Raw genomic sequence first — 144,179 nt, forward strand, 5'->3', positions numbered from 1 at the left:
ACTGATGTCAGTGACTCTTGTCGGCAGTAAGAAAGATATCGCCATCTGTGCCCATTCAACATAGCTTAAATGTACTTTTTTGGGTTCTCATACACTTACAATTATGTTCTCATACGCTTACAATTTTACCGTTGAAGTTGGACGTTTTTTTAAAGAATAATGCAGCTGTTTTGCGATGACGACACAAAATTATATTAAGCAGGACATTCATACGAGCCTTAAAATCCAAGTATAATCCAAAAGTAGTGTGAAATGCACTCATGTAGCATGAGCAACATGTAAATCGAGGCTATTTTTGCAGACGTTCTATATGAACTCTTCCTTGTTCTGCCACCAATTTGCGCGCATCGCCCCCGTGCGGCAATGTTTGTAAACGCAGGAAGGGGTCTATAGAAAATGTAGTCTTTTGTTTTTCAACTGAAGTAACAATATCGACCTGCTGATGTCAGTGTCGTGTCGTGTGCTTTTTTCTGTTGTTGCTGTAGTGTGGGCCGAAACCTAAATTAGCTAATTGAGGAGGAGACAGCAATTCAAAGTCAGGACAGACAGGTACGTGAAAATTTTCACCGTTTGTGCGTTTGTTTGTTAAAGTTTACGATAAACGGTAGATGATCGTTGTGGTGAAGGCAGCACAGTCATACCTGCAGTTTCTTCAGTAATGCTGAAGTGCTGTGAACGGCTGCCGTTGATTTCTGCTGATTTCCAACGTTCACGTTGCACAGCCACTGGTCCCAAAAGCGCTGACACCAAGGAAGGCCAGGGAAACAAACGCTGCTTACTACTGTATCCCTGTCACATCATTTTAGCCAGGTCACGTTTGTCTGTGTGCCAACATCACAACATTGGAGGACTAATTTAATCCCTTACTGGTGTTGACCTTGAAACCGTGTATGCTTCACATTGGCTACTGAGAAAATATCAAGGGATATATTCAGGACAACAGGGATGAGATATGTTGCCTACTGTATAATGGCCTCGAGTTTCTCTCTGCACCTCTGTGCTTCTGTGTTGTAAATTCTACCGTGTACTGTGAAAGTCAATACACATTTTTTGTTTACGTTCATATACAAGGGTTGATGCATAGAATGCATACATAGTTTGTATAACTTCAGTAGGCCTAGTACATAAATAGAGTTGAAAACAGCCCATATCAGGCACAACAAGAGAAAAGAGTTGCTAAGCCTACTTAGTACATTAGAATTGGTGTGCCATGTCAGTCACACGAGTATTCAAGTTTCCATTGACTTGAGGGAAATCAGAGTTGCCCCAGTGTTTGCAGATCCATTGTCATGTCTTCTATAGCAACGGGTTGGGTCACAGTAGCATTACAGAACAAAGTGAAATGCATGGTTGGAGTCCGAGAGACATCACACTGAGGTTCAGAACGTGGCACCACTTGGAGTGTGAGCTGCCTCATGAAAGTGAGAGGGAAGGCAGTAGACATGTAGGACACATCTGTTTTAACACCTGATAACTGCCAAAGGCATCTCAGTGCACTTGCATCAGTCACCATTCCTCTTTCTGATCACTCGGGATATTACACTGTGGTTGCCGTAACTATTGGACCATATGACATGGTCACATGGGTGTAATGTTATGGCTGCATCAAGAATGTAATGACCGTAGTAGACCAGGGAACTGAATTCCTGGTATGCCTACTTGAGACCCACAAGGGTTTGCAGGTTTTTGTTCCAGCCTAACAATAATGCAACCGATTGAACTAATCAAGGGCTTGATTGTTAAATAATTAGTTGATTCACCAATGTTAGTGTTGGGCTGGAACAAAAGCCTGAACACACAATGGGTCTCCGGGATCAGTAGTGAAGAACACTGCCTAAAAAAGGAGGGTGCTCAGGAAAAACAGTAATCATTTCCAAAACAGATTGAATGTTGAGATGCCAACGCCTTGAAATGATAAGCAGGGCTTTGGAATCTTTGGAAGGGCGTTATTACACATTAAGAGTCTTCATATACACCTCGCTAACTCTTATCTTTCAGCACCCACCCAGCATTTTTAGAAAAAGATCTCTCCAACAAAGCATGTTGTGATGTGATAGTAATTTTGGCTGTAACTTCTTGCCCCGTCAACAGTGACACTGTAGATAACTGGTGAAAATGTCTAGGGGGGGGGGGGGAATTCAATATTCTTCAGAAAATCTATAGATGGTTCCCAAAGGTTCTAGGGCCTTTTTGCAGAACTCTGTATTAGCTGCCAATAGTCCACAAGGCAATTCATCTTTAAAATGTTTGATATATAGAAGGTCTGGCCATTGAAAACCATTAGTAACTATAAAGCAGTGTTGTCATAGTTGTAAGGCCTTGTAAGCGTTTTTAATCACTGCCTGTGAGTGTTTTGAAACCCTGAAAATGTATGTTGGGTCATTCTTATGCATTTCAAATGATCAAAGAGTCTACCAGTGTTTGAAATATTGACATATAAGGCCATTATGCTAGCATGGACTTTCAATTGCCAATGTTTTTCGGGCCTTAGCCCACTTATCATCGCCCCTGCATGGTTATGACTCAGTAATCATAGGCTATGTCTGTTTTTCTTGTCCCTCCCTCTCCCTCCTCTCCTCTTTCTCTCTGCTAGGGGAAGCCAGTATTGAGTTAATGACGCTACTGGAGAAAGTATTTGTTGACTTTTGTGCCCAGACTGGAGGTCAGTAAGGGAGTTCTGTGTTATTAATGGGGCGACGTGATTGGCCATAGAGGGGTATAAGTATGCATGGCACGCTGGCTAGCTAGTCCGGGAAATACAGTAGGTGCTGTGTGGAGTTCGCCGGTTACTAGGCGACAAAGTGGTGAGTCGTCTGAAAATGTTTTTAAAGACTCGAGGTGCTGTGGCCATGTCCCCCTTCCCTGGTTTGCCCCCAGATAGATCCATCCACCCATGATCCCCCTAGGTATTTTAACTGTGGTGCTAGCTGTCATCATGATCCATTGGAGGGATAGTTCATCTCCATGGAATTTTTATGTTGCCTATCTTTCCCATTCATTTTCGATTGAGGCCTGCAGATTTGTACTAATGGATTTAGCAGGATTGACACAACAGATGGGCTTGGAATATGGACACAACTCCGATTCAGCTTCTGGTGTTTGGCCCATATTCCATCAGACTCTGCATTTAAACCGACAACTCTCCAGTTGTTGGCCTGTCTATCTAATCTCTAGGCTACCAAGCTGCCACCCCAAAACATTTGACAGACTGATTTTGGGGGGAGCTATCTTTTCAATCAGTTTTCCTTTCTGGTGTTTAAATGAGCATTTTAATGCCTATACTGTATAAGATTAAAGACATGGCATTCTAATGTATCAGGTTGCTCTATCACTCAACCAACCTGTCAAGATGATGGGAAAGATTTGAATGCAGAGTGGATCTTCTTAACCCTTCCCTTACCCTTGACCTTTTTCCTCACCCTTACACCTCACCCCTGTAAACTCTTCCATGAACCTTATGCGCTACACCTTACCCCCTTCCCCCTTATCCCTAACCAAACCCTCAACCCTATCTAATATCCATTAGCCTTCATCACCTTTACCCCCGCCCTCACCCATCCCTCTTGATTCTGATTGATACTGACCGGAGCCCTCAGTTTGATTCATGCTCTGATAAATCAACGTATTCTGGATTGACCCGCTCTGGTTGGCAATACGCTTGTCTGTAACCTGCCTTAAGCAATGTGTCTACAGCATTGAGGATAACGCATTACATCAATAAATGTTAGACTAATTTAACCTAGAGGGGCTTTCTCAAGCCCAGCACTACAGGATTAGTGGAGATATGACTGTAATTGAATGTGTTAATATTGATGGTGCTTTAAACTCCAATACCCCTACGTACCCCAGGACGCTTAGGGGTTGGGGTTGTTATTATGTTATTGCAGGGCTTGCATGATGATAACTGTTGGTATTGAGTTGATGGACTCCCACAACTGGCTGACTGGATCTCTTCTCTTAAGGCCTAATTCTGATGGATGAATGTATAAATGACATTGTACCATGATACGATTCTAAGATTCAGAGTAGCCTATGTGTATAATATACTTAAAACACCTGGAAAGGCAGCACTGTCTCCAGGCAAGTTATTTTGAAAAGTTTGAATGAATTATTTACATAACTGCTGCTCGAACTCTGAGACTTATAGATGATAGAAACATAGTACTGTAGCGACATTGCAGTCGATTTCCCTCTATATGAATAAACTCCTGTTCCCTTCCCATTGTAGTGGGACCTTTTAGAGAAGTGACGGAGTAATGGGACTATGGCTGGTGTGAAAACAACATTCCCAGGGCTATCCCATATTAAAATGTTGTGTCTGGCGACTCAGCTGCCATGTTGGTTCATTGAGCAGACAACTTTTACTTTGTGTGTCTCCCTATTTCCCTCTTTCTCTCTCCCTCTCAGGGACATGTCTGATATGAGGGGGTAAGAGAGGTGACCAGATTTGTGACGCTACATTAGTCTGATATTGATCTGGGTTGATGGGAACACGTATCCGGGGACATGGGTAATTCTGTCCTCGATTTCAGAGAGGGAGTGGAGACTGGAAGATGGGAGTAAGACACACACAGTCATGCATGTAGGCAGGCAGGTATGGGGCTCTGAGTGGTGCAGTGGTCCTAGGCACTGCATCTCAGTGCTAGAGGGGTCACTACAGACACTCCGGTTCAAATCCAGGCTGTATCACAACTGGCTGTGATTGTGAGTCCCATGGGGCGCAATTTGATTTGATTTGGCTGGCAGACAGAGAAAGAAAGAGGAAATGGAGAGAAGGGCCTGTTGTTGTTGCGGGTAAAACTGTGCACAATATCTTTATCCACTAATGTGAATAAAGCGTCTAGTTACACTGTGAAAAAATCTAATATGACATTGCATAGTGTCATAATATATAGCAGTGTTTGAGACTGCGACCTTTTGACTTGGCAGTGCGACACCAATTGTTTATTGGTCTCTACACACTGGGCACACACTGGTTGAATCAATGTTGTTTTAACGTAATTTGATAATGTATTGTGATGTGAAATGAACGTGGAAGATACATTGGATTTGAAAAAGGTCATGAACCAGTAGTGTTTTCATCTCATTTCAACCAGTGTTGTTAACATTGAAATGAGGGTAAAACTTCAAGTTATAGACAGTGCCTTAACCTTACTAACAGGTTGTTACATCAATCTCATTTCAACATGATTATCAGAACTATGTACACATTGAAATTGTGTTGAAAATCCCATGTAGAAACATAACATATTTTTCATCCTGTGGGTGGTTGAAATGATGCTGAATTACGTATTTGATGACACATATTTTTATGAGGTGTAGTACACTTCAGTGAGAATAGGTCTACCATCCAGATGCCTACCTCTGTACCCTGCGTAGCTTTAGAAACAAGCAGTGTTTGATTCAGCAGAACCATCATGTCAACACATTTAGATATTGATCAGCCTCCATATTAATCTGCGTAGACTACCTAAATAACATTGAAGAGTTGAAGTAACATCTGTAACTTTTCTGACACAAGCTGTATGTGAAAGTCAATTCAGAGTGAGGTTGGGTTTATGTAGGCTACATCTGATTTACCCAACAAAAGACACCATCATTTCTACCTGTGGCTAGGTATACAATCATTCAGCCATGGTTGAATGGATCTTTGGAAGTTTAGAAATAGATACCAGGTTGTGTTTATGTCGGCTACATTGACATCTGATTTGGCCAAAGTACACCATCATGAGGTCGAAGGAATTGTCTGTAGAGCTCCAAGACAGGATTGTGTCGAGGCACAGATCTGGGGAAGGGTTACCAAAACATTTCTGCAGCATTGAAGGTCCCCAAGAACACAGTGGCCTCCATCATTCTTAAATGGAAGAAGTTTGGAAACACCAAGACTCTTCCTAGAGCTGGCCACTCGGCCAAACTGAGCAATCGGGGGAGAAGGTCTTTGGTCAGGGAGGTGACCAAGAACCCGATGGTCACTCTGACAGCGCTCCAGAGTTCCTCTGTGGAGATGGGAGAACCTTCCAGAAGGACAACCATCTCTGCAGCACTCCACCAATCAGGCCTTTATGGTAGAGTGACCAGACAGAAGCCACTCCTCAGTAAAATGCATATGACAACCCGCTTGGAGTTTGCCAAAAAGCTCCTAAAAGGACTCTGACCACGAGAAACAAGATTCTCTGGTATGATGAAAACAAGATTGAACTCTTTGACCTGAATGCCAAGCATCACTTCTGGAGAAAACCTGGCACCATCCCTACAGTGAAGCATGGTGATGGCAGCATCATGCTGTGGGTATGTTTTCAGCGGCAGGGACTGGGAGACTAGTCAGGATTGAGGGAAAGATGAACGGAGCAAAGTATAGAGAGATCCTTAATAAAAACCTGCTCGAGAGCACTCAGGACCTCAGACTGGGGCGAAGGTTCACCTTCCAACAGGACAATGACACTAAACACACAGCCAAGACAACGCAGGAGTGGCTTCAGGACAAGTCTCTGAATGTCCTTGAGTGGCCCAGCCAGAGCCCGTACTTGAACCCGATCAAACATCTCTGGAGACCCCTGAAAATAGCTGCACAACGACGCTCCCCATCCAACCTGACAGAGCTTGAAGAGGATCTGCAGAGAAGAATGGGAGAAACTCCCCAAATACAGGTGTGCCAAGCTTGTAGCATCATACTCAAGAAGACTCGAGACTGTGATTGCTGCCAAAGTGCTTCAACAAAGTACTGAGTAAAGGGTCTGAATACTTATTTCTGTTTTTTATTTTTCATAAATTTGAGAGAGAAAAATCTAAAAACCCGTTTTTGCTTTGTCATAATGGAGTTTTGTGTGTAGATTGATGAGGGAATAAAACAATTTAATACATTTTATAATAAGGCAGTAACGTACCAAAATGTTGTCTGAATACTTTCCGAATGCACTGTATATACTTTCAAAGCAGAAGATATCTCCTTCAAATGTTGATATTTGGTTGCGTTCACAATTCAATATGATTGATATGTTGTATTCACGACTTAAGCATTTATTTAAAAGAATAAGACTAAATCAAAACGAATAAATGTGATTTGATTTAGTCCTGTTCTTCTGCTTAGATTTTTGGTTGAGATGGAGATGTGAATCCAACATATTAATAACTTGTTGGCCTAGATTAAATTTAAACTCAACCAACCATCCCTCATATACAAGACAATATAAGCTCAGCAAAAAAATAAACATCCTCTCACTGTCAATTGTGTTTATTTTCAGCAAACTTATCGTGTAAATATTTCTATGAACAGAAGATTCAACAACTGAGACATAAACTGAAAAAGTTCCACAGACATTTGACTAACAGAAATGGAGTAATGTGTCCCTGAACAAAGGGGGGGAGGGGGTCAAAAGTAACAGTCAGTATTTGATGTGGCGACCAGCTGCATTTAGTACTGCAGTGCATCTCCTCCTCATGGACTGCACCAGATTTGCCAGTTCTTGCTGTGAGATGTTACCCCACTCTCCCACCAAGGCGCCGGCAAGTTCCCGGACATTTCTGGAGGGAATGGCCCTCGCCCTCACCCTCCGATACAACAGGTCCCAGATGTGCTCAATGGAATTGAGATCCGGGCTCTTCGCTGGCCATGACAGGACACTGACATTCCTGTGTTGCAGGAAATTACACACAGAACGAGCAGCATGGCTGGTGGCATTGTCATGCTGGAGGGTCATGTCAGGACGAGCCTGCAGGAAGGGTACCACATGAGCGAGGAGGATGTCTTCCCTGTAATGCACAGCGTTGAGATTGCCTGCAATGACAACAAGCTCAGTCCGATGATGCTGTGACACACCACGCCAGACCACGACGGACCCTCCACCTCCAAATCAATCCCGTTCCAGAGCACAGGCCTCAGTGTAATGCTAATTCCTTCTACAATAAACGCAACTCCGACCATCACCCCCGGTGAGACAAACCCGTAACTCGTCAGTGAAGAGCACTTTTTGCCAGTCCTGTCTGGTCCAGCGACGGTGGGTTTGTGCCAAAAGCCGACGTTGTTGCTGGTGATGTCTGGTGAAGACCTGCCTTACAACAGGCCTACAAGCCCTCAGTCCAGCCTCTCTCAGCCTATTGTGGACAGTCTGAGCACTGATGGAGGGATTGTGCATTCCTGGTGTAACCGGGGCAGTTGTTGTTGCCATCCTGTACCTGTCCCACACTGTGATGTTCAGATGTACCAATCCTGTGCAGGTGTTGTTGCACATGGTCTGCCACTGCGAGGATGATCAGCTGTCCATTCTGTCTCCCTGTAGCGCTGTCTTAGGCGTCTCACAGTTGGACATTGCAATTTTCTGCCCTGGCCACATCTGCACGTTCACGCAGTTGAGCAGGGACCCTGGGCATCTTTCTTTTGGTGCTTTTCAGAGTCAGTGGAAAAGCCTCTTTTGTGTCCATAACTGTGACCTTAATTGCCTACCGTCTGTAAGATGTTAGTATCTTAATGACCATTCCACAGGTGCATGTTGATGAATTGTTTATGGTTCAATGAACAAGCTTGGGAAACAGTGTTGAAACCCTTTACAATGAAGATCTGTGAAGTTATTTAGATTTTTATGAATTATCTTTGAAAGACAAGGTCCTGAAAAAGGAACGTTTCTTTTTTTGCTGAGTTTATTATTAATATCATGAATTTGGCGTCCGATTTATAGGGCTAATGGTATTTATTTCTAAACTTCCAAAGATCCATTCAACCATGGCTGAATGATTGTATACCTAGCCACAGGTAGAAATGATGGTGTCCTTTGTTGGGTAAATCAGATGTAGCCTGCATAAACACAACCTCACTCTGAATTTACTTTCACATACAGCTTGTGTAAAAAAAGCTACTTCAACTAGTCAATGCTATTTTTGGTAGTTTACGAAAATGAGTATGGAAGCTGATCAATGTCTAAATGTGTTGACATGATAGCTCAGCTGAAACGAACACTGCTTCTTTCCGATGCTCAGCATAGAGGTCAGAGTTTCCGTTAGAATATGCATTGGTTGCGTAACCTGATAAGGGCGTCCACCCACGGTTCTCAGAATGACATAAATCACATTTAGTTTATGGTAATTTCTTGAACTGCATTTTTGGTTTAGGGCTTTTAAGTAAGCATTTCATGGTATTCGGCGCATTTATTTACATAACATTTATTTGAATTCATCTTAACAGAACAAGTAACTTGGATGCGTGTGTCATTTTTGACTGAATGTCCAATGTGCAATTGCAAGCAATTTGAAGGCATGTCCATAAGGCTAGGGGAAGCTACAGTAGCTTTCCCTAAAGTAAATTGAATTAAATTGCCAAAATTATATACCCTAATTATCTTACTCCTGTCTATACAGAAATAAATAAAAGAAAGCATGGTTTGGCAACAGAGGATCATTAGGACCTTAAAAATAAAAATGGTTTTAAATCACATAGCCTACAGTCAGAAGGGCCAGCAAATTTGGGCAAATCGCAAATGACCAAATAGATGATTGTTGATTTGCGACTGTCAGCGAAAAATAGAGAGACCCAGCCAGACATAATTACAATATTAAAAAATCCAATCGCGGAAAAATAGTTTGGAAATCAAATGGCTATTTGCTGTAAAGAGAAGACAATTGAGAAGACTCCATCAGCCATATCCCGGGTGTGTGCATATTCACTGTCTTTGTCATTGGGTCAGTGTCACTTTTGTTTGTTTTTGGACAATCATTTCCTCCTCCAGGTTAGATGGACGTCATATTGTATTTGTGTCTCCCCTTTTCATAGGCCTAATATATAGATCAGTCCATAGCCGTGAGAAGTAGTTTGGGGGTGGGAATGGAAGTGTTTATATTGGTCTTCTAATACAGGGCTAGTAAAGACCCAGTTCACTACCTTTGTGAAAAATGTAAACTAAATGTATTTAAGTGTTTACCAGTATTTGTTACTTGAGTCTGATAATTATCTGAAAGAAAAGCAAATTTTTTTTGTCCATTAATGAAGCTACCAGTTGAGGCCTTGTGAGGCTTCTGTTTCTCAAACTAGACAGTTCACAGAGTTTCAGAAGAAAGGTCTTTGTTTCTGGCCATTTTGAGCCTGTAATCAAACCCACAAATGCTGATGCTCCAGATACTGAACTAGTCTAAAGAATGCCAGTTTTATTGCTTCTTTAATCAAACAACAGTTTTCATCTGTGCTAACATAATTGGAAAAGGGTTTTCTAATGATCAATTAGCCTTTTAAAATTATAAACTTGGATTAGCTAACACAATGTGCCATTGGAACACAGGAGTGATGGTTGCAGATAATGGGCCTCTGTACACCTATATTCAATTAAAGATCAGCCATTTCCAGCTACAATAGTAATTTACAACATAAACAATGTCTACACTGTTCTGATCAATTTTATGTTGTTTTAACTTGTTAGGGAGTTATATTCCTGTGCGGGTAGCGTGACTACAGCTCAAGCTCATTACCATAACGCACAATGCGCAAAAATATTCCTAAAAATATTTAACCCACAAAACACCAGTCTCAACGTCAACAGTGAAGAGGCGACTCAGGGATGCTGGCCTTCTCGGCAGAGTTGCAATGAAAAAGCCACATCTCAGACTGGCCAATAAAAGATTAAGATGGGCAAAAGAACACAGACACTGGACAGAGACATGGCTTTTTCTTTCAAACTCCATATTTTGGGTACATGTTGTGAAAATGTTAGATATTACTACACTGGTGGAGCAAGAAGCACAACCATTTCGCTACCCCCGCAATAACATCTGCTAAACACGTTTGTGACCAATAAATTTGATTTGAAAACAGGCTTAATAACTCAATGCATACACACATTCCTACTGAATACAATTCACCTGTATTGTGAATAGACCTGCATCTTTATTCACCAAGTTTATCAACAGAGATTTACTATTCAAATAAATGATAACCATTATGTTGTTTATATGGATAAAACAATGTCATATTGATTGTGTAATTGTATTATAATTGATTGTATGAATGGAGACTGGTTAGTTAAAACAAAATTGTCAAATAAAAAATGTGACCAGATCATATGTGCTGGTGCAATCAGCTGAAAAAGTGAAAAAGTATTAGTCTAGACCCCTTATACAGTAGTTTCATAATATGACATGGCAAGAATAACATCGCAGATCAGCCTATTTCTCATAGCTCATAGCTCACGGGTGCACCTCAGCCACGCTCAAGGTACTAAACGATATCATAACCGCCATCGATAAAAGACAGTACTGTGTAGCCGTCTTCATCGACCTGGCCAAGGCTTTTGACTCTGTCAATCACCATATTCTTATCGGCAGACTCAGTAGCCTCGGTTTTTGGTTTTTCTAATGACTGCCTTGCCTGGTTAACCAACTACTTTGCAGACAGAGTTCAGTGTGTCAAATCGGAGGGCATGTTGTCCGGTCCTCTGGCAGTCCCTATGGTGGTACCACAGGGTTCAATTCTCCGGCCGACTCTTTTCTCTGTATATATCAATGATGTCACTCTTGCTGCGGGCGATTCCCTGATCCACCTCTACGCAGACGACACCATTCTGTATACTTCTGGCCCTTCCTTGGACACTGCTATCTATCCTCCAAACGAGCTTCAATGCCATACAACACTCCTTCCGTGGCCTCCAACTGCTCTTAAACACTAGTAAAACCAAATGCATGCTTTTCAACCGTTCGCTGCCTGCACCCGCACGCTCGACTAGCATCACCACCCTGGATGGTTGCGACCTAGAATATGTGGACATCTATAAGTACCTAGGTGTCTGGCTAGACTGTAAACTCTCCGTCCAGACTCATATCAAACATCTCCAATCCAAAATCAAATCTAGTCAGCTTTCTATTTCGCAACAAAGCCTCCTTCACTCACGCCGCAAAACTTACCCTAGTAAAACTGACTATCCTACCGATCCTCGACTTTGGCGATGTCATCTACAAATAGCTTCCAATACTCTACTCAGCAAACTGGATGCAGTTTATCACAGTGCCATCCGTTTTGTTCCTAAAGCATCTTATACCACCCACCACTGCGACCTGTATGCTCTAGTCGGCTGGCCTTCGCTACATGTTCGTCGCCAGACCCACTGGCTCCAGGTCATCTACACGTCTATGCTAGGTAAAGCTCAGTCTTATCTCAGTTCACTGGTCATGATGGAACACCCACCCGTAGCACGCGTTCCAGCAGGTGTATCTCACGGATCATCCCTCTAACTATATCTATTGTTTTTATTTTATTTTTGTTGTTGTGATTTGGACTAATCCCCTCTACCACACGGAACCCCACTAATCTACTGACGGAACGCAAGAGGTGGCTAACAACAGACCTCCATCCTAAGCTAGCTTGCTACCGATGTCCTGGCTAGCTATCTAAATCGCCGTGACCCCCAAACCAACCACTCCACTCACTGGACTCTTTTGATCACTCGACTAAGGATGCCTCTCCTTAATGTCAATATGTCTTGTCCATTGCTGTTCTGGTTAGTATTTATTGGCTTATTTCACTGTAGAGCCTCTAGTCCTGCTCACTATACCTTATCCAATTTATTAGTTCCACCACCCACAAATGCAATGACATCTCCTGGTTTCAATGATGTTTCTAGAGACAATATCTCTCTCTTCATCACTCAATACCTAGGTTTACCTCCACTGTATTCACATCCTACCATACCTTTTTCTGTACATTATACCTTGATGCTATTTTATCGCCCCCAGAAACCTCCTTTTACTCTCTGTTCCAGACGTTCTAGACGACCAATTCTTATTGCTTTTAGCCGTACCCTTATTCTTCCCCTCCTATGTTCCTCTGGCGATGTAGAGGTGAATCCAGGCCCTGCAGTGCCTAGCTCCACTCCTATTCCCCAGGCGCTCTCTTTTGATGACTTCTGTAACCGTAATAGCCTTGGTTTCATGCATGTTAACATTAGAAGCCTCCTCCCTAAGTTTGTTCTATTCACTGCTTTAGCACACTCTGCCAACCCGGATGTTCTAGCTGTGTCTGAATCCTGGCATAGGAAAACCACCAAAAATTCTGAAATTTTAATTCCAAATTACAACATTTTCAGACAAGATAGAACTGCCAAAGGGGGCGGTGTTGCAATCTATTGCAAAGATAGCCTGCAGAGTTCTGTCCTACTATCCAGGTCTGTACCCAAACAATTTGAACTTCTACTTTTAAAAATCCACCTCTCTAAAAACAAGTCTCTCACCGTTGCCGCCTGCTATAGACCACCCTCTGCCCCCAGCTGTGCTCTGGACACCATATGTGAACTGATTGCCCCCCATCTATCTTCAGAGCTCGTGCTGCTAGGCGACCTAAACTGGAACATGCTTAACACCCCAGCCATCCTACAATCTAAACTTGATGCCCTCAATCTCACTCAAATTATCAATGAACCTACCAGGTACCCCCCCAAAGCCTTAAACACGGGCACCCTCATAGATATCATCCTAACCAACTTCCCCTCTAAATACACCTCTGCTGTCTTCAACCAAGATCTCAGCGATCACTGCCTCATTGCCTGCATCCGTAATGGGTCAGGGGTCAAACGACCTCCACTCATCACTGTAAAACGCTCCCTGAAACATTTCAGCGAGCAGGCCTTTCTAATCTACCTGGCCGGGGTATCCTGGAAGGATATTGATCTCATCCCGTCAGTAGAGGATGCCTGGATATATTTTTTTAAATGCCTTCCTAACCATCTTAAATAAACATGCCCCATTCAAGAAATTTAGAACCAGGAACAGATATAGCCCTTGGTTCTCCCCAGACCTGACTGCCCTTAACCAACACAAAAACATCCTATGGCGTTCTGCATTAGCATCGAACAGCCCCCGTGATATGCAGCTGTTCAGGGAAGCTAGAAACCGTTATACACAGGCAGTTAGAAAAGCCAAGGCTAGCTTTTTCAAGCAGAAATTTGCTTCCTGCAACACTAACTCAAAAAAGTTCTGGGACACTGTAAAGGCTATGGAGAATAAGAACACCTCCTCCCAGCTGCCCACTGCACTGAAGATAGGAAACACTGTCACCACTGATAAATCCACCATTATTGAGAATTTCAATAAGCATTTTTCTACAGCTGGCCATGCTTTCCACCTGGCTACTCCTACCCCGGTCAACAGCACTGCACCCCCAACAGCAACTCGCCCAAGCCTTCCCCATTTCTCCTTCTCCCAAATCCATTCAGCTGATGTTTTGAAAGAGCTGAAAAATCTGGACCCCTACAAATCAGCCGGGCTAGACAATCTGGACCCTTTCTTTCTAAAATTATCTGCCGAAATTGTTGCCACCCCTATTACTAGCCTGTTCAACCTCTCTTTCGTGTCGTCTGAGATTCCCAAAGACTGGAAAGCAGCTGCGGTCATCCCCCTCTTCAAAGGGGGGGACACTCTTGACCCAAACTGCTACAGACCTATATCTATCCTACCATGCCTTTCTAAGGTCTTCGAAAGCCAAGTCAACAAACAGATTACCGACCATTTTGAATCTCACCATACCTTCTCTGCTATGCAATCTGGTTTCAGAGCTGGTCATGGGTGCACCTCAGCCACGCTCAAGGTCCTAAACGATATCTTAACCGCCATTGATAAGAAACATTACTGTGCAGCTGTATTCATTGATCTGGCCAAGGCTTTCGACTCTGTCAACCACCACATCCTCATCGGCAGACTCGACAGCCATGGTTTCTCAAATGATTGCCTCGCCTGGTTCACCAACTACTTCTCTGATCGAGTTCAGTGTGTCAAATCGGAGGGTCTGCTGCTGTCCGGACCTCTGGCAGTCTCTATGGTGGTGCCACAGGGTTCAATTCTTGGACCGACTCTCTTCTCTGTATACATCAATGAGGTCGCTCTTGCTGCTGGTGAGTCCCTGATCCACCTCTACGCAGATGACACCATTCTGTATACTTCCAGCCCTTCTTTGGACACTGTGTTAACAACCCTCCAGGCAAGCTTCAATGCCATACAACTCTCCTTCCGTGGCCTCCAATTGCTCTTAAATACAAGTAAAACTAAATGCATGCTCTTCAACCGATCACTACCTGCACCTACCCGCCTGTCCAACATCACTACTCTGGACGGCTCTGACTTAGAATACGTGGACAACTACACATACTTAGGTGTCTGGTTAGACTGTAAACTCTCCTTCCAGACCCATATCAAACATCTCCAATTCAAAGTTAAATCTAGAAGTGGCTTCCAATTTCGCAACAAAGCATCCTTCACTCATGCTGCCAAACATACCCTTGTAAAACTGACCATCCTACCAATCCTCGACTTTGGCGATGTCATTTACAAAATAGCCTCCAATACCCTACTCAACAAATTGGATGCAGTCTATCACAGTGCAATCCGTTTCGTCACCAAAGCCCCATATACTACCCACCATTGCAACCTGTACGCTCTCGTTTGCTGGCCCTCGCTTCATACTCGTCGCCAAACCCACTGGCTCCATGTCATCTACAAGACCCTGCTAGGTAAAGTCCCCCCTTATCTCAGCTCGCTGGTCACCATAGCATCTCCCACCTGTAGCACACGCTCCAGCAGGTATATCTCTCTAGTCACCCCCAAAACCAATTCTTTCTTTGGCCGCCTTTCCTTCCAGTTCTCTGCTGCCAATGACTGGAACGAACTACAAAAATCTCTGAAACTGGAAACACTTATCTCCCTCACTAGCTTTAAGCACCAACTGTCAGAGCATCTTACAGATTACTGCACCTGTACATAGCCCACCTATAATTTAGCCCAAACAACTACCTCTTTCCCAACTGTATTTAATTAATTAATTTATTTTGCTCCTTTGCACCCCATTATTTTTATTTCTACTTTGCACATTCTTCCATTGCAAAACTACCATTCCAGTGTTTTACTTGCTATATTGTATATACTTTGTCACCATGGCCTTTTTGCCTTTACCTCCCTTCTCACCTAATTTGCTCACATTGTATATAGACTTGTTTATACTGTATTATTGACTGTATGTTTGTTTTACTCCATGTGTAGCTCTGTGTCGTTGTATCTGTCGAACTGCTTTGCTTTATCTTGGCCAAGTCGCAATTGTAAATGAGAACTTGTTCTCAACTTGCCTACCTGGTTAAATAAAGGTGAAATAAATAAATCAATAAAAATCCCTAAAGCCAAAACCTCATTTGGCCACCTTTCCTTCCAGTTCTCTGCTGCCTGCGACTGGAACGAATTACAAAAATCTCTGAAGTTGGAGACTTTTATCTCCCTCACCAACTTTAAACATCTGCTATCTGAGCAGTTAACCGATCACTGCAGCTGTACATAGTCCATTGTTATATAGCCCACCCAATCTACTTACCTCATCCCCATACTGTTTTTATTCTATTTACTTTTCTGCTCTTTTGCACACCAGTATCTCTACCTGCCCATATTCATCTGATCATTTATCACTCCAGTGTTAATCTGCTAAATTGTAATTATTCACTTCTATGGCCTATTTATTGCCTACCTCCTCATGCCTTTTGCACACAATGTATATAGATTATTTTTTCTACTATGTTATTGACTTGTTTATTGTTTACTCCATGTGTAACTCTGTGTTGTTGTCTGTTCACACTGCTATGCTTTATCTTGGCCAGGTCGCAGTTGCAAATGAGAACTTGTTCTCAACTAGCCTACCTAGTTAAATAAAGGTGAAATAAAATACAAAAATAGCTAATAAGTGCTGAGATATTAGACAGGCTATTGACTGGCCCTGACCATCGTAGAGTCTGAGTCATAGGGAAAACATTGGATCATCGTTCTTCCGACTACAACATTTCCCTCAAGTTGAGTTTTTTTAACCACTGTTTGACTTGGGGTTTACCGTCTATGTGACAGTAATGTATTGACCTATAACAAAGACTTCAGGATAGTGACGTTTTTTATATAGCCAAGTTATCACTGATTAAACACGTACCGCTGCACTATTACCACTGACTCATGGGGGGCAGGCAGGTATTAACATGTCAGCATTGACTTCCTCCTGAACGAACGTCCTTTATAGCAACTTTTAGAGTATCAAATCAAATTTATTTATATAGCCCTTTGTACATCAGCTGTACAGAATCTCTCACCAACTTTTATAGTATCTCTCTCACCATCGCTTTCTCTCTCTTTCTCTCTTTCCATCTGAAGAGTTTCATTCCAAAACACTATATCCATTTTCAGAAATGATGGTAAATGAGCTTTTATTGTTGAAAGAAATTATGAAAGAGACATGCTTTTTCACATGGGTTTGTTCAATGAGACATGTATTTGTTGAAAATATATTACATGATGGTTTCAATTCAGAGAGAAAAATAGTCATAATCATGTTTATTTCAAAATGCTATATATCCGCCTCACTTTCAGAGAAATAAGTCGTTTTGAACAGTGAAATGTAACAAATAACGACATTTTTAATAAAGAACTGTACAATGGTACATTTGTGACATCAATATAAAGATAACGTGTGGGGGAAATGGTTCAATACAGTAATATGAGATCTGTTTGTAAGACTTTTACATTTGAGTCATTTAGCAGATGCTCTTATCCCCCCCTCTCTGTCTCCCTCTCTTCCCCTCTCCCTCTCTTTCTTGGCGTAGCCCGGTCGGAATGCGGCAGTGGCCTCTTGCAGACGGCAGCGTCCAGGGAACCTAAAAAGGGAAGGAGTCTCACATTGGGTTCCTGGCAGCAGTAAGAAGTAGCAGGCAGGCAGGCAGCAGGCTAAATTAGGCTGTCTCACTGACTTCCACTCCCCAGAGCCCTGTAGGCAGACCTAAGGAAGGAAGGCTGCACCAGAGGCCCTTACTGCGCTACTGTGTCTCTTGAGAGTCCCTGAAGAACCTCAGTCCCTGTGAAGGAGCTAAGTGTAGGTCAGTTGTAATCTGGATAGAGGAGTGTTGTACTTTTGAAAGGGTGTTTTGGGATTTTCTTGGGATGCCGATTGATAACGGATGTTCACAGACCTGACTAGAGCAAGGTAAACATGATTGATAAGATTTTGAATGTAGATTTGATTTGACTTGTTGGTTGAATATTAACTAGAAGTCCTGTTGACACAAATCTAGTAGCTATAGCACTTTTAGAAAAATCTATTTCTCTCTCTTTTTCTTTCGCTCTCTCTTCCTCTGTCTGTCTGTGTCCTCTCGTTCGCTCTCTCTGTCTCTCCATTGGCGGCAGGTGGGGATGTGCTGAGTGCTGCTCTCCTCTCAATATTGACTTCAGAAGGCCAGTCTGTCTCCTGTCTCTACCCCTGTGACAGATTGACTGGCTTGGCACTGAAGGTCTGATATACAAATGCACTTCTGAACAGGAACTTGGGGTAAGTGAAACCTTGTGCCAGTGCACCTGATACTGTAGGTGGGAGGGGGGGTATATGGTGACCTAAGCTCCCCTTCTGTTTCTGTGCCCCTAAACAGAACCACTACCACACCCAACTTCCTGTTTCGAATTGTTTCACTCCTTATCTGTAATGCTGCAAACTGGTCACATGTCAGAGTGACTTCCTCTTTTCACACACACACACACACTGACTGCTGTGAGGGAGAGAGAGAGAGAGAGAGAGAGCGAGAGAGGGGGGGGGGAGTGAGGGGTGGGGGCGGGGTGAAAGAAAAAAGAGAAATTTGGCGGACGGCAGGGAGAAACTATTAAACGTTACCATGTTTGGCAGCACATAATGTAAGCAAAAGATGCAAATGAGATAAGAAGGGCAGATTGCCATGGCAACCTGCTTGTCGGATCGGCCATGGTGTGATTCGGCCACTCGCCAGGCAGAAGGCGCTGTTGGGAGAGAGGGAAAGAGGGAAAGAGAGAGAGGGGGAGTGAGGTGGAGTGAGAGAGTGAGACAGGGGGGGAGAGAGGGAGGTAAAGTGACAGCAATAAAAAGAGAGAGGAGGGAGGGGGAGAGAGAGAGAGCGGTGGGGTGAGATAAAGAGAGGAAGTGGAGAGAGAGAACTATTGAGTTAGAAAGAGCAAGAGAGAAGAGAGATGGGCAGTTTAACCCACAATGCATTGTGGTACGTTGTGACTCGGTTAAATTGTTGTCACTCAGCCCCAGTGTCACGTCAGCTTTCTACAGACATACAGGTAAGAAGGCACAGACACAGGGGACTTAAGGGCCACCTCTCTTTAGGATGCGGATAACCTCGTAATCCTAGAAATATATTGGATGTAAACTATTATATTTACTTTGATTTGACTTTACTTTCATACTTTTCTCTATTTAAAACTATAATACATATTTGACAAATGAATTAACTGTTACACGCGGCTTCCATACCGTGCAGAGAATACGAAGCACTTCTGGTACCTTTTGATTATATTGTGAACATTTTCTAAAGATAACATTTGTAAGTGCCTCATTCAGTAGTGACTTCATGCAGAACTTGTTTTATTTTAATGTATTTTGTTTGAAAAAGTTTTGTTTTAACTTTACTACCGCAACAGCTGTCAGCATCTCCACTCTTCCTTTTATGTGAGTGTTTATGAGTGTGAATGATTGGGGTTGAGATGGTGACATTTTGAAATCGTCTGCAACTATTTCTCTGCAACCTGCCTAAATATTAAAGCACACTGCAAAGCCAACTGAAATATCTCTTTACACAGGGTGTTTCCATTCACTTTCATATAATCTCCCTAGATAAGGCCAAAGTTAAGAGATATGCTACTGCATACACAGTGTGGAGTCAGCTAGGGACACTATGCCCTCTGTTTCCTAAGTCTGTGACTGTTAGAATCGCACCTGCTTCTCCTATCTGCGTCAGAGTCGAGAGAGAGCCATAGAAAATGGCGCGCTGAGGGACAACCTTATCTTCACGCACCAGCAAGGCAGTTATTGCTGTAAGATGAATGATATGCTTTTTTTATGTAGTCTTTGAGAATGTTTCTTAAATTCTTTGAGAATGTTTTTAAATGGTTTCCACTAGTTTAGCAATTGAAGTTTGCGTGATTATAATTGTTTTACTCCCAAGTTTTTGTCTCGTAGTTTTACTTCATCAGTCTCTTCACATTTACCATTGATTAACTTTGTTGACAAGCAAACCGAATCCCTCAAGGCTGCATTCAAAAGGGGTGTTACCACACAGAACGAATGAGGAACTATTTTAGTCTCAGCAGTTATATCTCATCTACATTCTGCTGTCTCATAACATCACAACGACAAAATGTTGTGAAATGGCTGACGTTGAATGTAGCTCTCTGAGCTTCCAGCCTGTCAGCGATGCTGTGTGCCATGCTATATATTTTTGGGTGATGCTCTGTAATGGTGGTGTAATGTGTGTGTGTGTGTGTTTGTGTGTGATAGATGGGCCATCAGGGCTTATAAAGGGTCTGGGACATTTCAGCTAGTTCACATCAGCGAGCCAGTGTAATTTACAGAAGGCTGGGAAATAGCAGGGTGCTGAGCAGAGAGGGAGACACTCAATGTTTTCACCACAGGAGGAAAAGGGAGAGGGAGAGAGAGAAAGAAAGAAAGAATGAGAGAGAGGTGTCATTAAAAGTTTTGGCCTGCTGTCTCATAAAGAAAGAGCGAAAGAGAGAAATACAGAGAGTAGTTGTGGATAAGATGAAATTGCATTCGATTTGAAAAATGCATAAACCAGTACGTTTTCATCTCATTTCAACCAGCATTGTAAACATTGAAGTTCGGGTAAAACCTCACGTTAAATACATTGACTTAACCTGATTAACATGTTGTTACATCAATCACATTTCAACATAATCATCAGAGCTACGTTGAAACTGTGTAGAAACGTAAATGATCCTTTTCATCCTATATTCAGTGCCTTCAGAAAGTATACACACCCCTTAACTTCTTCCAAATGTTGTTGTGTTACAGCCGGAATAAAAATGGACAACATTTAGATTTTGTGTCACTGGTCTACACACAATAGCCCATCATGTCAAAGTGGAATTATGTTTTACATAATTGACAAATTAATTAAAAAAATGTAAAGCTGAAATGTCTTGTCAATAAGTATTAAAGCCCTTTCTTTTGGCAAGCCTAAATAAGTTCAGTAATGTTGCATAACAAGTCACATAATAAGTTGCATGGACTCACTCTGTGTGCAATAATAGTGATGAACATGATTTTTTTAATGACTACCTCATCTCTGTTCCCCACACATAAGGTCCCTCAGTCCAGCAGTGAATTTCAAACACAGATTCAACCAAACACCATATACCGGATATATAATAATAATAATATAATATAATTTCAGAAACACAGATTCAACATTCAAACACCATATAGCGCCATGCTCTACCAACTGAGCTACAGAAGGACTGAGGACCATGTAATGTGTAATATCAAACTATATTTCTGATATGTAATACTGTGTATAAAAGTACAATGTGAATAATGTATATGTAACAAAATAGCTGTAAAAAAAGAACAATAATGTAAAACCAAGTTACTTTTGTCCTCCAAATAGATGGGCCAATATTAATAAAAATAAATAAAAAATTTCAGTCCAGCTAGGAGCTAGTATGCAGCCTTCTCTCGCTCTTGAGAGAGAGAACCTTTTTTGTAAAAGGAAGCTAGAGAAGGAAATCAAGAATGAGGGAGAAAGAAAGAAAGAACAAGATAGTGCTTTGAAGTGTTTGCGGAGTTGAACCCAGTTAGTCCTCTAGCTGGGGCTGTGAGAGATTGTCACCCTGGGTTTAGGCCAAGCCGTGTAAATTAGAGGTGACTTATCACCAGCTCTAGTTAGACTGGCCTACAACGCTCTGCGCCGATCTGCTGCTAACAGGCAAAGCTCATCACATCATCCATGGAGAGAAAGGGAGAGTGAGGGATGAGGGGTAGGGGGACATAGAAAGAGAGAGATGGGGAGCAGAGTGAGTGAGGGGAGACAGGAGTCACAGAGGAGCGGGACAGAGAGAAAGCGAGAGAGGGGCTGAGAGAAGAGAGCGATAGCGTGCCGGGAAACCTGTAGTGCACAGGTGCACTGCAATTAAATGAGTGACATTTCATTGAGATACTGTAGGTGAAGAAACGATGGATGTTTGGTTCAACTGTTTTCAGAACTAAGCATTTCACCATAGATGTTCAAGTGAAGTCTATGTAAAGGGAAGCCGGTTGCACCAGTCACGTGCAACATCTCTACTGACCTCACATACTCTCCATCCATGGGCATAAAATTAGCCTTGGACCCAACCCTGTGGCTGTGGCCTCCCTTCCTCTCTCCCTGCCTTGACCAGTAAACTATGCATTAGCTTTGGGTTGGTTGCTGGGAGCTGTGTGATGGTTTCTCATGGTTGTTAAAGTCATGCATTTGAGCTGATGGTTTCTCCAGGTCAGGCTTTGTCTCTCTTTCTCTCTCTTTATTTTTCTCTTTCTCTCTCTCTCTTTCATTTTCTCTCTCTCTTTCTCTCTCTTGTATTGTGTCCCTGGGCTGTGGCCTTTCTAGTTGGTATACTGTATCTGTGTGCTGTGTGTTGGTTTCTTTGGTTGGTAAAATATTTTATTATTAAATATTAAAGAATTAAACATCTCACTAAAAGCTTCAGTCATACAAAAGTTATACTTAAACCCGAACCGGTCCTCCAGTAGATTAGAAAGAATGGCTCACCCTTTGTTCAAAATATCCTTTTTGCCTTTATCCAGATTACAAGCTCTCATTTTCGGTTAATTGAAAATGAATCCTTGTTCAAAGGATCACCTTTTCTAAAACAACCCATACAAAGCTGGTTACAATTTCAATGTCATCCTCCTGAAAAGCCAGAACAAATATTAAAACAAATATTATGGTTAAACTCAAATATACTCTAGTATAAAAAATAAAAAAAACATTATTCATGTAAAACATTTATGATATTATGAATAGGAATGGTGATGGTATGTCACACATGCAGTTATCAAAAACATATGGGAATGTTTGCTCTATCCAAAGTTATATGTATTTTTTTGTCGTAAATCAAAAAATATACCAGTTTCGTTTGAGGACCAAATGTTGATACAGGTTGCAAAATAACTGGGAAAAGATTTTCGATGTTCAGATGGTTTATGAACTGACACAAAACAACGCTTTATTCAAAACTTAGTTTTTCAATTTCAATTATTATACAAAATTATTGTCACCAACAGAATGTTATGTACAGGATATGGCGCATACAACCATTTCAGTTCTGATGGTTTTTCTGCGAAGAGACAGAATAATTACATATTTTATTCTGGAATTGCCCTCATGTGGCTTGTTTCTGGTCACAGGTTCAGGAGTGCCTGAGAAATCACAGCATTCACTTAAAATGCTAACCCTACAAATAGCACTGTTGAGTGATTTGGAAAGCCATAGTCAATCAGTTAACAATATAATAATACTAATAGCAAAAATATTCATCTTTAATTTACAATCTATGGATACTATGAGATTACAAAGGTTCAGAATGAATGTAATACAGCACAGTTAAAAATATAAGTCATTTACAGAGTGTTCTGGAATTATTTCAACGCCTTCAGCTTTTCTACATTTGTTATGTTACAGCCTTATTTGAAAATGTATTGAATAAAACATGTCCTCATCAAAAACAGGATTGTGTCGAGGCACAGATCTGTGGAAGGGTACAAAAGAATGTCTGCAGCATTGAAGGTTCCCATGAACACAGTGACCTCCATTATTCTTAAATGGAAGAAGTTTGGAAACGCCAAGACTGCTTACAGTGCATTCGGAAAGTATTCAGACCCCTTGACTCCACAGAGTGGAGAGAGTGGTCTACGGAGATATTTGGAATGGGCTACGGAGATGGGTGGTGTGGGATTAAAAGCTTACGATCTGTTATAGTTAGGACGGGAAACACCATATACTGGATATATCTGAGGACCATGTAATGTGTAATATCAAACTATATTTCTGATATGTAATACTGTGTATAAAAGTACAATGTGAATAATGTATATGTAACAAAATAGCTGTAAAAAAAGAACAATAATGTAAAACCAAGTTACTTTTGTCCTCCAAATAGATGGGCCAATATTAATAAAAAAATATAGCTGCTAGCAGCAATGAATGGGGTTCACAAGATAACAAAGCAAGTATATCATGTAGGACCTATCTTACTTTATGTGTAATCAGTGAAAGCATTAGCCTGTTGATTTAAATCTCAGTTGGTACACTACACTTTATCATTCCAAAATACTTTAAAACACTCTCACAGCTGTAACAAGCTGACTGTGCAATAGGTAGGACTTCTGGTTTCCCATTTTACAGAATAAAATATAAACTTTTTACTACGTTCACACTACATAATAGTGCAACAATAAATGAGTATACAGATATACTAATCACGGAAGAGGAAATGACGTGGCAAGTGGCATCATGGTAGGCACAGCTTGTCCAATTAATTAATTGTAAAATTAAGGATTAGCTGATAACTGCCAAACTAACATTCTGGATAACATAGAGAACCTCAAACTCATGGTATGCTCGAACAACAATCATACACATCAAAGCCACCAAGATCAATCTTTTCCTCGAGCAAAACTGAAGAGGATTAAACATCTGAATATAACAATAGAAGATGAGGTTTTTAAACAATGTCCGCAGAAGATAAGACATTGCTGGAAAGCATAAAGGAACAGCTGAAGATGCTGGATCTTTTGCCTGGGTTATTGGAGGAGGTTGAGGCCCCCAAGTCAGGAATAGATTACAGCAATAAAACAAAGAAGAAATACGAGCTGAAAATAAATGACTGAAAAGAGAATACCACGATGGAAGCAGAATTACGTGATCTGACGTGCAGAAGAATGAAGAATAATATTATCATAATGGGAGTAAAGGAGGATGAAAATGAAAACTGTCTGGCAACTGAGAATAAAGTGAAGCTTTTCATGAAACGCAATCTCAAGATGACAACCAAACAGGAAGATACAATCGATTTTTAGCAGCAAGGGGGAGAGAAATCTCCATCCAATTGTAGGTAGGCTAACTCACTACAAAATGAAGGTTGCCTTGATACAACGGGGTAGGGATCTGAAGAACAATTTCCCCATGAAATAGTGGAGAGACGACGTGCCCTGTACCCCACTTTCAAAAGGCTCCAAGCAGAGAAGCAGAATGTTTGTCTCATGGTCGATAAGTTATATGTCAACCACCAATTGTGCAAGGACTCGAAGAATACAACGTGGCTACTTCCACAACATTGCAAAACACTACACATTACAATCCTATATTCATTAAAAACAATGTCATGCATGATGGACTCATCTTTTTTACTCATGGAATATGGAACCTTGGACTATGTGGACTTATAATGGGGTTTAGATTCATGGAAAGGTGAAAATGGGTGCTGGTAGGCGGAGTCTTTTTGCTTTTTTTAGAGCAGGGGTTCCCACCTTTCAACTTACTCTTGAAAGTTGTAATAGTAGAATGCATTAGTAGAATCCTCTTGTCATGTTAGTCATTGCATACCTTAAAGAGCTATTTATAACTTGTCCGAGATATCAAGATGAACTAGTCCATGTCAGCTAACATTTTTTTAGCTAGTTTTTTTAGCTCATATATTTTGTTGGAATGTCTAAGTCACTCAAATATGACATGCATACACATCAGACATGGCAAAATCCAAAGAATTGCATGAACATTTGCTTTAAAACTGCAACATTTTCTCTGTACCTCATTACAAAATGTTTAGAATTGCAGTAAATAAGCTTTAAAACTTTTCTCTCCACCAACAAGAGGGGTGTGAACAGTTTTTGTCATGAACAGTGCTTGTGCCCATAGAAATAGATGTGGCGCGCAGGATGTTCCCCAATACTGGTTTAAAAGCTTATTTCCGGCAATTCCACACATTTTGTCATGCACAATATATAAACTGAACAGTGACGGACCCAAAATCAAACCTTGTGGAATGCCACATGGGTGACAAACTCTTGACCGATTAAATAGGTTCCAAACCAATATAGAACTGGACCGGAGAAGCCAACCCACCTCTCCATTCTGTCCAGAAGGACATGATGGTCGACAGTGTCGAATGTAGCACACAGAGAGAGAGTTGTTTGGCTTGGTCTGTGTTGGCTGTGAGATCATCTACCACTTTAACTAAAGCTGTGCAGGTCTGACAATCTTTCACCTTCTGTCTCGCCCCTCCCTATTTCTCTCTCCCCCTCTTTCTCTCACACCCTTGAAAATAACAGTGTTGATGTAATAGAGCCAGCAGTTCCTGGTTGTTGGTCTAGTGGGTGGAGCGAGCAGACAGACAGAGAGTGAGTGAGAGAGAGAGAGAGAGCAGCCAGAAAGCTGCAGCAGAGAGTCTATGATTTGTGTTGCCGGATGCAGTCAGTGCTGCCTCCTCCTCCTCCACTCCTCCTCTCCAGCTGCTGCTACAGTGCAGTCGTCCAGCAAGTGGAGCTCTCCTCTGGCTGCAGTAGCCCGGAGCCCAGAGACACAGCACAGCCACCAACAGGAGCAGGGAAGGGGAGACACTAGCGCACAGAGCCAAGCCAGCAACACACACACACAGTGGCAGGCACTCCTCTTCTCGCACCACACCGTGGTTCTGCGCAGCACCTTCACTCGTTTGCTTGTTCACTCACTCTTTCACTCACCCCTCCGCCAGATTTCTCCCTCGTTCCACTCTGCTCTGCCTGAGAATGGTCCAGCCGGTGCCTGGGGCTCTTCTGTCGTGGCCTGTCTGAACACACACAAACACACACATACTCAACAGACACACGGATGCGCGAGCACAAACCGAACAGCAATGTGAGAGGTAAGGGTTTCCGTTTTACCCTACTCTCTTTTTTTCTCTTTCTCCCTCTCGGACGAGGCGACTGTTTTTACTTAGAGCAGTATGGTCCAGCCTGTTGTAAGGGAAAGATATGCTGGGGTTTGTTAGCTTTAGGTCTATGTGTGTGTTCACTTTGCGGGGCACTGGGTTAACATCTGTTTGTTATGTCTTGCACACACACACACACACACACACACACACACACACACACACACACACACACACACACACACACACAGAAACAGAAAATGCATACCAGACTAAATACAGAAGGTCACACAATAGCTTCTATAACTTCTTTCTGTGGCGAACGCTAGAAGTGTGTGTGTGTGTGTGTGTGTGTGTGTGTGTGTGTGTGTGTGTGTGTGTGTGTGTGTGTGTGTGTGTGTGTGTGTGTGTGTGTGTGTGTGTGTGTGTGTGTGTGTGTGTGTGTGTGTGTGTGTGTGTGTGTGTGTGTGTGTGTGGAAGGCTGTGGTTACTCCGGGAAGCAGGAAAGTGGATCAGTAGTTGGGATACACAGGTTCTATTCCCTCTGTCTGACTCAACATGTTGGAAACCAACGGGACAACCAGAGTGAGGCTTGGTTTACAACTAAACATAAAAAGGCTTGCCTATTTTCTCTAGCATTCCTTTCTCTCTTTCTCTTTACTTTCCTTCACTATGTTTTTTCACTTTCTCCTCCCAACTCTGAGCGTCAGCCTGGCGGTGGTGTGGTTTTTAGCATGCACTCTCAGCGTGTGTGTGCTGTGTAAGGTGAACTCCCCGCCTGCTGCATGTAAATGATGTGTGACATGTGTAGCTGCTGCTACCTTATATGGTGAGCGCTGTATTTCAGTACAGTAAAGCCTTGCCAAACATTCCGGGTCGCGGGAGGAGAGAGTGTGTGAGGGGGTGGCTGTGTCTGTGTGTGTGTGCGTGAGTGTTTGCCTGCGTCTCTTTGTGTGTGTCTCACAGAGAGGGAGTAACTGAGAGAGTGCGAGAAAAAGAGAGAGAGAGAGCGACTCATTGAATGGAAGCTTTTTAGTTTGCGGCGCGGCACTGTTTATTTGGAGCAGCTAAGTAAGTGAATACTACTTTGAACGGCTGAGAGAGATTCACCAATGTTGTCATTTAACGGGGTTTACATGTGTGTGTTCAAGAGGAAAGTATCCCTGTTGTCTGTGTGTTATGATGAGAAGACATGTATAGAATTATGACTGGTTCTGCTGTGAAGGGAGACAGTTGCTGGTAGCTACTAGCTAGCACCATTGGGTCCTCCTTTTCTGGGTTTAGACTTTACAGTCCTGGCCTCTCCACTCTCTTCTCCTCCCTTCTGTTCTGTTCGTCTGATGCTTTAAGGTTATGGGCCCTGGCCTCTATTGTCTTCTACTCTCTTATCCTCCCTTCTCCTCTCCACTCAGTTCCCCATTGGTTTCCTCTTGGCGATGTGTCTGTGGTTGAAGCACCAATGAGGAATTTTGTTGTTGTGAGTTAGATGGTTTGCAGTGGCCCATAGAGATGCACTGCTGATTACGTAGTGGGTTCTGCCTTTCCCTTATGGAATGCTTTTAATCTTTTTTTCATGTCCTTGATTTATACTGGAGATCATGCTGAGATTAAACATCTCTTTGACAAGGGAGAGTCGTCCCAAGACAGCTTTATTTATTCAAATGTATTTATAAAGCCCTTTTTACATCTGCCGATGTCACACAGTGCAGTACAGAAACCCAGCCTAAAACCCCAAACAGCAAGCAATGCAGATGTAGAAGCACGATGGCTAGGAAAAACTCCCTAGAAAGGCTGGAACCTAGGAAGAAACCTAGAGAGGAACCAGGCTCTGAGGGTTGGCCAGTCCTCTTCTGGCTGTGCCGGGTGGAGATTATATATTTTTATTGTGATGTTCAGTTCCTCGTGGAATCATTTGCTGACACATTGCTGTGTGTTTATGTGTGTGTCTCCATGATGTGTGTGTGTGCATTTGTGCGACCATGCATTTTTGCATGTGTTTGTGTGCCTGTGTGTGTATATTTCATAGGTTCAATCATGTGTTTGTGTGTCTGCACATGTGTGAGTGTCTCCCTGTATCTCTGAATGATCTATGCTCTGACCTGAGGACAGGATGAGGGTTCCCTCTAACAGGTTAAGCCTGCATAGGGCGTTTGGGTCTACAGGCATGTTACTACCATGTTACGATTGAGTTTGAACTGAGTTATGCCCCATATTACACCAATATCACACTCCATACTAGGCTGTCATGGCAACGGGGTAGAGGTTGATTCGATCGCTGCTATATGGCACAGTCCAAACTTTAATGTTTGTTCAAGGGTTTGGCAAGTTGAATAGTCAAATACTTACTTGCAGCTTACCTGGTTATCAGATTTCATTGTCTTAGTAGTATTATGTCTGGAATGTATGAAAAACATACTGTAGAAATGACAGGCAGGGTTCAGCTGTAGCCTGATCTAAAGACCGCTGTAGTACTGCTTTTACATCTGTAAAAATCTCAGAAAGAGAAAACATTTTAAACGGACAGTTTACTTCAGTCATCCATTCTCATTTCATGCCAAACCCACCACCGGTGTGCGTGGCCAAAGAGCTCTATGTTCATGTCATTTGACCAAAGCACAGGTTCCAATCCAAGTGCCAATGCAGTTTAGCAAACTCCAATTTAGATTTGTTGGATGACATGAAAATAGAGCTCTTTGGCCACACACACCAATGGTGTGTTTGGTGTCGAAATTAGAATGCATGAACAGAAAAGGACCCCGTTCCTACTGTAAAATATGGTGGTGGATGTTATGTTATGGGGCCATTTTGCCATCACTTGTCCTGGGGCCCTTGTTAAGGTCAAGTACCAGGATATTTTTGCCAAAAACCTGGTTGCTTCTGCCAGGAAGCTGAAACTTGACTTCCAGCAAGACAGTAACTCCAAACACACATCAAAATCCACAAAGAAATGGTTAATTGGCTACAAATTCAATATTTTTCAATAGCCATCTCAGTCTCCGGACTTGAAACCCATTGAAAACCTGTGGTTTGAATTAAAAAAGGCTGTCAGTCCATAAGAGCAGATGAAGGATATCAAGGATCTGGAAAGATTCTGTATGGAAGAATATCTAAGATCCCTCCCAATGTGTTCTCCAATCTCAGACCACATTTTAGAAAAAGGCTCAGCAACGTTATCCTTGCAAGGTAATGTATTGAAAGTTATTGAAAACAGGGGTGCCAATCATTTTAACCCTTACCTTTTTGACAAAAAACATCTCTCTGAGCAATTGTTTGTATAAAATAATATAATTTTGTTGCATACAATATACAGTGCATTCGAGGAGTATTCAGATCCCTTGACTCATAATGACAAAGCAAAAACAGTTTTTTTTGAAAATTTATTAAAAAACTAAAACGGAAATATTACAGAAGTTTTACCTTGTCAGCTCGGGGATTCGATCTAGCAATCTTTCGGTTACTGGCCCAACGCTCTAATCACTAGGCTACCTGCCGCCCCAAGTTTCTCCCATTCTTCTCTGTAGATCCTCTCAAGCTCTGTCAGGTCGGGTGGGGAGCGTCACTGCACAGCTGTTTTCAGGTCTCTCCAGAGATGTTTGAGTCCAGCTCTGGCTGGGCCACTCAAAGCCATTCATTGTCTTGGCTGTGTGCTTAGGGTGGCTGTCCTGTTGGTTCCAAACTTCTACCATTTAAGAATGATGGAGGCCACTGTGTCCTTGGGAACCTTCAATGCTGCAGAAATGTTTTGGTACCCTTCCCCAGATCTGTGCCTCGGACACAATCCTTTCTCAGAGTTCTATGGACAATTCCTGTTTTTGCTTTATCATTCTGGAGTATTGTGTGTAGATTGCTGAGAATTACATTTTTTTTTTATAGAGTGCTTCTGTCTATTTGAGCTGGTCAGTCTGTGATGCTAATCCTTTTGAACACTCCTTTTTAAAACTGTATTGTGTAGTGGAGCTGCATAAGTGTTGCTCTCCACTTTCTGGAGGATCAAGTTTTGAAATCAGTGGAATTAGAATATGATAGCTAACGAGATGGAGAAAACACCTCTCTCTGGATTACCTCTTCAAACTCAGGGCAACCATGGTATGGCATTCCTGGCAGGGAGACTCATCCATCATGCATGATGATGTATACATGTAAGGTAGTCTAGCATTAGCTAGCTACATTTTCAGATATTATATGTTTCTAATTTTGACAAAGTGGTTTATTTCAAGCTAATGTGTACTGTTAGCTAGCTAGCTAATGTTAGCTGGCTGGCTCCCTAGCTGATGTTATTTTTCGTATCCCAGAGCCGTTTGCCTTGCTCACGTGACGTGTTTGATCTTACACTTTGTTTACCTACACTTTACTTAGCTACATGTCTTAAGCTAAAGTGTACAACACCCATTGAATATGGCCGGTGTCAGTAAACGTTGGCAAAAAAGCGTAATGGAATTGTTGCCAGCAGAGCTGGTTAGGCTGTTTTCATGTTATACAGATGTAAAGCAATCATCGGCCAGAGCGTCAATTGTGCGCTCAGAGAGCGAAATGAGGTGGGTGGGGCTAAAGCTTAAGAGGGTGTGAACGATGCTGTATGGCTGTAGACAAAGAGGAGCTCTTCACTAGATACCAAAATATTCAAAGGCCATTTACTCAAAAGTGAGTTTACAATTTGATCAACTTTCAAGGCAGAATTACTTTCCCATTGTTCCTAAACTACAGGGTATGATATACCATTTTGTAGCTCTGAGTCTCTACTTTTATCCAATGTAAAAAACACCATTTCAAATGTTGCTACATAAGACCAATTCCAGGTGGTGAGTCACAAATGGGTAAATGACGTTAGTTTCTCGCGGCAGACATACATAAACAGAAATGTACAGAAATGTATACAATAATACCGAAGTTGACATTCGAGGTGTGACCATTTAAACTAAATGTGTATCGTTAACATTAAGAAAACATCCCTAACTGAAAAACGGTGGGGTTTTTAAAATCACAAAATTCAAGTCACATCATAGTTATCACAAAACTACCACTATCAGGTCCTGATTATCATCATAAAGGAAAACATTTAAATTAAACAAATACCTTACGCAACAATGCTGTAATGTTAGGAGGCAGGATTGGGCTCAATTATGAATTGTAGAATTGACTCCCATTGAATATATGAGTTGAAATTAGATTTGAATTAGCCAACATCCCACAGGATGTAGAATTTGAATTTGAGTTTGAGTGACAGGAAGTATAATTGAATTCAGTTCAATTCAAAGAAATTCCACTCAGTCATATAACGACAGTTTTATTGAATCTGACAGGTCACACTTCCAGATACCAAACAATATATCACTTTTATTTGGAAACAATGCTTAGAATAGCCAATTATATTTCCACCAACCATTTAATTTGTTTGGCTTCTTTTTGAAGTCCTCAGGGTCAACTTGAGGGTTAAACGAATGCAATAACATGCAGGTTTTGTTTTCCTTGATCTTTAATTTGAAGTTTGTCCTGAAAATCTATCGTTTCAACAATATTTATCATCTCATCTGATTACATACTATCTGTCTTGACTGCAACAAACTGAGATAAGCTAGTTAAAATAGCTAGCTAGCAAGCTAAGGTTAGCTAGGCTAATTGAGTCTACATAACTTTACCTGTGTGCTTTCTCCCTTTCCTACAATTGGACACCAACAAGATACACGCGCCACTCTCGTGAGTGGCCCTATTACTGATCCGAGTACATCTTATATCCACCATACAGTTGAATATAAATGCATTGGCCACAGACAGAGCAGTAACAGATCTATTATGGTATGTACAGTTTAATCCCAGACTCTTTAACAGCCACTGAGACACTAATGTAAACGTGAGCCAATAGCCTTCTCATTAGACCATAAGAGACGCCATTATCCTCCATGTGTCTGTTCATGAGTTTAACACATCCGTACACACACACACACACACACACACACACACACACACACACACACACACACACACACACACACACACACACACACACACACACACACACACACACACACACACACACACACACACACACACACACACACACACACACACACACACACACACACACACACACACAGTCATTCCGACGGTCACTCACATGGCCACACAGTCGGACATTCACGGCAGCTTAAACACACAACAGGGTACATGCCAGCATGTGTGTGTGTGTGTGTGTGTACGTCGTTAGTGACTGTGTATGTGGGCCACACAACAGATCTCATTGTCTTCGGATCCTCTGTTTGCTCTCATTGTAATGAATAGCCATTGTTTGTTGTGCGACGCTAACCAAAAACTCTCACTCTCTTGCTCGCACAGAGACAACAGACACACACACACACACCACTTCACCCCGTGACAAACCAGGCATATGCTGCAAGAGGCAAGAAAAGGGGATCTGATACTGAGGATGGTTATTATGACGATTACTAGGAGTAGATCAAGTCATTTTGTGTGTTTTGTATAATACTCACTGATGATGATGATGTTGAAGGAAAATATTAAATGGGCTATGAGGAAGGTGTTAGATCTGTCCAGTATAAGACCCTGTGCTGTATTGCTGACCTAACCCAGTGAACCCATAAGACCGTGTTTGGTCCCAGACCTGTCCTTGGCCTGCGGTCATCTCTCTGGTCATAAAAGCTCTCAGTCAACATGGGAAGTGGCGTTGTCAAGGAAACCGTGTTTACTCTGGGATATATGGCTCATGGCTGTGTGTCACAGTGGTGTAGAGGCAGCCCTGGATAAAGTTGCAGTGTGAGTATAAGTGTGTGTGTGTGTTAACTGTGTGTGTGTGCAAGTGAGTTTGTGTCAGTGACTGTGTGTCAGGGTGAGCGAGGGTGATATTGACTTCTGATATTTAAAGCACACCAAACAGCCAGGGCTGCGTTATTGCGTTTCCTCCAATGCCTTCAACTCCGAAGGCCTATCTCAGCACACCATCGCCCTGACTCTGACTCTGTGCTAGTACCACTCCTTTACTAAAGAACAGGCTGAGGGAAATATAGTGCTGCTGTGTCTTTTTATTTCTGTGAACTGTGCATACAGGCAGCTCTCAGGAAAGCTAGTTTCGTTTTGCTAGCACATGCTAATAGTTTGGCTAACATCTCAAATATTTCAGTTCTCTGCTGGCACTATGCATACTTTTCTTCAGAGATGCACTTTAATCATTTGTATACTCCATTTTTATGCTTTGGAGGGTGGAAGTATGCAGCTAGAAGCTTGGTTTGTGATTGATGCACGATGTTTAGCAGGGCAAGGCTAATTATCTAGCTAGCATCCAGTTATTCCTCAGGAAGCCTTATCATAACTGTGAACCACACCCTTGGTTTTTGTTGACTGCGAGGCAGTGATAGTGGTTTAGTCACAATGGCAACTCCTATGCCTTCCTGCACAATTCGAACGTAGCCTCGAACGCTGTAGCTTTCCATGTTGTCAGGCTGTCCCCCTCTGAGTCAAAATAGTAGGCTACGCTACATAATGGTTGTCACCTCACCTCCATAGCTTATGAACCTTGTTGATACATTTTATAGATAAGGACCTTGTTTTGATTTAATTAGACATATTCTAACACCAAAACCTATTGGCTCCATACTTGCAAACATTAGAAAAAGTTTCAACTTTAAATAACTGTCCAGTGAAAATCTCACTTTTAAAGGTTAATATTCTGTTATGTTTTTGACCCATCCTATCCTAGTGGCCAAAGCATGAAACCCCCATTTGTATCCCAAACAGACTGTTTAAACAATGCTTGCTATTTCGTCATAGAGGATGAGCTGGCTAATCAGCACCATTCTGTTGTTCGGGCATGCACACACCATTCTGTTGTTGGGGTACGCAAACACCATTCTGTTGTTGGGGTACGCACACACCATTCTATTGTTGCGGTCGGTATGCACACACCATTCTATTGTTGCGGTCGGTATGCACACACCATTCTATTGTTGCGGTCGGTATGCACACACCATTCTATTGTTGCGGTCGGTATGCACACATCATTCCATTGTTGCGGTCGGTATGCACACATCATTCTATTGTTGCGGTCGGTATGCACACACCATTCTATTGTTGCGGTCGGTATGCACACACCATTCTATTGTTGCGGTCGGTATGCACACACCATTCTATTGTTGCGGTCGGTATGCACACATCATTCCATTGTTGCGGTCGGTATGCACACATCATTCCATTGTTGCGGTCGGTATGCACACATCATTCCATTGTTGCGGTCGGTATGCACACACCATTCTATTGTTGCGGTCGGTATGCACACACCATTCTATTGTTGCGGTCGGTATGCACACATCATTCCATTGTTGCGGTCGGTATGCACACATAATTCCATTGTTGCGGTCGGTATGCACACATCATTCCATTGTTGCGGTCGGTATGCACACATCATTCCATTGTTGCGGTCGGTATGCACACATCATTCCATCAGAGAAAATATGTTTTGTAATATACTTAATTGCCATTTTTTGGAAGGAAATATATTTCACTCATATTGTAAGTCTTATTTCAGAGAAATTTGGAAACACTGGACAGTTACTTTCAACTTTTTTTCAATATCTGCATCAGCCGATGATTATCGTCAATGTAGTTGTACGTAATAAAATGCTTTGTTGATTCATTCTTGCACTATGTGATTAATTATCAGTTCTAAACATGTATTTTTCTTCTCTATGCTCATGATCCCTTTGTGCATATGACAGACAGAGGAAGAGGCGAAGTGAGAGGATATAACCTGTTATGGCATGGCCATTGTCATTGAGGTCTTCCATCATACAAAGATGTGTCCTCTATCTCTATGGCCTGCCCTGTCATTGGCTAGAATTGTCCCACCTGATCTCGCCTCTTCCCGTCTTTGAGGACATTATTTATGTATTTCCATTGTTAAAGCGGTCACTTGACTATCTTGTCAATATAACAGACAATCTTTATCTCCCAGCCCTACTCTCCATCTCTATTTCTCTCTATTTACTACATCCTTCCACCAGTCTATGTGACCTTGCACCAAGTTCTGAGACCTTGGAGCTCGAGGGACTGTTACCATTAAGGATTCTGGGACAAAGCAGACCAGACAGTCATATTGAGGGCACAAAGATGGAGAAGTGTAAATGACTGTGTGTGTGAGTGTCTGCCCGCACGTGTGTTTTTCGATTAGATGTGTCCTTGTGTGTTGATGGGAGACAGTTGAAGGAAATAGACAGTAATATAATTAAATGCAGGGAGTCGTGAAGTAAGTGACACAAGATGTCTTTGAATAAATATATCAGTAGCGGTAAAGGAGCGCTGTCCAGACACGATAGTGACTTGGATGGATGCAAATAATATTCTCCCCCCAAAACTTAGCTACTGAAACGGATTATGTTTATTTTCTATCTAGTTAGTTAGCTAACTATCTAGCAAGGTGTCACCATCGGAATACCCCCAATTTTATAAAGCAGTTTTCTTATTTGGTTGATGGTCAATAAGTTTGGTTTCAATAAGAGAACAAGTGGCTATCACATGGATTCCTAAATAGTGGCTGCCTAATTAATAGTCACATGGATTCCTAAATCATTGCTAATAATATTGACAATGACTGCAGTTTCTGGTCATTGTTTTCAGGCTGGTTGCATTGGTGCTAGCTAGGTACCAAGCTACCACAGAGGTTGCTAATAACACATTTCTTTTTTACCTTTATTTAACTAGGCAAGTCAGTTAAGAACAAATTCTTATTTTACAATGACGGCCTACCCCGGCCAAACCCTCCCCTAAACCGGACATATGTATCAAATATATTTCTGAGTGATTTTGTCATAATGCAACCGAAGTCAACGTAGTAGGGAGACAGCCTACCTCCAGTTTACAAACTGTATTCAATGTTAACAAAATGCTTCATGGCATATAACTTGCAGGGGGGAATGGGGGTCATGACCCCTCCCAATTTTAGAGACTGGTCAATTTCATTGATAGGAAATTATTTTCCCACTTTCTCTATTTACACCACACAGTGCTACTCAACGCCCCCCCACCTCTAATTATGCTTTTGGTTTGGCCCAGTTCTAACTCTGTGAGTTAACTTGAAACAAATTAATTAAATAGTACAGTCAAATGTAACATGGTCAATTCATAACCACTAATAAGAATTATATAGAAAATTATGTTTTTCAAATGGAAAAGGTTTCTATTGCGAAGTGACAATGCACATCTTGCTTATGAGCGCTATTTCTCAAAATGAGAGGTAATTTGTTATATTGGTATTTTTGGTAGTATTATAAACCTTAAAATATCTAGTTTCTAGAATTAGAGAAGAGCTGTTTCTATGAACCTTAGGCAGTAGGCCTGTTTCTTACCCCAGTCAGAGGCAACAGCAGCAACCTATCTTCCTTCTTTATGCCTATTTGAAGGCCAACATTGAGGATGGAAAGCACTAATCATGTTCATGCAACCTAATAATCACCAACAGAACACATCCTAGTTTATATTTCTATTTGAAAATCTACAACAGAGATTGGCCCACTCTAGTCTTCAATGCAACATTGCACAGCAGTTTCTCCTTTATGATTTTTTTTCATTTTGATTTCAATATGGTAGGAAAACCAAGTACTGGTGTTTGTATGTACTTGATGAGTAAAAGTTTGAATTATTAACTACAATTGAATAATTGTGTTGGTCCTATACCATATTGTTTGCGAAACAATAGTAGCAGATTATGCATTTTGGAAAGGTGAGGGGGCATGGGGGTCACAGGATGAAAGGGGGGCCATGACTGAAAAGGTTCAGGAAGCATTGATCTAGGTAATGATTAGCACAAATACAGATTGGCAACTCCATGCTTAAGCCTATTTATTTATTCAACTATGCTGGGCTACAGGTGCTAATGTGTATTGCTAAATAGCACAGCAAGCCTGATGATATGTTGTTTGGTTCATTTATGGAGAGGGTAATTCTATTTTAGATGGTGTCAGCATAATGTTTATTTTCATTCATTTTGGAGTTGTAAAGTCATCAGAACTGACTTTCTCACAGTCGTTCTACAAACAAATGACACGCCAAGCGTGGAAAGGGTACAAAAACGGGTTATGACATTTAAATTTAGTTAAAGCACTTTCTGAACTGTTAGACCAACTTAGACCAGCAGTTTAAAGTAATACGGAAATTATTGGTATTTCAGTTATGGTTGAAAAAGACAAAAATATCTATATATATTGTGTGCTTAAAAAAATGGGGAAAATTATTGTATTTCATGCTAATGCTATTGCTCAAAAAATAGATTTGTTTATCAAGTATTGGACACGTAAAGCTTAATAAAGAGCAGTGATTGGGCATTGGAAGGGACCAGATCCCTGATATCCTCAGTCTGCGCTTATGGACTGTCCTCTTCTTTTCAATTTACAGTTTTTTTTAATGGGCTTCAAATTCAGCGCACACAACATTCTAGAATACAACTGTGTCATTTGACATGTGAAATTAAAAGCTCATTTGATGCATCCAAGACCTGAACGGCCTTCCATAGCTACCTGCCAAGCTGACTGACTACCACAACCCACAGAAACCATGGAAATGACTGGAGAATCTGACACACATTATAGTCAGTAATTCATTCATTTGATTAGTAATCAAATTGAAAAGAGTAAATTGCTAATATAATTTGCCATTGAAGTTTGGTTTCTAAGGTAAGGAATTTAGGGATTTATTTCTTTAGTTTTTTGTTGAGCTACTTTGTGTTAATTTCCTATTTGAAAATGGATCCACCTCACTAAACAGTGTGCAATAAAAAAGCGTTAACATTAGCTATGAGAAAGCAAAGCTTCAGAAAGAAATATGTCTTAACATCAACACGCTCTGAAGCTCAAACTCTACATCCACCTCCATAATAAAACAACAGACAGATCAAACTCGGCCAAACAGACTTTTTCAATGGAATTAAGATGAAACATTGTGCAGCAGTTTTGAAAGAAAATAATGTATATTTTCTGTTTGCTGTTTTGGGCTTTTCTCTTTTGAAGGTGTGTCTTCCTGTCACACCCTGATCTGTTTCACCGGTCTTTGTGCTTGTCTCCACCCCTCTCCAGGTGTCACCCATATTTCCCATTATCCCCAGTGTATTTATACCTGTGTTCTCTGTTTGTCTGTTGCCAGTTCGTTTTGTTCGTAGGACCTACCAGCATTTTGTTTCCTTGCTCCTGTTTTTTAGTTTCCCGGTTCTGCCCGCCCTGACCCTGCCTGTCGTCCTGTACCTTTGCCCCACTACTCTTGATTACTGACCTCTGCCTGACCTGACCCTGAGCCCGCCTGCTGTTCCTGTGTTTTACACCATCTCTGGATTATTGACCCCTGCTTGCCTTGGCCTGTCGTTTGCCTGCCGTTTAAAGAATACACTTTTGTTTCTTCAACACTGTCTGCACCTGGATCATACCTTAAAACGTGATACTTCAAAGTTTGTGTGTGTTGTCTTTCGGTTCCAAAGTGTCTATGTTGTTATCATTCAGTGTGTTTGGGTTCCAAAGGTCATAGTTGTCAACCTTATGGGCCCTTTTCATTTGAGCCTGCATGAAGTCATCCAAGGTGAAGCCTTGTTGACTAATCAAGTCTCCTCTCTCTCTCTCTCTTCCCTTATCCCCCCACACACACACTCTCTTTCTCTGAAACTATGATGCTCAGCTCTCTGTAAAAATACATCCATGTTTGCCGGGTCATGGTGACACATGGTGTCCTTCAGAGATGTGATACAGAATGTTGCAAAGTGGTTTTGTAGCGTTGCTGAATGTGCATATCGTTGCTGAATGTGCACAACCTGTTCTAGGAAATTTAATTCTCTTGAGAGGGTGTAGCACTGGCCCTGCTCGGATAATAAGAGGGGAAACGGCCCGTGACTCAAATCCCACCAGGCACATATGTCAGTTCAACGTCTAGTTTTGATTTACTTTTGGTTGAGTTGTAAACTAAGATGAATTCAATGTGAAATCAACAAAAACTGTAATCATGCCATTGGATTTAGGTGAAAAGTTTGGAGAGAAAAAATACAAAATTCCCTACCGTTTATGGCTTTTTGCCATCAATGTGCACTTTTTGCAAATCCAATCAGTTTTACATGTTGATTCAACGTGATCACATAGATTATTGTTGTTGAAATTTACATGGAAACAACCCGTTTTAGCCCAGTGGGATGTATCAAATTCCCATGGCAAACACAATAGTTCCATTATAAACAAACACTTTTCACTAGGGCTGTCCCTGACTAAAATACATTTTAAAAGGTGTATTTTTCCATATATAGACACACCCGATGTGTTTTAATAAAATCAACTATATGCTTGTCTGATGCTGTTTGATGAAATAAGATACAAATGACTCAAGAGGGAGCAAGAGATCAAGATAACCAGAAGAGAAAAACCTTAACCTTAACCAACCATTCTCCTCCCGCTCCTGCTGGCTTTCGCAGATAATGCCATTACTCCTGAAGTTGTCGGTAATAGGCTACAAGAGGAGTCTGCAATCTTTCTCATGTGGAATGCCAATTTATCTACCAATTTCTACCAATCTGTGTGTCAGTTATGGTTTTCATATGCACATTTTCGTGGAACAGTTTAATTTAATTTCTAATAAAGGCTTCATGTCTCACAATTATTGTCATGTGGTTAATCAAAATTCTATACACATCTAAATGAAAATGATACAAACCTAAAAAGTTACTTCTATTGCCATTGCCATCTACAGTGCCTTGCCGAAAGTATTCGGCCCCCTTGAACTTTGCGACCTTTTGCCACATTTCAGGCTTCAAACATAAAGATATAAAACTGTATTTTTTGTGAAGAATCAACAACAAGTGGGACACAATCATGAAGTGGAACGACATTTATTGGACATTTCAAACTTTTTAACAAATCAAAAACTGAAAAATTGGGCGTGTAAAATTATCAGCTTAAGTTAATACTTTGTAGCGCCACCTTTTCCTGCGATTACAGCTGTAAGTCGCTTGGGGTATGTCTCTATCAGTTTTGCACATTAAGAGACTGAAATGTTTTCCCATTCCTCCTTGCAAAACAGCTCGAGCTCAGTGAGGTTGGATGGAGAGCATTTGTGAACAGCAGTTTTCAGTTCTATCCACAGATTCTCGATTGGATTCAGGTCTGGCCATTCTAACACCTGGATATGTTTATTTTTGAACCATTCCATTGTAGATTTTGCTTTATGTTTTGGATCATTGTATTGTTGGAAGACAAATCTCCGTCCCAGTCTCAGGTCTTTTGCAGACTCCATCAGGTTTTCTTCCAGAATGGTCCTGTATTTGGCTCCATCCATCTTCCCATCAATTTTAACCATCTTCCCTGTCCCTGTTGAAGAAAAGCAGGCCCAAACCATGATGCTGCCACCACCATGTTTGACAGTGGGGATGGTGTGTTCAGGGTGATGAGCTTGTTCTTTTCCAAACATAACGTTTTGCATTGTTACAAAGTTCAATTTTGATCTGACCAGAGCACCTTCTTCCACATGTTTGGTGTGTCTCCCAGGTGGCTTGTGGCAAATTTTAAACAACACTTTATATGGATATCTTTGCAATGGCTTTCTTCTTGCCACTCTTCCAAAAGGCCAGATTTGTGCAATATACACTGATTGTTGTCCTATGGACAGAGTCTCCCACCTCAGCTGTAGATCTCTGCAGTTCATCCAGAGTGATCATGGGCCTCTTGGCTGCATCTCTGATCAGTCTTCTCCTTATATGAGCTGAAAGTTTAGAGGGACGGCCAGGTCTTGGTAGATTTGCAGTGGTCTGATACTCCTTCCATTTCAATATTATCGCTTGCACAGTGCTCCTTGGGATGTTTACAGCTTGGGAAATCTTTTTGTATCCAAGGCTTTAAACTTCTTCACAACAGTATCTCGGACCTGCCTGGTGTGTTCCTTGTTCTTCATGATGCTCTCTGCGCTTTTAACGGACCTCTGAGACTATCACAGTGCAGGTGCATTTATACGGAGACTTGATTACACACAGGTGGATTGTATTTATCATCATTAGTCATTTAGGTCAACATTGAATCATTCAGAGATCATCACTGAACTTCTGGAGAGAGTTTGCTGCACTGAAAGTAAAGGGGCTGAATAATTTTGCACGCCCAATTTTTCAGTTTTTGATTTGTTAAAAAAGTTTGAAATATCCAATAAATGTCGTTCCACTTCATGATTGTGTCCCACTTGTTGTTGATTCTTCACAAAAAAATATATCAGTTTTATATCTTTATGTTTGAAGCCTGAAATGTGGCAAAAGGTCGCAAAGTTCAAGGGGGCCGAATACTTTCGCAAGGCACTGTATATAAAATTAGCCTACATAAATCCAACAGCCTGCAGGTAGAAAATATCCCAATTAAAAATAAATATCCTATAAATCACATTGGCTGATTCCATGTCTGCAACGAACTTGAAACATTGTATCATAGTTCAACCAACTTTTGTGGGTCCAGCCCAAAGCTTTCTGTAGCAAACTTGCAACATTGTATAAAATCTTCTGGGCCCTCAGAGTTTCCGCCCCAGTGAGCTCTGAATAGACACACACAGCTGTAGGCTATTTTGCGCAATAGATAAGAGCTCATCAGTTATACCTATATTATGACTTTCCACTGGATCAGAGCATTTTTCTCTTTTACACCCCCCTTTGTTTTTATACTGCTTCCACTCACTTTTTCCCCACCTATGCATAGTTACTTTACAAGTTACCTTGACTAACCTGTACCCCCCGCACACTGACTCAGTACTGGTACCCCCTGTATATAGCCTCATTACTAACCTGTACCCCCGCACACTGACTCAGTACTGGTACCCCCTGTATATAGCCTCATTACTAACCTGTACCCCCGCATACTGACTCAGTACCGGTACCCCCTGTATATAGCCTCATTACTAACCTGTACCCCCGCACACTGACTCAGTACCGGTACCCCCTGTTTATAGCCCTGTATTTGTCTTGTGTTACTTTTTAATTTGATTTTTTAATTTGATTTTGAAAATATTTGCTTAACTCTATTTCTTGTTGGTTAAGGGCTTGTAAGTACGCATTTCATTGTAAGGTCTACCTGTCGTATTCGGCACATGTGACAAATAAAATTGATTTGATCTGATATACGTTGTCAGGTGCCCGTCCTTATTCAACATTGACAGTAGCGCTCCAAACAAAAGACAATGACTAAATTGACAAAACACATAAATGGAATGAAATAAAACAAAAATCACTTCTCACAAGTGTAGCATAGGTTGTGCGCTCTGCAAACTACGTGTTCACTCTGACAATGAGAGTGGTAAAATACTAAAAGTATAATGCATTAACAGAAATGACCATGACCAAACAAACATTGTGCATTAGAAATGATAGGAATTAATGGTAAATATAGGCTACTACTGGTGATATGTAATGGGGAATTGATATACACTAACACTCAACGCAAACAATTCCCACAATGAAGTTATGAAACAATGAATGTGCGCAAATTGGCGGGAGAGAGAAGTGCTTTGTGGATTAGTTCACTGAGATGGGTGCGAGTCAGACAGGTGTCCTGTGTGCCATTAAAAATATATATATTTGCTACTGCTTAAAAAAAAAATCTCAGTCGATCAAAAGCCTATCGACCAAACAATCGACCAGTCGACTAATTGGGGTCAGCGCCACATTTCACCAATGGTCACACCTACAAACAGTGGGAAAAGGGAATTGACAAGTAATCATAGGTACTGTTTGGCCAGTGATCTCAATCTGTGATCTGACTCTTTTTACGTTCTTATATCTAGCACTTCATTAATTGGTGGTAATTCACTGTGATGGTATGATAATTACTTTTGGCATGTCGTTCTATTGTAGAGGTTTCATTTCTTTCTGGACATGCTTGAGTAGGTTTCCTTTCTCAGGAAGCAAGGTTTTATTTGATCGGTTGTGAAATTTGGTAAATTGCGCAAGAGAAACAAACTCATCATCATTGTCTGCTTCCAGGAATAAGATAGTTGTCATGGCAGGGAAACTGATTATCTTGGCCTGGGCTTATCTCTCTCTCTCTGGCTTTGGGTTTCTTTTTCTCACTTTTTAATTCCCCCTTCTCTCTCTCTGACTCACTTTTTAACTAACCATTTTCTCTTCCTCGCAGGTTCTCCTCCCCCCTCTCATTTTCTCCTCCCTCTCTCTCTCTCTCTCTCTCTGGTGGCAGTCAGTCAGCCAGGTCGACCTCGCCTTGGCTCCACCCCTCCCATTCACCTGGCACTCGGCCCAGAATGTTGCTGCAATTCCGCCCACTCTCATTGGTCCCCGCACACACACACCGCTTCTGAGAAAGGGAAATTACCACCCTCCCCTCCAGTTCCCGCTGCTTTCGCTCTCTTTCTCTCTTACTTTCTCTTTTAAATAGATTTGCCACGTCTGGTTGTGCAGTGCTCAACTGTAAGTGATATGGGGTTTGATTAGATTTTCCGACTGAAAGAGTGCTTTGTACATGCTGTTTGTGTGTGGTATGGCGTGGTGTGTGTGTGTGATGTTTGTGGGAGTGCGGAGGGTGAAAGTTTTATTTGTTTTAGCAGACACACTCGCATGGCTGACATTTCTACACATTACCTGTTCCCACAGCTGCATAGATGGGTTCTAGAGACTGAACAGAATGAATAAGGGAAAGTAGCGTGCTCTTGGAAAATAACTATATCGTGCTCTAGGAGTTTCCACTGAGGAATGAATGGAGGCATAAATCAGGTCTAAATCGATTCTGTGGAAGTATATATCACCAAGCTAATGTCTCTCTCTCCTTCTCCCTGTCTCTCTCGTTCTCTACAGAGGAAGTGCCTTCCCTGACATCTGCTGCAGCTTCGATCCGCTTCTAGAGCAGAAGCTCCCCCCCGCCTCGCTTGCTGCCACGATAACGCGAGCACAAGGATACCAACCACACCCCTCGTCACGGCCCACGCCTAAAAAATCCACGCCCAGACCTGCACCAGCCCCATCGTCACCAGGCTTACTGCCCTAAGCCTTCACCTGCCCTCCTGTACCACCCTACCCCAGAAAGCCTCTCTCCTTCTGGGCCCAGCCTCTCTCTTTCAGACCCCTCAGTGTCTCTAATCTCCATTGATCTCCATTCAGTCACAGCCTACAGCACTGTTGTAGTCAGGAAAGAAGGATCTGAAGAGTGAACTTTCCCTCTGGGTTACATGCTGAATTGTTGGTGAGATACAAGTTGAGACAAACAGTGGTAGAGTCAATCTCTGCTCAGATCATTGTCTGTTGAGTGTGTTACATACACACAACAATTTTACAACACATTTCACCTATCGCCTTGATACATCGGATCTTGCACTCGGATCTTTCAGAAGAATAAGGTGTAGCGGACATATCCAACCAAAGGGGACACACACCAACACACACATCACGCTTTAGCCCGAGTCAGACGGATTACTATTATTTTCCTGGACTGTCTTTGTGACCATGGCGCACATGAACATGGCGCACATGCGGGACACAAAATGGCTGACACTGGAGGTGTGTCGGGAGTTCCAGAGAGGCACGTGCTCACGCTCCGACCAGGAGTGTAAGTTCGCCCACCCAGCCAAGAGCTGCCAGGTGGAGAATGGACGAGTCATCGCCTGCTTCGACTCCCTCAAGGTAAGAAGAAAGGTGATACGACACAGGATGAAGCTGTGGGCTACGGCCATATGTGGTGCTGTGATTTGATTGTCTGGCATAATGAATGATCAAGGGGTCAGGGGTTAAGAGAAAGTCCTGGGGAGTTTATTGGTTTATTGTTTTATTCAATCTGATTAGTTGTAAGGCATACATTAGAAACAGCTACCCTTCCTGGGGTCCACACAGAACACAACACAATACACAAGCACATGTAAACCGACACAACAACATAGAGACATTAACAGAAAAAACTCACAGTTTTAAAAGTTAACTCATACCCACAGGAGTACCGAAGCCTGAGAAAGGTTTTGACTGAATGAGCAATGAAAACACCATATTTATGGTGTGGTTTCAAACAGCACTGTATAAACTGAAACATTCTCTCAACCGCCAACATACATTGTGTATTGTCAAGAATACGTTTTTGTTTAACACAGTGAGGGGTTCTCATTCATATACTCGTTTCAATGTCTGACATTGGGATTGGCTGCAAGCAGATTACTACCATAAAGAACAGATCACACGATGTCTGTCGGAGAGAAAGGGTGAACACATTTAAAATACCAAAATGTGGGACAACAGGATGATTTTCCGGGACAGTGTAGTCTATATGAATACAACATGCTGGCAGCATTGCATAGCAATCATTTGATCTCAATTAGTTTCATGGGAATATGCATTTAGATCTTCTTGAATGACTTTTTTGTGAGCGAATTAGAGCAGATGGTGTTAGCAGACTATATAGTCTTCCTGTAGGACTATATTGTTTCAATCTAAGCTAATTCTGCCTAGTGGCGAGCGCTGTTGAGTTTTGGCCGCATGAGAATTTATTTTTGACGACAGTATTCCGAAGGTGGTGTTTTTGATGTAACGTTATACTATGCTATTATATTTGGTTTTGTTATGTAAAATACAAATGAATCATTATGTCATCTTCCAAGACGTTGATTCAGCTTTGATTTAACTTTACTAAAAGATGAGCACCATTGTGAGAAGAGCACTATTGTGAGAATTGGCGGAATGCACCCGCTCAAAAATTTGGTGATGCAGAAACGAGAGACGTGTGATTGTTTTATGAAAATATGGGAATATTTGGCCAAGGATACATATCTGGTTGGTCTCAGGGAATGTAAAACAGTCAAAAACTGAGATTTAAAATGAGATTGAGTGAAGTAGCAGCAAATACGTTGAATAAGCATCTAATGAGCATGGAGAGCCTCACAAGTTTGACGAAATAACCTATCTTTTAGTCTAATACGGCTATTTACTTACTTGTAGCTTTTTGTCAGAAGCACATGTTTTGTAAGTAGTTAAGCAAAACGGTCCTCCAAGTTTAGCTGGAATTTAGGCCCAAAATATTTGAGAAGTGTGATTGGTTGACGATGGGCCTATGACATTGGCCGACGTATCATCTTATGCTGCACAGAATATCAGATCTCAACAACAATTTGAGATATGTCTTTCCCTGACAGACTGACCAGGTGAATCCAGGTGAAAGCTATGATTATTGATATCACCTGTTAAATCCACTTCAATCAGTGTATATGAAGAGGAGACAGGTTAAAGAAAGATTTGTAATGCTTGAAACAATTGTGTTTGTGTATTGTGATTGTGTATGTGTGCCATTCAGACAAGACAAAATATTAAAGTGCCTTTGAATGTGGTATGGTTGTAAGTGCCAGGCGCACCGGTTTGAGTGTGTCAAAATCTGCTGGGTTTTTCACGTTTAACAGTTTCCTGTGTGTATCAAGCATTGGAGTCAACATGGGCCAGCATCACTGTGGAATGCTTTCGACACCTTGTAGTCCATGTCCCAGCGAATTGAGGCTGAACAAAATTGCACCTAAATTGAGGGCCAAAATGGGGTGCAAACTCAATATTAGAAAGGTGCTCCTAATGTTTTGTACACTTAGTGTATATATTTTCATAAGCACAACGTAACTGCAAGACAGGTTGGAATGTCTGATTGAAATACGGGAGAAATCGACTTAAACATTTTTTTGTGGAGTTTGAATTTCATTGATAAAATGCAGGACATGATTGTTTGGTTGCGGGACATGTGGTCAACCTATTCGGAGACAAACAGGTAAAGTGGCGAATGCGGTGAGCCCCCCCCTCCTCATAAAGCCTGTTTCACGTTATCCATAAGCATTATGTTGCACAGGATATCATGCATTTTAATGGGGCGTCAAAGTGGAAACGCAACGCCTCCTTGCAGTTGAAGGCTCCCGTTGAGACACGGACACCACATACTTTTACATTTTTCAAACTTTGCATCGTCTTCCACCCAGCCAGAGTACGTGGAAGAACAGGAAGTTACCAAACCACAGAATAAATGAAAATGTATGGTTTTCGGTGGCATTATGCGATAGCTAGCAGCGTGTGAACAATTATTAATAATAATAATATATGCCATTTAGCAGACGCTTTTATCCAAAGCGACTTACAGTCATGTGTGCAAACATTCTACGTATGGGTGGTCCCGGGGATCGAACCCACTTCCTTGGCGTTACAAGCGCCATGCTCTACCAACTGAGCTACAGAAGGACCACCTGCACGAGACAGGGAGACTCGCACGCAAGCGCCCAGACACCATGGATTACGATGCAATAAAAATAACAAGAATCTCCAAAGCAAATTCTAAACAAACATCACTGAACAAGGCAATTGAAGTAAATCCTACAAAGAGTGTCAATTGCCTGTTGCAAAGAAACAGGCTGAATAAACTAAAAGCCACAATGAAACATTTCACTTTGAGCAGTAAACATGGATCTCACACACACTTCTTATTGTGCATGCAGAAGAAATAGATAATTACCCATTCCCATAAGTGAAACTAATTTAATAATGTCAAATAATACACAACTGTTTGGCCAATTATATTATATGGCTGTTGCCTCCCGTTTAAGTTGATTGTGATGATAATTCTTAGGTGGAGGTCACTAGGTACAATGCTATCTTCAACCTAGCTTAACCTTTAGCAAGCTAGCTTGACTTGCTATATAAAGTTAGAGAAACTGGTTGAGAAAAAAGTAACTAAACAAAACATATTTTGTCACTTGAAACCATATATCCTGTATAGAATGAGAAGGTCATATTTTTTTCCCAAAATAAATGCGATCTCTGACAAGAGACAGGCTCTCCTCCAGCTTGCGTTACAAACACTACACTTGTCTATTCCGTAGCCGGGCAAGACTGACGTACTGCGTAATGATGTAACCGAGGAATCAGGCGCCACTCGCCCGTCCTTTGGTCATTCTCGTTTAGTACGTCTAATGTTGACTATTTGCTTAACTGACCGCTTTTTAAAAACTTTATTTAACCAGGCAAGTCAGTTAAGAACACATTCTTACTTTCAATGACTGACTGGGAATAGTGGGTTTAACTGCCTGTTCCGGGGCAGAACGACAGATTTGTACCTTGTCAGCTCGGGTATTTGAACTCGCAACCTTCCGGTTACTAGTCCACCGCTCTAACCACTAGGCTATCCTGCTGCCGTGTTATGGTCAAAAAAGACCCAAGAAGCAACGTTATTCATGTGGTTTTCTTCAGCTAACGCGGTGCAATCACATGTATAAACCGGTTAGCAATACTTTTCTCCCGGCATTATTCTGGGCCCCCGTACCCCATGGGTATCAAACATACTCAGTCTGCTCTCGAACGAGTGCTGGATGTTTTGTAAGGTTTCATCAAGTACTGGCCCGCGCTAGCTTAAGCTACGCTACTAGCCCAAGCTACGCTACTAGCCCCACGGTGAACTGTAGCTAGCTATCCACAATCTAGCGATTGCTAGGTTAGCTCTCGTATTTAGTTTACTTAGCATTAAGTTGCTTTGTGCATACTAACTGAATCAGTCCCACAATGTGGTGATCCGGTCCACGAGACGGCCTAAAACAGTCTAGCTAACGCGGGAAGGCTGGCTGTACTAATGCTAAGCAAAGTGCTCATGCGGCCTATCTCAGCTAGCACACCGCTAGCTTAGCTCTCTTGCATAGTTCACATAACGTTCAGTCATTTTTTGTTTACTTACAAAGAGACTCAAAAACCAGGTCAGCTATGCCGTCAAGGCTACCCTTGCCACCACCTGCCCCGAGCACTGTCCCCAAATCCCAGTGACTCCACATCATTGGTGACTCGCCGCAAGAGCAGGGACCTGGTGTGCATGCACAGTACAGCCCTGGTTCTCGTCCACAGTTACAAAGGGGAGCATACTGCAGTTTGCTATGGAGCCACCCGTTTTCAACAGGATGCTTGCTTCAGTAGCAAGTGGGGATTTAGCTTGCATACTAGAGCAGGAAATCTCTTCTGTATTGGGCAAAGGGGCAATCAGAGCAATACCAGCGGCAGAGAGCCATCGCGGCTTCCACTCCCATTACTTCCTGGTTGCTCGACAGCCCCACTGCGCCTTTTCAGGTTCCGGCCAGGGGTGGAAGTCAGCATGTTCACGCTCCCTCCGGTCTCAATAGACAAACAGAGTAGGATGCCATCTATCTCTCCTCTTCCCATGCCCTAGAGCATTTTGCTGTCTGCATCTATACAGACTGCATCTACACAGACTAGCTGTTAAAATGAATCTGTGGAGCAGAGTACACCTACTTTCTCTATGTGTGACTCATGTCCCAGGCATACTGTACAGGTAACTGCCAAAATAAAGGAAACAGCAACATAACGTGTCTTCATTTTACTGCAGTGGGCTAAATAAAGGTCACACAGTGTTTCTTCGTAGTCTTAAACAAATCAACTTTGAAGCTAAAGTATTCACCTCACACACATAATTATGGGTTTACATAAAATAAGACACCTGTACCATGTCAGATATAGAATGGAAATATAACAAAACTGTTTAACATAGAAACACCGGATTTGTATAACATTCCATAGGAGGCCACTAGGTCATTTGACTGCAGGAAAGGACTACTTATGCTGTTTCAAGCACCGCTACTACGCTGTCCCAAGCACCGCTCCAGAATTTCCCATCATAAGTGGTAACTTGGGTTGAGATCTGGTGACTGAGAGAGGCACACACTTTAAACCTCCTATGTTCCTTTGAGACCCCTCTTTCAAAGTCATTGAGATCTCATCTTCTAGTCATGGTAGACAAAATAATGAAACTCAATAAAACATACCTATAGCTCAAGCCGGGCAGAATCATCTGAAACGGGTTCCGGACACTCACCTTTACGTGCATCTGCTACTGAGGAGAGTGAGAGCAAAGAGAGAGAGTGCGAGAGAGGCAAACTGACAGCCAACAAAGAACCATAGAAATATAATCCATAGATGGTAGTTCCCATTGAAGTCAAGACTGGCAGCCAAGCGTAGTGTACCCATGGGTTTAACAGTCAAATTGGTTCTAAAACCCTTCTAGAGGTTCCAATACCATTCTATGGATTATATGTCTATGGCCACAATGCAACAAGCTGCACTATATTTGGTGCACATGCTGCCCAAATTGCAGTCTTCCAAACTGTAGGCTTGTGATAACTTAACCTACAGCTATTTTTTTAGAAGCTATTAATACTCTGTGGCCAAATTTATTTATTTTAAATATTAATGTCATACAGTGGATTCCTAAGCCTATGCATGCAATGCCCTATGCCCTGATGCATTTAGTCTCTGACAGCTGTAAAATAGTCTATACAGTTTTGCAAATGCTACACATCAAAACACATGCATATTGGGTCTGGATGGGAAAGCCACATTTCCATTTTGGAACGGGTCTAACTTTTTGGACCCGTAAAGACCTCTAGTCAACCAGATACGGTTGAGCCACCATAGATCTCTTTGCATCGCACAAAGACGCACACTGCTCACTGTTCTTTGCGCTAACAGGAAACAAACCACTGCGGATAGATGGGCTGACACACCGAGGGTGTTGCTCTACACTTTTCGTCCTCTATGCCTCATACTCCCCACTCTAGTCACTCTATGCCTCATACTCCCCACTCTCTCTATGCCTCATACACCCCACTCTAGTCACTCTATGCCTCATACTCCCCACTCTAGTCCTCATACACCCCACTCTAGTCACTCTATGCCTCATACACCCCACTCTATGCCTCATACTGGGGCGGCAGGGTAGCCTAGTGGTTAGAGCATTGGACTAGAGACCGGAAGGTTGCAAGTTCAAACCCCTGAGCTGACAAGGTACAAATCTGTTGTTCTGTCCCTGAATAGGCAGTTAACCCACTGTTCCTAGACCCACTTGCCTGGTTAAATAAATGTAAAAATAAAATACTCCCCACTCTAGTCACTCTATGCTTCATACACCCCACTCTAGACTCTCTATGCCTCATACACCCCACTCTAGTCTCTCTATGCCTCATACACCCCACTCTAGTCTCTCTATGCCTCATACACGTCACTCTATGCCTCATACACCCCACTCTAGTCACTCTATGCCTCATACACCCCACTCTACTTTACGCCTAAGGCTCTGGTTAACAGGAATCACTCTCCTGCTTTACAACAAACCCTGGCAGCTTCCATCACGCAGGGATCTTCTGACCCAAACGAACTGAGAGATTTCCCACCCTTACCCAGAAACCATGATCCTCTGGGCCTTGCTCATGGGAGGATGAATCTGAATGGGACAGGCTTGCCACTTTCCATAGAGTCAGAGCCCCTTCTACATGCTGACTGTATAGAAACAACTGGTGTGACCTAAAATAGATCATTCCTTACCAATGCTCCGTATCCAAGGTTTTATGCTTCTTGCAGGACCTTTTGGACAGAGGGAAGGTTATAATCCACTGAGTCTAAATGCTGTCTAAGCCAGGGGAAGTGGGGTTCTACTAACAAACAGTTGAAGTCGTAAGTTTATATACACCGTAGCCAAATACATTTAAACACAGTTTATCACAGTTCCCGACATTTAATCCTCGTAAAAATACCCTGTCTTAGGTCAGCTAGGATCACCACTTTATTTTAAGAATGTGAAATGTCAGAAGAATAGTAGAGAGAATGATTTATTTCAGCTTTTATTTCATTCATCACATTCCCAGTGGGTCAGAAATAGTTTAACTTGGGTCAAACGTTTTAGGTGGCCTTCCACAAGCTTCCCACAGTAAGTTGGGTACATTTTGTCCCATTCCTCCTGATAGAGCTGGTGTAACTGAGTCAGGTTTGTAGGCCTCCTTGCTCGCACACACTTTTTCAGTTCTGCCCACAAATCCCCCCCCCTAACAACAACAAAAAATTGAAAGGACGTTTGTTCTGAAGTGCCTGTCCTCTTTGTTTCTTGGATGCCTTCCTGCAGGGGTTGTCCCCTGTCTCATCAGCTGCTATCTCATTGGATAGTGGAGGCTATTATATTGGCTTCTAATAGCAAGGGTTTACAGCCCCCGGAGGGCCTGAGGACTCATTCCGCCAGAGGTATGGCAACCTCTTGGGCTCTGTCTAAGGCACTTTTATGAGGTTTTACCAACTGGATGTCACTGCACCTTCGTTGGCAGATACTGTCCTCCGTGTCGAAGCCGCTGAGGAGTGATACTGTTGGGACTACCCTGGCTTCGGAGAGCATGTCTGCGATACAGGAGTTGATCATATCCCATTGTGAGACATTGAAATTAGTATTTGAAATAGAACTCAAGGTTACTTTCACAACCCCAGTTCTCTGATAATATGAGTGAGCTGTTTCACTGCATTTCCCTGCTCGGAAGAGCTTAAAGAAGAGGTGCATGCTTTAAAATGACCAAAGGTCAGGCGAGTGGTGCATTATAAAGAGGGAAGGGCCCTCGTTATTCGTTATTTGTCACTCGTCCTGTCCATTTCCGACAGACGTTGTGTCACTCACTCATATTATCAGAGAACCAGGGTTACGAAAGTAACTTTGAATTTCCCAGTCTGCTACTGTCATAACAGCATGATACCATCTGGCCCCTGCATGTGCTCTCTCTGGCCACTCCTACTTCAAGTCACGTGGTTGGAATATGTGACGGGGTGTGTGAGGCAGAGGGGAGAAAGAGGGGAACATGCATCACTTCAGATTCAGGAAGCCAGATTTACATACACACATAACTTGATGTTATAGCTATTGTCTGTTAATGGGGGAAGTGAGGTAGAGTTGGAAAGGGAATCAATTGCAAATCAGTTCCAGTCAGTTTAGGAAACTTTCTGACATTCAATTTCAACCACAAACTGCTGTTTTCAACGTATGAATATAACTTTAAATGTGACAGGCAAAGGTCTCCACAAAAACCACCATACTTAATAATAATGCTAATTTAGGCTTCATTAAATGAGTCTCAACAACATTTTTGTCTATTTACTTTATTTAACCAGGCAAGTCAGGTAAGAACAAATTCTTATTTACAATGACGGCCTACCAAAAGGCAAAAGACCTCCTGCGGGGATGGGGCTGGGATTAAAAATACAAAAAATTACATAAAATATAGGACAAAACACACCACAAGAGACAACACTACATAAAAAAATACCTAAGACAACAACATAGCATGGCAGCAACACATGACAACACAGCATGGTAGCAACACAACATGACAACAACATGGTAGCAACACAACATGGCAGCAGCACAACATAGTAGCATCACAAAATATGGTACAAACATTATTGGGCACAGACAACAGCACAAAGTGCAAGAAGGTAGAGACAACATTACATCACGTGATGCACCCACAACTTTCCGTAAGTGTCCATGATTGAGTCCTTGAATGAAGAGATGGAGATAAAACTGTCCAGTTTGTGTTATGCAGGTGAAGGAGGACCCAAACGCGACTTAACAGAAACAGAGTTTATTAATGCTCAAAACCGAATAACTGAAATCCTCTAGATAGTAGAGGGGAAAACAACTGGAGAAGCGGCCACAGACTGCAGGTCGCTTCGGGTAGGCGCAGGCCGTAGTCAGCTGAGACACCTGCTCACACGCAGCGTCTGAAGAAGGCACAAAACACGACAGGACAGGGTGATACACAATCACGGCAAAAAAACACGACAGGACAGGGCGAAACGCAATTACAGCATGGAATACAAAACAAGGAACCGACGGCACAGGAACGGATCACAAAGGAATAAATAGGGAGTCTAATCAGGGGAAAGGATCGGGAACAGGTGTGGGAAGGCTAAATGATGATTAGGGGAATAGGAACAGCTGGGAGCAGGAACGGAACGACAGAGAGAAGAGAGAGCGAGAGAGTGAAAGGGGGAGGGGGAGAGAGAGGGATAGAACCAAACAAGACCAGCAGAGGGAAACGAATAGCATGGGGAGCACAGGGACAAGACATGACAATAAATGACAAACATGACAGTACCCCCCCACTCACCGAGCGCCTCCTGGCGCACTCGAGGAGGAATCCTGGCGGCAACGGAGGAAATCATCGATGAGCGAACGGTCCAGCACGTCCCGAGACGGAACCCAACTCCTCTCCTCAGGACCGTAACCCTCCCAATCCACTAGGTATTGGTGACCCCGTCCCCGAGAACGCATGTCCATAATTTTATGTACCTTGTAAATAGGTGCGCTCTCGACAAGGACGGGAGGGGGGAGGGAAGACGAACGGGGGTGCGAAGAAAGGGCTTAACACAGGAGACATGGAAGACAGGATGGACGCGACGAAGATGTCGCGGAAGAAGCAGTCGCACAGCGACAGGATTGACGACCTGGGAGACACGGAACGGACCAATGAAGCGGAGTCAACTTACGAGAAGCTGTCGTAAGAGGAAGGTTGCGAGTGGAAAGCCACACTCTCTGGCCGCAACAATACCTTGGACTCTTAATCCTGCGTTTATTGGCGGCTCTCACCGTCTGTGCCCTGTAACGGCAAAGTGCAGACCTCACCCTCCTCCAGGTGCGCTCACAACGTTGGACAAACGCTTGAGCGGAGGGAACGCTGGACTCGGCAAGCTGGGATGAGAACAGAGGAGGCTGGTAACCCAGACTACTCTGAAACGGAGATAACCCGGTAGCAGACGAAGGAAGCGAATTGTGAGCGTATTCTGCCCAGGGGAGCTGTTCTGCCCAAGACGCAGGGTTCCTGAAAGAAAGGCTGCGTAGTATGCGACCAATCGTCTGATTGGCCCTCTCTGCTTGACCGTTAGACTGGGGATGAAACCCGGAAGAGAGACTGACGGACGCACCAATCAAACGACAGAACTCCCTCCAAAACTGTGACGTGAATTGCGGACCTCTGTCTGAAACGGCGTCTAACGGGAGGCCATGAATTCTGAATACATTCTCAATAATGATTTGTGCCGTCTCCTTAGCGGAAGGAAGTTTAGCGAGGGGAATGAAATGTGCCGCCTTAGAGAACCTATCGACAACCGTCAGAATCACAGTCTTCCCCGCAGACAAAGGCAGACCGGTAATGAAGTCTAAGGCAATGTGAGACCATGGTCGAGAAGGAATGGGGAGCGGTCTGAGACGACCGGCAGGAGGAGAGTTACCCGACTTAGTCTGCGCGCAGTCCGAACAGGCAGCCACGAAACGGCGCGTGTCACGCTCCTGAGTCGGCCACCAAAAGCGCTGGCGAATAGACGCAAGAGTGCCTCGAACACCGGGATGACCCGCTAACTTGGCAGAGTGAGCCCACTGAAGAACAGCCAGACGAGTGGAAACAGGAACGAAAAGGAGGTTACTAGGACAAGCGCGCGGCGACGCAGTGTGCGTGAGTGCTTGCTTAACCTGTCTTTCAATTCCCCAGACTGTTAACCCGACAACACGCCCATAAGGAAGAATCCCCTCGGGATCAGTAGAAGCCACAGAAGAACTAAACAGACGGGATAAGGCATCAGGCTTGGTGTTCTTGCTACCCGGACGGTAAGAAATCACAAACTCGAAACGAGCGAAAAACAACGCCCAACGAGCTTGACGGGCATTAAGTCGTTTGGCAGAACGGATGTACTCAAGGTTCTTATGGTCTGTCCAAACGACAAAAGGAACGGTCGCCCCCTCCAACCACTGTCGCCATTCGCCTAGGGCTAAGCGGATGGCGAGCAGTTCACGGTTACCCACATCATAGTTGCGCTCAGATGGCGACAGGCGATGAGAAAAATAAGCGCAAGGATGTATCGTCAGACTGGGAGCGCTGGGATAGAATGGCTCCCACGCCTACCCTCTGAAGCGCCAACCTCGACAATGAATTGTCTAGTGACGTCAGGAGTAACGAGGATAGGAGCGGACGTAAAACGTTCTTTTAGAAGATCAAAAGCTCCCTGGGCGGAACCGGACCACTTAAAACACGTCTTGACAGAAGTAAGAGCTGTGAGAGGGGCAGCAACTTGACCGAAATTACGAATGAAACGCCGATAGAAATTAGCGAAACCTAAGAAGCGCTGCAACTCGACACGTGACCTTGGAACGGGCCAATCACTGACAGCTTGACCTTAGCGGAATCCATCTGAATGCCTTCAGCGGAAATAACGGAACCGAGAAAAGTAACGGAGGAGACATGAAAAGAGCACTTCTCAGCCTTTACGTAGAGACAATTTTCTAAAAGGCGCTGTAGAACACGTCGAACGTGCTGAACATGAATCTCGAGTGACGGAGAAAAAAATCAGGATATCGTCAAGATAGACAAAAACAAAAATGTTCAGCATGTCTCTCAGAACATCATTAACTAATGCCTGAAAAACAGCTGGCGCATTGGCGAGACCGAACGGCAGAACCCGGTACTCAAAATGCCCTAACGGAGTAAACGCCGTTTTCCACTCGTCCCCCTCTCTGATGCGCACGAGATGGTAAGCGTTACGAAGGTCCAACTTAGTAAAGCACCTGGCTCCCTGCAGAATCTCGAAGGCTGATGACATAAGGGGAAGCGGATAACGATTCTTAACCGTTATGTCATTCAGCCCTCGATAATCCACGCAGGGGCGCAGAGTACCGTCCTTCTTCTTAACAAAAAGAACCCCGCCCGGCCGGAGAGGAAGAAGGCACTATGGTACCGGCGTCAAGAGACACAGACAAATAATCCTCGAGAGCCTTACGTTCGGGAGCCGACAGAGAGTATAGTCTACCTCGAGGAGGAGTGGTCCCTGGAAGGAGATCAATACTACAATCATACGACCGGTGAGGAGGAAGGGAGTTGGCTCGGGACCGACTGAAGACCGTGCGCAGATCATGATATTCCTCCGGCACTCCTGTCAAATCGCCAGGTTCCTCCTGAGAAGTAGGGACAGAAGAAATGGGAGGGATGGCAGACATTAAACACTTCACATGACAAGAAACGTTCCAGGATAGGATAGAATTACTAGACCAATTAATAGAAGGATTATGACATACAAGCCAGGGGTGACCCAAAACAACAGGTGTAAACGGTGAACGGAAAATCAAAAAGACATAGTCTCACTGTGGTTACCAGATACTGTGAGAGTTAAAGGTAGTGTCTCAAATTTGATACTGGGAAGATGACTACCATCTAAGGCAAACATGGGCGTAGGCCTGTCTAACGGTCTGAAAGGAATGTTATGTTTCCGAGCCCATGCTTCGTCCATGAAACAACCCTCAGCCCCAGAGTCAATCAAAGCACTGCATGTAGCACCCGAACCGGTCCAGCGTAGATGGACCGACATAGTAGTACAAGATCTAGATGAAGGGACCTGAGTAGTAGCGCTCACCAGTAGCCCTCCGCTTACTGATGGGCTCTGGCCTCTTACTGGACATGAAATAACAAAATGTCCAGCAACTCCGCAATAGAGGCACAGGCGGTTGGTGATCCTCTGTTCCCTCTCCTTATTCGAGATACGAATCCCTCCCAGCTGCATGGGCTCAGTCTCAAAGCCAGAGGGAGATGGTTGCGATGCGGAGCAGGGAAACACCGTTGATGCGAGCTCTCTTCCACGAGCCCGGTGACGAAGATCTACCCGTCGTTCTATGCGGATGGCGAGAGCAATCAAGGAGTCCACATCTGAAGGAACCTCCCGGGAGAGAATCTCATCCTTAACCACTGCGTGGAGTCCCTCCAGAAAACGAGCGAGCAGCGCCGGCTCGTTCCACTCACTAGAGGCAGCAAGAGTGCGAAACTCAATGGAATAATCCGTTATGGACCGTTCACCTTGGCATAAGGAAGCCAGGGCCCTAGAAGCCTCCTCACCAAAAACTGAACGGTCAAAAACCCGAATCATCTCCTCCTTAAAGTTCTGGAATCTGTTAGAGCAATCAGCCCTTGCCTCCCAGATAGCTGTGCCCCATTCTCGAGCCCGGCCAGTAAGGAGTGAAATGACGAAAGCAACCCGAGCTCTCTCTCTAGAGTATGTGTGGGGTTGGAGAGAGAACACAATCTCACACTGCGTGAGAAAGGAGCGGCACTCAGTGGGCTGCCCGGAGTAGCAAGGTGGGTTATTAACCCTGGGTTCAGGAGGCTCGGCAGGCCAGGGAGTAACAGGTGGCACGAGACGTAGACTCTGGAACTGTCCAGAGAGGTCGGAAACCTGAGCGGCCAGGTTCTCCACGGCATGACGAGCAGCAGACAATTCCTGCTCGTGTCTGCCGAGCATGGCTCCTTGGATCTCGACGGCAGTGTAACGAGCGTCTGAAGTCGCTGGGTCCATTCTTTGGTCGGTTCCTTCTGTTATGCAGGTGAAGGAGGACCCAAACGCGACTTAACAGAAACAGAGTTTATTAATGCTCAAAACCGAATAACTGAAATCCTCTAGATAGTAGAGGGGAAAACAACTGGAGAAGCGGCCACAGACTGCAGGTCGCTTCGGGTAGGCGCAGGCCGTAGTCAGCTGAGACACCTGCTCACACGCAGCGTCTGAAGAAGGCACAAAACACGACAGGACAGGGTGATACACAATCACGGCAAAAAACACGACAGGACAGGGCGAAACGCAATTACAGCATGGAATACAAAACAAGGAACCGACGGCACAGGAACGGATCACAAAGGAATAAATAGGGAGTCTAATCAGGGGAAAGGATCGGGAACAGGTGTGGGAAGGCTAAATGATGATTAGGGGAATAGGAACAGCTGGGAGCAGGAACGGAACGACAGAGAGAAGAGAGAGCGAGAGAGTGAAAGGGGGAGGGGGGAGAGAGAGGGATAGAACCAAACAAGACCAGCAGAGGGAAACGAATAGCATGGGGAGCACAGGGACAAGACATGACAATAAATGACAAACATGACAGTTTGAGTGTTTTTTGCAGCTTGTTCCAGTCGCTAGCTGCAGCAACCTGAAAAAAGGAACGACACAGGGATGTGTGTGGTTTGGGGACCTTTAGCAGAATGTGATTGGCAGAACGGGTGTTGTATGGGGAGGATGAGGGCTGCAGTAGATATCTCAGATAGGGGGGGAGTGAGGCCGAAGAGGGTTTTAAAAATAAGCATCAACTAGTGGGTCTTGCGACGGGTATACAGAGATGACCAGTTTACAGAGGAGTAGAGTGCAGTGATGTGTCCTATAAGGAGCATTGAATGCAAATCTGGTGGCCGAATGGTAAAGAACATCTAGCTGCTCGACAGCACCCTTACCTGCGGATCTATAAATTACGTCTCCGTAATCTAGCGTGGGTAGGATGGTCATCTTAATCAGGGTTAGTTTGGCACCTGGGGTGAAAGAGGAGCGATTACGATAGAGGAAACCAAGTCTAGATTTAACCTTAGCACATATCAAAGCTGCAGGCTGAGAGAAGGACAGTGTACCATCTAGCCATACTCCCAAGTACTTGTATGAGGTGACTACCTCAAGCTCTAAACTCTCAGAGGTAGTAATCACACCGGTGGAGAGTGGGGCATTATTTTTACCAAACCACATGACCTTTGTTTTGTAGGTGTTTAGAACAAGGTTAAGGGCAGAGAAAGCTTGTTGAATCAAATCAAATCAAATCAAATTTATTTATATAGCCCTTCGTACATCAGCTGATATCTCAAAGTGCTGTACAGAAACCCAGCCTAAAACCCCAAACAGCAAACAATGCAGGTGTAAAAGCACGGTGGCTAGGAAAAACTCCCTAGAAAGGCCAAAACCTAGGAAGAAACCTAGAGAGGAACCGGGCTATGTGGGGTGGCCAGTCCTCTTCTGGCTGTGCCGGGTAGAGATTATAACAGAACATGACCAAGATGTTCAAATGTTCATAAATGACCAGCATGGTCAAATAATAATAAGGCAGAACAGTTGAAACTGGAGCAGCAGCACAGTCAGGTAGACTGGGGACAGCAAGGAGCCATCATGTCAGGTAGTCCTGGGGCACGGTCCTAGGGCTCAGGTCCTCCGAGAGAGAGAAAGAAAGAGAGAATTAGAGAGAGCATATGTGGGGTGGCCAGTCCTCTTCTGGCTGTGCCGGGTGGAGATTATAACAGAACGTGGCCAAGATGTTCAAATGTTCATAAATGACCAGCATGGTTGAATAATAGTAAGGCAGAACAGTTGAAACTGGAGCAGGAGCATGGCCAGGTGGACTGGGGACAGCAAGGAGTCCTCATGTCAGGTAGTCCTGGGACTACCTGACATGAACACTAAGAAAGTTTTGTTGTAGAGCATTTAACACAAAAAACAGGGAGGGGTCAGCTGAGTATAAGACTGTATCATCTGCATATAAATGGATGAGAGCTTCCTACTGCCTGAGCTATGTTGTTGATATAAATTGAGAAAAGCGTAGGATCGGGGCTTGGGGTACTCCAAAGGTGACAGGCAGTGGCTGAGACAGCAGATGTTCTGACTTTATACACTGCACTCTTTGAGAGAATGTGCCAAGAATGTGCAAAGCTGTCATCAAGGCAAAGGGTGGCTATATGAAGAATCTCAAATATAACATATATTTTGATTTGTTTAACACTTTTTTGGTTACTACATTATGTGTTATTTCATAGTTTGATGTCTTCACTACTATTCTACAATGTAGAAAATAGTACAAATAAAATAAAAACCCTTGAATGAGTAGGTGTTCTAAAACGTTTGACCAGTACTGTGTATGCAGACAGTGTATTCCCAATCAATGCGATGAGACTACCATTTAAACAGCTAAGACTAGCTAGCTAACTAAATGTTGTAGTTGATAATACTTGTTGGACACAACAGATGTATATTGAATGTTAGCTAGCTAGTTACCTAGCTAATACACTTTGCCTAAAACATGTTTCCCAAGAAGTAAAGTATCTAGCTATCTACACTTGCTACAGACATTGGTGCTGCAACCAGCAAGCTAACTAGCTACCCAAAATGTGGCTAACTACCATATCAATATAATTCAGCTATTTATGATGAAATGTTACCATATATAGCTAGCTAGACACTTTCTGACAATTTTACTTTGAACACAAGGATAGCTAGCTAGCAAACTTTAGCTAGCCCAAGTGTGGCTTAGCTACTGTAGCTAGCCAAGAACACCCATGATCTCTCTTGGCGAAATCTTCTCAGTCACAAATACTCTTTCCACTTTGAGCTGTCCATAAATAAAGATCCCTGTAAACAGTAGTGTCGTCACAAGTGATTTATTATAGTTATCTAGAAGGAGAACAGCGTCTTGTCTTCTCATTCTGCAGCATAAATCAGACCGATCACCTAAATCACCACCAACTGAAAAATGAAAACTACTTTGAAATCCCGGCACCAGATGATTTCCTGACTGGAATAGCTGGAGCAAATGTAAACTGTAAAATAGAGTTCTGATTGTGTTCTCAATATTACATATGAACTTTGTGCACTAAAAAGACATGAATTTGAAAGATTTCCATTCAAATTATAATTTCCATGTATTCCAAAGGAGCTGACAGGCAGACATGCCTCTTTTAGTGTTACTGCAATAATAGATGTTCTATCCTTGATATATCAGCTCAGCTGAGAACCCCATTCCCTCTCTGTTTCTATCTGTCGCTCTCCCTTTCTCTCTGTCTGCTGTGGAAGTGGTTAGGGTGTGTGGGGGGTCAAAGCTTCTCCTCTCTCGTTCAGGCATAGAGAGCAGAGCTGAAGGTAGGGGAGGGTATAGCGTCATGGTCAGTCATCTCAACACTTCCTGTGCTCCAGCCTAGGGGCAGCAGGGAGGGGGGGGGGGGCGCTGTAATTTTCCATCTATTTTTAAGTGCTGACAGAAAGGCTAACACCTCTCTTTCTCTCTCGCTCAGTGCTCCACTCGCTCTCTTTCTCTTTCTTTCAATGTTATTTTCTCTATCTCTGGAGATCTGTAGAGATGGGATGACCAACCTCTCCTCTTAGGTCTGATTCAATGTTCTGGCCTCTGTCCAAGATGACACACGCATGCACACACACTCATCCCTCCCTTCCCTTAGGAGCTCCAAGACCTGGTCAGAAAGAATATTATGGGTGTGTGTGATACAGAAGCATAAGACTGTAGGGCATAAAAACACACACCTTATTTTTGTGACACCAGTGATTGTACCATTGGACTTGGTCCTTGGCCATGCCAACTCAGGCCAGAGTAGGGCAGGGTGTATGAGCTGATTCTGAGGGCCTGTTTACAGCCAGATATGGACAGAGGAACATTGTCCGGGTGCCGCTGCTCTGAGCAAGGCTGAGCTGTGTGTAATAGTTTCCTCAGAGCAGCAGAGAGGGCTGGTTGGGTCAGAGCCTGGCTGTGCTGGACCCATCAACACTGTTCTACACACACACGCGCATGAGAACGCATACACACACACACACACACGCGCGTGCACAAACAGAAACGTGTGCTCACAGACACGCACACCACACAGAAACGCAAACACACACTGGCCAGAGAGATCAAAAGTACAGTGTTCTTTCCTTCTAACAGACTGAGCTGCCAGAGGGCTCTGTTCCAGCCAGTGACCCAATAGAACCCACCTCAATGATCACTGATCCAACTCTGTCCTCAGTGACCAGACAGAGCGATAGAACGACAGAACTGTTATCTGTGGAGGGATGAGTAACTGAGGGAAGGAGGGAGGGAGAGGGGGAGAGATGTGAACATGGCAAGGGAATAAGATATTTCATCAGAAAGGAGAGGAAGAGAGAAATGGTGCTCTATGTCACAGCGTAGAAATGTCAGCCATTGGAAAGTTGTCTGGCAGGGAGAGAGAGAGAAAGAGAGATGTTTTTGGGGGTGAACTTGAAGATAGCAGTTTCATCAGCTTGGGCTTGATTGGGTTTTACTCACACACGGCCTTGTGTGTGAATGGGAGGCCATTGATCAGTTTGAACCGTTTGGCCACTGTTTCCACTTGTAAGGATAAACCGAGACGAGGAGAGGCCTCAGGAAGCTCAGCGTAGAAAACGACAATGCAGAAAGAGATAGAGACAGGAAATAGGTAGTAATGGGTGATGAGTACATGCTGTCCACAAACACACACATTCATACACACAGACTAACACAGATATAGATTGCACCCATACTCACTCTCACTAACCACTTGTCCTACATTCACTCTTTCACTGTGAGCCTGTTCAACATGAAATAGGACAAATATGGCCTAAAGAGCTACCTAATCTCATTTAGCCTATACAGTACATTACATTACGTATGTTCTATGAAATACGCACGCACGCTAGCACAGCCACACACACAAACACTCACACACACATATACGCTCTCCTCCTCATGAGAGGAACGACCTTATTCTTCTTCCATAATTAGCTTGAGTCTCACATGATCACGGCATAGCAGAACAGGTCACACCCAAACTCTGTCATTTCCCTAACACCCACACAGCTAGCTTCCCACCACTAACCCTCTCTGTCCTCCTTTCCCAGGCACAGCCCAACACTGTTTTTTGTATTTATTAAGGCTCCACATTCCTGGGGTCCAGCAACATTAAGGCAGTTAAATACAATTACAAATACTACATGAAATTACATTTCATAACACTATTCACAACACATTGTGTGTGCTCTCAGGCCACTACTCTACCACATGTCTACAAAATCCATATGTACACATATCTACAAAATCCATGTGTACACATATCTACAAAATCCATGTGTACACATATCTACAAAATCCATGTGTACATGTGTCACAATCTGCATCCCAAATGGCACCCTGTTCCCTCTATAGTGCACTACCCATACAGCTCTGGTCAAAATAAGTTTACTATGTAGGGAATAGGGTACCATTTGGGACTCAGCCGCAGTAATCCTTCGTGCTCTCCATGCTAGAATAATTAGAATAGTGCAAATTTCTGTCCTTTAAATAGCAGAAATTGTGTAATTGTGAATCTTCATGGGAAGATAGTATAATCAGAACTGGTAGCATAGTGTAACGGTATTCTTGTGGTGAAGTAGAGGCGGACCAAAACGCAGCGTGGTTATATTGATTCATGTTTAATAAAAGAAGATAAACACTAACACTACAAAACAATAAACGTGGAAAACCAAAAACAGCCCTATCTGGTGCAAAACACAGAGACAGGAACAATCACCCACAAACACACAGTGAAATCCAGGCTACCTAAATATGGTTCCCAATCAGATACAATGACTAACACCTGCCTCTGATTGAGAACCATATCAGGCCAGACATAGAAATAGACAAACAAGACATCCAACATAGAATACCCACTCAGATCACACCCTGACCAACCAAAACATAGAAACATACAAAGCAAACTATGGTCAGGGTGTGACACAGCCACACACTCCAGGCATAACAGAATAGACATTGGAATGCCAATTAAATAGGGTTAAGGGACATTCACTGTTGAGTTGAACACATACACTACCGTTCAGAAGTTTGGGGTCACGTAGAATTGTACTTGTTTTTTAAAGAAAATAACACCAAATTGATCAGTAATACAGTGTAGACATTGTTAATGTTGTAAACGACTATTGTAGCTGGAAACAGCAGATTTTTATGGTATATATACAGTGGGGCAAAAAAGTATTTAGTCAGCCACCAATTGTGCAAGTTCTCCCACTTAAAAAGATCAGAGAGGCCTGTAATTTTCATCGTAGGTACACTTCAACTATGACAGACAAAATGAGAGAGAAAAAAATCCAGAAAATCACATCGTAGGATTTGTAATGAATTTATTTGAAAATTATGGTGGAAAATAAGTATTTGGTCAATAACAAAAGTTTATCTCAATACTTTGTTATATACCCTTTGTTGGCAATGACAGAGGTCAAACGTTTTCTGTAAGTCTTCACAAGGTTTTCACACACTGTTGCTGGTATTTTGGCCCATTCCTCCATGCAGATCTCCTCTAGAACAGTGATGTTTTGGGGCTGTTGCTGGGCAACACAGACTTTCAACTCCCTCCAAAAAAATTATATGGGGTTGAGATCTGGAGACTGGCTAGGCCACTCCAGAACCTTGAAATGCTTCTTACGAAGCCACTCCTTCGTTGCCCGGGCAGTGTGTTTGGGATCATTGTCATGCGGAAAGATCCAGCCACGTTTCATCTTCAGTGCCCTTGCTGATGGAAGGAGGTTTTCACTCAAAATCTCACGATACATGGCTCCATTTATTCTTTCCTTTACACGGATCAGTCGTCCTGGTCCCTTTGCAGAAAAACAGCCCCAAAGCATGATGTTTCCACCTCCATTCTTCACAGAAGGTATGGTGTTCTTTGGATGCAACTCAGCATTCTTTGTCCTCCAAACACAACAAGTTGAGTTTTTACCAAAAAGTTATATTTTGGTTTCATCTGACCATATGACATTCTCCCAATCTTCTTCTGGATCATCCAAATGCTCTCTAGCAAACTTCAGACGGGCCTGGACATGTACTGGCTTAAGCAGGGGGACACGTCTGGCACTGCAGGATTTGAGTCCCTGGCGGCGTAGTGTGTTACGGATGGTAGGCTTTGTTACTTTGGTCCCAGCTCTCTGCAGGTCATTCACTACGTCCCCCCGTGTGGTTCTGGGATTTTTGCTCACCGTTCTTGTGATCATTTTGACCCCACGGGGTGAGATCTTGCATGGAGCCCCAGATCGAGGGAGATTATCAGTGGTCTTGTATGTCTTCCATTTCCTAATAATTGCTCCCACAGTTGATTTCTTCAAACCAAGCTGCTTACCTATTGCAGATTCAGTCTTCTCAGCCTGGTGCAGGTCTACAATTTTGTTTCTGGTGTCCTTTGATAGCTCTTTGGTCTTGGCCATAGTGGAGTTTGTAGTGTGACTGTTTGAGGTTGTGGACAGGTGTCTTTTATACTGATAACAAGTTCAAACAGGTGCCATTAATACAGGTAACGAGTGGAGGACAGAGGAGCCTCTTAAATAAGAAGTTACAGGTCTGTGAGAGCCAGAAATCGTGCTTGTTTGTAGCTGACAAAATACTTATTTTATACCATAATTTGCAAATAAATTCATTAAAAATCCTACAATGTGATTTTCTGGATTTATTTTCTCATTTTGTCTGTCATAGTTGAAGTGTACCTATGATGAAAATGACAGGCCTCTCTCATCTTTTTAAGTGGGAGAACTTGCACAATTGGTGGCTGACTAAATACTTTTTTTGCCCCACTGTATACATAGGCATACAGAGGCCCATCATCAGCAACCATCACTCCTGTGTTCCAATGACACGTTGTGTTAGCTAATCCAAGTTTATCATTTTAAAAGGCTAATTGATCATTAGAAAGCTCTTTTGCAATTATGTTAGCACAGCTGAAAACTGTTGTCTGATTAAAGAAGCCATAAATCTGGTCTTCTTTAGGCTAGTTGAGTATCTGTAGCATCAGCATTTGTGGGTTTGATTACAGGCTCAAAATGGGCAGAAACAAAGACCTTTCTTCTGAAACTCGTCAGTCTGTTCTTGTTCTGAGAAATGAAGGCTATTCCATGCGAGAAATTGCCAAGAAACGGAAGATCTCCTACAGCACTGTTTACTACACCCTTCATAGAATAGTGCAAACTGGCACTAACCAGAATAGAAAGTGGAGTGGGAGGCCCCGGTGCACAACTGAGCAAGAGGACAAGTACATTAGAGTGTCTAGTTTGAGATGCCTCACAAATAGATGCCTCACAAGACCTCAACTAGTAGCTTCATTAAATAGTACCCGCAAAACACCAGTCTCAATGTCAACAGTGAACACAACCATTAAGCGTTTCCCAATCAACATGTATAACTATTACTTCCCATTGTAAAAAATATTTCATGTTTAGTAACTAGTGACCTAAAGTTTAAAGTGGAACTGATAGCATTTTAACGACTTTGCAGATATGAAACAAACAGACAATAATAATATCAGTAAAAATATCTACAAAACCAACTTTATAATAGGTTTTAAAAATATTTGACTCAACGTTCAATGACGTTCACTAAGACATTGGGGAGCAGTTCAATGCATGATTAATATAATTCTCCATTACATTTCTTGGTACTCCCAAAAAATATTGCTATCAGGTTGTAAATCACATTGTCTGCTGCCTCCATTCGGGATACACTGTTTCAGTTTCAATTACTTAATATACTGGACAAAATCGGACTAATGTAACTAAGGTTGGGAATGTCAATAGAATCAAACTAGCAAGGGCAATGTTCACAAGTCAGTCATAATGTGGCTAATACGCTAGTGTATCTATTTATAGTATGTAGCAAGCTAAAAACACGGAGTTTAAGATTAGCTAGATAGCAAGCTAGCTGCTAGGAAGATGTCATGTCATGGAGGAGTGGGTGAGAGACTTACTTTTTCTTCTCATATTGTTTTTCAGTGGCTGTACACAGCTTGGCATGCAGGTGTCATTTGGTTAGCAAGAACGACTGTTGTCCAGTTATCATATCTCTTGCGTGCATATTCACTCTGGCTATCTACTCCGTTTTCATATTGTGCCAGAGTGCCGAACAACTGATACATTTGTGAATGTGCAACACTCGCTGAATATGACCGGTGTCAGTAAACAAAAAGTTAAAGTTAGTCAAGAACACTCTAGATAACATGTAAACAACCTAACTAGCCCTGCTACGGTGAGTAAAATGGTCAGAGTGAGCTGTTCTCTCAATTGTATCTTGAAGTAGCAAGCTAGCAAGCTAGCCAACTTTAGCCAGTTAGCTTGGGTGCTTGGTTGGGGCAAGCTGCAGAAGGACGAGGAGGCTACAATTCCCCATCTTTTATCAGTGCAATTTTGACAGCCAACTAGCTGAAAATGTTTGAGAGGGTTCATTTAATGTTCATTAGTTAGAGTTTAGCTCATCTTGCTCTGGCTACCATTAGTTGTGCATCTTGTTGTTGTTCATGTGCATAACTGAGGGAGAGAGAGCCTACCTTTTTTATTTTACTAGGCAAGTCAGTTAAGAACAAATTCTTATTTTCAATGACGGCCTAGGAACAGTGGGTTAACTGCCTGTTCAGGGGCAGAACGACAGATTTGTACCTTGTCAGCTCAGTGGTTTGAACTTGCAACCTTCCGGTTACTAGTCTAATGCTCTAACCACTAGGCTACCCTGCCGCCCCACCTTTTCAATAGGACTGTAAAGTTCCCAAATATAAGAGGACACCCATGGTGTTTACATATTTACAGAAATCCATTCAGGTGTACAGTGCATTCGGAAAGCCTTCAGACCCCTTGACTGCCATCTCTGCAGCACTCCACCAACCAGGCCTTTATGGTAGAATGGCCAGAATGGCCACTCCTCAGTAAAAGGCACAGGAAAGCACTCTTGGACTTCGCCAAAAGGCACCTAAAGGACTCAGATTCTCTGGTCTGATGAAAGCAAGATTGAACTCTTTGGCTTGAATAAGAGTGACATCTGGAGGAAACCTGGCACCATCCCTATTGTGAAGCATGGTGGTGGCAGCATCATGGTGTGGGGATGTTTTTCATCGGCAGTGAAAATGTGACATTTCAGTCTTTTGTTTTTTGCTTTGTCATTATGGGATATTGTGTGTACATTGATGAGGGGGAAAAACGATTTAATTTTAGAATGTGGCTGTAACGTAACAAAATGCTTTTGGTGAATGCGAAACGCATGGCTGCTTTCCCACTCTATATTGCTATAGAATTTTCACAAATGCCTTAGTATACATTTGAAGTCGGAAGTTTACATACACTTGTGTTGGAGTAATGTAAACTCGTTTTTCAACCACTTCACAAATGTCTTGTTAACAAACTATAGTTTTGGCAAGTCAGTTAGGACATCTACTTTGTGCATGACACAAGTCATTTTTTAATTGTTTACAGACAGATTATTTCACTTATAATTCGCTGTATCACAATTCCAGTGGGTCAGAAGTTCACATACACTAAGTTGGCTGTGCCTTTAAACAGCTTGGAAAATTTCAGAAAATTATGTCATGACTTTAGAAACTTCTGATAGGCTAATTGACATAATTTGAGTCAATTGGAGATGTACCTGTGGATGTATTTCAAGGCCTACCTTCAAACTCAGTGCCTCTCTGCTTGACATCATGGGAAAATCAAAAGAAATCAGCCAAGAACTCAGAAAAAAAATGGTTCAAGTCTGGTTCATCCTTGGGAGCAATTTCCAAACACCTGAAGGTACCACGTTCATCTGTACAAACAATAGTACGCAAGTATAAACACCATGGGACCATTATTCTTATTCTGACATTTCACATTCTTAAAATAAAGTGGTGATCCTAACTGACCTAAGACAGGGAATTTTTGCTATAATAACAATTGCATAAATCCTTAGTCCTTCTCTGAAGGCGTAGAAGGCCCCTTGTTCCCCACTGTGTATGGGTTAGTAATCATTTGTAGTGGCTCTATTTTCTATTCACTATTCTGAATGTGTAAAGAATCCATATGTTGTTCTGAAATATGAACACAGAAATCAATTCTGGACATTTTGATATCTTATTATGGTGGGGATTTGACAAAATTACAATCATGGTCTTGAATTGGACTGGCATTTTTCTGGTCTCGGTCTTGACCCTGTCTCCAGTCTTGGTCTTCATTTAGACTGGATTTGCTCCGGTCTTGGTCTTGAATTGGTCTCGCTTTAGGTGGTCTCGAACACAACACAACACTAGTCACTGTGGTGTAAATATTTACCTCTCCACTGACAGGCTGGACAAGTGTGTTTAACTGGGTTGGGACCAATGATACATATTAACTTGAATCCACCGCGCAGCCATTGTGGTTTCTCCTCTATTGTAAAAACCTTTTTTAGAAGCTATAAAAATGCATTTATTAATGTCTACATTCGTTTTTTGACAAGTATATTATTTTACAGACAGTGTAATGGACATTTCTTAATTATATTAAGTGAACTGAACATGAAAAGAAAACATTTAATAAATACTGCAGAAAGCCAGGCAGACAGACCAGATAGACCGACAAACAGACTTGCAGGTAGGCAGGCAGACAGAAATACAGACAGGCAGACACAGACGAGACCTTGTCTGCTCTCTGACACACCTCTATTTATTGCATCTGAGAGTCCATGTGTGTGTGTTTGCATATGTGTGTGCACATATTTTAGTGTGCTTGATTTACTGCTTTGCTTCTGTTCATGTGTGTTTCTTTGTCTGTGTGCCCTGATCTGAGCCAAGCTTACATTCCTGCTTAACTGAGGGTAGGTAACACTCTCTCTCTCTCACTCTCTCTCTCTCACTTTCTCTCTCTCTCTTTCTCTCTCTCTTTCTCTCTCTCTTTCTCTCTCTCTCTTTCTCTCTCTCTCTTTGTCTCTCTCTCTTTCTCTTTCTCGTTCTCTCTCTCTCATTCTCTCATTCTCTCTTTCTCTCTCTCATTCTCTCATTCTCTCTCTTTCTCTCTCTCTTACTCTCTCTCTCTCTTACTCTCTCTCTCGTTCTCTCTCTCTTTCTCTCTCATTCTCACTCTCTTTCTCTCTCTCATTCTCTCTCTCTCTTTCTCTCTTTCTTTCTCTCTCTCTTTCTTTCTTTCTCTCTCTCTTTTTCTCTCTCTCTCTCTTTCTCTTTCTCTCTCTTTCTCTCTCTTTCTCTCTCTTTCTCTTTCTCTCTCTCTCTCTCTTTCTCTCTCTCTCTCTCTTTCTTTCTCTCTCTCTCCCTCTCTCTCTTTCTTACTTTCTTTTCTCTCTCTCTCTCTCTCTCTCCCTTTCTCTCTCTCTTTTTCTCTCGCTATGTGCCTCTCCTTTTTCTTTCTGTTACTCTCTCTTTCTCACTTTCTTTCTCTCTCTCCTGTCAGCTGTTCATTGTTGTGTTTACATTCAGGGGTTGCATGGAACAATCAGGCTACACACACACGCAGAGGTTCACCAGTTAGACATGTGCAGTAAATATTAACATGTTTATTTTTCAACAGTGTTTTGTCTGAAATTACAAGACTCTGTCACTGCCAAGCTTCCCCTCCTCCCCTTCCCATTGGTTCCTTCCTTTAATAATGCCCATGTGCAGGTGAAAGAGAGGGAGTAAAGGACATAGAAGTGTGTGCATGGGGTTTGGGGGTCAGGGGGGTAACATGTATTTGACAGATACGTCAAACATTGTATGCATGTGTTTGGGCACAGTACACACATCACCGTAGGCTACAATCTGGCCTTTTACACTGTTCATATCTCTATGCTGACATAAGCCTGGTGGTGTTGTTATTGTTCCTTACTGTGTATGTATCTGTGTATGTATGTGGACATGGGCATTAGGGCTGGATGGTTAACTGCAATTCACTATATACCGGTATTGATGCATGGACTGGTTTGGAGTTCAGCTTTACATAACGGTATGTCAATGTTTGATTTGTTAAATGTAATATAAATGTAATAATTGAGTGATGAAACTCGAAAATTGATGGCATTTCTCTGTCCTTACCGCCAGTAAGAGACTGCTAACAGTTGAGAACTGCTAATTTGCCAGCTAGAGCTTTTGGGCAAAGATGGATTAAATTAAGATGAACGACTCAAGATGTTTACCGTTGTAAAAAAAAAAATCCAAGGTTCCAGTTTGTTTACGTGGACGTTCCCTCTCTGGAACGTGAGCTCACAGTTCCTCCCTAATACCGGGCTCAAGCCAGAGGGAACAGCTGGCTCTGGTCTACTTTGCTCAGCCACACAAGCTCACAGAGCGGGACCGCCGACGGCTGAAGTGCGTAAACACCGTCTGTCCTCAGATGCACCACTCACTACCGAGTTCCTAACTGCCTCTGGAAGCAACGTCAGCACAAGAACTGTTTGTCGGGAGCTTCATGAAATGGGTTTACATAGCCGAGCAGCCGCACACAAGCCTAAGATCACCATGCGCAATACCAAGCATTAGAGTGGTGTAAGGTTCACCGCCATTGTCCTCTGGAGCAGTGGAAACACGTTCTCTGGAGTGAGGAATCACGCTTAACCATCTGACAGTCTGATGGACAAATCTGGGTTTGGCGGACGCCACGAGAACATTCCCTGCCAAATGCATAGTGCCAACTGTGTAGTTTGGTGGAGGAGGAATAATGGTCTGGGGCTGTTTTCATGGTTCAGGCTAGGGCCCTTACTACCAGTGAAAGGAAGTCTTAATGCTGCAGCATACAATTACATTCTCAACGATTCTGTGCTTATAATTTTGTGGCAACAGTTTGGGGAAGGCCATTTCCTGTTTCAGCATGACAATGCCCCTGTGCACAAAGCGAGGTCCATACAGAAATGGTTTGAGATTGGTGTGGAAGAACTTGACTTGCCTGCACAGAGTCCTGACCTCAACCCCATCGAACACCTTTGGGATGCATTGGAACACAGACAGTGAGCCAGGCCTAATCGCCCAATATCAGTGCCCGACCTCACTAATGCTCTTGTGGCTGAATGGAAGCAAGACCCATGTAGCAATGCTCCAACATTTAGTGGAAAGTCTTCCCAGAAGAGTGGAGGCTGTTATAGCAACAAAGGGGTGACCAACTCCATATTAATGCACATGATTTTGGAATGAGATGTTCAAGCAGGTGTCCACATACTTTTGCCTCATGTAGTGTATGTGTGTGCATGTGTGTTTGTGTGATGGGCAGCGCTATTGAAGACTTTCACCATTTTGAAGTAATCAACTGGGTGGGACTTCCTATGGGTTAAGGAAGGATCACATGATTCCATCCAGGTCATCATAAGGGGTCAGCCAATGAATTATACTTGTGAGAAAACATTCCATAACTACAGGCATTTAATTGCCAGCCTTTGTTTTATACCTGTTCAAACAACACACTCCAGGTGGCAGTATGCAGCCTTTCAGTTTCTTTACCAACTCATAAGAGTAGTGGATAAAGAATCTTGACAACTTCAAAATGGTGATGGCCCATGCTCCCACAGACGTCATAATGGGATTGATACAATGTTGCGTCATCTAACTATCTCTTTGAGCCAACACTATTAATAGATATGTAAAAATAAAAATTGCTAAGATACAGTAGCGGTATGCTAGCTAAATACATGTTGGGGTTAATACAAAATTGGCCAGTGATGATAAAATGAGTTTCAAAGGAAGATAGCATAATTACGTTTTCATGAATGTTGGGGGGGGGGGGCCTGCTGAAATAAATCCTAGGGGAAACACTGCTAATACAGTGATTGAGATGGAGACAGTGTACTAAGCTTCAGTACCTTGGATAATGGATGAGAGGAATCAAGTCAATTGTATTTGTCTTTTGCACAGGCTGTGAATGGTGTACACAGTAAAATTAGATACTTAGAATAATAAGTCACTGCAGTACACTGACAACTAGCTTAATCTGTAATTATACCTATCTGCTTTACACAATTAGATACGCACACACCTGCTCATGTTTAAATATAGCAACATGTAACAGTGTTTTCCCCCACTGCCTAACCTGAGACTTCTGTTGAATGGAACATTTTAGTGTAGAATATAATATTAACTTAACAAACTGCTCCTGTCTCTCTCCCCTCCTCCCACCTCTCCCTTCTACTAATTTTCTGTGCTTCATATCTAGAACAATCTGACCCTGGCAACTCTCACACACACACACACACACACACACACACACACACACACACACACACACACACACACACACACACACACACACACACACACACACACACACACACACACACACACACACACACACACACACACACACACACACACACACACACACACACACACACACACACACACACACACACACACACACACACACACACATCATTGTGTTCTTGTTGGTCTGTGGTTAGATCAGAGGGTGTGTGATTGTGAGGTTGTGATGGGAACAAGAGCATGGCTTTATTCTCAGTGTCAGCCGTCCCTGTCCCTTCTCTAAACAGATTCCCTTTCTATCCCCACCCATACAATGATTAACACACACACACACACACACACACACACACACACACACACACACACACACACACACACACACACACACACACACACACACACACACACACACACACACACACACACACACACACACACACACACACACACACACACACACACACACACACACACAGCTACACCGCTTTGCTGGGCTACACCACCTGTGACCTTTCCTGCAATGAGCAGTTTTCCTAGCATTACATAGCCAGTTACCCACTCACACACATACACAGCCAACAAGCTATTTAGTCAGTTAGCAGGCCCATTATAGTCAACCATTAGACAGGTGAGAGAAGGGCTTCGGGGCAGAGCTATTCACTTAGCTTATCTCAATCAACAACTATTCATGCCATCGCTACCTCTCCGCCAGAGAGGTGAAGGATGAATCGTGTTGCCACTGTCTGGACTGGTAAACCACTCTGGCATCTCTCTCTCTCTACACCTTTCTCTTCATTTGTTCTCTTTCACCCTCCCACATGCACGTACGTACATACATGTACAATCACAAATCAAATACCACTGTGTTTTGTCACATGCTTCATAAAGAACAGGTGTAGACTAACATTGAAATGCTTACTTATGAGTCATTTTCCAACAATGCAGATTTAAAGATAAAACAAAAATAGAAAGTGACACGAGGAATAAAATAAATATACAGTGAATAACGAATAACATGGCTATATACAGGGGTACCAGGTAATAACATGGTATACAGGGAGGTAATAACATGGTTATATACAGGGAGTACCAGGTAATAACATGGTATACAGGGAGGTAATAACATGGCTATATACAGGGGTACCAGGTAATAACATGGTATACAGGGAGGTAATAACATGGTTATATACAGGGAGTACCAGGTAATAACATGGTATACAGGGAGGTAATAACATGGCTATATACAGGGGTACCAGGTAATAACATGGTATACAGGGAGGTAATAACATGGTTATATACAGGGAGTACCAGGTAATAACATGGTTATATACAGGGAGTACCAGGTAATAACATGGCTATATACAGGGAGTACCAGGTAATAACATGGCTATATACAGGGAGGTAATAACATGGCTATATACAGGGAGGTAATAACATGGCTATATACAGGGAGGTAATAACATGGCTATATACAGGGAGGTAATAACATGGCTATATACAGGGGTACCAGGTAATAACATGGTATACAGGGAGGTAATAACATGGCTATATACAGGGAGGTAATAACATGGCTATATACAGGGGTACCAGGTAATAACATGGTATACAGGGAGGTAATAACATGGCTATATACAGGGAGGTAATAACATGGCTATATACAGGGGTACCAGGTAATAACATGGTATACAGGGAGGTAATAACATGGTTATATACAGGGAGTACCAGGTAATAACATGGTTATATACAGGGAGTACCAGGTAATAACATGGCTATATACAGGGAGGTAATAACATGGCTATATACAGGGAGGTAATAACATGGCTATATACAGGGAGGTAATAACATGGCTATATACAGGGAGGTAATAACATGGCTATATACAGGGGTACCAGGTAATAACATGGTATACAGGGAGGTAATAACATGGTTATATACAGGGAGTACCAGGTAATAACATGGTATACAGGGAGGTAATAACATGGTTATATACAGGGAGTACCAGGTAATAACATGGCTATATACAGGGAGTACCAGGTAATAACATGGTTATATACAGGGAGGTAATAACATGGTTATATACAGGGAGGTAATAACATGGTTATATACAGGGAGTACCAGGTAATAACATGGCTATATACAGGGAGGTAATAACATGGTTATATACAGGGAGGTAATAACATGGCTATATACAGGGAGGTAATAACATGGTTATATACAGGGAGGTAATAACATGGTTATATACAGGGAGGTAATAACATGGTTATATACAGGGAGTACCAGGTAATAACATGGCTATATACAGGGAGGTAATAACATGGTTATATACAGGGAGGTAATAACATGGTTATATACAGGGAGTACCAGGTAATAACATGGCTATATACAGGGAGTACCAGGTAATAACATGGTTATATACAGGGAGGTAATAACATGGTTATATACAGGGAGGTAATAACATGGTTATATACAGGGAGTACCAGGTAATAACATGGCTATATACAGGGAGGTAATAACATGGTTATATACAGGGAGGTAATAACATGGCTATATACAGGGAGGTAATAACATGGTTATATACAGGGAGGTAATAACATGGTTATATACAGGGAGGTAATAACATGGCTATATACAGGGAGGTAATAACATGGTTATATACAGGGAGGTAATAACATGGTTATATACAGGGAGGTAATAACATGGTTATATACAGGGAGTACCAGGTAATAACATGGCTATATACAGGGAGGTAATAACATGGTTATATACAGGGAGGTAATAACATGGTTATATACAGGGAGTACCAGGTAATAACATGGCTATATACAGGGAGGTAATAACTTGGTTATATACAGGGAGGTAATAACATGGTTATATACAGGGAGTACCAGGTAATAACATGGCTATATACAGGGAGTACCAGGTAATAACATGGCTATATACAGGGAGTACCAGGTAATAACATGGCTATATACAGGGAGTACCAGGTAATAACATGGTTATATACAGGGAGTACCAGGTAATAACATGGAAAATGTGGGTGTTTGTCTGTCAGTGTGTGGGTAGAGTCCAGTGTGTGGGTAGAGTCCAGTGTGTGGGTAGAGTCCAGTGTGTGGGTAATATATGCCATTTAGCAGACGCTTTTATCCAAAGCGACTTACAGTCATGTGTGCATACATTCTACGTATGGGTGGTCCCGGGGATCGAACCCACTACCCTGGCGTTACAAGCGCCATGCTCTACCAACTGAGCTACAGAAGGACCAGTGTGTGGGTAGAGTCCAGTGTGTGGGTAGAGTCCAGTGTGTGGGTAGAGTCCAGTGTGTGTGCATGGAGTGGTTGCAAGTTAGTAGGAAAAAAAGGGTTATTGCAGGTAGTCCGGGTAGCCATTTGATTGGCTATTTAGCAGCCTTGTTTAGCAGTCTTATGGCTTGTGGGTAGAAGCTTTTCAGAGTCCTGTTGGTTCCAGACGTGCACTGGTACCGCTTGACGTGGGGTTGCAGAGAGAACAATCTATCGCTTGGGTGGCTGAAGTCTATGACAATATTTAGGGCCTTCCTCTGACACCGCCTTGTTTGAGGTCCTGGATGGCATCACTGGCTCGGTCCCAGTGATGTACTGGATGATGGTGTTGGAGTCGTGTGTGGCCATGTAGTTGTGGGTGAACAGAGAGTACAGGAGGGGACTAAGAACGCACCCCTGACGGGCCTTTGTGTTGATGGTCAACATGGCAGATGTGTTGTTTCTTACCCTTACCAGCTGGGGGCGGCCCGTCAGGAAGTCCAGGATCCAGTTGCAGATGGAGGTGTTCAGTGCCAGGGTCCTAAGCTTGGTGATGAGTTTGGAGGGTTTGTTGAATGCTGAGCTGTAGTCAATGAATAGCATTCTTACAAAGGTGTTCCTCTTGTCCGGGGGTTGAGGACAGTGTGGAGTGCAATAGAGATTGTGTAATATGTGGATCTGTTGGGGCAGTGTGGAGTGCAATAGAGATTGTGTAATATGTGGATCTGTTGGGGCAGTGTGGAGTGCAATAGAGATTGTGTAATATGTGGATCTGTTGGGGCAGTGTGGAGTGCAATAGAGATTGTGTAATATGTGGATCTGTTGGGCCAGTGTGGAGTGCAATAGAGATTGTGTAATATGTGGATCGGTTGGGGCAGTGTGGAGTGCAATAGAGATTGTGTAATATGTGGATCTGTTGGGGCAGTGTGGAGTGCAATAGAGATTGTGTAATATGTGGATCTGTTGGGGCAGTGTGGAGTGCAATAGAGATTGTGTAATATGTGGATCTGTTGGGGCAGTGTGGAGTGCAATAGAGATTGTGTAATATGTGGATCGGTTGGGGCAGTGTGTGAATTGGAGTGGGTCCAGGGTGTCTGGGATGATGGTGTTGATGTGAGCCATGACCAGCCTTTCAAAGCATTTCATGGCTTTAGATGTGAGTGCTACGGGGCGATAGTCATTTAGGCAGGTTACCTTGGCCGGTAATAACACATTATTATTATTATGAGACAATCTGATGTTTGAAACAGGATTATGACTATGCAATTCACAGGATTACAGTTAAGAGATCAGATTACTGTAATTGTGTATAATAATATAACACAGGATTAACGGGACAACTCTGACAAATTATTACCCCATAGTGGGGCAGAAACGTGCTATTTCTTATCAGTGTTCTTATCATGTCTTAGTGTTTTGTAGGCAGAGAGAGAGAGAGGGATGAAATATATTGAGAAACAGAAATGTACACAAAAATGGAGAGACCTCTCTCAACTTTTCAGCTTTTGACGTTTCAAAGGTTGGTTGCTAAGCTACCATTTCCATGCTTGCAATTTGAACAAAGTTTGTAGAAAGCTAAGAGAAAGAGAGGGACTGGAGAGGGCAGAATATCCAGATCGTATAGCCTACATGGACCTTAACTGACTGCGGCTGTGGAAAAAATGCCATTTTTGAGTTACCCGCCAATCTAAATTATTAGTCAATCAACACAACCAGGGAGTGACATTTGTGCTACTGTATACTTGATATTTGACCTTGGGCATTCCTGAGAGCCATCACTCTCTTCAAGTGAGAACAGCTCTATAAGTAGGCATGTCAGTGACATGGGGTGTGTGTGTCTGGTTGTGTGTACATGCGACACAGACATACAAGGCCACCAAGTAATCAGGAAAAATGTTCCCTATATTTTTCTGTGTATAGCCCAAAGGATAGTTCAAGGCCGACAGCGGTACTGCAGGCATCGCTTGCAGAAAACGGGATCCCCCATTATAGTGAATGGAAACATTTCAATCTTTGTGGTCAATCTTCATGTCAAGAAATATGTTTGGGAAGACAATCATGGTATAATTGATTATAATACACTGGATGTATGTCCTTGAACTGATTATTTTAAAATCACAGAAAAGATATAAGAATAATTTAGTTGTTAATGACAGCCTGCAGTACCCCGGTTGGCCTCCAATTTGAGTTACTCAATGAGAGGGGGCATGGACTCTACAAGGTGTCAAAAGGACTCTACAAAGCGTTCCACAGGGACACAGGCCCATGTTGGCTCCAATGCTTCCCAGAGTTATGTCAAGTTGGCTGGATGTCCATTGGGTGGTTGATGGGATATTCACAGGAATCTGTTGAGTGTGTAAAACCCAGCAGCATTGCAGTTCTTGACACAAACCAGTGCGCCGGGCACCTACTACCAAACCCCGTTCAAAGGCACTGAAGTCTTTTGTCTTGCCCGTTCACCCCTCTGAATGGCACATATACACAATACATGTCTCAAGGCTTGAAAATCCTTATTTAATCTGTCTCCTCCCCTTCATCTATACTGATTGAAGTGAATTTAACAAGTGACATCAATAAGGGATCATGGCTGTCACCTGGATTCACCTGGTCAGTCTATATCATGGAAAGAGCAGGTGTTCTTAATGTTTTGGTATAGCCCCAACTTAAAAACAGATTTCTAAAGCCAGCTCTCTTTGTCAGTCTACATTACGTAAACCCCTCTGTGTGGCTGAGACATGCTGTGTGGTCTGATTTGTGTCTGTAGTAGTTAATATGTCACTGGGGGCTGTCATAGCTTTAATCATAGATTAACGCTCTCCGGACCCTTCATGCCACCATAAGCCCCCTGGACAGAGCCGGTCCCTGCCCACTAAGCCCAGTGTGTGTGTGTGTGTGTGTGTGTGTGTGTGTGTGTGTGTGTGTGTGTGTGTGTGTGTGTGTGTGTGTGTGTGTGTGTGTGTGTGTGTGTGTGTGTGTGTGTGTGTGTGTGTGTGTGTGTGTGTGTGTGTCACACCATTGAGCCCTGAGTCATTACCAGTGTCACCTGAGTCCCCCTAAGAGAGCCATTACACCGCCCAGATGAACTCGTGGTGCAGGCCATGCAGTGATCAGCAAAAGCCTCCTCACATAATGTGCTGCCTGTGTGTGTGGGGGTGTGTGTGTGTAGGGGTTTTGCTATGTCAGTGTGTGTACATTGTATGTACAGTACATAGTGGGGTTACTGGATCAGTATGTGCCTGTGTGTGTGGGGGTGGGTGTAGTGGGATTGCTATGTCTGTGTGTGTACATTGTATGTACAGTACATAGTGGGGTTACTGGATCAGTATGTGCCTGTGTGTGGGGGGTGTGTGTGTGTGTAGGGGGATTGCTATGTCTGTGTGTGTACATTGTATGTACAGTACATAGTGGGGTTACTGGATCAGTATGTGCCTGTGTGTGTGGGGGTGGGTGTGTGTGTGTAAGGGGATTGCTATGTCAGTGTGTGTACATTGTATGTACAGTACATAGTGGGGTTACTGGATCAGTATGTGCCTGAGTGTGTGGGGGTGGGTGTGTGTGTAGGGGGATTGCTATGTCAGTGTGTGTACATTGTATGTACAGTACATAGTTGGGTTACTGGATCAGTATGTGCCTGAGTGTGTCTTGTGTATAAGGATGGGGTAGATGAGAGAAACGTGTTTTCCAGTGTGTATTAGCGTGTTCTCTGTATTCCCCAGTGCATTATATTGTTTTAGAGTCATAGTCACAGTTATTGCCTCTTGTTAGTTTCCCAGTCGCTCTGTTTTTGTAGCCTGCTGTGTTGTGATCAGTGATGAGAAGCCTTATCTCTGTACTCTGTCCCAGTGACTTCTGGACAGCCGTATTGAGAGATGAAAAGCCCCCTATCCTCAGACACACACTGTGAATGGAGCTTTGTTCCCCAACAGTCAAGCAGAGTGAAAGGACGGGGCCTGGTGGTTTGGCCTCTATGCTCCTCCCTGTGTGATTATATACAGAACATAAACACAGCCCATATGTGGAGTCGTGTGTTTGGATTCTGCAGGTAGAAGCATGTGTGTTTGTGTGGGGGGTAAATGTAGTGTGTGTCTGTTCTGTGTGTGTGTGTGTGTGTGTGTGTGTGTGTGTGTGTGTGTGTGTGTGTGTGTGTGTGTGTGTGTGTGTGTGTGTGTGTGTGTGTGTGTGTGTGTGTGTGTGTGTGTGTGTGTGTGTGTGTGTGTGTGTGTGTGTGTGTGTGTGTGTGTGTGTTTTGGAGGGGGTGAGGATTAGATGACTCAGTGATAGCATGCCACGGTGTCTAAAAGCTCCTTGCTGTTCTGTCCTCTGTCCAGACACACACTCAGAGCTCCTCACCGCTCGGTCCTCTTGCCTTCACAGGAAGTGGTGCGGCACCTCCCAGCATTCTTTGCAGGCTGATTCATTGTTTGCTTAAATCCAACACGGTGACAAAGTATGGTGTGTGTCTGCACTTGTTGCTCTGGCCAACCATCTTGCTCCGTTCAGCACCAAATAAGAGCAGTGTCCCTGATTCTGAGCAGAGAAGGAGGGAGAGATGAATGGAGGAGAATATATATGTGATTAAGGTTTCATCTTTAAGTTGAATAAACCTGTTTCAGCTTATTCAGCTAGCAAGGTTATAGTGTCCCCTCACCTATTCTCTGTCTCTCACAAACATCTGTTAGGTATGAATGACACAGCACGAGTAGTGAAAATACCCTACTTTACTTGCAAATAGATCAAACCCTATTCATCCATTTATTTCTCTTATCGTATAATAGTTTATTATAAGCCTTGCTGGGAGCTGAATAGTCACCTTCAAGCTACCTTCGGCCTCATGTATGTGAAAAATATGCCACAAAACATGCGTGCGCCAGTTTTCACACAACAATTGGCATTTCTAAAAACAGAACGTGACCATGAGAAAGTGCTTATCCTCGCGCAAAATTTAGACCAAGTGGTTGAAGTATTGCATTGCAAGAAGGCAAAAGTAGCCTCGTAGCTTTGTGCAAATGTGGAATATATGTATGAGGACACTCTTATTCATAACAAAAAAACATGTGGCTAAATATAATAACAATCGTTTTCTATCATAATCACGAAATAGCCTGCAGTCTACAACCAGGTAGGATAGGCTACCATTCGTCCCATCTCTCATTTCATTGGACCCACCTCCCGGTGCAAATAGAAAATCTATTTATTTTTGCTCAATGCGATCCAATCGAAGCGCAGTATAACGGTAGAACAGACGTTCACTTTTTCCATCCATGTTTGTAGGCTACATCTGAATACTGTCATGTCAAATTTCTTGAGTAGACAATATTTCATTTATACAGATAAAAATCTCAGCAAAAGAAAGAAGCGTCCCATTTTCAGGACCCTGTCTTTCAAAGATTATTCGTAAAAATCCAAATATCTTCAGAGATCGTCATTGTAAATGGTTTAAACACTGTTTCCCATGCTTTTCAATGAACCATAAACAATGAATGAGCATGCACCTGTGGAACTGTTGTTAAGACACTAACATTTTACAAACTAAGATTAAGATTAAGGTCACAGTTATGAAAATTTAGGACAATAAAGAGGTCTTTCTACTGACTCTGAAAAACACCAAAATAAAGATGCCCAGGGTCCTTGATCATCTGCGTGAACGTGCCTTAGGCATGCTGCAAGGAGGCATGAGGACTGCAGATGTGGCCAGGGCAATAAATTGCAATGTCTGTACTGTGAGACGCCTAAGACAGCGCTACAGGGAGACAGGATGGACAGCTGATCGTCCTCGCAGTGGCAGACCACGTGTAACAACACCTGCACAGGATCAGTACATCACACCTGCTGGACAGGTACAGGATGGCAACACCAACTGCCAGAGTTACACCAGGAACACACAATCCCTCCATCAGTGCTCAGACTGTCCCCAATAGGCTGAGAGAGGCTGGACTGAGGGCTTGTAGGCCTGTTGTAAGGCAGGTCTTCACCAGACATCACCAGCAACAACGTCGCCTATAGGCACAAACCCACCGTAGCTGGACCAGATGGGACTGGCAAAAAGTGCTCTTCACTGACGAGTCACGGGTTTGTCTCACCGGGGGTGATGGTCGGAGTTGCGTTTATCGTCGAAGGAATGAGTGTTACACCGAGACCTGTACTCTGGAGCGGGATCGATGTGTAGGTGTCCGTCACGGTCTGGGGCGGTGTGTCACAGCATCATCGGACTGAGCTTGTTGTCATTGCAGCCAACCTCAATGCTGCTCAATGCTGTTTCACCTTTATTTAACCAGGTAGGCCAGTTGGGAACAAGTTCTCAATTACAACTGCAACCTGGTCAAGATAAAGCAAAGCAGTGCGACAAAAACAGCAACACAGAGTTACATCTAAACAAACGTACAGTCAATAACATTACATACAGTGTGTGCAAATGTAGAAGATTAGCGAGGTAAGGGAATAAATAGGCCATAGAGGTGAAATACTTACAATTTAGCATTAACACTGGAGTGATAGATGTGCAAGTAGAGATACTGGGGTGCAAAAGAGCAAGAAGATAAATAACAATATGGGGATGAGATAGTTGGGTGTGCTATTTACAGATGGGCTGTGTACAGCTGCAGCGATCGGTAAGCTGCTCTGACAGCTGATGCTTAAAGTTAGTGAGGGAGATATAAGTCTTTGGCAGCAGAGAACTGTAAGGAAAGGCGGCCAAAGTAAGTGTTGGCTTTGGGGATGACCAGTGAAATATACCTGCTGGAGCACGTGCTACGGGTGGGTGTTGCCAGTGAGCTGAGATAAGGCGGGGCTTTACCTAGCATAGACTTATAGATGACCTGGAGCCAGTGGGTTTGGCGACTAATATGTAGTGAGGGCCAGCCAACGAGAGCATACAGATCACAGTGGTGGGTAGTATATGGGCTTTGGTGACAAAACGGATGGCACTGTGATAGACTACATCCAGTTTGCTGAGTAGAGTGTTGGAGGCTATTTGTAAATGACATCGCCGAAGTCGAGGATCGGTAAAATAAACTCAGTTGACAGTGGGAGGATTTATTTTTATTTTTTCAAAATCGGTCAGATATCCTACAGAAAATGACACTGCAAAAGGAAACATTCTGCCAACATTCCAACGACATTTGATCAAGTTCGCCATTGCTATTTCCTTTTAATTCCAATAACTCCCAAGTATACAGCAAATAACGGCATTTTTGTCATCATAAAAGGGTGATGGAAGTTGTTCAGGCGGAGTTATAATGCTCATTCACACGCGCACAATTTCATGATGGGTCAGATTTATAATGGAAACATGGTGTACGCCAAGTTTATGAATCTGAAATATTTTTCGGAAATGGCACACGAAGCTCTTTAGTATAGAATGTACACAATGGTTATAAATGAGGCCCCTGGCACATTAGAACAGTGGAATAGGGCTTGTTTTCCAGCAGCAAAGGAAAGAGAGGCCTCAGATTTGCCAGGCTATATTTAAAAGACTATTCTTATGAAACAGTATAACCCAGCTGCTTCTCATAATGTGCTTCTCATTATAATGTAAGTACAATAATGATAACTTACATTAGACCGAGATATAAAGAACTGTTGCATATGGATGTACAGGATATTTTAATAGTGAAGACAATTTCACTGTTGTAGCCTTGCTTTTCCTCTCCTCACGAAATCATAGTGATTATAGGTCTTTATAAGTCTGTGGTGTTCCATTACAGAGTTTCCTTTATGTATCTGTGAGGGATCAGGGAGCAAGCAGGGATTCCACTGCTGTTAGGACTGGAACACTGGGCTAGTCTGTTGCCGTGTACATGGTGGGTGCTCCTCAAGGCTCCTCAAGGCCCCTGGTGTAATAACAGCACAGAAGCAAGACAACGTCATATGAGAGAGAACATCTGTCTGACTGTCTCTCTTTCCCCGTCTCTCTATTTATCTCTGTCTCTGTCTTTTTTTATCTCTATCCATCTACGTGTGTCTCTCATTCTGTTGCTGTGTGTCTCTTGCTCCCTCTACCTTATCACCCTTACACTCTCTCTCTCCCTCTCATTCCTCTCTATCTCTGACCGTCACTAAGGACTTCTCATGCAGCAGGTTCTAGTATTTCACTGACGCAGGGTGACTCACTTTGTCTGTCCCCTTCCCAGCTTACACCGTCTGACATTTCCTCTGCTGGGGCATATTTCACTATTCAAAATGGCAGCCTTCTTTAGCCACTACTCTTATTTCTGCACAAGGGATGACTCAGCAGAGCTGCCGTGGCAGTAATGTCAGGCCCTAATGGTTTCCTCTGCGGGGGTCAACGGTCCTCCCTCGCCGAATGCCACTAGAGTAAATCCAACGTGGAACGGATGGGGTCAGGTGGGGGGGAGCGCAACGTGATCCCTCACGGCTCGTTAACTAGCCCCACCCCCCACCCCACATGCCATGACTGCTATCAGAGCTGCAGCTCTGTTTCAGAGCTCCTCCTCGCTGCTCACTATTATGTGTCAGAATGTTTATGAATGCCAGTTCAGCTCATGAGATTTGAGCTCATGCTAGTAGCTTTGAATATGCTCAGTTCTGCTCAGTTTTAGATCTTCTTTTCGGGAACAGTTCTGCTTAGAGCTAGAACCTCTTTTCAGAACACTCCTTCGTAGTTCTAATCAAATGTTTATTTGTCAGACCTTACAGTGAAATGCTTACTTACTGTGTACAAGCCCTTAACCAACAATGCAGTTTTAAGAAAAATAAGTGTTAAGTAAAAAATAGATAAGTAAAACATTTAAATAACTAATATTTAAAGAGCAGCAGTAAAATAACAGTTGCAAGGCTTAATACAGGGGATTCCGGTACAGCGTCAATGTGCGGGGCCACAGGTTAGTCGAGGTAATTGAGGTAATATTGTACATGTACGTAGAGTTAAAGTGACTATGCATAGATCATAACCCGAGAGTAGCAGCAGTGTAAAAGAGGGGGTGGGGGACAATGCAAATAGTCTGGGTAGCTATTTGATCAGCTGTTCAGAAGTCTTATGGCTTGGGGGTAGAAGCTGTTAAAGAAGCCTTTTGGACCTAGACTTGGTTCTCTGGTACCGCTTGCCAACAACAGTCTATGACAAGGGTGGCTAGAGTCTTTGACAATTTTTAGGGCCTTCCTCTGACACCGCCTGGTGTAGAGGTCCTGGATGGCAGGATGCTTGGCCCCAGTGATGTACTGGGCCGTATGCAGGTACCTTGAGGTCGGAGGGCGAGCAGTTGCCATACCAGGCAGTAATACAACCAGTCAGGATGCTCTCGGTGGTGCAGCTGTATAACTTTTTGAGGATCTAAGGACTCATGCCAAATCTTTTCAGTCTCCTGAGGGGGAATAGGCTTTGTCTCTCTTGGTGTGTTTGGAGCATGTTAGTTTGCTGGTGATGTGAACGCCAAAGGAACTTGAGGTTCTCAACCTGCTCCACTACAGCCCCGTCGAGGAGAATGGGGGTGTGCTCTATCCTTCCTTTTCTGTAGTCCACAATCATCTCCTTTGTCTCACGTTGAGGGAGAGGTTGTTATCCTGGCACCACACAGCCAGGTCTCTGACCTCCTCCCTATTGTCTGTCTCATCATTGTCTGTGATCAGGCCTACCGCTGTTGTGTCGTCGGCAAACTTAATGATGGTGTTGGAGTCGTGCCTGGCCATGCAGTCATGGGTGAACAGGGAGTACAGGAGGGGACTAAGCACGCACACTTGAGGGGCCCCCGTGTTGAGGATCAGCATGGCAGATGTGTTGTTACTAGAGGTCGACCGATTAATCGGCATGGCCGATTTAATTAGGGCCGATTTCAAGTTTTCATAACAATCGGTAATCAGCATTTTTGGACGCCGGGAATGGCCGGTTACATTGCACTCCACGAGGAGACTGTTTGGCAGGCTGACCACCTGTTACGCGAGTGCAGCAATGAGCCACGGTAAGTTGCTAGCTAGCATTAAACGTATCTTATAAAAAACAATCAATCTTCACATAATCACTAGTTAACTACACATGGTTGATGATATTACTAGGTTAACTAGCTGGTCCTGCGTTGCAAATAATCAATGGGGTGCCTGTTAATTTATCATCGAATCACAGCCTACTTCACCAAACAGGTGATGATTTAACAAGCACATTCGTGAAAAAAGCACCAATGTACATTGCACCAATCTACCGAACCATAAACATCAATGCATTTTCTCAAAATCAATACACAAGTATATTTTTTTAAACCTGCATATTTAGTTAAAAGAAATTCATGTCAGCAGGCAATATTGACCAGGTGAAATTGTGTCACTTCTCTTGCGTTCAGTGCAAGCAGAGTCAGGGTATATGCAACAGTTTGGGCCGCCTGGCTCGTTGCGAACTGTGTGAAGACCATTTCTTCCTAACAAAGACCGTAATTCATTTGCCAAAATTGTACATAATTATGACATAACATTGAAGGTTGTGCAATGTAATAGCAATATTTAGACTTAGGAATGCCACCCGTTCGATAAAATACAGAACTGTTCCGTATTTCACTAAAATAATTTATGTTTAGTTTCCAGATTTTACCATATTAATGACCTAAGGCTCGTATTTCTGTGTGTTTATTATATTATAATTAAGTCTATGATTTGATAGAGCAGTCTGACTGAGCGGTGGTAGGCAGCAGCAGGCTCGTAAGCATTCATTCAAACAGCACTTTCCTGTGTTTGCCAGCAGCTCTTCGTAATGGTTGAAGCCCCACGCTGTTTATGATTCCAAGCCTACCAACTCCTGAGATTAGGCTGCCAATACTATAGTGCCTATAAGAACATCCAATAGTCAAAGGTATAGGAAATACAAATGGTATAGAGAAATAGTCCTATAATTCCTATAATAACTACAACCTAAAACTTTTTACCTGGGAATATTGAAGACTCATGTTAAAAGCTTTCATATGTTCTCATGTTCTGAGCAAGGAACTGAAACTTAGCTTTCTTACATGGAACATATTGCACTTTTACTTTCTTCTCCAACACGTTGCATTATTATTTGCATTATTTAAACCAAATTGAACATGTTTCATTATTTATTTGAGACTAAATGTATTTTTATTTATGTATTATATAAGTGTTCATTCAGTATTGTTGTAATTGTCATTATTACAAATATATATATAAAAATTGGCCGATTAATCAGTATCAGCTTTTTTTGGTCCTCCAATAATCGGTATCGGTATTGAAAAATCATAATCGGTAAAGCTCTAGTTGTTACCTACCCTCACCACCTGGGGGGCAGCCCATCAGGAAGTCAAGGATCCAGTTGCCGAGGGAGGTGTCTAGTCCCAGGTTCCTTAACTTAGTGATGAGCTTTGAGGGCACTATGGTGTTAATCGCTGAGCTGTAGACAATGAATAGCCTTCTCACATAGCTGTAATTTTTGTCCAGGTGGGAAAGGGCAGTGTGGAGTGCAATAGAGATTGCGCCAACTGTGGATCTGTTGGGGTGGTCTGCAAATTGGAGTGGGTCAAGGGTTTCTGGGATAATGGTGTTGCTGTGAGCATTGACCAGCCTTTCAAAGCACTTCATGGCTACAGACGTGAGTGCTACGGGTCAGTAGTCCTTTTAGGTAGGTTACCTTAGTGTTCTTGGGCTCAGGGACTACGGTGGTCTGCTTGAAACGTGTTGTTATTACAGACTCAAGGAGGGAGAGGTTGAACATGTCAGTGAAGACACTTGCCAGTTGGTCAGCGCATGCTCAGAGTACATGTCCTCGTGTGAATATTGACCTGTTTGAAGGTCTTACATCGGTGTAGTACGATTCAATCTTAGTCCTGTATTGACAATTTTCCTGTTTGATGGTTTGTCTGAGGGCATAGCAGGATTTCTTATAAGCGTCCGGGTTAAAGTCCCGCTCCTTGAAATCAGCAGCTCTGATTGGGTATGTGCGTATGGTCACTGTGGGGATAACGTCATCGATGCACTTATTGATGTAGCCAGTGACTGATGTGGTGTACTCCTCAATGCCATCCAAAGAATCCCGGGAACATATTCCAGTCTGTGCTAGGATAACAGTCCTGTAGCTTGAGATCTGCTTCATCTGACCACTTCCGTATTGACCAAGTCACTGGTACTTCCTGCTTTATTTTTTTGCTTGTGAGCAGGAATCAGGAGGATATAATTATGGTCAGCTTTACCAAATGGAGGGCAAGGGAGAGGGCGAGGGCGAGGGAGAGCTTTGTGTGTATCGCTGTGTGTGGAGTAAAGGTGTTCCAGAGTGTTTTTCCTCTAGTTGTATATTTAACATTCTGGTGGTAATGAGGTAAGACAGATTTAAGTTTCCATGCATTAAAGTCCCTGGCCACTAGGAGCGCCGCCTCTGGATGAGCAAATCTCTGCAGGTTTAGAACATACATTTACATTTACATTACATTTAAGTCATTTAGCAGACGCTCTTATCCAGAGCGACTTACAAATTGGTGCGTTCACCTTATGACATCCAGTGGAGCAGCCACTTTACAATAGTGCATCTAAATCTTTTAAGGGGGGGGTGAAGGGCCTGATCAGAGCCTGGAGGTACTGAGGTGCCGTTCCCCTCACAGCTCCGTAGGCAAGCACCATGGTCTTGTAGCGGATGCGAGCTTCAACTGGAAGCCAGTGGAGAGAGCGGAGGAGCGGGGTGACGTGAGAGAACTTGGGAAGGTTGAACACCAGACGGGCTGCTTGCGTTCTGGATGAGTTGTAGGGGTTTAATGGCACAGGCAGGGAGCCCAGCCAACAGCGAGTTGCAGTAATCCAGACGGGAGATGACAAGTGCTTGGATTAGGACCTGTGCCGCTTCCTGTGTGAGGCAGGGTCGTACTCTGCGGATGTTGTAGAGCATGAACCTACAGGAACGGGCCACCGCCTTGATGTTAGTTGAGAACGACAGGGTGTTGTCCAGGATCACGCCAAGGTTCTTAGCGCTCTGGGAGGAGGACACAATGGAGTTGTCAACCGTGATGGCGAGATCATGGAACGGGCAGTCCTTCCCCGGGAGGAAGAGCAGCTCCGTCTTGCCGAGGTTCAGCTTGAGGTGGTGATCCGTCATCCACACTGATATGTCTGCCAGACATGCAGAGATGCGATTCGCCACCTGGTCATCAGAAGGGGGAAAGGAGAAGATTAATTGTGTGTCGTCTGCATAGCAATGATAGGAGAGACCATGTGAGGTTATGACAGAGCCAAGTGACTTGGTGTATAGCGAGAATAGGAGAGGGCCTAGAACAGAGCCCTGGGGGACACCAGTGGTGAGAGCGCGTGGTGAGGAGACAGATTCTCTCTTTTCAGAACAGTTCTGTATGGATCTAGAGCCTCTTTCAAAACAAGCTCTGCATAGTTTCTCTCCAAGTTTCTGACTCACAGCTTTTGTACATTAGCCAGTTAGCCCATCAGTCCAGTCTAAGAACTGTATCGATATTTCAATTTGGCCTCTCCTTTTTGACCTCTCTGAACATGTTTACAATCATAAATCCTGTTAACTTGGTGATGTGTTTCCATCACATAGAGTAGCCCTTCTGCCTGCATGCGTCATTTAACTTGAATGACAGAGAAGTTGAGTCTTTCAGCTAGTGTTAGGCGGTATCCAGATTTCCATACTGTTTCTGTACCATACCTGGGTATACGTATTAGTGAATGTGCACACAAGGGACGCTATTTGTATAAATACAGTGAGGGGGGAAAAGTATTTGATCCCCTGCTGATTTTGTACATTTGCCCACTGACAAAGAAATGATCAGTCTATAATTTTAATGGTAGGTTTATTTGAACAGTGAGAGACAGAATAACAACAAAAAATAAAATAAAAACGCATGTCAAAAGTGTTATAAATTGATTTGCATTTTAATGAGGGAAAGAAGTATTTGACCCTCCCTCAATCAGAAAGATGTCTGGCTCCCAGGTGTCTTTTATACAGGGAGGGAGTGCTCCTAATCTCAGCTTGTTACCTGTATAAAAGACACCTGTCCACAGAAGCAATCAATCAATCAGATTCCAAACTCTCCACCATGGCCAAGACCAAAGAGCTCTCCAAGGATGTCAGGGACAAGATTGTAAACCTACACAAGCTGGAATGGGCTACAAGACCATCGCCAAGCAGCTTGGTGAGAAGGTGAGAAGGTGACAACATTTGGTGCGATTATTCGCAAATGGAAGAAACACAAAAGAACTGTCAATCTCCCTTGGCCTGGGGCTCCACGCAAGATCTCACCTCATGGAGTTGCAATGATCATGAGAATGGTGAGGAATCAGCCCAGAACTACAGGGGAGGATCTTGTCAATGATCTCAAGGCAGCTGGGACCATAGTCACCAAGAAAACAATTGGTAACACACTACGCCGTGAAGGACTGAAATCCTGCAGCGCCCGCAAGGTCCCCCTGCTCAAGAAAGCACATATACGTGCCCGTCTGAAGTTTGCCAATGAACATCTGAATGATTCAGAGGACACATGGGTGAAAGTGTTGTGGTCAGATGAGACCAAAATGGAGCTCTTTGGCATCAACTCAACTCGCTGTGTTTGGAGGAGGAGGAATGCTGCCTATGACCCCAAGAACACCATCCCCACAGTCAAACATGGAGGTGGAAACATTATGCTTTGGGGGGGGGGGGGGGTTCTGCTAAGGAGACAGGACAACTTCACCGCATCAAAGGGACGATGAATGGGCCTACGTACCGTCAAATCTTGGGTGAGAACCTCCTTCCCTCAGCCAGGGCATTGAAAATGGGTCGTGGATGGGTATTCCAGCATGACAATGACCCAAACACATGGCCAAGGAAACAAAGGAGTGGCTCAAGAAGAGCACATTAAGGTCCTGGAGTGGCCTAGCCAGTCTCCAGACCTTAAACCCATAGAAAATATGCGGAGGGAGCTGAAGGGTCGAGTTGCCAAACGTCAGCCTCAAAACCTTAATGACTTGGAGAAGATCTGCAAAGAGGAGTGGGACAAAATCCTTCCTGAGATGTGTGCAAACCTGGTGGCCAACTACAAGAAATGTCTGACCTCTGATTGCCAACAAGGGTTTGCCACCAAGTACTAAGTCATGTTTTGCAGAGGGGTCAAATACTTATTTCCCTCATTAAAATGCAAATCAATTTATAACATTTTTGACATGTGTTTTTCTGGATTTTGTTGTTGTTATTCTGGCTCTCACTGTTCAAATAAATTTACCATAAAAATTATAGACCGATCATTTCTTTGTCAGTGGGAAAACGTACAAAATCAGCAGGGAATCAAATACTTTCCCCCTCACTGTACAATTTACACAACAGGGATCTTGATCCAGGAGGGGATTGAATGTCTCTTCTGTAACCAAGAAGCTTGATCTTGACATCGTGCCTCTTAGTTAGCAAATTAACAAACCAAATGCATAGCTGGAGCCCTGAGCTAGATATTATTTATTTGACACATCTTAGATTTATTATAGTTATACTTAACTTATAGTTAGTTATAAGCAGTGCTGTAGCAGCCCCCCCCCCACCATAACAACATATATATTGAAAATCATATTTCGAGATACCCAGATACCGTATAAATGGTATGTCGCCCAAGCCTACTTTCAACCATTTACCATTTAACCTACATTTCACATGCCAGTCGTTAAGCCATTATCTATAGCAATTTAGGTTAAGTACATGTAGTGATAGGGTTTAATAACAGTGTTTAAACCAGCCAGTCAGCCACACAGCACTGCTGAGGCAGGGATCATGAGATCAAATTTGACCCAGTTGTTGACATTTCTGAGTCACATGTCTCAACAAGTCAGATGTCTGCCTAGGCTAGACGTCCCTCTGTTTGTGATAGACACTGTCACACACACACACACACACACACACACACACACACACACACACACACACACACACACACACACACACACACACACACACACACACACACACACACACACACACACACACACACACACACACACACACACACACACACACACACACACACACACACTGTCCCGAGGCGTTACGTCTCCTGTTGTAGTTGTGACTGACGTGGTGTGCTGTGACGCAGACACAACAACACTCTTATGCACAACACTTTTTCCTGCCTGTATCTGAGTAACGAAACTTCTGAGGGTGCATCTCAATTGTGCAAAGTGGTTTCCTCCCCTTATCTCCTTTCCTTCCTCTCCACTGATCTGAAAACCCAGAATGAAAGCAATATGGAGAATGTCCGCCAGGAATTTGCTTCCTTTGACCTGTCCAAGTATTTCATGTCATTGCGAATAGAGGAAAGGAAACAAAGAGAGGCATATATGTTAGACTATTGAGAAGCACCCAGGCAGCAGCTCTATTTGTGATGGAGTGTGCCCACTAGGCACTGATGTAAATTCAACACCTATTCCACGTTGTTTCAATGTAATTTCATAAAAATTATGTGGAAACAACGTTGATTCAACCAGTGTGTCCCCAGTGGGTGGACCCTGCTACCTCGGCCGGTCGGCTCAGCTGTGCCCGTGGAATGTCAGTAAATAAATATCTGTCGTAAAGAACAGGGCTATGTGTGTGTGTCACCTGTTACATGAACATGACTCCAGTGTGTCACCTGTTACATGAAAATGACTCCAGTGTGTCACCTGTTATATGAACATGACTCCAGTGTGTGTCACCTGTTACATGAAAATGACTCCAGTGTGTCACCTGTTACATGAAAATGACTCCAGTGTGTCACCTGATACATGAACATGACTCCAGTGTGTCACCTGTTATATGAACATGACTCCAGTGTGTGTCACCTGTTACATGAAAATGACTCCAGTGTGTCACCTGTTACATGAAAATGACTCCAGTGTGTCACCTGATACATGAACATGACTCCAGTGTGTCACCTGTTACATGAACATGACTCCAGTGTGTCACCTGTTACATGAACATGACTCCAGTGTGTCAACTGTTACATGAACATGACTCCAGTGTGTCACATGTTACATGAACATGACTCCAGTGTATCACCTGTTACATGAAAATGACTCCAGTGTGTGTCACCTGTTACATGAACATGACTCCAGTGTGTCACCTGTTACATGCACATGACTCCAGTGTGTCACCTGTTACATGAAAATGACTCCAGTGTGTCACCTGATACATGAACATGACTCCAGTGTGTCACCTGTTATATGAACATGACTCCAGTGTGTGTCACCTGTTACATGAACATGACTCCAGTGTGTCACCTGTTACATGAACATGACTCCAGTGTGTGTCACCTGTTACATGAACATGACTCCAGTGTGTGTCACCTGTTACATGAACATGACTCCAGTGTGTCACCTGTTACATGAACATGACTCCAGTGTGTCACCTGTTACATGAACATGACTCCAGTGTGTCACCTGTTACATGAACATGACTCCAGTGTGTCACCTGTTACATGAACATGACTCCAGTGTGTGTCACATGTTACATGAACATGACTCCAGTGTGTCACCTGTTACATGAAAATGACTCCAGTGTGTGTCACCTGTTACATGAACATGACTCCAGTGTGTCACCTGTTACATGAACATGACTCCAGTGTGTCACCTGTTACATGAAAATGACTCCAGTGTGTCACCTGATACATGAACATGACTCCAGTGTGTCACCTGTTACATGAACATGACTCCAGTGTGTCACCTGTTACATGAACATGACTCCAGTGTGTCACCTGTTACATGAACATGACTCCAGTGTGTCACCTGTTACATGAACATGACTCCAGTGTGTCACCTGTTACATGAACATGACTCCAGTGTGTCACCTGTTACATGAAAATGACTCCAGTGTGTCACCTGATACATGAACATGACTCCAGTGTGTCACCTGTTACATGAACATGACTCCAGTGTGTCACCTGTTACATGAACATGACTCCAGTGTGTCACCTGTTACATGAACATGACTCCAGTGTGTGTCACATGTTACATGAACATGACTCCAGTGTGTCACCTGTTACATGAACATGACTCCAGTGTGTCACCTGTTACATGAAAATGACTCCAGTGTGTCACCTGTTACATGAACATGACTCCAGTGTGTGTCACATGTTACATGAACATGACTCCAGTGTGTCACCTGTGACATGAACATGACTCCAGTGTGTCACCTGTTACATGAAAATGACTCCAGTGTGTCACCTGATACATGAACATGACTCCAGTGTGTCACCTGTTACATGAACATGACTCCAGTGTGTCACCTGTTACATGAACATGACTCCAGTGTGTCACCTGATACATGAACATGACTCCAGTGTGTCACCTGTTACATGAACATGACTCCAGTGTGTCACCTGTTACATGAACATGACTCCAGTGTGTGTCACATGTTACATGAACATGACTCCAGTGTGTGTGTAGGCCTGTGTATGACACTTGAACTACTCTGTCCCCGGTGTGTGTGTACGCCTGTGTGTGACACTTGAACTATTCTGACCCCAGTCCATCAGGATTTCTGCGACTCAGACCCCTCCTTCTTGGCAGCGTGTATTCCTAGCAGACAGCATAAAACGATCTCTCCTAGTTCATTATCTCTTGGCACGGACGCTTTGAAGTTTGACCTCATTTTGCCCTGTGATACAATATCTATGTATCATATGAGTGAAATGTATTTATACCTCCTGTCTGACATGTAGCCTAGCTGGATGTCTGGATAACAGTCCTCCAGCCAGCAGCATACCACCCTCCGCCAGCAGCATACCACCCTGCAGCATACCACCCTGCATCCCACTGCTGGCTTGCTTCTGAAGCTAAGCAGGGTTGGTCCTGGTCAGTCTCTGGATGGTAGACCAGATGCTGCTGGAAGTGGTGTTGGAGGGCCCGTAGGAGGCACTCTTTCTTCAGGTCTAAAAAATATCCTAATGCCCCAGGGTAGTGATTGGGGACATTGCCCTGTGTCGTGTGCCGTCTTTCGGATGGGAAGTTAAATGGGTGTCCTGACTCTCTGAGTTCATTAACGATCCCATGGCACTTTTGGTAAGAGTAGGGGTGTTGACCCCGGTGTCCTGGCTAAATTCCCAAGCTGTCCTTCATACCATCACGGTCACCTAATCATCCTCAGCTTACAATTAACTCATTCATCCCCCCCCTCTCCCCTGTAACCATTCCCCAGGTTGTTGCTGTATATGAGAATGTGTTCTCAGTCAACTTACCTGGTAAAATATATATATATATTTTTTAAGCGTCATAGAGTCCCTCTTCTGACCTGAACAAACACACGTATGCAGACACACACACATGCTCAAGTATGGATAAAGACACACACTCACACACACACTGACACACGCACAAAGAAACACACACAGACATTTTTGTCCCACAGGATAGAGCAGAAATAAAGAGCCCTTAACAATTAGTTAGTGCCAGGCATAGCCCAGACCTAGGGTGAAACAGGGTTAGGGGCATGCGGCTATAAACAGCTCCCAGCATATCACACACACACACTGACACAGTCACACAGAAACACACAGAGTCGTCAGCTGAAAGCGGCCCTCCAGTCTCCTTTTCACCTCTTTTAACACCTGATTTACTTAACAAAAGGCACTTCTCAATAGGTGGTCCAGGTAAGTCATGACATAGCAAAAGTGTGGGTGGGGGGTCCTTTCGTCTTTTGTTCCCTTTTTCTCCTCTATTGGTCCTCAAGCAAGGGACGAGGCTGATGACATCACAGATTCCCAACAGACCAACTCTTTGATTACATTTTTATTTTATTTCACCATTATTTAACCAGGTAGGCCAGTTGAGAACAAGTTCTCATTTACAACTGCGACCTGGCCAAGATAAAGCAAAGCAGTGCGACAAAAAAACAACAACACAGAGTTATACATGGGATAAACAAAAGTATAGTCAATAACACAATAGAAAATCTGTATACAGTGTGTGCAAAAGGAGTAAGGAGGTAAGGCAATAAATAGGCCAATAGTGGCGATATAAAAGTGGAGTGATAGATGTGCAGATGATGTTCAAGTAGAAATACTGGTGTGCAAAAGAGCAGAAAAAAGTTCATAAAAACAATATGGGGATGAGGTAGGTAGTTGGATGGGCTATTTATAGATGGGCTGTGTACAGCTCCAGTGATCAGTAAGCTGCTCAGATAGCTGATGCTTAAAGTTAGTGAGTGAGATATAAGTCTCCAACTTCAGCGATTTTTGCAATTCGTTCCAGTCATTGGCAGCAGAGAACTGGAATGAAAGGCGGCCAAATTAGGTGTTGGCTTTGGGGATGACCAGTGAAATATACCTGCTGGAGTGCGTGCTACGGGTGGGTGTTGCTATAGTGACCAGTGAGCTGAGATAAGGCTGAGCTTTACCTAGCAAAGACTTATAGATGACCTGGAGCCAGTGGGGTTGGCGACGAATATGTAGTGAGGGCCAGCCGGCGAGAGCATACAGGTCGCAGTGGTGGGTGGTATATGGGGCTTTGGTGACAAAACGGATGGCAATGTGATAGACTGCATCCAGTTTGCTGAGTAGAGTGTTGGAGGCTATTTTGTAAACGACATCGCCGAAGTCAAGGATTGGTAAGATAGTCAGTTTTACGAGGGTGTTTGGAGGCATGAGTGAAGGAGGCTTTGTTGAGAAATAGGAAGCCGATTCTAGATTACATTTTGGATTGGAGATGCTTAATATGAGTCTGGAAGGAGAGTTTACAGTCTAGCCAGACACCTAGGTATTTGTAGTTTTCCAAGTATTCTAAGTCAGAACCGTCCAGAGTAGTCATACTAGTCGGGCAGGCAGGTGCGGGCAGCGATGTGTTGAAGGGCATGCATTTAGTTTTACTAGCATTTAAGAGTAGTTGGAGGCCACGGAAAGAGTGTTGTATGGCATTGAAGCTCATTTGGAGGTTTGTTGACACAGTGTCGAAAGAAGGGCCAGGAGTATAGAGAATGGTGTCGTCTGCGTAGAAGTGGATCAATGAATCACCCTCAGCAAGAGCAACATCATTGACATATACAGAGAAAAGTGTCGGCCCGAGAATTGAACCCTGTGCTACCCCCATAGAGACTGCCAGAGTTCCGGACAACAGGCCCTCCGATTCGACACACTGAATTCTATCTGAGAAGTAGTTGGTGAACCAGGCGAGGCAGTCTCCTTGAAGTTTGTTTTCTCTAAAAAACACAATTTTGCTCAAAACATTTTTTGTGTGTACTTAACTGTATTTATACTTGGGATATCGCTTTTCAACAGTAAAAGTTCAATAATCACTGGAGGACGTCTTTAAAGCAGTGCTGTCTGAATCTGAATCAACTTACTTTACTTTGACACATTGCTTCTCTCTCTTGCTGTCCAAACCCCACTACCCTTTCACATCTCCCTCTCCCTCTCTCAGGGCCGTTGTTCCAGGGAGAACTGTAAGTACCTGCACCCCCCTGGCCACCTAAAGACCCAGCTGGAGATCAACGGCAGGAACAACCTCATCCAACAGAAGAACATGGCCATGCTGGCCCAGCAGATGCAGCTCGCAAACGCCATGATGCCCGGCACACAGCTACAGCCTATGGTGAGACAAATACAGTAGGGATGTGAAGTCACACACATACACAATGGTGAGAGAACACACACATGCACAAATGTGCGCACAAATACACATACACACACATACACGTGAGTGGAAAAGAATATAACTGAACTGTGACTGAATCCCAGGACCTGAAACCCCTCTTCATTTTATTCAACCTTTGCCAATCCAGGTTAGTCTCTATGACCTGGTCCAAGACAGCAACAGGTTCAGTTTACATCAAGTAATTACATGACAACACTTACAGTCGGCTGCGTCTCAAATGACACTCTATTCCCTATGTAGTGTACTACTTCTGACCATGCAGAGCCCTAAAGCAGTACACTATATAGGGAATTCAGTATCAGTGTAGACAAGCCACATAACATTGAATACAGTACATTTAACATACCAGGAAATATAACCTCTCACCTTTGACCCTTGTCTCTATCCGCCCGCCCCCTCCTCCCGATTGCAGCCTATGTTCTCTATGGCACCAGGCCTGGCCACCAATGCCAGCGGCGGCAGCCTTCAACCCGTACCTGGGCCCGGTATCGCCCGGCCTGATGCAGGCAGAGATCATGCCCAGCCCGCAGGTCCTCATGGCAGGCCACCCCAACCACGGCCAGGTTCCCAATGCTGCAGCCGCAGCTGCACAGAAACTCATGAGGACAGACAGACTGGAGGTAAGCGATTCAGATTGACGGACAACCCCCCCCCCACACCCGCTCCAGCAGCCTGTGCTGATTCTAGGCCACATCATGCTGTGTTAACATAAAGCCAGTGCTGCCCTCTGCTGCCCTTCAAATGCCATGTTCAACACACAGTGACTTTGCTCAATGCTTATGCCTGTATGACTAACCACGTTTCCATCTACCGTAATTCCTGGACTATTAAGCGCACCTGAATATAAGCCACACCCACTGAATTATTTAAAAATAGGTATTTTGTACATAAATGTACAAATGTCTACATGTCTATGAGCCGCAGGTGCCTACCGGTACATTGAAACAAATTAACTTTACACAGCTTTAAACTAAACACGGCTTGTAACAAAAGTAAATAGGCTTTTAAACGAAACACGGCTTGTTACAAAAATAAATAGGCTTTTAAACGAAACACGGCTTGTTACAAAAATAAATAGGCTTTTAAACGAAACACGGCTTGTAACAAAAATAAATAGGCTTTTAAACGAAACACGGCTTGTTACAAAAATAAATAGGCTTTTAAACTAAACACGGCTTGTTACAAAAATTAATAGGCTTTAACGAAACACGGCTTGTAACAAAAATAAATAGGCTTTTAAACGCTTGTAACAAAAACAAAAATTTAAAAAATAGCAGTAAACAGTAGCCTACCAAGAAAGTCATTGGTCACTCACTATCTTCCTCTTCCTGTGCACTGAAACGACTGAAGTCATCTCCTTCGGTGTTGGAATTGAATAGCCTCAGTTGAAACACCTCGGCCGTCTGCTCTCTGTGTGTTGACCCAGTCTTCAAGCTTATTTTCTAGTTCGGACCATCTGCTATTCTTCCCTCTGAAAGCTTTTGTTGTCTTTCTTGAGTCAGTTCCTCACGCTGCTGTTTCCAACGTCTTATCATTGACTCATTAAGGCCAAGCTCCCATGCAGCAGCTCTATTTCCTATTCCAACAGCCAGATCGATCGCCTTCAACTTGAAAACTGCATCATATGCATTTCTCCGTGTCTTTGCCATGATGAGGGTGACAAAATGACTACCGTAATCAGAATGGTGGGAAGTTTGAGCGCGCTCGATTTACGTCACATTATGTGACGGTGCTCAGTTTTTTGGCGGCATGAATCTTGTGAAAGCGGGAAAAATCCATAAACTCGCCGCGTCATTGTATAAACCGCGAGGTTCAAATAGTGGGAAGAAAGTAGCGGCTTATAGTCCGGAAATTACGGTACAGTTTTTGTGTGTAAAGCCGTATAAAAATTGAAAAAATCACGCCAGTTGTGATGGAAACAGGAAGTTTTGGTCCAATTTTATAAATGCTGATAGATAATGAAATGAATGAAAATGAATGAATTATGCGTTCATATGAATTATGAAAATGAATTATGCGATAAATTGCAGTGGATATTTTAGAATATTCGCATGAAAATCTGTCGCCAATTGGATGGAAACCAAACTAGTGTGTATCAATGTATATCCATGTATTCATCCCTCCCCCACACCCTCTCCCCCTCGCCAGGTGTGTCGTGAGTACCAGCGGGGCAACTGCTCCCGGGGGGAGAATGACTGCCGCTTCTCCCACCCCTCAGACAGCACCATGATCGACACCAACGACAACACGGTCACCGTGTGTATGGACTACATCAAGGGCCGCTGCTCCAGGGAGAAGTGCAAGTACTTCCACCCTCCGGCCCACCTGCAGGCCAAGATCAAGGCTGCACAGCATCAGGTGAACCAGGCCACTGCCGCCGCAGCCATGGTGAGTAGTCCGCCATCTTGGATCATCTAGGAAACAGTCGCATTGTAGGAATGAGGAAATACACACAGTAGGATGAAGCTGCCGTAGCCACAGATCTAAGGTCAGTTATGGGTTTTGACGTTGCAATGGATATGGTTAGGATTTGGGGAGGGTAAGCAGAGAAACTGATCTTAGATATGCGCCTACAGGCAACGTCTCTATTATATTATATGGCTCAGTCTTTTTCTCTGCCTGATGGCGTTAGCTGATAAAAGAAACACAGGCGTTTAGCTGATCTAACTGATTGTATCTGTATCTTCATCCTCTGTCTCCATGTGTGCTTCCCCTGCAGAGGTTCCTCTTGGCATTCAATGCATTTAATGTGCTTATCTGACTGCAGTCTAAGTCTAATATAACAATGGTCATTCCTCTCTAGCTGAACATCCACAGCTACACTAGCGTTGTAACACTTGTCTATTGTTCCTAGTATTTGCCATGCTTTGTATGAAGAGCAAAAAACAAACGTTGTGGTGTTTAATCATTGTAATGAGACAATGACTATGATGTGCACAGTGAAAGATTAGAGTGTATGGCTTTTTGATAATTTAATAGTCCCACTTGTCCCACTTTAAACATTCTATAGCTCATATTGCTTAATAAAGGCTTCATAAACCCTTTATAAGGCCTGCATAGATGCTTCATAGTCATTTATAAGCAAATGTCACACTATATAAAGGTGATATAACAGGTCCTTACATCTGGTGCTATACCAGATGTGGTATAAACCCTATACTACACTTCATCAAGTATGACTTTTGTTGTAGACCTTATAAAGGGTTTATGAATGCTTCATAAGTTATATTTATTTGAATGTGTGATCATGTCACTCAATGCCCAGTGTTTTGAAGTAATGACAGTGTACATTCCATTTGATTGTTGTTTACATCTATTCACAGTATTTGATTTAGCCAGACCATTATTGAACTCATGACCATGTACTGTACTGTAGCTCTCAGCCGTAGTACTGTAGTGTCTACACACTGTGCATGCCCTAGTCATGTTATCCCCTTGTATACTGCATTCCAATGATTTGTTTTTTATTTGTTTTTTTTCTCACCTACCCGAACTGCACTGCTGCCCCCATGATGCACCTCTGCTTGCTGGTTTATGTTAATGCGCTTGAACCCCATTGGCCCATTGCCATCATGTGCTCGCTGCCTGCTAATTAAGACTCAGTCGGCTGTCAAATCACTGAAGCGACCCCTCGACGCAACCTTTGACCTGGTACTATGACCTTTCACCTTTTAGCTTGGCATGTGGCTTTGTCGTAGTGCAATGTCTTAACCCAGATGTAGCTACTTTAATTATTGTTTGTTGTCGTAATGTGTTTTCTTTTCTCCTGTTGCTATATGTGTCATTATTGCCTGTGATAAACTGATTGTGGCTTCCTTCCCGGCTTTGACTGAATTGACCATCTCCACCATGTTTGCGATAAAAACCTGCTTCCCAAACAAACATCAATTCGACATGGGAATCTGTAAAAAGGGCCACAATCAATTAATCACCTGTAGCTTATGTTAACAGTAGGGGAGGGTTGAGGACATCTTAGCTTTTAACAGTAAATGTAAATGGTGGCATGGCTCTAGCTTATGTACAATGTGTTGTAAATCAGTAGTATGTATGTACAGTATATATGCATGTATTTGTTCCTAGTGCATGTCTGATTGAGTGGGATAGGATTAAAGTCATATCAGTAGTATGTATGTACAGTATATATGCATGTATTTGTTCCTAGTGCATGTCTGATTGAGTGGGATAGGATTAAAGTCATATTGTAGGGATCCATTCTCACCCGAGTTAATAAGATTGCTCATAATTCAGTTGATCATGGCGCTAGCAGTGCAGCCCCCTCTCTCTCTATGCTTCCTATCTCTTCCTCTTCTTAGCTGCCTTGTTGTTTAATTAATAGATCAATGCTTGCTTTAGTTGCATTAAGTCAGCGCAAGGGTTATTTATACGGTATATCCTCCATATTAAGCTCAGTCACTGATTGTATCATGGATATGAATGCTATGTAGCCCCAGTTAGTGCCATGCTCTTGCTTGTGTAGTAATGATGTAGACTGCTGCTTGCTTGCTGGTGTTACACACAGTTACACTTTGTTGTTGTGGTGTTCTTTTATCCTCTAACTTAACAACAATTCTCTTTTTTTTTGTTTTCTTTCCCGTTTTTACTTCCAACACACCCTCTCTCTCACGCCTCCCTCACGCACCTCTTTCTCTCTCATTCTCTCTCGTTGTTTGTTTCTCCTCTCTCTCTCTCTCTCTCTCTCTCTCTCTCTCTCTCTCTCTCTCTCTCTCTCCCGTCCCTCTTTCCCTCCCTCCGTTGGGGCTGGTCAGGGGATCCCCCATAGTGTCATGCCACCCATGCCCAAGCGGGCAGCCCTGGAGAAGCCTAATGGGGCTTCTGCCATGTTCAACACGGGCATGCTCCAGTACCAACACGCCTTGGCCAACATGCAGTTTCAGCAGCAGGCTGCCTTCCTCCCCTCAGGTATGGCTCCCAGGGCGCCCACGTTGCTTCCATATGGTCTCTGTCATACGTAGAACTAAAATGAGTAGACCTGCATGGCCATTGAAGGTAGTTAGAGCTCAGCATTAGAGTTGGAGTACGTAGAAGGTGAACAGCGCAAACATTGTTGTAACAATGTTAAAGGCCCCACGCCGCCATCTAAATCTGAAAGTGGTGCAGGTGTTTAGGTTCCCTCACTGGTAATGTGCTTTGGTTTGGGCTGGGGGCTGTGCATGTGGTCAGATGGAGACTGTTTCTCCTTTCTGTCCCCTTGCATCTGTTTGGCAACATAATGTATGTCCTGCTTCCATATTCAACTGCTACACTTTTTTGATTCTGTCTTGAGTGTGTGTGTATGCTATGTGTCACTATTATGATTATGATTATGACTTTAACTATTTATATTAATTGATGATTGCTATTACTATTATTATCACTGTTTATCACACATTAATATCAATTTTTTTATCTGATCTGTGTTGACTCTCTACCTGATTCTCCTTATTGGCTAGTTTAGTCAGCACCAGGGTTGGGGTTAATTCCATTTCAATTCCAGTCAATTTAGAAACACTGAAATTCCAATTCCAATTCTCTTCAATGGTTTTCAATGAGATATGTGTTAAATTGGAATTAGGTTTACATTCTGAATTAACTGGAATTGAAATGGAATTTATCCCAACCCTGGTGAGCACACCTGTATTTCCACTGATGACTGCTTACTGTGTTACTGAATGCTGTCCAGTTCATTAATTAACCTGATCTCTTCCTTCATTCTAACGAACCTTGTGACGGGCTGTTTTGATTTCTCTCCCCCTTTTCCAATCCACTTCCTGTTGCACACTTCCTGTTGCACTGCATGATGTGCATTTGGGCAGGCTCAATATTCTGCATGACCCCCACCGCCGGTGTTGGTAGGTTCCAGCTTTCCTTCTCCACCAATTAGCCTTCAGCCTTGCCAGTGACTCGCACATCAATCTATCTAACCATCACATCTGAGTGAACCCATATAGTTTTACGGCATGATTCCCACTTTTTTGTGCTGTCTAGGCAACTGCTAGGGTCGTTGTCACACGAGTGACCATAGGAGTTAGCAAGATAGGAGCACTCAATAACCATAGGAGTTGGCAAGACAGCACAAACAGTTCTAGGATCAGGCTAATAGTTTTAATTTCCCTCCATTTAATAATCCTCAGTATGGTCAGATCCACATGTAGTTGGATCTGCCTTTGCTTTGACAGAGTCACAGGGTTGGTTGTGGCATATAATATATACTCATTTGCACATTTCCTTTGTCATTTAAAAAAAATAATGCTGTGTTGAGTCATAACTATACATTGTAATACTGGCGATATACACTGAGTGTGAAAAACATTAGGAACACCTTCCTAATATTAAGTATTAAGCCCTCAGAACAGTCTCAATTCGTTGACACCCGGACTACAAGGTGTCGAAAGCGTTCCACAGGGATGCTGGCCCATGTTGACTCCAATGCTTCTCACAGTTGTGTCAAGTTGCCTGCATATCCTTTGGTGGTGGTGGACCATTCTTGATACACACGGGAAACTGTTGAGCGTGAAAAACTCAGCAGCGTTGCAGTTCTTGACATACTCAAATTAGTGCACTTGGCACCTTCAACCATACCCCGTTCAAAAGCATATTTTGTCTTGCCCTTTCACCCTCTGAATGGCACACTATACAATCCATGTCTCAATTGTCTCAAGGCTTAAAAATCCCCCTTAACCTGTCTCCTCCTCTTCATCTACACTGATTGAAGTGGATTTAACAGGTGACATCAATAAGGGATCATACTGTAGCTTTCACCTGGATTTGCCTGGTCAGTCTGTCATGGCAAGAGCAGGTGTTCCTAATGTTTTGTGCACTCAGTGTATGTTTTTATGTAAGTTTTATTCTGTTTCAGGTGTACTACCAAACATGTTACTGTAAATATACCTTAGACTCTATACCGCTTTTGTCTGGTATAACCGTAATATGCCATCCACAGATGTACCAGTCTGAAATCCCTATCCCTTTAACACCCATGGCTAGATTCCAATCATACAACTTACTCCCTTCTCCTCTCCCTCCTGTCTTTCCCTTCTCAGATCAGAAAGGACTGGAAGTGTTTAAGCAATGTGGTTACTGCCAACCCAAACTTCTTCTAGGCTAGGTCTTGTCTGCATCATATTGCTTACACGTATCCAATCCTCTCAGATCTTTGAGTATGCATCAGTGAGGGCAGAGAAAAAGGAAATTAGTTATTGAATTAGAATCGGGCCCTTGCCCCTCTGCCCCCTCACCTGTCCCTCACGTTTGCCTGGCGCCCAATTGGCCACACTCTACTCCTCTATGGGTTTTTGCTTACCTGATTTTCCCTTTTGACAAAAGTACCCATGATGCACGGTGGTACGCAAGCGTCTGCAGCCACCACATCTGCCACAAGCGTTCCCTTCGCAACCTCCTCAGCCAATCAGGTTTGCTCTCTCTCTCTCTCTCTCTCTCTCTCTCTCTCTCTCTCTCTCTCTCTCTCTCTCTCTCTCTCTCACAGAGCATTTGGAAAGTATTCAAACCCTTTCGTTACATTACAGCCTTATTTTAAAATGGATGAATATATTTTTCCCCCTCATCAATCTACACAAAATACCACATAATGACAAAGCGAAAACTATTTTTTCAATTTTTTTGCAAACGCATTAAAATTGAAAAACATAAATACCTTATTTACACAAGTATTCAAATCCTTTGCTATGAGACTCAAAATTGAGCTCAGGTGCATCCTGTTTCTAATTGATCATCCTTGAGATGTTTCTACAACTTGATTGGAGTCCACTTGTGGTAAAATCAATTGATTGGACATGATTTAGAAAGGCACACACCTGTCTTTATAAGGTCCAACAATTGACAGTGCGTGCCAGAGCAAAACCTAGCCATGAGGTCGAAGGAATTGTCCGTAGATGTCATGCAGGTGAAAAACTACTTAACAGAAACAGAGTTTATTTAAGTCCAAACAGGGAATTAAAAGTCTGTAGAAAAACAGAAAATACAGACTGCAGGTTTAGGCACAAGTATTCAAACACCTTTGCATATGAGACTCAAAAAACATTGACAGGACAGGGCATCCAATCACAGCAAAAATTGATCATCCGCAATCACAGCATGGTTACTAAACAAGGAAACGGGACAGGAACGGAACACAAAGGAATAAATAGGGACTCTAATCAGGGGAAAGGATCGGGAACAGGTGTGGGAAGACTAAATGATGATTAGGGGAATAGGAACAGCTGGGAGCCAACAATTGAGCGAGAGTGAGAGAGGGAGGGGGAGAGAGAGGGAGAAGGAGGGAAAGAACCAAATAAGACCAGCAGAGGGAAACGAATAGAATGGGGAGCACAGGGACAAGACATGATAATAAATGACAAACATGACAGTAGAGCTCTGAGACAGGATTGTTTTGTGGCACAGATCTGGGAGAAGGGTACCAAAACATTTCTGCAGCATTGAAAGTCCCCAAGGACACAGTGGCCTCCATCATTCTTAAATGGAAGAAGTTTGGAACCACCAAGAATCTTTCTAAAATGAGAAATTGGGGGAAAAGGGCCTTGGTCAGGGAGGTGACCAAGAACACAATGATCACTCTCACAGAGCTCCAGATTTCTCTGTGGAGATGGGAGAACCTTCCAGAAGGACAACAATCTCTGCAACACTCCACCAATCAGGCCTTTATGGTAGAGTGGCCAGACGGAGGCCACTCGTCAGTAAAAGGCACATGACAGCCCGCTTGGTGTTTGCCAGAAGGCACCTAAAGACTCTCAGACCATGACAAACATGATTCTCTGGTCTGATGAAACAAGCGTCACGTCTGGAGGAAACCTGGCACCATCCCTACGGTGAAGCATGGTGGTGGAAGCATCATGGTGTGGGGATGTTTTTCAGCGGGCAGGGACTGAGAGACTAGTCAGGATTGAGGGAAAGTTGAACGGAGTAAAGTACGGAGACATCCTTGATGAAGCTCAGGACCTCAGACTGAGGTGAAGGTTCACCTTCCAACAGGACAATGACCCTAAGCACACAGCCAAGACAATGCAGGAGTGGCTTTGGAACAAGTCTCTGAATGTCCTTGAGTGGCCCAGCCAGAGCCCGGCTTGAACCCGATCAAACATTTCTGGAGAGATCTGAAAATAGCTGTGCAGCGACGCTCCCCATCCAACCTGACAGAGCTTGAGAGGATCTGCAAAGAATGGGAGAAACTCCCCAAACTCGAGACTATAATCGGTGCAAAAGGTGCTTCAACAAAGAATTCAGTAAAGGGTCTGAAATGAAATTTTGTTTTATTTCATACATTTTAGATTAAGGCTGTAATGTAACAAAATGTGGAAAAAGTCAAGGGGTCTGCCTTTCACGCACAGTGCACATGGAGGTTCTGTAGGTGCTTCCCTGTCTGCTAGGGATGGGATGGGAGACAGTCTCCCTCTTGTTGGCCTACACTGGTTGTTGCGTATAACCGTTTAATGAAAGGTTATTGGGACAGTACATCTATGTATCATGGTAATGGTAAACTTTGAATGTAGTTATTAAACAAGTTATATATGTCATGAACTAGTCATTCTGGGGAGACATTTACTGTATGTCGTTCATGTTTGACGTCATTTTAACCTTGATCTTTGTCCTTTCTCATTTTGAGGACTCTTCCTTATCAAAGTTGACTACCAACGAATACATGCAATTGGTATGTATTAGGTAGTTTTCCTTGTTTTTGTCAAGCGTTTTGCAGTAGGTGCAGCAGTTGCTCTCTGTGCCATTTGGTGCTCAGCCTGTGTTTTTCTGCTGCTGCCTACATGCAGTCAAAGCTATTACGGTGTCTGAGGACTCCACTTTTTCTTCTTCTGCTGCTTAGGCCCTTGAGTGAGGAGTATACAGGTGGGGTCAGAAATGACTGACTCCCTTGATAAAGATGTCAAAGAGCTCTATTTACATGTCATTTGACCAACGCACCAGTTCCAATCCAAGTGCCAATGTTGTTTAGCAAACTCCAGGCATTTACATTTGTCATGACAATTGAGCTCAATGGCCACGCACACCACTGGTGTGTTTGGTGTTGAAATTAGAATGCATGAACAGAAAAGGACCCCGTTCCTACTGTAAAATATGGTGGTGGATCTTTGATGTTATGGGGCTATTTTGCTTCCACTTGTCCTGGGGCCCTTGATAAGCTCAATGGCATCATGAACTTTCCCCAGTACCAGGATATTTTTGCTAAAAAACCTGGTTGCCTCTGACAGGAGGCTGAAACTTGGCCGCAAGTGGATCTTCCAGCAAGACCATAACCCCAAGCACACATCAAAATCCACATTTTGCAATAGCCATCTCAGTCTCCGGACATGAACCCCATTGAAAACCTGTGGTTTGAATTGAAGAAAGCAGGCCATAAGAGCAGACAAAGGATATCAGGGATCTGGAATGATTCTGTGTTGAGAAATGGTCTAAGATCCCTCCCAATGTGTTCTTCAACATTTTAGAAAAAGGCTCAGTGCCGTTATCCTCTCAAGGGGAGGTGTTGAAAGGTATTGAAAACAGGGGTGTCAATCATTTTGACCCCTACCTATTTTGTATTTTTTTGTATTACTTGTCAAACAAAATCTCCTTCTCTGGGCAATTGTATTAGTATAAAATAATATAATTTCCCCAAAAATATTGGCATACAATATAGCTCAGTATTTCAATTATTTATTTTATAAAGTCATTTTTGCTCATCTTTATCAAGGGTGTCAATAATTTCAGACCATACTGTATGTGGTCAAATAGGACAAGGGACAGAATGCATGTACATAGTGAAATATTAACATATTTTACATATAATGTAATGGGAGTGCAACAACCCTTAAAGTTAAAGACTTTAGTTGAAACTTTATTATCCCAAGGGAAAAATACACTTCAGGGAACAGAACTGAACACCCCCCAAAAACTGAATCAGAACCAGGAAGGAAAGTGACCTATACTGTTCCAGTTCAGAACCGTTATTTTAAAAGCATGGGAACCGGTTAATACTATTATGTTACGTTTCAGTCCTCCCCCCCCAAAAAAATACCACAAGGCAGCAAAGCCCTCCCTCTGTCACCCAGGAACTTATTCCAGTGTCTGTCTGCCTGACAGCTGAAAATCTTTGCCAGTGTGAGCATGTAGGCAACCTGCCCCCCCCTCCGAAGCTTCGGCTACTGTAACCTACTGACGTTACAAGCGTGATTCAGAAATTAGAGAGAGATTTTAATTAGGGAAAAATGTATTCACTTTTTCAATACTATAGCTTTTACATTTCACAATGGATTGATTAGCTATTGTTTTTAATTATGGTGCCACTCTGCACACCACAAGCTTGTTAGCTAGAGAGCCTGCTAGCGCTGGTCCAATGTTAACTCTCGGAGGTTCAATAGACATTCAAAGATTTTCCATAGAAGCCGTTCTTCCGTAGGTATAGTTCTGTGGGCCTAATTGAGATAATGCATGTCTTAACAAGATGCCCAGAGCTTCAAACCAAGCCTCCTCCTTCACCCTGTCTTGCTCTCCCCCCACCCACCATTGCAGTCGCTTCTCGCGCCCTACACTTGTCTGTCCATCGCGGATTTAAACAACTACAGCTTGCCTGCTCCATACTGCTCTATCCTCACTGATTTGTGAAGTCATTTAATGTCGAGCTAATGTAAAATAAAATAAAATATAAAAATTCAGAGGTTTAAAAAGGAACGATATAAACCAATTTTTTTGGGGGTCCGAAACCAGTTCAGAACTTTATTTTACAGGTTGGAACAGTGGAACGGGGAAAAAAAACAATACAAAATGATTGGAAAATAATTTTGGTTCCAACCCCTGGCTGCAGGTCAACAAGCTGTAGGACTTAAGTTTGCACGAGGAGACACCTCACTAGCGACTGACATTTTTTTTCTTCCTTCCACCCCCTTCCTCCACCCTCCTCTTGCCAAACATTCCAAAAATGACGCTTGGCCGTTGATTAGCGGGTTTCAGTGATCCTATAAAATGCTTTGTTTTATCTATGCAACATTGTAACCACATTTAGTCTTATCTTCATCTCCTTTTCGGTAAAGAACTCAGAAATGTGGTTAAACCTGCTGATGTGTGGTAGTGGGGCTAGTGGATGTCTGATGCGTAAGATGTCTGCTGTGTTTGATTTCTCTGCTCTGTCCCCACCCCCAGATTCCAATCATTTCTGCCGATCATCTGAGTAGTCACAAGTATCTGACTCAAATGTAGTTCGAGTCAAGAACAGTGAGTTTCTATTCATCTCGGTTTCCCTACAGTATGTTTAACTGTGCAGCTAGTGTGTTTGTTTTATTTTTATACATTTAAAGGGGCAATCGGCAATCATACATTTTTGGACATTGAAATGAATATATACCCGTTGATTCTTGAAGAATATTACTTATAGATGCCTCATGAGCTTAGTTTAACTCTTGTACCCCATCAGAATCCAAATTCTAAGCGTGTTTTCATCCAATATTGGTAAACAATGCAAATTAAAACATTGAATTTTGATTTGTTTGGGTAAAAACATTACACAGCAAGATGTACACTGTATTTCCAGACGATAGCACTTGAAAGTATATATTTAAACACTTGTTTCCAAAGTGGTCCTTGATGGTAATAACATAAACCATTTTGATATGATGGATCGTCAGTCCTTACATCCAGTGCTCTGTCTATGAATTTGAGATTGGTTCTATTTCTCCAGACCCACCTTTCAGCTTTTACCAAAGCAGTGTCGGGGTGGCCGCCAGGTTACTGATTAAACTGCAGATTGCCGATTTAAGCAACCTTTCAGCGAACAAAAATAAGATCCAGATCTTGGAAGACGAGCTCCATAATGAAAATAACTTTTCTAACTTAAAAAACAAAATGTCATTCCTTGTCCCTTGTTTTGCAGATCAAATGACTGTGTGTTGGCACTGTACAAGTCTAAAGAGTTCAGCCTTTATGTCCATAATGTTCAGAATGTCAAGCAACGGACAGGAGGAGAATCGGTCGTCATCTCTCAGTCGCTCCGTAATGCTGTTCTTGTCACACATGCCAACATCGGTGTGCCCAGTCGATGCCATGACACACATACACATACACACACACACACACACACACACACACACCTCCTTGTCCTCCAAGGCATCACCCAGCTGAGAAGAGGAGTGTCTGTCTATCCATGCTGACGGACACTGAATACATTCACAATACACCTGTGTGTTCAAACACAATTTCTTTCTTACATTTTTTTTTGCACACACATGAGGCTGAGAGCGAGATGTTGTGGCGTCTAACGTACAGAATACTGTGTTGGTACGTCGGTAGACCAAGACAGCATTTTTTATTTGTTTTGTTTTTACATTAATACATTTGTTTTCATGGTTTACAAAAAAAAAAACATTGAAATGTGCACCTTGAATTTGAATTGAAATCAGAAAGGCACAACACATTTTTAGCATGTACAGTTTTCTGTTTTTAAAAAGGCTTCTAGTGAAGCTAGATGATAAAATGAGGGTCAGGGACATATGAATGTTCTGGGTAAGAAACACACCTGTGTACCTTTGAAAGCACAGCCATGCTAGCTTTAACCACCTAATGTGTGCCATAGAGGCCATACATCCCAAACAAGAGTGTTATTTCAGCAGTGTTATTCTGTTTATGATAATGTGTTTTTATGGCTCGAGTTTAGTTTTTTACATCATTTCTCCATTGTGTATTTTCTTTATATATATATTGTGCCATTTGATTTTTGGTTGATAATTAGGAATGGGTTCCTCTCCAGCCTTTGATCTCTCTTGCAATGAAAAAAAAAATAGAGGTGCCTTTTATCAATTTGTTTTGCCTTTCTGTTTTTGCTTTATTGTTGTATTTATCCGATGGGGAGATCTATGACTCAGAGCTCATAGTGACTGGGAGAGTTGTAAGTCAGTAGACTCTAATGCCTGTTGAAGTGATATGGGGCGTACTAGCTCTCCATGGAGGTCTCATTTCCTTGTCCCCAACCTTAGGGAAAATCCACTCAAAAACGATCTTTTGGTATTATATCAAAATGTAGTTTTTGAGTTTATTTTTTCGTTCTAGGTGGAGGGACTCTAAAAGTGTGTCTGGAAAGAAGCACTGTCAAACCATGTGTCGTTGAAAAAAGATACGTTTGATTAGGTCATAAGAAGATATACACTTGGTTGAGTGTTTTTGTGCTCCCCCAGAACTATTACCTCTCAATAGACACATTTTACTTCAATTGAGGTAATACAACAAATAACTAATTTGATGTGAATTTATCAAACAGAAGAAAAAAGTATCTCACTTGTTTTGATCAGATTTGAACTGATTCAGGATACCGAAGCACAGTTCTGCTCATGCACGAAGGGTTACCGGAGTATATGGCCACATTCAAGGAAGGCTCAACACAGAATTGGGGGAACAGACATTTCATTTAAAAACCCTTGTTTTCACACGCCATTATGTTTTGTGATTTTGTTTTGTTGTTTTGACTGAGGTGTAAGATCTCTTTACTGATTGTAATGTACTTCTATTGAAGCCTTAGATTACAGGACTGGGTTCCATCCCAATCAAATGTACTTTCAATCACCATACAGGCAATGAACACCAATTATATATTATAGTTCGTACACATACATACACCTTATAATGTTTTGGTTTAGTTTTTTTTTCTCAAGTAACAATTTACTCTTAAATTTCATTGAACTCATGTGTTATGTATTACTTAAGGATTTTAATCTATTTGAATATTTAGTTTGTAGATTTCTGCCTTATTATATTCTACTTGACAACATTATTATATAGCCGTTGTAAATTTAGAGATTTGGATTTTCAAACCATACTAATGATTAATAATAATATGTGGAGTCAGAATAAGTATTCACATCATTCTTGTAGCTGGACGCCTGAAGAAGTTGATCAAACATGTTGATCAACGACCTTTTGGTATTGATACAATGAACAGCATCAGTTGGTGTGTTGGTGTGTTGCCGAGGCATCTACTCTGGCTGAAAACTAATGTTTTAACTAGCTACAAGTCATTTGAAAACACGCTATCTGTAAAATGTTTTAGAACACCTACTCATTCAAGGGGTTTTCTTTTAATTATTTTCTACATTGTGCTCAGCATATGTGGGAACTCCTTCAAGACTGTTGGAAAAGCATTCCAGGTGAAGCTGGTTGAGAGAATGCCAAGAGTCTGCAAATCTGTCATCAAGGCAAAGCGTGGCTATTTGAAGAATCTCAAATACAAAATATATTTTGATTTGTTGAACACTTTTTTGGTTACTACATGATTCCATATGTGTAATGTCATAGTTTGATGTCTTCACTATTATTCTAGTGTAGAAAATAGTTTTTTAAAATTAAAATAAAAACACTTGAATGAGTAGGTGTTCCAAAACTTTTGACCGGTAGTGTATAGTATCGAAATTTAGATTGTCCATGTTTAGAGAAGGAACAAAAAGTTATTTTCTACTGTATCCATTAAAAACTATATATATATATTGTTTTAATATTTCTTAAGATTGCCCTGAATGTCAGCGCAAAATGAACAGTGAGATAGATGGGTCTCTGGAGTTTGGTGAATGGTGAGAGTAGAGGTGAGGTAGTGGACTTTGCTGAATCGGGAAGGTCGGTAATGAACGAACTCTAACCTAAGGGACGAAGGTTGACTTTTTGCACTTCTGTACATAGTCAATGAACAGAGAGAAAAAAAAACATTTATCATATTGAGATATTATTTTGAATAAAGAATTCTATAATGATAAGTACTTTTTTAGGTTAATTTAAATAAAAAATAAAACTGATAGACCAGCTAAACAAATTTGCTTGCAAAAAGAAAGAAAATGGTGTCATTTTCTAGGCCAATGCATTCAGAAGAAGCTATGCGTTTTTAAGCTTTTGTCAGTGGCTAGTAGTTTGCCAGGAAATCCTCAAGGGGCGTAACCCCCACATTCACTCCCACTCACTCCCCTTGTAGTATACGATATACAATAAATATCATATATTGTCCATATTTCAAATCTTGGAACAGGCCATTCATGCCTAGCCCTACGGTACAATAACTAAAAAGATATATAAACAAAACCATTTCAAATTTTAGTTTCATTGCATGTAAAAAAGAACACAAATGTAAACAATCTATATAAGTAGATATGGAAAGTTTATATTTTCAACTTACAAAATTATGTTTGGGGAGAAGGGAAATAAGACTTCAGACAAGTAATCGAACACTTGCACTTGTGATATACATTTCTTACCAAGAAACTACATGAGTTCTCAAGAATAAAATGTAACGTTAACACAAAACCACCCCAGAAATATTCTCTAAATCACCGTAAGATCACTCAAGTCAACATGGACTCACAGGGCACAGCTAATGCTACCAGCCAACTGTGCACTCAGCAGGTGAAGGCTCCCCACCATACCAAATGTATAGGTAAATACTCTTTCAAATGAATGTAACCGTCTTCAGTCAAGGTCAGCCTATTTCTGACTCGAGGTCACTGTATAAGTGCTATGGAACCAAAGTGTCCCTTTCTCCAAACCAACCAGAGCTGCGTGGGCAAATTTCACTGTCTCTCAGCTTAAACCAAGGTCTTTCTTCCCTGCCGGGGGCATACATGCTTGACTGTTTAGTATGTGTGAAAACATACTTTTTTTTGCTTATAGTTGCTACAGAATAATGTACTACTTCTTGTCTTCAAATTTGTTTTATGCACATTTTATTGTTGCCATAATTGACTCTTGCTGTTCTGAATTATATATATAAAAAAAAATTGAATAAAAAAACTGATTTGCTCACGCAACTCATCTGTGGTCTTCCTGTTTGCATGTTAACTTTGTCTATAACACATTACTGTAAAGGTCCAATGCAGCTGTTTTTATCTCAATATCAAATCATTTCTGGGTAACCATTAAGGACCTTGCTATGATTGTTTTCCATTAAAATGGTCAAAATGAGCATTTTCTCAAGCAATAATTTTACTAGGACTGTCTGTGTGTGGTCTGAGTGGGGAGGGGAAAACTGAAATCTAGCTGGTATTGTCAGAGAGGTTTGGAACTCTCTTATTGGTCTAGGCCAAATTCACCAAGTAGGACAAAACTCCATCCCGCCAAAACTCCATACCACCAAAACAAGTTAAAATTTCAGGCTGTCTTTTGAAGCATCTCTTACTCTAAAAGGGCATTATCATAATTTTCATTATTATTATTCCAACCTCATAGTGTCGAAATATATATACAACACAGGAAAATCACGTATTTGACTGCACTGGGCCTTTAAAGAGATGACAAGACACCTTTCCGAGGAGATTAGTTTTTTGTTCCTTTGCTTCCTAGAATATAGCCCTCGTTCATGGTCATGTTTGTGGAAAGTAAATTTCAGTCATGAATTTGATAGAGAAAATATGCTTATAATAAACATATGCCACAACTTATAATGAACAAAATATAAACGCAACATGTAAAATGTTGGTCCCTTGTTTCATTAGCTGAAATAAAAGATTCCGGAAATGTTCCATACGCACAAAAAGCTTATTTCTCTCAAATTTTGTGCACAATTTGTTTACATTCCCGTTAGTGAGCATTTCTCCTTTGCCAAGGAAATCTATCCACCTGACAGGTGTGGCATATCAAGAAGCTGATTAAACAGCATGACAATAAATGGTCATCTAAAATGTAAAGTTTTGTCACACAACATAATGCTACTGATGTCTCAAGTTTTGATTGAGTGTGCAATTGGCATGCTGACTGCAGCATTGTCCACCAGAGCTGATGCCAGGGAATTCAATGTTCATTTCTCTACCATAAACCGCCTTCAAAGTATTTTTAGAGAATTTGGCAGTACTTCCAACTGGCCTTATAAGCACAGACAGCATGTAACCACACCCGCCACTTATGGGATCGTCGAGACCAGTCACCCAAACAGCTGATGAAACTGAGAAGTATTTATGTCTGTAATAAAGCCCTTTTCTGTGGGAAAACTCATTCTGATTGGCTGGGACTGGCAGTGGGTGGCTCCCCCAAGTTGGTAGGTATATGCCCTCCCAGGCCCACCTATGGATGGCCCCTGCACAGTCATGTGAAATCCATAGATTAGAGCCTAATGAATGTATTTAAATTGACGCATTTCCTTATATGAAGTGAAATCTTAGAAATTATTTTTGTTTGGTATAATTACTACGAATTCCTCTTTATTCTGTACTTTCAGAAACCAGACAAACTGAGTGTCATGTTTGTCATTTATTATCATGTCTTGTCCCTGTGCTCCCCATTCTATTCGTTTCCCTCTGCTGGTCTTATTAGGTTCTTTCCCTCTTTCTATCCCTCTCTCTCCCCCTCCCTCTCTCACTCTCTCGCTCTCTCTTCTCTCTATCGTTCCGTTCCTGCTCCCAGCTGTTCCTATTCCCCTAATCAATCATTTAGTCTTCCCACACCTGTTCCCGATCCTTTCCCCTGATTAGAGTCCCTATTTCTTCCTTTGTGTTCCGTTCCTGTCCTGTCGGTTCCTTGTTTAGAATTCACCGTGCTGTGATTGTGTATCGCCCTGTCGTGTCGTGTTTTCCTCAGATGCTGCGTGGTGAGCAGGTGTCTGAGTCTGTCTGGTTCAAGTGCCTTCCCGAGGCAACCTGCTGTTCACCTGCTGTTCAAGATCGAGTCTCCAGTTTGTCCTCGTCATTTCGAGTGAAAGTTGTTTTGTTTGTTTGTATTTACTTTACTGGATTAAAGACTCTGTTTTCGCCAAGTCGCTTTTGGGTCCTCTTTCACCTGCATGACAGAAGGAACCGACCAAGGAATGGACCCAGCGACTTCAGACGCTCGTTACACTGCCGTCGAGATCCAAGGAGCCATGCTCGGCAGACACGAGCAGGAATTGTCTGCTGCTCGCCATGCCGTGGAGAACCTGGCCGCTCAGGTTTCCGACCTCTCTGGACAGTTCCAGAGTCTACGTCTCGTGCCACCTGTTACTTCCTGGCCTGCCGAGCCTCCAGAACCTAGGGTTAATAACCCACCTTGCTACTCCGGGCAGCCCACTGAGTGCCGCTCCTTTCTCACGCAGTGTGAGATTGTGTTCTCTCTCCAACCCAACACATACTCTAGAGAGAGAGCTCGGGTTGCTTACGTCATTTCACTCCTTACTGGCCGGGCTCGAGAATGGGGCACAGCTATCTGGGAGGCAAGGGCTGATTGCTCTAACAAGTTCCAGAACTTTAAAGAGGAGATGATTCGGGTTTTGACCGTTCAGTTTTTGGTAGGAGGCTTCTAGGGCCCTGGCTTCCTTATGCCAAGGTGAACGGTCCATAACGGATTATTCTATTGAGTTTCGCACTCTTGCTGCCTCTAGTGAGTGGAACGAGCCGGCGCTGCTCGCTCGTTTTCTGGAGGGACTCCACGCAGTGGTTAAGGATGAGATTCTCTCCCGGGAGGTTCCTTCAGATGTGGACTCTTTGATTGCTCTCGCCATCCGCATAGAACGACGGGTAGATCTTCGTCACCGGGCTCGTGGAAGAGAGCTCGCATCAACGGTGTTTCCCTGCTCCGCATCGCAACCATCTCCCTCCTCTGGCTCAGAGTCTGAGCCCATGCAGCTGGGAGGGATTCGCATCTCGACTAAGGAGAGGGAACGGAGGATCACCAACCGCCTGTGCCTCTATTGCGGAGTTGCTGGACATTTTGTTAATTCATGTCCAGTAAAGCCAGAGCTCATCTGTAAGCGGAGGGCTACAGGTGAGCGCAACTACTCAAGTCTCTCCATCAAGATCCTGTACTACTTTGTCGGTCCATCTACGCTGGACCGGTTGGGTGCTACATGTAGTGCCTTGATAGACTCTGGGGCTGAGGGTTGTTTCATGGACGAAGCATGGGTTCGGAAACATGACATTCCTTTCAGAGAGTTAGAGAAGCCTACGCCCATGTTCGCCTTAGATGGTAGTCATCTTCCCAGTATCAGATTTGAGACACTACCTTTAACCCTCACAGTATCTGGTAACCACAGTGAGACTATTTCTTTTTTGATTTTTCGTTCACCGTTTACACCTGTTGTTTTGGGTCATCCCTGGCTAGTATGTCATAATCCTTCTATTAATTGGTCTAGTAATTCTATCCTATCCTGGAACGTTTCTTGTCATGTGAAGTGTTTAATGTCTGCCATCCCTCCCGTTTCTTCTGTCCCTACTTCTCAGGAGGAACCTGGCGATTTGACAGGAGTGCCGGAGGAATATCATGATCTGCGCACGGTCTTCAGTCGGTCCCGAGCCAACTCCCTTCCTCCTCACCGGTCGTATGATTGTAGTATTGATCTCCTTCCGGGGACCACTCCTCCTCGGGGTAGACTATACTCTCTGTCGGCTCCCGAACGTAAGGCTCTCGAGGATTATTTGTCTGTGTCTCTTGACGCGGTACCATAGTGCCTTCTTCCTCTCCGGCCGGGGCGGGGTTCTTTTTTGTTAAGAAGAAGGACGGTACTCTGCGCCCCTGCGTGGATTATCGAGGCTGAATGACATAACGGTTAAGAATCGTTATCCGCTTCCCCTTATGTCATCAGCCTTCGAGATTCTGCAGGGAGCCAGGTGCTTTACTAAGTTTCGTAACGCTTACCATCTCGTGCGCATCAGAGAGGGGGACGAGTGGAAAACGGCGTTTAACACTCCGTTAGGGCATTTTGAGTACCGGGTTCTGCCGTTCGGTCTCGCCAATGCGCCAGCTGTTTTTCAGGCATTAGTTAATGATGTTCTGAGAGACATGCTGAACATCTTTGTTTTTGTCTATCTTGACGATATCCTGATTTTTTCTCCGTCACTCGAGATTCATGTTCAGCACGTTCGACGTGTTCTACAGCGCCTTTTAGAGAATTGTCTCTACGTAAAGGCTGAGAAGTGCTCTTTTCATGTCTCCTCCGTTACTTTTCTCGGTTCCGTTATTTCCGCTGAAGGCATTCAGATGGATTCCGCTAAGGTCCAAGCTGTCAGTGATTGGCCCGTTCCAAGGTCACGTGTCGAGTTGCAGCGCTTTTTTAGGTTTCGCTAATTTCTATCGGCGTTTCATTCGTAATTTCGGTCAAGTTGCTGCCCTCTCACAGCTCTTACTTCTGTCAAGACGTGTTTTAAGTGGTCCGGTTCCGCCCAAGCTTTTGATCTTCTAAAAGAACGTTTTACGTCCGCTCCTATCCTCGTTACTCCTGACGTCACTAGACAATTCATTGTCGAGGTTGACCTTCAGAGGTAGGCGTGGGAGCCATTCTATCCCAGCGCTTCCAGTCTGACGATAAGGTTCATCCTTGCGCTTATTTTTCTCATCGCCTGTCGCCATCTGAGCGCAACTATGATGTGGGTAACCGGAACTGCTCGCCATCCGCTTAGCCCTAGGCGAATGGCGACAGTGGTTGGAGGGGGCGACCGTTCCTTTTGTCGTTTGGACAGACCATAAGAACCTTGAGTACATCCGTTCTGCCAAACGACTTAAAAGCTCGTTGGGCGTTGTTTTCGCTCGTTTCGAGTTTGTGATTTCTTATAGCAAGAACACCAAGCCTGATGCCTTATCCCGTCTGTTTAGTTCTTCTGTGGCTTCTACTGATCCCGAGGGATTCTTCCTTATGGGCGTGTTGTCGGGTTAACAGTCTGGGAATTGAAAGACAGGTTAAGCAAGCACTCACGCACACTGCGTCGCCGCCCGCGCTTGTCCTAGTAACCTCCTTTTCGTCCCTGTTTCCACTCGTCTGGCTGTTCTTCAGTGGGCTCACTCTGCCAAGTTAGCTGGTCATCCCGGTGTTCGAGGCACTCTTGCGTCTATTCGCCAGCGCTTTTGGTGGCCGACTCAGGAGCGTGACACGCGCCGTTTCGTGGCTGCTTGTTCGGACTGCGCGCAGACTAAGTCGGGTAACTCTCCTCCTGCCGGTCGTCTCAGACCGCTCCCATTCCTTCTCGACCATGGTCTCACATCGCCTTAGACTTCATTACCGGTCTGCCTTTGTCTGCGGGGAAGACTGTGATTCTTACGGTTGTCGATAGGTTCTCTAAGGCGGCACATTTCATTCCCCTCGCTAAACTTCCTTCCGCTAAGGAGACGGCACAAATCATTATTGAGAATGTATTCAGAATTCATGGCCTCCCGTTAGACGCCGTTTCAGACAGAGGCCCGCAATTCACGTCACAGTTTTGGAGGGAGTTCTGTCGTTTGATTGGTGCGTCCGTCAGTCTCTCTTCCGGGTTTCATCCCCAGTCTAACGGTCAAGCAGAGAGGGCCAATCAGACGATTGGTAGCATACTACGCAGCCTTTCTTTCAGAAACCCTGCGTCTTGGGCAGAACAGCTCCCCTGGGCAGAATTTCGCTTCCTTCGTCTGCTACCGGGTTATCTCCCAGAGTAGTCTGGGTTACCAGCCTCCTCTGTTCTCATCCCAGCTTGCCGAGTCCAGCGTTCCCTCCGCTCAAGCGTTTGTCCAACGTTGTGAGCGCACCTGGAGGAGGGTGAGGTCTGCACTTTGCCGTTACAGGGCACAGACTGTGAGAGCCGCCAATAAACCAGGATTAAGAGTCCAAGGTATTGTTGCGGCCAGAGAGTGTGGCTTTCCACTCGCAACCTTCCTCTTACGACAGCTTCTCGTAAGTTGACTCCGCGGTTCATTGGTCCGTTCCGTGTCTCCCAGGTCGTCAATCCTGTCGCTGTACTGCTTCTTCCGCGACATCTTCGTCGCGTCCATCCTGTCTTCCATGTCTCCTGTGTTAAGCCCTTTCTTCGCACCCCGTTGTCTTCCCTCCCCCTCCCGTCCTTGTCGAGAGCGCACCTATTTACAAGGTACATAAGATCATGGACATGCGTTCTCGGGGACGGGGTCACCATACTTAGTGGATTGGGAGGGTTACGGTCCTGAGGAGAGGAGTTGGGTTCCGTCTCGGGACGTGCTGGACCGTGCACTCATTGATGAAGGATTCCTCTCGAGTGCGCCAGGAGGCGCTTGAGTGGGGGTACTGTCATGTTTGTCATTTATTATCATGTCTTGTCCCTGTGCTCCCCATTCTATTCGTTTCCCTCTGCTGGTCTTATTAGGTTCTTTCCCTCTTTCTATCCCTCTCTCTCCCCCTCCCTCTCTCACTCTCTCGCTCTCTCTTCTCTCTATCGTTCCGTTCCTGCTCCCAGCTGTTCCTATTCCCCTAATCAATCATTTAGTCTTCCCACACCTGTTCCCGATCCTTTCCCTGATTAGAGTCCCTATTTCTTCCTTTGTGTTCCGTTCCTGTCCTGTCGGTTCCTTGTTTAGAATTCACCGTGCTGTGATTGTGTATCGCCCTGTCGTGTCGTGTTTTCCTCAGATGCTGCGTGGTGAGCAGGTGTCTGAGTCTGTCTGGTTCAAGTGCCTTCCCGAGGCAACCTGCTGTTCACCTGCTGTTCAAGATCGAGTCTCCAGTTTGTCCTCGTCATTTCGAGTGAAAGTTGTTTTGTTTGTTTGTATTTACTTTACTGGATTAAAGACTCTGTTTTCGCCAAGTCGCTTTTGGGTCCTCTTTCACCTGCATGACACTGAGCATTATTTCCCAACGTAACTGGAGCTGGACATCTTACTTGGCGAAGATTGAGGACAACTTTTGTCTGCTAGCAACACACTGTATGAATGTACACATTAACCATTGTCTAGTCCTAGGTGATGGAGATCAGATCCACCCCGTTCCCCTGAAACACATACACACACTAGTCCTCCATTGTGACCATTCTCCCAAGCATCTTTGTGCAGTCAGACCTTTGATTATTTTGTGCCACCAGGGCCACAATAATATAGCCCCTTTCTGATTGTCCGAGTGTGGCCCCTTCCCTGTGGGTTACCGCAGCCAGTGTTGCCAACACTGCCACTGCCTGGGTGGGTGACTTGCCTAGTTAAATAAAGATTCAATAAAAAATATATATTAACAAAATCCCTACCATGGCTAGTATTGGGTGTTCCACTATTCGACTCCTCTCTGAGAACGTTGTATTATTTAGAATATCCATGGAGTAGTCTTTGTGTCTCAGAACATATGGTTGTCAATATACAGTTTATCGACTACGAGAGCAACACGCTTCGCTTTTAATCTATTCTCCTTGAAGATTGGATACATAACTTTGCGCTATTCTGCAATCTCCCTCGGGAACTGATCATTCATGCTTATTTTCGTGCCAGCGAGTCTTTTACCCAGGCTTTTAACCATTACTTTATCCCTAAAGAAAAGTACATTTGGCAACGACTGGACGCTCATATCTTTGTCCGAAATGGTGTACACGTTCAAGTTGGATTTTATCGACAACATCGAGTGGGATTTGAAGCACTGTAAGTAACAAAGAATTCCTTCACTACTTTTTCGGGAACATCTCCTTCTCTTTCTTTGATACCCATAACTACTAGATTTTCTCTCATAGATCTAGTCTGTATGTCTAGTAAGGCTTCTCTCAGAAAGATGTTCTCCTTTTTAAGTTCATTAACGTCCGTTTCTATCTAATTGACTATCCCTTTTAGCTTGTTTGTTTCTTTCTCCATTATCGCAGCTCTTTCCTCACTCATTTCAAGGCTCGCCTTCAACTCCTTTATATCCTTACTGACTAATTCAAGTATGCCCAGTTTGTCATGTATCGACTTTAACAGATCGCTTTCCACACTTACCAGTCCCAGTGGTGAAATGCATAAATCGTTTGTATCTGTGGAAGAGTCGTGTTTCCTTTTCGATATTGATTCTCCACGTTTACTCTCCATCATGTTTGATTGTTGCTTGTTTTCATAACACATTTATCTAGCCTTGTGATTAGTTTTGTGTACTTATCCAAATTTAATGTAAGTATATAAAGTGCAAATATTTTCTAACTTACTGATATTGAATATCACGTATTCATCTTGAGGCGATTTTGACATTCTCCTTGAACTCCACCTTCCCCTCTCTGCATCTTCCAAATGTCGGCATCCACATGCTGTTCGAGAGAAGATGCTGGAAAAGTGTGTGACTACTGCCCCAATGTTCCATATACAAAGTGTGGCCATTCCCGAGATGAAGAGCCAGTCATCCCCATGGACCCAGACACAACAAACCCCTCATAATGTTGGATGTCAGTGGTGGATTATAATGTCCTGGACAAATCCTGTCTTCACAAATCAAATTCTATGTGTCACATGCTTCATCAACAACAGGTGTAGACTGACAGTGAACCGCCTCACAACAATGCAGAGAGAAAAACAGATGTATATATAAATACACACTGTATATAATAACACAAGGAATACACCATGAGTAACTCATAAAACGTTGCACAAAACAAAGAATTTGACCCCAAACCTTTTGGAGGGGATGTATTGACGGAGCGCCAGTCTACTCTTCCATAACATCAGGGACTCGTCAATGCATAGGTCCTTTTATGGCACAAAGACCTGACCAAATGCTGATGTCAGCCCGATGAGAACATTTCTTATTTCTCTAGTATTCTCTTAGGGAGTTCTTCTTCACTATTCCCATGAGAAGGACTGTCACCAGGAAGGTATACATTTCACTAATTGTGGTCATCACTCATTTAGCAAGCTTCTCCCTCACTCCAGGCTCTCTTCTCCTGTAGTGCCAAAAGCATAGCGATTGGTCCACTCCACTATGTCTCCCACCAGCTCCTCTGTCAGAAAAAGTTTGAAGCACTCTGCCTCAGAGGGAGATGGCAAGGGGCTTTGCACTCCAGACTGGGACTCATCAAAGCCAACAGCATAGGCAGGAAGGGTGAAATGGCTGCCGGACTTCCAGCTACCGCAGACCCTCTCGTACTTCACCCACTGTCGGTCTGCCACCGTCACCACCAGCATCTTCAGAGGGACCTGGGACTTCATCGGTGGGCAAGGGAACCCCAGATTCAGGGTTCTCAAATGGCCACAAAGTTGGCAAGCAGCTCATCAGTGTCACTGTCAGAATACGATTCCTGATTTTCATACTCGGACTCGTTGTCAGAATTGACAAAAATCTCCAGAATTTCCACATTTGTGAGTTGTCTCCTTTTGAAAGACATTGCTAATGCTACATCTTAGCCCAGAAGCAACATACAGCGCATTCGGGAAAGTATTCAGACCTCTTGATTTTTTCCACATTTTGTTGCGTTACAGCTAGGGATGCACAATATATCGGTGAACATATTGGAATCAGACAATATTAGCTAAAAATGCCAACATCGGTATCGACCCGATGTCTAGTTTAACGCTGATGTTCAAAACCGATGTCAAAGCTGACGTGCATTCCTATATAATGTAGGTACATGACGTGATGACGCCACGTAACATTTAGCCCTACACGTGCAACACAGCATTCCTAACCTGGTCCACAATGTCTGCTGTGTGGATCGAGCAGACAACAAGTCCAGCAGTCATTTGAAAGAGTAAGAACATTTCAGCGAGACAACTTAAAGGTGAAATCCATTAAAGCCGAGATAATGGAATTGATTGCCCTGGACAATCAACCGTAGACTACAGCGTCACTGCCATTAGCTTCACGACATACTAATGCTGTTTGGGTCTTCGATTGTCAAAAAATATACACATAAAATACAACTATTTGACGCGTTGAATAAGCTTTAAATTTGACATGTGAAATAACACAGATCTATTATATAATGTTGTGTGTTCTGAATTTGCACGTGCAAGCCAAGCACCACCACGACTATCAGTAGCACTGTCAAAGCTGTACAAACAAGTGTACAAACAAGCAAACACCTGCCTCGAATGATGTGTTTACAACACCGCGTTGGCAATAAAGCATTATTTGTTCGACCACAACTTCTGGGGTAGCTAGCTTTAGCTTGATACCTAGAAAGCACCAATACAACCAGCCTGAAAACAATGACCAGGAGAAACTGCAGTCATTTTCATTATTCTTAGCAATGATTTAGGAATCCTTGTGAGTAAGTATTAGCTAGGTTGCCACTTGTTGTTCGCCTATTGAAATTGAACTTCAGTTTGTGAATATAAATAGCTAGCCAGCTACTTAACCCTGTTGCCCAAAGCAAACATTATAAGCAGCCAGCTAGCTTCATCTGGCTAGTGATGTGTGACCGGACTGGGTTATGTGTTGTGAAGCTAGCCACAACACATAACCACAAGGATTAGGCACAATAGTGGAATTTGCAGTTTGCCTTCAAAATAAAAGTATCTCTTTGAAAGCGATGCAGAAGGTTACAATTGGTGTAATCATGCCATATTTAGACTAGATAATGTTAAACAAGGTTGGAATGTGAAGCAATGAAATAGGGTATCAGTCTACTGGGTGACACCCACAGAACACAATTGTGAAGAGTTTACGCAAATATTAGCATTGTAGCTCATATTGCGGGACTGTGACTGTGTGAAATCACCTCCCTCGTCAGCCTATTGTGTGTATTGACATTCATATTGCGCTGTACAGCATTACCTAAGGATTGGGGATCAATGAAATCAGTCTACTCAATACCCAAGATATTTTTCCCGAACGTCCTCCTCAGAGTTGTATGACTCCAAAACATGCATGCAGTATTGTTTTTCCTCAGGAATAGTGTTCAATACACCTAGGTTGACAATAAATGTGGCTCAATTCACAGTTGTTTCAGAATCCCACAATAAGAGCTATGATGCTAATGCTCTCTGGGTGTCACTGAGTAGACTGATACCCCATGTCATTGATCCACAATCCATAGATAAGGCTGTCCAGTGAAATAAGGATGCCCCCAATGCAATTCTAAAGTATAACACATTCAGTGTGATTTCAACAGATTTTGTCAAATTAACAAATGATTGTCTTTTGTTGATTTTATAGAACAATATAGAACAACATTCCAACCTCGATTAGCATGATCTATTCAATTATGGCATAATTCTACTATTTGCATCAATTTGCATCACTGTCAATGACATACTTTTATTAGGCCAACGGCAAAGTCCACTATTGTGGCAAATCCTTATTGTGGATAGCATCACATAAATGGGTCCGACCACCATTAATCAAATAAGAACTGTCTTGAAAATTAGGGTATAGTTAGCTAGCTAACTTTAGCTACTGAAACAGATTATGTCGTTTTGCTATGCTTTGGGGGGAGAACATTGCTTGCATCCATGAGCTAGCTAGCTTTTTTATGACCAGCACTGTAGGTGCCCGAGACAAAACTTTTCCAGCATCATAGCATACATATCGATGAATCGTTGTGACATATGAAACACGAGAGTACATAAAAAATGTATGAATGCGGTTGGAGTATGCGGTTGGAGTATGCGGTTGGAGTAACCCATCTGGGGGTCGATTAGAAGTCTTCCCAGTGGCACAAACCGAGCAAGCCAAGACGAAACTGTGAATGTCACGGGCCATCAGTGGCCACCAAAAGCGTTGCTTAACCAAAAAGCTAGTGCGGCTGACTCCTGGATGACACGCTACGTTGGAGCATTGCCCCCACCGAATAACATCGGACCGACACCCCTCCGGCACAAACAACCGATTAGGCGGGGAACCGTGCGGAGGCGTTACCCCTTCTAAGGTCGTTTTGACCCTTGATTAAACCTCCCATGTGAGTGTGGAGACCACTAGGGTCCCGGGTAGGATGCACTCGGGAGTGGATGGGCGTTCGGAATGGTCAAAAATACGAGAAAGGGAATCGGGTTTGACATTCTTGGAACCCGGGCGATACGAGAGAGAAGTCAAAACGTCCGAAAAAGAGTGCCCACCGCGCCTGCCTGGAGTTGAGTCGCTTGGCGGTTCTGATATATTCCAAATTCTTGTGATCGGTCCAAACTATAAAAGGTACCCCCGACCCCTCTAACCAATGGCGCCACTCCTCCAGTGCTAACTTCACTGCCAACAACTCTCTGTTGCCAATGTCGTAGTTGCGTTCCGCAGGTGATAACCGATGGGAAAGGAACGCGCAAGGGTGCATCTTGTCGTCAGAAGAGGAACGTTGGGAAAGTACCGCACCTACCCCCACCTCTGAAGCGTCCACCTCCACCACTAACTGACGCGAGGGATCGGGAGCTATGAGGATGGGAGCCGAAACAAAGCGGCTCTTGAGTTTGGCGAATGCCGCCTCGGCTGTATCGGACCACCTGAACGTCACTCTGGGGGAGGTTAAGGCGGTAAGAGGAGCGACTATCTGACTAAAGTTGCGAACGAAACGCCGGTAGAAATTGGCGAATCCCAGAAACCTCTGTAGGGCCTTAGGGGAATCTGGGCTAGGCCAATCCACCACAGCCTTAACCTTGTCAGGATCCATGCGAATACCTTCAGTCGAGACGATGTAACCTAGGAATGGAACGGATTGTGCATGAAAAATGCATTTCTCCGCCTTGACAAAAAGTCCATTCTCCAACAACCTCTGAAGCACGTGTTCCTGGAGAGAAGAAGAAAAAATCAGTATGTCATCCAGGTAAACATATATGAACTGATCAATCATATCTCTCAGCACGTCATTGACAAGTGCCTGGAAAACCGCTGGGGAGTTGGATAGCCCAAAAGGCATGACCAAATATTCGAAGTGCCCTCTGGGGGGTTAAACGCGGTCTTCCATTCGTTCCCCCCCCTTATGCGAACCAAATGATATGCATTACGTAAATCCAACTTAGTGAACACGGATGCTCCCTGTAACCTTTCAAAGGCTGAGGACATCAACGGTAAGGGATAGGTATTCTTCACTGTGATGTTATTCAACCCACGGTAATCAACGCAAGGACGCAGAGATCCGTCCTTCTTCCCCACAAAGAAGAACCCTGCCCCCGCTGGAGAAGAGGAAGGACGAATGAATCCAGATGCCAGAGAATCAGAGATGTATCTCTCCATAGCCTCCCTCTCCGGAACAGAGAGTGAATATAATTTGCCTTTAGGCGGAGACTCACCTGGCAATAAGTCTATTGCACAGTCATAGGGACGATGCGGAGGAAGAGAAGCAGCACGGGACTTACTGAACACCTCCTTCAGGTCAAGGTATTCAACGGGCACGTTAGACAAATCCACCGCCTCCTCTAGAAACACAGAATCAGACACAGACGAACAAGCAGACACTAAACAGGACTCAAGACACTTGTTACTCCACATGGATATAGATTTATGAACCCAGTCAACTCTGGGGTTGTGTTGGGTGAGCCAAGGGTGGCCCGAGAACTAATGGTGCAAGGGGTGAGTCCATGAGTAGAAATGATAGTGTCTCAGTGTGATTGCCAGAAGTGATGAGTGTGATAGGTTCAGTGGTGTGAGAAATGTTGGGGAGTTCTTGACCATTGAGAGCGTTGACGGATATCTTGTGCTTGAGTGAGTTGATAGGAATCTGGAGTTTGTGAGCGAGCTTGGTGTCCATGAAATTACCCTCTGCTCCTGAGTCCAGTAAGGCTTGGGTGTCGTGCGTGTGGGTGGCCCATCTTAGTCTTACCGGGAGGAGAGTAGATGATGAGGTCTTCTCTGTGGTGACACCACCCGATAGTAGCCTCATGCTTACTACCGGGCCTGATCTTTTACCGGGCAGGAGTGGATAAAATGGCCCACTCTACCATAGTAGAGACAGAGTCCTTGGGATCTCCGCCTCTCCCTCTCTTCCCGAGAGAGGCGAGCTCTCCCCAGCTGCATGGGTTCGTGAGCGGAGGCTGAACTGGCCGTGTTCCCGCCGCTGGCATGCCAGCACTCCGTGTCGTTATACGGTCTGTTAGGGCATGCTCGGCGGCCAATACGACTCAGGCGAGCATCGACCCTCAAGGCTAGTTCCACTAGTCCATTTAAACTCCTGGGAAGGTCCAGAACATAAATCTCCTTCTGGATCCGGTCCCCCAGCCCATGCAGGAACATGTCCCACTGCGCCTCCTCGTTCCACTGACACTCTGCGGCCAGAGTGCGGAATTGGATGGAGTATTCCGATACGGAACGGTCTCCTTGGCGGTCTCCTTGAAGGTCAGCGAGTAGTCTGGCCGCCTCTCTACCCGCCACGGCCTGATCGAAAACCCTTCTCATCTCCTTGGAGAGTGTCTGGAAAGAGGTGCAGCATGGGTCCTGGTTCGCCCACACCGCCGTTCCCCAAAGAGCCGCTTTGCCTGATAGCAGTGTGAGTACGAATGCTACCTTAGACTGTTCACGGTTGAAGGTCCGTGGCTGCAACGAGAAATGCATGGAACATCTCGTAAGAAAAGCTCTGCAATAGTCAGGATCACCTGAATAACCCTCTGGTGTCGGTAGCCGTGGCTCTAGCTCGGAATCCGGCTCTGGCGGGGCGGGTTGAACTGCCGATGTAGGTGGCGCAGCGGAACCCCTCAGATGTTGTAATTGTTGGGTCAGCTGGGATACCTGCGTCGCAATGGCTTGTACTGCCCGACCTGTGCTGGAGATGTTCTCCTCTTGTTGATCCATTCTCGTGATACTGCGGGAAATGAATTCGGTCAGACTCGTTGAACTCGCTGCATCCATGGTCTGGTCAGATCGTTCTGTGACAATACAGAGGCGGATGCAAGATGCAAGCAACGATGGTTTAATTAATGCAATTTACATCAGCAACAGGACAGACAGACTGTACTCAGACGGAATCCGACCCAGGGACTAGGGCGCATCTTCCGGTGATAGCGTGCTGAGAAATCCAGGGGAGTGTGTCCGGATGGGAAGGAAGGATCACAGCAGATAATCCACACAAGGGCGGCGAGAGATGAGCACTGACACACGACACAACCTCAGGGAAGTAACGACACAACCTCAGGGAAGTAACAACGATCTGACAACAAGAAACACTGGTTACAGAACATATAAAGGGAAGATAAGTGGTTCCAGCTGGCGCAGACAATCAGGCCGAGATTGGGAACCACGCCCACACAAACACGGGAGAGAGAGAGAGAGAGAGAGAGAGAGAGAGAGAGAGAGAGAGAGAGAGAGAGAGAGAGAGAGAGAGAGAGAGAGAGAGAGAAAGAGAAAGAGACAGGGAGGCAGTGGATTCATGAACCGTGACAGTTATTCCCTCCAGTTTGACGAGTCCACAGATACGGTAGATGAGGCACAGTTATGCATTTTCATCAGAATGGTATTTGACAACATGAGTACGAAGGAGGAACTACTCGCCATTTTGCAACTAAAAGGACATACAAGGGCTGAAGATATTTTTCAAGCTTTTATAGAGGTTGCTAACAAATTCCAACTTCCCTTATGTAAGCTTGTCTTCATTACTACCGATGGGGCACCTGCTGTGGAAGGCCGCCTTAGTGGGTTCGTGGCACTGTGCAAACAAGATCATTTCTCCCTGAATTTCTTAGTTATCCCTGCGTAATTCATCAGCAAGCTTTGTGCGAGAAGATGTTAAACATGAAAGAGGTGACGGATGTTGCGATGAAGATTGTGTGTTCTATTCGAGCAAGAAGCCTACAGCGGAGGCTATTTCGTGCTCACTTAGAAGAGACTGAAGTGGAGCACACAGACCTGCTGCTGCACACGGATGTGCTGTGGCTGAGCCGAAGTCCATTTTTAGGGGGATGCGAGCACAGCTTGACAGTGCACGTTACGTGGAGCAAGTCCAGAGCATCTTCTCTGAATTTGACAGTCGTTTGCATCACGTGAGCCTATTGCCGTATGTGCTTTCCGTTTGGCACAGACATACATGTGAATGTCATTGCCCCTAAAAGGGATCACTTTTTTTATTTGGACACAACTATAGCAGAAACTGAAATTGTCAACCTTCAAAATGACATTCAGCTGAATTCCAGGGCAACCACTGAGATGAAGGAAGAGTTCTGGGAGCTACTGCTAGAGGAGAAGTATCCCAACATCAGAAGATGTGCTCTCAACTTATCAGCCCTTTGTGGATCAACCTACCTCTGTAAGTCTGCATTTTCTCACATGAAGATAATAAAGTCCATACACAGATCTACTATGGCTGACGACCACCTTGTGGCCTTGCATGAGACTTGCAACAAGCTGCTACAGCCCTGACTATGAAAAACGACTTTCCTCCACCCAATGCCAAAATTCACATTAAAGTTAGGAAATGACATTTGTTGCACTTATTTGTGGAAAACATGATATTGGTCCACATTATATTTGGGTATCATAGCGGCAGGTCCATACTCAGTGGTGTGTTGCGTTTCATACATTTTGTTGGCTGGTTTACATTTAGAGACTGGTAGATCTCCTCAGGCTGGAAAATGAAAAAGTAGATCTCACGTCAAAGAAGGTGGGCCACACCTGACAGAAGTATTCAGACCCTTTGCTATGAGACTCGAAAATTGACCTCAGGTGCATCCGGTTTCCATTGATCATTATTGAGATGTTCCTACAATTTGAATGAAGTTCACCTTTGATAAATTGATTGGACATTATTTAGACAGGCACACACCTATATGAGGTCCCACAGTTGACAGTGCATGTCAGAGCAAAAACCAAGCCATGGGGTTGAAGGAATTGTCCGTAGAGCTCAGAGACAGGATTGTGTCAAGGCACAGATCTGGGGAAGAGTACAAAAACATTTCTGCAGCATTGAAGTTTCCCAAGAACATAGTGCTCTCCATTATTCTTAAATGGAAGAAGTTTGGAACCCCCGAGACTCTTCCTAGAGCTGGCCGCTCAGGGGGTGACCAAGAACCCGATTGTCAATCTGACAGAGCTCCAGATTTCTTGTTTCTCAGACCAGGAGAAACAAGATTCTCTGATCTGATGAAACCAAGATTGAACTATTTGGCCTGGATGACAAGCGTCACATCTGGAGGAAAACTGGCACCATCCCTACAGTGAAGCATGGTGGTGGCAGTATCATGCTGTGAGGATGTTTTTCAGCGGCAGGGACTGGGAGACTAGTCAGTATCAAGGAAAAGATGAACAGAGTAAAGTACAGAAAGATCCTTGATGAAAACCTGCTCCAGAGCACTCAGGGCCTCCGATTGGACCTTCAAACAGGACAACGACCCTAAGCCCACAAAAAGAGAACATAGGAGTGGCTTTGGGACAAGTCTCTAAATGCCCTTGAGTCTGGGCCACTCAATCGAACATCGCTGGCGAGACCTGAAAATAGCTGTGCAGTGATGCTCCCCATCCAACCTGACAGAGCTTAATTAAGAGAATCTGCAGAGGAGGGGAGAAACTCCCTAAATACAGGTGTGCCAAGCTTGTAGCATCATACCTATAAGAAGACTTGAGGCTGTAATTGCTGCCAAAGGTGCTTCAACAAGGTACTGAGTAAAGGGTCTATATATACTTATGTATATGTGATTTCTGGGGTTTTTTTGCAAAAATTTCTAAAAACCTGTTTTGTCTTTGTTATTATGGGGTATTGATTGTGTGTAGATTGATGAGGGGGGGGAACAATTTAATCTATTTTAGAATAAGGATGTAACGTCACAAAATATGGAAAAAGTCAAGGGGTCTGAATACTTTCCAAATGCACTGTATAGTATAGCTATAGATCATTTAATTGAGACCACAGGCGTACCTGATATTGTTCTCCAGCAAAGAATCAGGGATGAGGGGCAGCATCGCTCAATGTTGAAGTTTAATCGATTACAAATTGCATGACCATCCCCTGGACTAAACCCTAACATTGAAAAAGCACTGTCCTCCCCATTTTATCTCCGGGTCCCAGTTCCGAAAAGAATGATTACACCCTAAATCAGCTAGATGCAGGCAAGAGTGTGCAAGGCGGTACTGAATGTGTCACTGTCTGTCACCTTGATTACTCCAATTTGTCTCTCGACCTGTGCACCTACGTTATAAACTTTCAATTGTAGGCTAGGTTGTAGCAACCTCATGATAGGTATAGAGAAAATGTGAGTGTCATGTAGTAGCCTAAACCTATCGATGTTACATTGAGCTGGCTGAATGTAATATGAATGTGTCAAATTCTGTAATAGAAATAAGGCCATGCTGATAATTATTTTTTGAAAAATCTCCCTAATCTTAAATGGAACCTACCACCACTGGAGGTGACCAAGAAAGCTCGACAGAGGATGTATTATCTGTGCCAGCTGCGGAAACTCAAACTCTCTCTGACAATTCTGGTTCGGTTCTACAAGTCCATCATTGAGTCCATCCTCAGCGCTTCTATCACCGTCTGGTTTGGTTCCGCATCTGCAGGGACAAACTGAACTGCAGAACATCATCTGGTCTGCAAAGAAGTTAATTGGCTGTCACCTGCCCTCCATCAAGGACCAGCACGCCTCCAGGACAAGAAAGCGCCCAGGTTAGATGATCGCCGACCCCAGACACCTCATCTTTAAAAGACTCCTCTCTGGCAGAAGGTTAAGGTGACCTAAACAGACAGTTACCTGAACAGTTTCTTCTCCCACGCTGTGGCCCTAATTAACCGGCCCTCGAGCGCTTATGGATTAAGTGACTTTGTATTGAGCCAATTACTACACATGGTCATCAATGACCTCCAATAAAAATCGGCAATACACTGCATTTGCACTATAAACCTCCGTACAACACTGTATATGCACAGTGTATGTTTGCCACAGCAGCATCCCTCCCTCTGTTTATATATAGATACAGTATAACCCCTCTGTAAATGATGTATTTCCACTGTAATCAGACTATAATCCAGAGTTTTACGTTTTATGTTTACTGTTCCAATATTGAATATTCTGTTCACATTGAAGTTCAATGTGAACTTGAGTCTGTATTATTTGAAAACTCAGCAAAAAAAGAAACGTCCCTTATTCAGGACCCTGTCTTTCAAAGATCATTTGTAAAAATCCAAATAACTTCACATATCTTCACTGTAAAGGGTTTAAACACTGTTTCCAGTGCTTGTTCAATGAACCATAAACTATGAATAAACATGCACCTGTGGAATGATTGTTAAGACACTAACAGCTTACAGGCTGTACAATTAAGGTCACAGTTATGAAAATGTAGGAAACTAAAGAGGCCTTTCTACTGACTGAAAAACACCAAAAGAAAGATGCCCAGGGTCCCTGATCATCTGTGTGAACGTGCCTTAGGCATGCTGCAAGGAGGCATGAGGACTGCAGATGTGGCCAGGGCAATACATTGCAATGTCCGTACTGTGAGACGCCTAAGACAGCGCTACAGGGTGACAGGACGGACAGCTGATCGTCCTCGCAGTGGCAGACCACGTGTAACAACACCTGAACAGGATCAGTACATCACACCTGCTGAACAGGTACAGGATGGCAACAACAGCTGCCCGAGTTACACCAGGAACACACAATCCCTCCATCAGTGCTCAGACTGTCCGCAATAGGCTGAGAGAGGCTGGACTGGGGGCTTGTAGGCCTGTTGTAAGGCAGGTCCTCGCCAGACATCAACGGCAACAACGTCACCTATGGGCACAAAACCACTGTTGCTGGACCAGACAGGACTGGCAAAAAGTGCACTTCACTGACGAGTCGCGGCGTTGTCTCACCAGGGGTGATGGCCGGATCCGCGTTTATCGTCGAAGGAAGGAGAGTTACACCGAGGCCTGTACTGTGGAGGGTCCGTCATGGTCTGAGGTGGTGTGTCACAGCGCCTCAGCTTGTTGTCATTGCAGGCAATCTCAACGCTGTGCATTGCAGGGAAGACATCCTCCTCCCTCATGTGGTACCCTTCGTGCAGGCTCATCATGACATGACCCTCCAGCATGACAATGCCACCAGCCATACTGCTCGTACTTAAAAAAACACTTCAACTTCAACCAGTAAAACGGATCTTTGGCTAGCTTTTGCCACAGCATATATTAATGATTTAGCAAAGATCACAACCAAATATAATCTTAGCGACTGTTCAAGCAGGAATCAAAACATCATTGTAAGCATATGAGAATCCCCAGAAGTTATTTTGTTTAGAAGGCGATGGCTTTCTTACTGCCACCAAGAGTCACGCGCATCTGTTCGTGACGTCAGTATGTCATGTACTGGAAAGGGGTCTATTGCTGGCAGCATCTTCTCACTAAAGGCCAGTTTATACTTGGTCTAACGACATGTCTGTAGACAATTATAATGCGAAAAGTGTCGCTGTTAAAAACAACATTTAATTTATACTCTGGTGGAATGTATGTAGACTGATGCTGTAACTGTCAGTTTCTTTGTTGCACAGACATGAAAAAGTTTAAGTTTCTGCGACTGTTGGAACACCCGTTGTCATGGTTACCGGACTGCCAGTGCAAGGAGACCAAATCCTACTGTGACAAAAATATAGCAGGAGTTCTAAAATTCTCAGGTAGAATGACCTGCTTTTTATTTTGTCACACTGTGGCAATAAGCTATTTTCTGTAAGCCCGTCTTTACATTGTAAATAAGTATGTTGTTGTGGGTAAATTTTTCTGTAATAACGATTAAAAAGTAGCTAAATTTGCAGCTATACTCTGGTCGTTATTTGAAATGACTAGCCAGCAATGAACCAAAACAATGTTTATAAAATTGCTTTTAGTTGCCTGGCTTGGTAGGTTGACATTTACTCAATTCATTTTTAAACGGATGTGTTTATTGGTGTTAAAATGAGCACCGGGCTGCCGATGTCATGCAGAGGCTATATTTTTGTGTTTATACATGTTTGATGTCAGATGATAATATGTCGTGATGTCCCTATGACAATTGTCTACAGACATGTCAATAGACGGACTGTAAACCAGCCTTAAAGGATAATTTCACCCTGGGGGAATCTGGGCTTGTTTTCACCATGTCCGAGGCATTTCTAGGACAGTGAGATGTGTTTCACACATAATTACCCAGGAGGAAGGCAAGTCTGGGTGTCGCATGCTGAATGATACACCCACAATTGATACGTTTTAAAATAAATATAGTCTTGCTTTGTGACATTTTGTGACGGCTCTATGTTATGCTGATTGCGCTATACATTTTTGTGCGTGAAGATATGGTTGTCCTTGTTCGATAGAGCCATTGAATGTCTTTCGGCGGCATTGATAAATATACAAGCAGACACATTTTTTCCAGTCTGAAAGACTGTTGGGCGGTGCTTCGTGCTCTGTCCCCAGTCCCTGCACCAAGGCGGGCTTTTTTGAAAGCTAGGCAGAAACTAACAACACAATCCTTTGGGAAAAATTGAAAGAACTCACCAGACACAACAAGTGATTCCTCTCATCACAAATTCCACGATGGAGCATTTATTGATGTTCTATTATTTTTATTATTCAACCATACATGTTTCAACCCGAATATAGGGAAGAGGATTCGAAACAAAGAGTTGGATTTAGCTAACGTTAGAAGCTCAGCTACAGCCAATGGCAGCACCAAGAGGGCAGATGACAAATATGTTATTTTTCCTGCAAGTCAACTAGCTAGCTAACTTTAGTATATCTAATGAAACCCATATTGTGTATTGCTGGCTAACATATTACTGTGTTACAGTGGGGGGGAAATTGTATTTTTGCTAACTTAGTATCTATGACTAAAAATAGAAGAGCTTTCACAAAATCTGAGATCTTTTGTATCTCGATTGTAAAACCTCTTCTCCTTTTAGTCGTAGATATGGCTACTAAACAGCAAGTTACAACGTTACAACTAGCCACCTAAAGCTACATTTACCAGCAAACGTTAGCACATGACTGCAGTTGGCTAGCTAGTTATCCTGGTGCCTGCTAACTAACTTTTTAGCAAACGTGTGTCATGACGTTGCCCTGTTGGGTTAGGTTTATGACCCCCCCATAAATACCTACCCTTTTTCTCTCCACTCTACAGAATGGACCCTTGGAAAGCCTTTTTGTTTACATAGAGAGAGAGTCTTGTAACATCAAAAGGTTGGGGAAAAGGACAATATTTATGTAATCCAACCAGTTGAAAGTTTCTGTTGGTACTTAAAGAATATGATGTCAGACCATTTGTCATCTGAGACATTATTAATGTTGATAGGATGACATAAACTGTATCTTAGAAAGTCTACACATTCTAGGCATCAGATTCACATGCAATTGTTGTGCAATTTAAATGTTTAAATATGAAACTATTTGTGAAAAGATTAAATGTAATTTTAGCTTCTAAGTGAGAGAATTGTTTTCATAAGTGAACTATTACTCAGTGGCCCCGCCCAAGTGAACAAGCATTGATTGTGAACTATGAAACATGCCCTTCTCTCCCCTACTACAAAAGCCCATTGATGAAAGTCAACCTCTTGTCTTCTCGATGACTGCTGTCCATGCGTTTAAAAGGGCTAATATCAACTACAGAACTAAGCCAACCTCAGCATGAGCTCTGGTTGCGAGTGGTTGAAGGAGTGCAACCTACCGAAATTAACATTGTGTTCCCGATGACGTGAGGACTGCTGTCCATACGTTTAAAATGGCTAATATCAACGTGGAGGTGACGATCAATACGCTGGAAGGATGAATTTCGACTATACCAGCCAGAATATAACATGAGCTTATAGTATGGCAACTTGGTATGAATTTTGAACTCTTATTCACGAAATAAGTGATACATCCTGTACATCGAGTTGTCAGCAGCAGCTGTAAACGTGCTCTAGCAAAGGACAGACAATCTCCTGAATGACAGGGTGCTACCTCGTATCCGTTCTACCACCAGACGACAGGGCACTACAACATATCCATTCCACCATATTCTCAAAGGACAAGGGAGATATCTGCTGGGCAACCCAACCTTCCATCGACCAGTCTATCAGAGTAAATATATTTCTTGCATTTTCCTTTTCCGAATGAGCGATTATGTAGAATGCATAAGATTCTGTATTTACGATAGCATAGCTTCATAAGACCCAATCCTTTTGTTTCTCAGTTTTCCTATGCTTACATTCAAACCCAGCCCCCTTTCTTTGTGTAACCAGCCGTCATATCGGTTTCGCTTGCTAGGGACGTTTTCTTTTATGACATAATTAGTCATCAATGTATGATCCATCCTGTGTATATGTAATTATGTGTGATTATTTAGGTATTTAGTAAATAAATAATTAAACCAAATTTTGTATTGCTGATTCAACGTGTTAGCCGGGGTTCGTGAAGATAATCAATAATTTTACGACGTTCAGATGAGACTGAATAAGGCGATGATTAATAATTGACTGCTATTGATATAAAAGATGACCAGATCTGAGCAAAGGTAGAGGGTTATGTCGATATTTCTTCCTATTATATCAAATAAACAGGTGTAGACCCTACAGTGAAACGTTTATTTACACGGCCTAACTAACAATGCAGTTTTAAAAATAAAAATAATAATTAGGCTAGATATTGTTGTAAATGTTATCTCTGTGCCTGTGCACATGTACAGTGGGGCAAAAAAGTATTTAGTCAGACACCAATTGGGCAAGTTCTCCCACTTAAAAAGATGAGAGAGGCCTGTAATTTTCATCATAGGTACAGTTCAACTATGACAGACAAAATGAGAAAAAAAATCCAGAAAATCACGTTGTAGGCTTTTTAATGAATTTATTTTCAAATTATGGTGTAAAATAAGTATTTGGTCAATAACAAAAGTTTATCTCAATACTTTGTATATACCCTTTGTTGGCAATGACAGAGGTCAAACGTTTTCTGTAAGTCTTCGCAAGGTTTTCACACACTGTTGCTGGTATTTTGGCCCATTCCTCCATGCAGATCTCCTCTAGAGCAGTGATGTTTTGGGGCTGTTGCTGGGCAACACAGACTTTCAACTCCCTCCAAAGATTTTCTATGGGGTTGAGATCTGGAGACTGGCTAGGCCACTCCAGGTCCTTGAAATGCTTCTTACGAAGCCACTCCTTCGTTGCCCGGGCGGTGTGTTTGGGATCATTGTAATGCTGAAAGACCCAGCCACGTTTCATCTTCAATGCCCTTGCTGATGGAAGGAGGTTTTCACCCAAAATCTCAAAATACATGGTCCCATTCATTCTTTCCTTTACACAGATCAGCCCCAAAACATGATGTTTCCACCCCCATGCTTCGCAGTAGGTATGGTGTTCTTTGGATGCAACTCAGCATTCTTTGTCCTCAAAACACGACGAGTTGAGTTTTTACCAAAATGTTCTATTTTGGTTTCATCTGACCATATGACATTCTCCCAATCTTCTTCTGGATCATCCAAATGCTCTCTAGCAAACTTCAGACAGGACTGGACATGTACTGGCTTAAGCACGTCTGGCACTGCAGGATTTGAGTCCCTGGCGGCATAGTGTGTTACTGATGGTAGGCTTTGTTACTTTGGTCCCAGCTCTCTGCAGGTCATTCACTAGGTCCCCCCCGTGTAGTTCTGGGATTTTTGCTCACCGTTCTTGTGATAATTTTGACCCCACTGTCATGTTTGTCATTTATTGTCATGTCTTGTCCCTGTGCTCCCCATGCTATTCGTTTCCCTCTGCTGGTCTTGTTTGGTTCTATCCTTCTCTCTCCCCCTCCCTCTCTCACTCTCTCGCTCTCTCTTCTCTCTGTCGTTCCGTTCCTGCTCCCAGCTGTTCCTATTCCCCCTAATCATCATTTAGTCTTCCCACACCTGTTCCCGATCCTTTCCCCTGATTAGACTCCCTATTTATTCCTTTGTGATCCGTTCCTGTTCCGTCGGTTTCTTATATTGTATTCACCATGCTGTGATTGCGTTTCGCCCTGTCCTGTCGTGTTTTTTGCCGTGATTGTGTATCACCCTGTTCTGTCGTGTTTTGTGCCTTCATCAGACGCTGCGTGTGAGCAGGTGTCTCAGTCGACTACGGCCTGCGCCTACCCGAAGCGACCTGCAGTCTGTGGCCGCTTCTCCAGTTGTTTTCCCCTCTACAAATCTAGAGGATGTCAGTTATTCCGTTTTGAACATTATTAAACTCTGCTTCTGTTAAGTCGCTTTTGGGTCCTCTTTTACCAGCATGACAGAAGAAACCGACCAAGGAATGGACCCAGCGACTTCAGACGCTGTTTACACTGCCGTCAAGATCCAAGGAGCCATGCTCGGCAGACACGAGCAGGAATTGTCTGCTGCTCGCCATGCCGTGGAGAACCTGGCCGCTCAGGTTTCCGACCTCTCTGGACAGTTCCAGAGTCTACGTCTCGTGCCACCTGTTACTTCCTGGCCTGCCGAGCCTCCAGAACCTAGGGTTAATAACCCACCTTGCTACTCCGGGCAGCCCACTGAGTGCCGCTCCTTTCTCACGCAGTGTGAGATTGTGTTCTCTCTCCAACCCAACACATACTCTAGAGAGAGAGCTCGAGTTGCTTACGTCATTTCACTCCTTACTGGCCGGGCTCGAGAATGGGGCACAGCTATCTGGGAGGCAAGGGCTGATTGCTCTAACAAATTCCAGAACTTTAAAGAGGAGATGATTCGGGTTTTTGACCGTTCAGTTTTTGGTGGGGAGGCTTCTAGGGCCCTGGCTTCCTTATGCCAAGGTGAACGGTCCATAACGGATTATTCCATTGAGTTTCGCACTCTTGCTGCCTCTAGTGAGTGGAACGAGCCGGCGCTGCTCGCTCGTTTTCTGGAGGGACTCCACGCAGTGGTTAAGGATGAGATTCTCTCCCGGGAGGTTCCTTCAGATGTGGACTCTTTGATTGCTCTCGCCATCCGCATAGAACGACGGGTAGATCTTCGTCACCGGGCTCGTGGAAGAGAGCTCGCATCAACGGTGTTTCCCTGCTCCGCATCGCAACCATCTCCCTCCTCTGGCTTTGAGACTGAGCCCATGCAGCTGGGAGGGATTCGCATCTCGACTAAGGAGAGGGAACGGAGGATCACCAACCGCCTGTGCCTCTATTGCGGAGTTGCTGGACATTTTGTTAATTCATGTCCAGTAAGAGGCCAGAGCCCATCAGTAAGCGGAGGGCTACTGGTGAGCGCTACTACTCAGGTCCCTTCATCTAGATCTTGTACTACTATGTCGGTCCATCTACGCTGGACCGGTTCGGGTGCTACATGCAGTGCCTTGATTGACTCTGGGGCTGAGGGTTGTTTCATGGACGAAGCATGGGTTCGGAAACATAACATTCCTTTCAGACCGTTAGACAAGCCTACGCCCATGTTTGCCTTAGATGGTAGTCATCTTCCCAGTATCAAATTTGAGACACTACCTTTAACTCTCACAGTATCTGGTAACCACAGTGAGACTATTTCTTTTTTGATTTTCCGTTCACCGTTTACACCTGTTGTTTTGGGTCATCCCTGGCTAGTATGTCATAATCCTTCTATTAATTGGTCTAGTAATTCTATCCTATCCTGGAACGTTTCTTGTCATGTGAAGTGTTTAATGTCTGCCATCCCTCCCGTTTCTTCTCTCCCTACTTCTCAGGAGGAACCTGGCGATTTGACAGGAGTGCCGGAGGAATATCATGATCTGCGCACGGTCTTCAGTCGGTCCCGAGCCAACTCCCTTCCTCCTCACCGGTCGTATGATTGTAGTATTGATCTCCTTCCAGGGACCACGCCTCCTCGAGGTAGACTATACTCTCTGTCGGCTCCCGAACGTAAGGCTCTCGAGGATTATTTGTCTGTGTCTCTTGACGCCGGTACCATAGTGCCTTCTTCTTCTCCGGCCGGGGCGGGGTTCTTTTTGTTAAGAAGAAGGACGGTACTCTGCGCCCCTGCGTGGATTATCGAGGGCTGAATGACATAACGGTTAAGAATCGTTATCCGCTTCCCTTATGTCATCAGCCTTCGAGATTCTGCAGGGAGCCAGGTGCTTTACTAAGTTGGACCTTCGTAACGCTTACCATCTCGTGCGCATCAGAGAGGGGGACGAGTGGAAAACGGCGTTTAACACTCCGTTAGGGCATTTTGAGTACCGGGTTCTGCCGTTCGGTCTCGCCAATGCGCCAGCTGTTTTTCAGGCATTAGTTAATGATGTTCTGAGAGACATGCTGAACATTTTTGTTTTTGTCTATCTTGACGATATCCTGATTTTTTCTCCGTCACTCGAGATTCATGTTCAGCACGTTCGACGTGTTCTACAGCGCCTTTTAGAGAATTGTCTCTACGTAAAGGCTGAGAAGTGCTCTTTTCATGTCTCCTCCGTTACTTTTCTCGGTTCCGTTATTTCCGCTGAAGGCATTCAGATGGATTCCGCTAAGGTCCAAGCTGTCAGTGATTGGCCCGTTCCAAGGTCACGTGTCGAGTTGCAGCGCTTTTTAGGTTTCGCTAATTTCTATCGGCGTTTCATTCGTAATTTCGGTCAAGTTGCTGCCCCTCTCACAGCTCTTACTTCTGTCAAGACGTGTTTTAAGTGGTCCGGTTCCGCCCAGGGAGCTTTTGATCTTCTAAAAGAACGTTTTACGTCCGCTCCTATCCTCGTTACTCCTGACGTCACTAGACAATTCATTGTCGAGGTTGACGCTTCAGAGGTAGGCGTGGGAGCCATTCTATCCCAGCGCTTCCAGTCTGACGATAAGGTTCATCCGTGCGCTTATTTTTCTCATCGCCTGTCGCCATCTGAGCGCAACTATGATGTGGGTAACCGTGAACTGCTCGCCATCCGCTTAGCCCTAGGCGAATGGCGACAGTGGTTGGAGGGGGCGACCGTTCCTTTTGTCGTTTGGACAGACCATAAGAACCTTGAGTACATCCGTTCTGCCAAACGACTTAATGCCCGTCAAGCTCGTTGGGCGTTGTTTTTCGCTCGTTTCGAGTTTGTGATTTCTTACCGTCCGGGTAGCAAGAACACCAAGCCTGATGCCTTATCCCGTCTGTTTAGTTCTTCTGTGGCTTCTACTGATCCCGAGGGGATTCTTCCTTATGGGCGTGTTGTCGGGTTGACAGTCTGGGGAATTGAAAGACAGGTTAAGCAAGCACTCACGCACACTGCGTCGCGCGCTTGTCCTAGTAACCTCCTTTTCGTTCCTGTTTCCACTCGTCTGGCTGTTCTTCAGTGGGCTCACTCTGCCAAGTTAGCTGGTCATCCCGGTGTTCGAGGCACTCTTGCGTCTATTCGCCAGCGCTTTTGGTGGCCGACTCAGGAGCGTGACACGCGCCGTTTCGTGGCTGCGTGTTCAGACTGCGCGCAGAAGAAGTCTGGTAATTTGTTTTCTGCTTCTGCTCCTGGTCTTGCTGGGTCTCAGTCTGTTCCCTGCCATCGCATCTCTCCTGTTCTTGTCCCTGCCCTTGCTGTGTCTCAGTCTGTCCCTAGTTCTCATTTTTTTTTTAGAGTAGTACCCTAGTTTCCCTTTTTATCGTTTTTCGTTACGGTCCTGAGGAGAGGAGTTGGGTTCTTTCTCGGGACGTGCTGGACCGTTTGATCTATGATTTCCTCCGTTGCCGCCAGTGTTCCTCCTCGAGAGCGCCAGGAGGCGCTCGGTGAGTGGGGGGGGTACTGTCATGTTTGTCATTTATTGTCATGTCTTGTCCCTGTGCTCCCCATGCTATTCGTTTCCCTCTGCTGGTCTTGTTTGGTTCTATCCTTCTCTCTCCCCCTCCCTCTCTCACTCTCTCGCTCTCTCTTCTCTCTGTCGTTCCGTTCCTGCTCCCAGCTGTTCCTATTCCCCTAATCATCATTTAGTCTTCCCACACCTGTTCCCGATCCTTTCCCCTGATTAGACTCCCTATTTATTCCTTTGTGAT

General features: G+C 43.5%; 1 pseudogene across 1 annotated transcript; it reads left to right on the forward strand.

Annotated features, from left to right (window-relative positions):
* The first annotated feature begins 26,199 nt into the window (after window positions 1-26,199).
* On the forward strand, window positions 26,200-115,624 carry LOC124041646 (annotated as a pseudogene). The gene is made up of 12 exons (XR_006839972.1): window positions 26,200-26,685; window positions 44,492-45,313; window positions 98,619-98,789; window positions 99,265-99,472; window positions 101,001-101,240; window positions 102,450-102,503; window positions 103,619-103,772; window positions 104,666-104,701; window positions 106,176-106,261; window positions 108,469-108,513; window positions 110,994-111,065; window positions 111,721-115,624. The product of XR_006839972.1 is annotated as a muscleblind-like protein 1 (transcript).
* The last annotated feature ends 28,555 nt before the right edge of the window (window positions 115,625-144,179 follow it).

This window comes from Oncorhynchus gorbuscha, linkage group LG08, assembly GCF_021184085.1.
Source record: "Oncorhynchus gorbuscha isolate QuinsamMale2020 ecotype Even-year linkage group LG08, OgorEven_v1.0, whole genome shotgun sequence".
In the NCBI taxonomy this organism is placed as follows: Eukaryota; Metazoa; Chordata; class Actinopteri; order Salmoniformes; family Salmonidae; genus Oncorhynchus; species Oncorhynchus gorbuscha.